The 144,179-nt window shown below is 40.4% G+C and overlaps 1 protein-coding gene and 2 long non-coding RNA genes across 3 annotated transcripts; 1 reads left to right on the top strand and 2 right to left on the bottom strand.

Annotated features, from left to right (window-relative positions):
* Positions 1 to 11,132: 11,132 nt before the first annotated feature.
* On the bottom strand, positions 11,133 to 12,948 carry LOC108710564. The gene is made up of 3 exons (XR_005966221.1): positions 12,909 to 12,948; positions 11,719 to 11,800; positions 11,133 to 11,404 (listed from the first exon to the last, which is right to left on the bottom strand). It is a non-coding gene; the product is annotated as an uncharacterized LOC108710564 (long non-coding RNA).
* Positions 12,949 to 52,139: 39,191 nt separating this feature from the next.
* Positions 52,140 to 99,976, bottom strand: cry1.L (cryptochrome circadian regulator 1 L homeolog). The gene is given in 14 exon segments (NM_001087660.1): positions 52,140 to 52,559; positions 53,805 to 53,912; positions 54,823 to 54,891; positions 55,264 to 55,353; positions 55,808 to 55,903; positions 56,035 to 56,237; positions 56,593 to 56,744; positions 64,599 to 64,910; positions 65,148 to 65,288; positions 66,076 to 66,164; positions 69,186 to 69,370; positions 70,514 to 70,656; positions 70,805 to 70,913; positions 99,443 to 99,976. Coding segments are annotated over 13 exon segments (1,851 nt in total). The 5' UTR covers positions 99,601 to 99,976; the 3' UTR covers positions 52,140 to 52,559; positions 53,805 to 53,808.
* A 37,916-nt stretch (positions 99,977 to 137,892) lies between these two features.
* On the top strand, positions 137,893 to 143,384 carry LOC108710565. Its single transcript, XR_001934752.2, has 2 exons — positions 137,893 to 142,183; positions 143,193 to 143,384. It is a non-coding gene; the product is annotated as an uncharacterized LOC108710565 (long non-coding RNA).
* Positions 143,385 to 144,179: the final 795 nt, after the last annotated feature.

The following is a 144,179-nucleotide window of genomic DNA, read 5'->3' as shown; positions in this document are numbered from 1 at the left end:
CAACATGTAACTTAGTGCGCATCTGTCTGCCATGTAATAATTCAGCTGGAGATGATTGGGTTGTTGCATGGCACGTTGCATGGCACGTTGCTCTGTAGTTATGTAGGAACTCTGTTGTAAATACTTTCCAAGATTTCCCAGTATGATATGCTGTCTGTAGTGCTTCTTTCAGACTTCTGTTGAATCGCTCGATTTCTCCATTTGTGGGTAATACACTGAAGATTTCCTTTGCACAATATTCCTCTCTCTCAGAAAGGATTCAAACTCAGATGAGACAAACTGTGGTCCGTTGTCTGATATTAACTCCTTTGAATTACCTTCTCTGCTGAAGACTGTAGCTAAGGAGATGGCCCTGGGCATCCATGGAGCCTTATGCACTGTCCCAGTGAAGCTCTGACCCGCTACCCAACCTGCAACTGCTTTACCCGCAAACCTGACCTGCCACACACTGACCACCATAACATGGGTTGTGATGCCTTCAGAGGTCAAAAAAAATCATAAACTAAGGATTCAGACAAATAGTTCTGCACAACAGATTGGGCCCGGCCCCTAGTTTGACCATGCCTGTGGCCACCCCTCATGACTAGGTATAAAGAGCTGCATGGAATAAAGACATTTAAATGTAGCTGTAATTATGATTTGGGACCCATCTAGGGGATTATGGTAGGTTTTGATTGGAACTAAGATGCCAGAATCCATATTGGAGACAAAACAATACTATTGGGTTTATTTCATGTCTACTAGTATCCTTAAGGTATGGAGATCCAAATTACAGAAAAACCCCTTATCCGGAAACCCCAGGTCCCAAGCATTCCGAAAAATAGATCCTATACCTGCATTTGTATATATGAAATACTCAAGTAATTTAATCGCAGGTCCTAAGAAAGTGAAATCTAATGACAACTGAGTAGGTTTGGACATTTCATGCTAAGGGGGATCAGGTTATTTAGCTCTCAGAATTAATTGCATAATTAGGGATTTATATAAAAAGCTTTAGAATTGGGCTGTTCTTCCATGTCACAGATTATAGAAATTAAAGTACTATGGAGCTGAATGAAGACAGAATAAATCATGAGAATGTGCGGGGCAGTCGGGAAGGATATCCATGTAAATGTAATTGCTTCCAATCTGTCTCCATTACTCTCTTTTTAGGAATATGTTTCTTTTGGAGGCTGCCTTGTAGGTCCGGGTACTCTTTCTAATGTCACAGAGTTTGAACCAGGGCTAGTAACCCATAGCAACTGTCATCTGATGAATATATATATTATTTTCCTATGTGCCCCCTCCTTCCAGTACTAAGTCTGCTTGCAGGTTTTAGCCTTGCTTTGATAGAGAAAAAGGAGGATCCTCAGGCACCCCTCTACTATTGGGAATCAGGGGGTTAAAAGTGGGTACTGCAGTAAGGGCCCCCAAGAGATTTAAAGTCTGTTTTTTCAGGGTGGGTAGGTGTGGACCAGTTCATGTTGGGATTTTAGTATAATGGGCATGACTGGGGTTGAGTGGGGCATAGTCATATGTCCGTGGGTGTTTTTTTTTTCATTGGAGCCCCATTTAAATTTTTTGTTGTGTTATCTTTTGGTAGCCGAGGATGAGTAAAGTATAACAATGCCACAGTTTGTCTGTGCTCAAGTTTTATCCTGTGCATACTTTCTATACAGCTTGTGGTGTTAGAGTTGCTTACTGTTGTGTAATGGCTGCATGAGCCTGCTAATTTTGCACAGTATAAAACTTGAGCACAGACAAACTGTGGTCCGTCTGATATTAACTCCTTTGAATTACCTTCTCTGCTGAAGACTGTAGACAGAAATGTTATTACTGTAGTAGCTGATGTTATATGAGAAACAAATGCAATTTCAGGCCATTTACTGTAATAGTCTATCAAGGTTCTGTAAAAGGACCCAAATATAAATAGCAAGTTTTTCCTAAGCTGAATCAGGGAATAGTACTGGCTGAAGTGGAGGTGTATGTGTGATAGTTGTTTTGTCATTATTCTGACAAGTAACACAAGAATGAATGGCACTTACCACATCGGCATCCATTTCTGGCCACCAGTATAGTTCTCGTAGTCTTTGTTTTGTACGTACAATGCCTTGATGACTCTCATGTGCAAGTTGTATGAGCTTATGTCGCAAGGTCTCTGGTACCAGTAAGCGGTGAGCTCCTTGGACAACATAGCCATCTACTAAGGACAGTTCATGTCTAATCCTGTAGTAAGGTTGACGATCAGGACTGAGTTTCTTCTCAGTATTTGGCTTTTTGCTTTGTAAGATGTCCCATAGTTTTACTTGAATTGGACATGTGAGACAAGCAAACAATCAGCAGTAACATTTTTCAAACCTGGTTTGTATTGCATTTTTTAGTTGAAATTCAGTATCCTTGCTGACTATCTAGCATTCTAGCTATACGCATCACAGCTCTTCCTAGTTCCTTTGTTGCAGTATAGTTAAAGGGCTATGATCAGTGCATAAGTTAAATTCTATCTCTACCCCATAGGTAGGTTCTCCATTTTTCTGTTGCCCGAACACATGCTAGAGCTTCTTTTTCAGAATACTTAGGCTCTGTCTCTGTAAGTGTTCTGGATGCAAATGCAACAGTTTTCTCTGTATGATCAGCATGGATCTGTGTAAGAACTGCACCAACGCCATAGTCTAAAGCATCTTTAGTAACCATAGCGGGTAGTGCAGGATCAAATAAAGCTAGCGCTGGACTGTTCACAATTAGCTGTTTCACTATTTCAAAGCTATGTTGAGCAGACTCTGACCACACCAGACTTAAAGTTCCACGTAGTAGTGGTCTAAGTGGCTCCACAACTGAAGCATAGTTGGGAATAAACTTAAAATACCATGAAGTAAGACCTAAGAAAGCTCGTAAGGTCTGGAATCAGATGGAGTAGGTGCTTGTGTTGGCATGGTCAGGCCAGGCGGTAATCCATCTTGTGAAATTATATGACCCAGAAATTACAGAGTTTGAGTTTGTCTGAAGTGGCATTTGGAAAGGTTCAGTTTCAGTCCTGCAGAATCAATGCATTTCAGAATTTTTTTTAGGTAATTGTCATGGAGATACAATCAAACAAAACGAGCACGCACTCCAGGAGCCACCTTTGAAGTAAAAACGTAGTTTATTCCATATCACTAAACATTACACGGCTTGTCATGAAGATCCATAGTTGGAGAGTAGACAATCATATCATCCAAGTAGCATTCTACACCAGGTATTCCATGGAGTATAGAAGATATCAGTCTTTGAAAACAACTCGGTGCTGAAGCCAGTCCATAAGGTACACGCTTGAACCGAAACAAACCATCACGGGTGATAAATGCAGTGAGGTCTCTGCTTTCCTCATGCAGTAATACTTTATGATAAGCACTCTGAAGATCCAAAGTAGAAAAGAATTTTGCTCCTCAGAGTTCTGAAAATATTTCCCCTATGTGTGGCAAGGGATGATTATCCATAATAACTGCTTTATTAGGTTCACGGAGATCAACAAACAATCAAATACCTCCAGTTCTCTTCATTGTTACAACAATTGGTGAAACCCATTCAGAGGATTCTGATTTTTCAATCACATCTTGCTCTACCAGTTTCCCCCTCCTTATAGAGTAGGGCAATCGCCTCAATTTCTGGCGTACTGGTTTTACATCTGGTCTGAACTTAACTTTGTGTACAAAGTTCTTTGCACAACCCAGTGAAGTGTTGCTTTGTGGTGAAATTTTAGACACTGGCTGTGTGGCAGGCACTGGTGCTGTAGTAATGAGTCCTCAAGCAAAACCCAATGGCAAACAGGTCTGCATGAACACTTCTAGTGTTTGTTTAGAGCGTAGTGCAACGTTTCAGGGTGAACCCCTTTGTCATTGGGAGGTGGCCAAGCCTCCACCTGTGTGCACCAGGCCCATCTTCATCAGCTTACAAGTAGGGTGTGTGAAAATACACAACTTTTCCTGGCTGTAGTAATGAGACCATCAACTAATTGTAGGTTTAATGCAGCAAAGAGATCCCTTCCAAGTATAGCAATACCCTTATTCACAATGTAAAAGTCACATTTTGCAGTATTTGATTCAAATTGTACAGTCACTGGCAAGCAACCAAGCACAGGGATTGGATCCTTTAATTAAATAACCAGTTGAGGGCAGGTGCAACAAGCCGATCTTTTGCAAAGTATTTCAATAAAATATCCTTTGGTAGTACAGCTGAACCTGTATCAAGGATCAGGTTAATGGAGTACCCCTTGTCAGCAGAAGCAGTATTGACATTGACAGTGCATATAAACTTGTCTGGAATAAATGTACCAGTTTTATCCACACTTAATACAGTAACATTTGTAGTAGTGACTTCATGAACATCTTTAGCAGAACTACGACAGATCTTAGCAAAATGGCCTACCTTTTTGCATTTGTGGCACTGTACAGCTTTTGCAGGACATGTAACATAATTGTGTTGTGTTGAACCACAGCGAAGGCAGTATTTTTTATTTGTATTTGCTGCATCGTTTTGCAATGAATCCCTTTCCTTAGCACTGTATTTTGCCTGTGACTGTGAATTATTAGGCCACAGTGCTGAATTCACAGTCTGTACATTCCCAGCAGTTCCCTGACTGAGAGTTTTAGCCTTTGCCACTAACTGTAATAGCCTTTGCAAGGGTTAAATCCTGCTCTAGGAGCAGTCTCTCTCTAATGCGTGGTGAATTTGTTTTTTCCACTTTTTGGTCTCTAAGCATTTCATCTGTTAGATTCCCAATCTCACAGGTAACAACCAGCTCTCTGAATGCTGCTACAAATTGTTCTGTGGATTCACCATTACGTTGTCCACGTTGGCGGAATTTATATCTTTCAGCAACCACATTTACTCTTGGCATGAAAAAGTTCTTTATAGCAGTAAGAGCAGTTTCATAAGTCTCATCAGGTAATGGTAATGTATAGAATATACACTGCCGCTCTGCTCCCAGGCAGTGAATAAGTAAAGCATACTTTCTAGCAGCAGAAATCTTCCCTTGGTCAGAAGCAATAATGTAATTTTCAAACATACTGATGCAAGCAGTAAAAGGTATGGTATCATGCTGCAGAGGTAGAAGAGACATCTCACATTACACAACAGCCAGCAACTCTAACACCACAAGCTGTATAGAAAGTATGCACAGTATAAGTCTTGAGCACAGTGATATATACAGGCCATTTGTATAAACACAGTAATGCAAACAAGTTTGGGGAAAGAATACCAACAAGCACAAAGCTGCTGCACAGGTGCCTTTATTCATTGTCACACGTTCAAGTGAAAAAGAGCTACTGAGCTTGAAACATGTCGTGTGACGGTGAATAAAGGCACCTGTGCAGCAGCTTTGCGCCTTTTGGAATTCTTTCCCCAAACTTGTTTGCATTATTGGAGTTTGCTTTGGATGGAAGCAGGGGTTCAAGATACCTTTAACAATACAACCTAAAGGTTAAGGGGAGAGAGTAGGTTCTATATATTATGCAGTCCTTCCCCAGTAATACAGACACAGTACTCAGCTCCTTGAACTGACAGTAAAGCGTTGGCATTACTAGTAATGGAAGGTTGGTCCCTTCTTCTTCTACAAAACTTGCTAAAAGACTATAGCAGCCCATGGTAGTTACCAATCACTAGGGACAAGGAATAACAGTGGCTTCTGCTGGCCACCCAGGGATTCTGTGTGTGACCTGCATGGGAAATCTGGAAAATATTTTTGATGGGGGGCTCTTGTGTGTGAAGTTATACTTCTAGATGCTGTGATCGACAGGTAGAGATCTAGTGACCTTCCATGGACATCTAAATGCAAATGTAGACAGGAGTCCAACCTGTTGAAAGGTTGTTCTGTCGACTAAGGCATCTTAAAGGGATACTGTCAATGGAAAACATGTTTTTTTCAAAATGCATCAGTTAATGGGGCTGCTCCAGCAGACCTTGCACTCAAATTCATTTTTCAAAAGAGCAAACTGATTGTTTTTATATTTAATTTTGAAATCTGACATGGAGCTAGACATATTGTCAGTTTCCCAGGAGCTCCCAGTCATGTGACTGGAGCTCTGATAAACTTCAGTCACTCTTTACTGATGTACTGCAAATCTGAGTGATATCACCCCCCCTCCAGCAACCGAACAATATAAGAATTGGAAGGAAACAGATAGCAGCTCCCTAACACAAGATAACAGCTCCCTGGTAGATATAAGAACAGCATTTAATATTAAAAATCCTTGTCCCACTGTGACTCCTTTAGTTACATTGAGTAGGAGAAACAACAGCCTGTCAGAAAGCAGTTCCATAGTGCAGCACAGTGCAGCTTTCTGAAAGCAAATGGCCAGGCAAAATGACCTGAGATGGTGCCGACTATAAACAGTGTAATTTAGAAATAAAAACTACACCATAAAAATCATGACAGAATCCCTTTAAAGAAGAAGGAAAGGCTAAAATTAAGTAAGCTTTATCAGAAAGGTCTATATAAATACACCAGTAAACCCTCAAGTAATGCTGCTCAGAGTCCTCTGTCAAAAGAAACAAGCATTTATTTCCTTCTATTGTGTATACATGGGCTTCTGTATCAGACTTCCCGTTTTCATCTTTAACCTCCAGGGCTAGGGCTTGAGCATGCTCAGTTTGCTCCTCCCTCCTCCCCTCCCTGCTGTATTCTGAGCCCAGAGCTATAACTGAGCAGGGAAACTCAGGCCGGATGTGATGTCACACCAAGTGAATATCGCAGCTGCTATCCTAAACAAACAGAGAGCTGTTAGTGTGAGTATTAGAGGCAAAGTATGATTCCTATTCTTATATCCTAATATAATAGATTCGCTTTCCTCTGATCCCGTTGATACACTTGAAACACATATTTTACCCCATTCTCTTCCTGAATTCAGGAAAAAATGTGTTGCACTTGAAGTCTGCCAGAATTTTGGTTAAGTAGATGTGATTGCACCAAGGATGCTGCATCAGGTTCTGCAGGGGAGGCACCAGAGGAGAAGAGCAGTTACTTTATACATGTAAGAGCTGCCATGTTGTCAGTATTTACTCTCCCTAGGCTTCAACTGAAAAAAATAAATAAAATAATATATATATATATATATATATATATATATATATATATATATATATATATATATACAATGGCCTGGTGCACTCAGAACACCTGTTAATGCCTAGGTGCTTCTACTAACAATATATATATATATAAATATATATATAAAGAGAACATGATGTGAGTCTGGGCTTCTGTTGTCACCCTAGCACTCAGTGGGCAACAAAACTCTTGGAATCATTCATATTTTATTTCAGTGGCAATGGCTTACACCAATATAAGCTGCAGACTCAGCCCCTCCATTATACTGACCCATGTATGAGGCCTGCATTTTTGAGGCAGAGGGTCACACAACCATATCAAGCCTATCTTGCCACCAACTTGCTCAGCCAAACCAAAGAAGCCGATCTTTATATGTGTTTCTAGATTTATCATTATTTGAGTCTCTAGTCCTCTTTTATCTGTCACCTCAAAAAATCCACTACTGTTAACTGTATGTTAGGAACGATGTGCCATCCAAGAATAGGCACAGTGACTTCTGGAAGCTTCACTCCCAAGCACTAGGAAGTCACTGGATATGTTTGAGTAGGGTTTTCATCCCATTTGTCTCATCTTCTATAATATTACCGTTATATTTCTTCTCCTTCTACCTTCTGCCAAAGTGTATCCCAACCCCCGAATCGATTCAGGAATGGCATTCTGAATGTAAGGAGTCGCAAGAGAGAAGGTTTTGATACGGGAAACAGCAGTAGTAGTGGGGGGGTACAACCAAGCGGTTGCTCTGAGAGGAGCGGAGGTTTCGGACAGGAACATATAGAGAAACAAGAGATGAGATGTAGTTAGGTGCAGAGGAATGAAGGGCTTTGTTATTCTTTGTTTTATAGGAAGCGATGATAAGGACTTCAGCAGCCGAGGGGCCTGTACCCTTTTGGATGAGAGGAGGATAATTCTGGCAGCAGTGTTTAATACAGACTGTAGAGGGGAGAGATGGGAGTAAGGGAGGCCAGTTAGTAGAAGGTTACAGTAATCTAGTCTGGATAGGATGAGAGCATGCAAGAGTGTATTGGATGTATCAGGTGAAAGGAAGGGACGGATTTTGGCAATATTGCATAAGAAAAAGTGACAGGTTTTGACAGTGGTGCTAAAGGGATCCTGTCATCGGAAAACATGTTTTTTTCAAAACACATCAGTTAATAGTGCTACCCCAGCAGAATTCTGCACTGAAATCCATTTCTCAAAAGAGCAAACAGATTTTTTTATATTCAATTTGGAAATCTGACATGGGGCTAGACATTTTGTCAATTTCCCAGCTGCCCCCAGTCATGTGGGGGCAGCATGTGTTAATATGATCAGAGAAGGAGAGAGAGGAGTCAAAGATTACCCCCAGACAGCATGCTGAGTCGACAGGATTAATAAGCATGCCATCAATAGAGATGGTAAATAGGGGAGTAGGACCAGGCTTAGTTGGAAAGATGAAGTTCAGTTTTTGTTAGGTTGAGTTTGAGGTGGCGCTGGTTTATCCAATTTGAGATAGCCAGGAGGCAGTTAGAGATTTGAGCCTCTGTTTCAGCTGTTAATGAAGGGGTGGATAAACAACAGCAGACCAAGTACAGAGCCTTGTGGCACCCCCACATTAAGTGTTACTGAAGATGAGGTTTTGTTATCATAGGAGACAGTGAATGATCAGTTAGAAAGGTAAGAAGAGAGCCAAGATGCAGCCTGGTTACGGATGCCAAGCGAATACAGAATCTGCATCAGGAGAGAGTGATCAACTGTATCAAATGCAGATAATAGGTCAAGGAGGAGAAGGATGGAGAAGTGACCTTTGGCTTTGGCAACCTAAAGATCATTTGTAACTCTGCACAAAGCAGTCTCAGTAGAGTGACGAGGCCGGAAACCAGATTGCAGAGGGTCCAACAGATCATGGGTGTGTAGAAAGTTAGTAATACGGGAGAACACAATACGCTCTAGGAGTTTAGAGGCAAGTGGTAGAAGGGAGAAAGGACGGTAATTTGATAGACAGGATGGGTCAAGCGTGGCCTTTTTAAGAATAGGCTTTACACATGCCTGTTTGAAAGGAGAAGGGAAGGTTCCAGAAGCTAGAGAAGAATTGAATATGTGAGTTAGTAGTGGTGTAAGCTCTGCAATACAGTGTTTGAGCAGAGAAGAGGGCATAGGGTCAAGGGGGCAAGGTGTGAGTGGGGAGGACAAAAGAAGCTTGGAGACTTCATTGTTACCGGAGGGAAGGAATTAAGACATGCAGAAGAGGGCTTAGGAAGGAGGAGCTGGTTTACATTAGTAGAAGTAGGGATCTGATTGCGGATGGACTCTACTTTGTCTTTAAAGAATGTCCTGAGGAGAGTGTGTCTGGTTGACTGATGAGAGATGGAGAAGAGTATTGAATAGAGAAAACAGGCATCGTGGGTTGGATTTGTGATTGTTTATAAGGGTACTGTAGTACTCTTGCTTGGCTTTTGACAAGGCAGAATTGAGGCAGGACAATAGAAATTTATAGTGAATAAAGTCTGCTTGTGTACAGGATTTTCTCCACATAAGTTCAGCAGATCTCATACATAAGAATCTGGTTTGTGAATTCAGCCAGGGTCGTGAGTTCAGAGCACGTGTACGCTTAGCCTGTAAAGGGGCAAATGACCCAATGGTTGAGGATAGTAAGTGATTATATTCACTTACCAGGGTATCAGACGTTTCCTTAAAGGAAATGAGACTGGACCTGAAAGACTGAGCTAAGGCTGGAAGGTCAATGTCACTTGTATCCCGAACTAAGACAGTGGGGGAAGAAGCAGGTGGGCACGGAGAGTGAGAGATGGAAAATGTAACCACATTGTGATCAGAAAGGGGGAAGGGTTCACAGTTAAAACCAGAGAGAGAGAGTTTTTTAGTAAACACTAGATCCAGAAAGTGGCCATCCTTATGAGTAGGGGTGTTTGTCCACTGCTGGAGCTCAAAGGAGGAGGTTAGGCAGAGAAAATGAGAGGACCAGGGTTGTGAAGCATCATCAATGTGGAAGTTAAAATCCCCAAGAATGAAGACCTGATGAAAATACTGGGCCCATGGCTGGATCAAAGGTTAGATACTATAAAGGAAACAGTGACGGAAGTGCTTCAACAAGTAACTAACCAAAATGAGAGAATAACAGATGCTGAACAGAGAATTGGTACATTGGAAGATGAATTGGAGAAAACACAACTGGTTGACACACAAAGGAAAATTACAATTCTAGCCGATAAAGTGGACGACCTAGAAACAGGAGCAACAATCTCCGTATAATCGGCATCCCAGAAGTTCTTTTAATCTCCATGTTCCTTTCCAGGTTGAATAGTTATTGTTTATGTCAGCTCAATACAAATCCAGATACGAAACAAATGTATGTTATGTGGTTTTACCCTAAATCCTATGTGGTTTATAATCTGCTCGCTGGGACAGACCGCTCCCAAAACACACTCATACCTTACTAACTGACCATTTGAAAATGGGAATAGTTTAAAACATGCACTCAACACATATGACACACATATGGTTCCAAAACCCTTTCAGAGAAACCTATTGATCACTTTAAGATAGTTTCTTGGAATGTGGGAGGCCTGAACTCTCCAATTAAAAGATGAAAGGTGCTAGATAAATTACAGAGAGAAAAAGTCCAAATAATACTTACAGGAAACTCATTGGAATATACCCGAAAATTGAACGATAAATGAATACAGGCAACATTAGATGCCTCTTATAAAACCAAATCAAGAGGGGTAGCGATACTAATTAGTAAAAACTTACAATGTACTGTCTCACAAACTTACAAAGATAAAAATGGCCGATACTTGATAGTTAGTGATGGGCAAATTTGCGTCGTTTCGCTTCGCCGAAAAATTCGCTGCGAATTAGCGCCTGGTGAATAAATTCGCCCATCACTACTGATAGTAGACATAGATATTGCTGGTACTTTATACGCAATAATAAATGTTTATGCACCTAATGATACTAACAAATCTTTTTTTACAGATGTGTTACAGAAAATAACTTCTTGCGAGGCTGCAAATATCGTATTAGGAGGAGACCTCAATGCAGTTTGGGATGAGGAAAAAGCACATAAGACAATAAGTCACACTGCAAACAAATTTTACAGACATGGTAACAAATCAGGGAAATTATTGGCACAAATAGCTAAAAGAAAAGTCCGCAACACATATATACAAATACATAAAACAACAAATGGATGGACACATGACACAAGACAAATTAGAAACATAATGGCCGAACACTTTAGGAAATTTTATGAGTCATCTTCTGATGATGCACAAGACGGTGTGAAATTTCTACAGGAAGCTAATCTCTGAAAATTGGCAGTTCAAGACCGTGAGATATTAGATGCACCTGTAACAGAGGGAGAAATATCACATGCAATCACACAATTAAAAAATGGGAAAGCACCGGGACCAGGTGGCCTTTCGGCAGAATTTTACAAACAACTATCACCGGACATAACACCCATTCTATCCAAACTATATAATGACAATTTACAAGGCACCCTTATGGCATGAAGCTAGGATAATACTGATCCCCAAAGAAGGAAGAGATTTAACAGACCCAACTTCATACAGACCAATATCATTACTAAATCAAGACCTTAAATTACTGACTAAAATAATAGCAGATAGATTGCAACAAATACTACCCTCAATACTTACCGAACACCAAGTAGGATTCATCAAACACCGTTACCCAGTCCAAGCACTTAGGAAAATAATAACAGCAGTCTACCACAGCAACCTGGAAAAAAGAAGATATGGAATGTTAATAAACTTAGACGCAGATAAAGCTTTTGATAGGATATCACATGCACATTTACGTCACTTGCTTAAATTTCAACATTTTGGCATTCAGACATTTAATCTGTATAAAACACATTAACCTATCATTTTTGGGCAGAATACATTTCATTAAAATGATATTATTCCCCAAACTCTTATACCCAATACAGATGTTGCCATACTGTATTAAGCCAACTGATCAGAAATGATTAAACCAAATATTTAGAACTTTCATATGGAATAAAAAACGCCCACAAATTAGTCTCTTTAAACTACAACAACCCAAAACTCTAGGCGGTCTCAATTTCCCTAATATTAAAGCTTACAACGAAGCAGCGCTTCTCAGATATGCAGGAGATTGGATTCTTAAAGGGATACTGTCATGGAAAAACATGTTTTTTACAAAATGTATCAGTTAATAGTGCTACTACAGCAGAATCCTGCATTGAAATCCGTTTTTCAAAACAAGAAATGGATTTTTTTATATCTAATTTTAAAATTTGCTATGGGGCTAGACATTTTGACATTTCCCAGCTGCCCTCAGGTCATGTGACTTGTGCTCTGATAAACTTCAGTCACACTTTACTGCTGCACTGCAAGTTGGAGTGATGTCATTACCCCTCCCTCCTAAAAGCTGCTGTAATGTAAATAGAGCCTACACACACACACACACACACACACACTTACTTCATTTTGGGCACTGGAAAAATATTTTATATAGTTTATTATATTTGGTTACACAAAAATGAATGGCAGAAACACAGGAGTAAACTCCCAGGACTGATGACGGAATAGAAAAAAAGGATAAAATAAGGAGGACATACTTGAAAACCAGGAAAACTTAGGAGGAAGTCTAGGAAGGTTAAAATAGCTCAGGAGAAAGGAGGCAGTAAGTAGTTAATGAAAAAAGAAGTATTGCAGGCAGGAAAGGAGCAAGGTCTGTGTGAGGTGGATAGCAGAGGGAACTCACAGCTCCTTTACCACATCTAGTAACCAGTAAAACTAACTAGGAAGGCAGCAAGGAGAGAAAGTTCCCCCCTCCAAAGGAATGCAGAGATCAAACTTACAGAACGGCAGGAGCTTTGATAGTGTCTGTGGGAGGAAGAGCTGCTAGTGCAGCTGTAGAGCAGGCAGGACGTTGGAAAGTGAAAGTAATTGCTTCCCTGCAAACCATGTGACCTCTCTCCTCCAAACATCACACGCATGGGCAGAGAGGGGAGGGGGAGTGTACAGCTAGATTCTCATAGTGCGACCTGGCTTTTCATTACAGAGTGGCTGCCTCCAAGCAGGCCCGGACTGGCAATGTACGTGTTCGGGCAATTGCCCGATGGGCCGTTCATCTTATGGTTAAAATGGGCCGGCTCGCTCGCAATATTGGCTCCGCCTCCGCTCCAATCGTAGCTTTAGACTTCAGCTCCTGCTTGCTTCTTCCGTCTCCAGGCTACGTTGGGGAGAGCAAGCAGGGGGCAGGAAGTCCGTCATTTCATTTGATTTAGTAGGAAGTGCTGGAAGCACAGAGAGCCTCGCAGTGGGTTTTTTTTTCTCTCTTCGTTCTCTCCACCCCCTTCCTTGTATAATCATTCTCCTTCCCGGCCAGGCACGCAGCCTGACATGACATATGGAGCTGCTTCTACATTAGGGGAGGGGCGTCCCTGAAACATTACACTGCAGGTGCAAGTGCATGGAGAAAGTTTTTCTCTAAGAGAGGTCTGTGTGTGTCACTTTGTGAATGTCTCTGTGTGTGTCTGTCTGTCTGTGTGTGTCTCTGTGTGTGTGTGTGTCTGTCTGTCTGTCTGTGTGTCTGTCTGTGTGTCTGTCTGTCTGTGTCTCTGTGTGTGTGTGTCTGTCTGTGTGTGTGTGTGTGTGTCTCTGTGTGTGTGTGTGTCTGTCTGTGTGTGTGTGTGTGTGTCTCTGTGTGTGTGTGTCTGTCTGTCTGTGTGTCTGTGTGTGTGTCTCTCTGTGTGTCTGTCTGTCTGTTTGTGTCTCTGTGTGTCTGTTTGTCTATGTGTCTGTCTGTCTGTCTCTGTGTGTATGTGTCCCCATACAACCTTTTTGTGCCTGAGATAACTGGTAGGCATGCTGACTGGCACAGTCCCTGGGCTGGACTGTGTGTTTTAGACTTTTTTTGTGAAGCTATCACATGATTTTGCTGGAGTTCTTATTATTATAATTGTTGTTATTTTTTTTTGGGGGGTTGGGGGGCTGTTTGGGTCCCATGAAGAGAAGGCATCTGTCTTCTTGCTTGATTAGGTAGATTTTATGTGCCTGCTGCCTTACAGCCCATTGTGATCATGCCTCTGCTCCCCAACCCAGAAGTGCAGCAGATCGTAAAATCTACAATCTGTGGCACTTGAGTCCCTTTATCCGCAGATCGTAGATGCTACGATCTGTGATGCTTAAAGGGTTAACCCAATATATAGGCGTGGCTATCATCGCGTTTCCATGTGGGCTGCTTTGATTTTTTTGCCCGGGCTGCTTTATACTCCCAGTCCGGCCCTGCCTCCAAGCACACTGGTAATGCTGTGCCTGCTGTTAGAGCAGCACAGGATGAATGTGTAATGAGCAGAAATGGAAGCCCCCATGACAAAATACAAACTAAAATAACTTATGCATGGATTTGTGGATTAACATTTTATTTGCCAGACAGTGTTTATGGATGTGTGTTTTTTATAAAAATGCATAAAAAATTTTTTTTTAAAATGACGACAGATTCCCTTTAATAGAGATTTATACACAACACTCTCTTTAGACCAATATCAACTGATAACCATTCTCTAAATTATCCATTACATACGCCTATACAAAACATTCCAACACACATAAGAAATAACCCATTATGTCACAATACATTTCTCCCTACTTATCATGGATAGACAACAAAAACTTCCCAACAGGTATACGAAATCCTATTCTCTATCACTGGAGTGAAAATGGTTTACATAACATACATGACATACTAGACAATACATATTTAGTATTCTCTCCAAATAAATTTGAAAAAAAATTTCCATTTACAAACACCCATATATACTTAAGTTTACAAATCATTCACTTTGCAAATACTACAATAAGCCTCTTAACAAATAACGACAAAAATAACCTATTAAACCAACTCTGGAAAAACAAGAACAAGAAACTCACAACTTCACACATATACCAAACCATTAAACCGTTAATAGACATAGATAATGAAGATAAATTCAACTTTAAATGGACTACAGAGATACCTAATACCATGGAATTAGACATTTTAAAACATAACTTGTGACACTACTTCCGGCAAGCAGGTATCAGGAAATGTCACTACAGATTCTCCATAACTCATATCTCAACCCAATTAGAAGATTTAAGATGGGTAACCTCTCTTCAGATGAATGCTTAAAATGCCACACTCCTGAAGCAAACCTAGTACACATCATATGCGCATGTCCCTTAATGCAATCCTTTTGGAAGGAAGTTATTTCATATGGTCCACAGATGATTGGAAAACCCCTCCAAACTCATATAGAATGGGCATTATTCACCAACACTACTTCTTTCACACAAATTACAAAAACTGAAAAACACCTACTGGGGAGACTGGCAGCAGCAGCCAGGAAAACAATACTGCAACAATGGCTACACACTGACCCCCCACCATTAATACTGGTGAAACAAAAACGACACCATATTTTCCATATGGACTGGCTAGAAACAATAACCAGAAAAGAACATAATACATCGAAATTCTTTAATACTTGGTCAACCAACATAACACCCCCCCCCCACAACAAATCAAATACCTCACAATTTATACCTTTAGATATACATCATGGTACGAAATGGTAACTTTGAAAGATCACCCTTTGATCATGGAATCATCCCAATATCTAGCAACGCTACAACAAGAACAATTGCAACCTGATAATGCATCTCCCAGAAGTCACCAGATTAACAGATTATTAACCTCCTATCTAAATTAATCCTCATAGGATCTACTTCCCCACGCTTTTAACCACAACTGAGCTGAATGTTCGAAAAGTTATTAAAATGATTTATATTTGATGTCATAATCACTATAATCTTGTAATCTTGTAATTCATATACATATTGGTAAAACAAGTCAACCTCTAAACATTTTGGGGGCCTGAAAAATAATTTGCTGTGGGGCCCAGTGATATCTAGTTATACCACTGTGCAGGAACAATTTTAATTAGCTGCTGGCGAAGTAGGGTAAGTTTTACCATATAATAATACCCAGGAGCCATGATATAGTTGCAATGAGTGCAATGATACAGTTCAGTAGGGGCAACAAACTCTCATTGAAAGTCTCAAATTCCCACCGGCCCCACAGAAGTAAATTCTTCTTCCCTGCATGTAGAATAATCAGTGATCAGTGTCTGCTATTGAGCTTTAAGGGACTCATAAGGACTATAATCATGAGACAGGAAATATAAACTGCAAAAGTCTGTATTAGGATGTAATTTCCATGAATATTCTTAAGTAAAGAAAGATTTAGTTGACTGATAATGAGTGATTGGCTGTATGTGGATATAAAAATAAGCAGTTTTTCCTGATATTGATATAACCTGATTCATACTGTTGGCTTGGAATTCCTGTAACAGTCTAGATCATTTCCCCACTGTATATAGAGCTATAATATAGGATTTACCTGGTTGGGTGACCTTCATTCATTCCTACAACACAGATTTAAAAAAAAACAAATGAATTCTGCATTCTGGTTAAACAAATGTTCGATAAAATGAAAGGGCAGCAAAAGCCCTCTGGTTTTTATGTATGCTTTCAGCACAGTGCATATAGTTACTGTATGAATTACCATATACAACAGCCCATGCCCACTTCCTTCAGCTTTGTTCAGAGCTCCTACTTTTTGTGATGCACTAGCTCCACTCTGCACACAACCCCTTGGGCTTTCCAGATTTACAAGTGTGTGCTAGTGTGTGGCTGGTTTGGCCCAGGGTTACACCCTTGTTCAGAGCTTTAATTCATGTTGATTCTAAGTTCCCATTCCCTGACAAATGCCAAGGTACATCACAAAAAAATATTTTTGTGTTTTGTTATTGTACCCATTCCAAAGGACATTAGACCCCCTTTGTAATTGTCCATTGGAACCTCACTGGAAATGAATGAGCAATATTTTCCTCTACCTTCTATGAACATTTTACTTTTCTAGTTTGCAGTTTCAGCCTTCTTTCAGCTGCCATTGTCTTCTGTTCACTGAAACACTTACGGTAAATTCCATGGCAGGTATCCATTCAACCCAATTCCCATATTGTTGCAAGCTGCGGCAATCAGCTTCACTGGCTTTGTGCCATTTGAGACTTCACACATGTTGTCTGCAGTCAAACACAGACCATGGTTAGGGGTACAAAAGATGCTGCTCAAACAAATATCTATCAGTAGAAAAGGGCTAGAAATGTCTCATATATAATATGAGTATTTTTAATCAAATATTCATTATTACTGTAGGGATGTGAAAATCTTAGACACCCTTACACTTTACAGACAGGCACATCCCTAGTAATATGGACACCTCAGTGGGTCCTTATGGGGACCTTGTGTTTATGTAACCCCTGTAGTTCACACAGTGTACACCAGATGGCACTGTGCCAGAGTATAAAAAGTTTAGGAACCATGTGCTCTGGGTCTATTGCTTTAGCCCAACCAAGCAGGCTGGAAGGGAATGGGTAGTGCTGACCCTAGGCGCCTTGGCCCTAGTAATTAGACAGCTATACTCGTTTTATAGATCGCTCTAGGAGTAATAGAGAGGTTATTTAGTTGAGCAGCTCAAGGCTCAGATGAGGAGATTAGAGGGATTAAGATCCCAGGGTATTACTGACCCAGAGTAAGGAACCAAGTGTTGAGATAGGGGTGTCAGGAGTTCCCCTAGTCTGCTACTGGAAGATATCCTGAAAACTGGGCCATACCCATCACATGCTGTCAACTTACTCTCTGCTGTATATTCCCTAGCCTGTGGGGATTAAGCCTATACGTGCTGTGATTATATGCTTCCTTTATGCTGCTGTGTATGTTCTATACTCAATTGTGCATCAATGTGCTGAATGATCTATGTGCTATTGTTCAATAAACACAGTTCTTGGTTCAAATGTTAAAGAACTACTGGCGCCCATCATTGTGCTATTGTATTCAGTTACAGTTACACTACACCCGTGCCTAGATATTGTGAATCACTCCTTAATGGGCAACCCCATATTTAATGCTTTTGAGTATGTTGCGCAAGAACCTTCCGATGAGAAAGGATTTGTCCGGTTCTTGTATTGGGTCCCTGCTGTACCTCACAGTGATACATGGCCTTCCAAGGTATACCCTATGGGAGTCTCTGCAGAGGGGTGCCCGTGCCGGTATCAGAGCCTGCCTAAGTCTGCCCAGCTCATATGTAGTCCCCCTACATCAATGCTTAATCTGACTTCTGTGTGTGAAGATCCAATGGTGGATGAATCTTATTATAGCTCAAGCTTATGGGAAGAGAAAAAGGGCTGTAGCATCAAGGATTCAGGCTAGGCTGAAATTAAAATGTCTACCCCATGGCTTAATCCATTCCTAGCTGCTGACGCCATAGACTTTAATGACCTATTGCTGAGCTTGTTGGTGAACCTGTTGTTGAACCGGAGGTTCCGGAGCCTGCTATGGAGCCTTTGCCCTATGCTGCTACCCGGTTGGAGCCCAAACGGCAGTATGTATACCAGGGTACCTTTACCCCAAGCGAAAGGGGAATGATGACTCCGGCCTGTGGCGTGTGTGATATGGAAGCGCCCAATGCCTTGGAGGGTCCGGAGGGCGTGTGTTCGCAATGCGAGACCCGCTTATGGATGGGACCCTTTAACCGGGCTGATCAACCTCCATTGGTGGAGAAGACACGGGAGAAGGTGAGCGGCAAAACTATTCTCGTCTACCAAGAGAAAGAGGGTGCCCCGGGGGTGTCAGCGGCTGCGACCTCCGCACCAGAACCTGTCCCAGAAAAGGTCCCAGAACCCGCGCTAGAGCCGGCCTTTGTACCCGACGCCGTACTAGATGAGTCACCCAGTGAGTTTCCACTCAATTCAGAATGTGCCTCCCCAACCGAAGTGGTTCCGCTTGAGGGAGATGTGCCCGTGACCGCTGCTGTGGTCAGTGAAATCACCCCGTCCGGCTGGACGGCAGATGTGTGCTCCACTACCCCTTCGTTGAAGCCTGAGGTCTTGTGTGATGTTTTGGCGGCCGTGATGCCTACACCTTTGGTTGTATCTACAACAGTGTCGGATGCACCAGGGGGAGAAGTGTGTACCCCTTCTGCTATAGGGGCCCCCGTTTGTTGTGTTCCTGCACCAGAACCGCCACCAGAAGAATGTCTAGAAAGGGCGTGGCACGCGCCTGAAGTTGATGCGGCCTGCAGGCCTGACGCTGTTCTTGTATCCTCGGAGGAGGAATACTTTCAGCATGTTTCGAATTCTGGAACAGAGAACCCTCTTGTTGAATCTCAAGTTTCCAATACTCCTATGGTTGTTACAGGAGCCGCTGCTCCTCATGTGAGGTCTAATTCTTCTGAGCCAAGGTCTTCATCCCGCAAAGTGTTGCTCAGTGATTTGAAGCCTTGTGGGGATTTGACTGTCACCATCTATACAGCCCTTGCTGTTCCTACTCCAACTCCAGTCATAGGCCATGATGTGGATTGGAGAAAGTTTTCCTTTAACCGATTTGGGCCGATTGCACCCATAGCCCCATCTATTCGTGACCCTCCAATATCGGAGGATGATGAGGATTTGCTGGAGAAATTGATGTCCTCCAGTGTGAACAGTGCTGATGAATCCATACTGGAAGTTCCTGCACAGATTCGGTGCCAAAGTAAAAGATCTGTGGTGAGTGAGCCAACCAAATCTGTATGCCCCAAAGTGATTGTGCCTCAAACTCCTAGTGAGCCAGGAGAGAGCACTCAAGTGGCTGAAATGTACCACTATGAATGGGGAAAGATATCCCTGGATAGGGAAAAGAATTTGCTTGCTGCTATCCCCAAGCCTATGGATGACAATCCCTTAGGACCTGTTCCAGGATGGGAAGAATATGAAGAGCCTCCAGGAGCTGAGCAGGGTCCAGGTCCTCCCACAGAAGAGCCTCATAGCTTCATTGCTCCTCCCATCATAGGCCCCAAGGAGGAAAAGGATTTTTGGTTGCTGCCAGGACGGGCAGATCCCAACGTCTTTACTTCTGTCTCCAGTGTGCAGAGAGTAATTAACTTCCATGTCCACCGAACTTGGGGTTACTTTATGCCCTATGCTCCTCTGTGGGTGTACGAAAAGGTGGCTGCATCTTATGAGAACTGGCTGATCGACGAGATCCTACGAAAGGAGAAGATGCACCACAGTTGCCTCACAAACCCTGATAAGGTGAGGCGTGAGCAGGATTGGCAGTACCTGCGCTCCATTGAGAAAGAGTGGTGGTATGGCCGCACCATTCTTCAAAATGCCGTGAAAAGTTGTGGCAAGTATAATCCCACTTTAATTTGGAAGTATACTTGGGAGATGGCCAATGGGTGGACAAACCCCATCCCAAATATTACATTCCCTACGAAGACACCAAGGCCAGGTTTCTTCATATGATATAATTTTGGTGGTGGTTTCTTTTTGAAAGGAAATTGTTTTTCCACTGATGATACTCCATGGGAGTTTGTTCCAGTTAAATTTTCCTGTCCCTCCAAAGTGACTGAACTTTCTTCAGGGAAGGATTTTTCTTCTTTTACTCCACTTGGAGTTAGGCCCAAGGACTGTTTAGTTAACACCTGCCGTTGGTTGGTTCATCCAATTTTTCCTCTTTACCCTCCTAAGTGCATTTGAAAAAGGACGTGGGTTTGACTATTTGATGGACTAGAATACTGATGTGTTTGGAATGCAGTATATCTAACTTGTAACTTCTTTTGCAGGTGTTTAGTGATAAAGTTTACCTGCCCATGAATGAAACTGTTGCTATTGATATGTTTCTTTCCAGCTCTGCCATTGTACCTGGGTTACTCAGGAGAGTTACCCCGAAGAGGTTATAAGGTAATAGTATAGAAATGCAATACATATAGCTAAGTGCAATGTATTTTTGGTCTCTGAAAAGGTTTCTTGCATGATGTGCCTTAACTGCTATATTTTCAGTATTTGCTCTTTGAACGGTTCCTTGCCGGGACGGAAGGAATTCACCAGGGGGAGAATGTAGGGATGTGACAGGCATATCCCTTGTAATATGGACACCTCAGTGGGTCCTTATGGGGACCTTGTGCTTATGTAACCCCTGTAGTTCACACAGTGTACACCAGATGGCACTGTGCCAGAGTATAAAAGGTTTAGGAACCATGTGCTCTGGGTCCATTGCTTTAGCCCAAACAAGCAGGCTGGAAGGGAATGGGTAGTGCTGACCCTAGGCGCCTTGGCCCTAGTAATTAGACAGCTATACTCATTTTATAGATCGCTCTAGGAGTGATAGAGAGGTTATTTAGTTGAGCAGCTCAAGGCTCCGACGAGGAGATTAGAGGGATTAAGATCCCAGGGTATTACTGACCCAGAGTAAGGAACCAAGTGTTGAGATAGGGATGTCAGGAGTTCCCCTAGTCTGCCACTGGAAGATATCCTGAAAACTGGGCCATACCCATCACATGCTGTCAACTTACTCTTTTTTGATCTTGAGAGCCCCTGCAGAGGAAGACCTCAACCTTGGACCTGCAGAATATGCCCAAGGGCTAGACCCCAAAGCCTGGGCCTCAGTTTGCCAGGGAGCAGGACCTGGGCTCACTCCAGCCATCCTTTAGGCTCCACCGAGCTCCAAAATACACGCCCTCACTCTGTAGTAGCAGTGGAATAATAGTCTCTGGGAAGGGACTGTGTCTGTGGGATAGCAGGTTTAGTAGGGAGAGATGGCGCCTATAGTAACAGTGGAATAATAGTCTCTGGGAAGGGACTGTGGCTGTGGGATAGCAGGTATAGTAGGGAGAGATGGTGCCTATTGTAGCAGTGGGATAATAGTCTCTTGGAAGGGACTGTGGCCTTGGGATAGCAGGTATAGTAGGGAGATATGGTGCCTATAGTAGCAGTGGGGATAATAGTCTCTGGGAAGGAACTGTGGGATAGCAGGTAGAGTAGGAAGAGATGGTGCCTATAATAGCAGTGGGATAATAGTCTCTGGGAAGGGACTGTGGCTATAGGATAGCAGGTATAGTAGGGAGAGATTGTGCCTATAGTAGCAGTGTGAAAATAGTCTCTGGGAAGGGACTGTGGCTGCGGGATAGCAGGTATAGTAGGGAGGGATGGTGCCTATAGTAACAGTGGGATAATAGTCTCTGGAAAGGGACTGTGGCTGTGGGATAGCAGGTATAGTAGGGAGGGATGGCGCCTATAGTAACAGTGGGGTAATAGTCGCTGGGAAGGGACTGTGGCTGTGGGATAGCAGGTATAGTAGGGAGAAATTGTATTTATAGTCTCTGGGAAGGGACTGTGGGATAGCAAGTATAGTAGGGAGAGATGGAGCCTCTAGTAAAAGTGGGATAATAGTCTCTGGAAAGGGACTGTGGCTGTGGGATAGCAGGTATAGTAGGGAGAAATTGTGCCTATAATAGCAGTGGTATAATAGTCTCTGGGAAGGGATTGTGGCCGTGGGACAGCAGGTATAGTAGGGAGAGATTGTGCCTATAGTAGCAGTGGGATTAATAGTCTCTGGAAAGGGACTGTGGCTGTGGGATAGCAGGTATAGAAGGGATAAATGTCATTTTTTTAAAAATATGTGCATTTTCTCTCTGCCATTACTGCCATCATGTGAACTATTTTCTTTTAAGCACCTAGTGCCTTTTAAGTATGCATACAGATTTAGGGAGAGATTGTGACTATAGTAACAGTGGGATTATAGTCTCTGGGAAGAAACTGTAACTCTGGGATAGCAGAGATGTTGCCTGATGATAAAAGCCTCTGGAGAGGAAATGTCACTATGAGGAGGTAGGACAAGAAGGTGACACATAGTTATATAGTTAAATCGGATTGAAAAACTACAAGGTTCATCAAGTTCAACCCCTCCAAATGAAAACCCAGCATCCATACTCACACCCCTCCATACTTTCACATAAATTACATATACCCATATCTATACTAATTATAGAGTTTAGCATCACAATAGCCTTTGATATTATGTCTAAGAAATCATCCAAGCCACTCTAAAAGGCATTAACAGAATCAGCCATCACAACATCACCCGGCAGTGCATTCCACAATCTCACTGACCTCACCGTGTAGAACCACCTACGTTTCTTCAAATGAAAGTTCTTTTCTTCTAGTCTGAAGGGGTGGCCTCTGGTAGGTTATCCTCTTTATGGGTAAAAAGGTCCCCTGCTATTTGTTTATAATGTTCTCTAATGTACTTGTAAAGTGTAATCATATCCCCTAGCAATCGCCTTTTTTGGGAGAAGATGGCACCTGTGAACTCCGTGGACAGGACCTGCGCAGAGAGGTGAGTAACAAGTTAGGGGCATTTGCCCGGGGGGACAGGTAGGCCAGGGGGGAGGAGGGGGGGGGCAACACAGGGGAGGGTTTTTGCGCCCAGGGAATTTCCTTCTCCTTTAAGGACTGGAGTGCAAAACTGCACTGCATACTCCAGATGAGGCCTTACAAGGGACCTATAAAGAGGCATAATTATGTTTTCATCCCTTGAGTTAATGCCCGTTATTATGCAAGAGAGAACTTTATTTGCTTTAGTAGCCACAGAATGACACTGCTCAGAATTAGACAACTTGTTATCTACAAAAACCCCAAGATATTCTCATTTAAGGAAACTCCCAACACACTGCCATTTAGTGTTTAACTTTCATTTATATTATTTTTGCCAAAGTGCATAACCAGTTTGCTGCCCAGTTTCCCAACTTAGACAAACCACACTGCAAAGTGGCAGCATCCTTCATGAAACCTATAGATCTGCAAAATTTATTATCATCTGCAAAAGTAGAAACCGTACTTTCAATGCCCATCTCCAGGTCATTAATAAACAAGTTGAAAAGCAAGGGACCTAGTACAGAGCCCTGCGGTACTCCACTAACAACAATGGTCCAATTAGAAAATGTGACATTTACCACCACTCTTTGTAGTCTATCTTTTAGCCAGTTCTCTATCCAGATACAAATACTATGTTCCAGGCCAACATTCCTTAATTTAACTAGTAACCACATGTGTGGCACTCAGGCCCGGACTGACAATCTGTGGGTTATGGCAAATGCCAGAGGGGCTGCTATAAGCTGCCATAGAAAGTCAGTATTTAGTGGGCTGGTTGGGCCTCTGTGTGGGCTGATTGGGCCTCTGTGTACCTGAAATGCCAGGGCCTATTTTAATTCTCAGTCCGGACCTGGTGGCACTGTATCAAATGCTTTAGCAAAGTCTAAGTAAATCACATCCACTGCTATCCCAGAATGGATATCCCTGCTTACCTTCTCATAAAAAGAAGTTAGTTTAGTCTGCCAAGATCTATTACGCATAAAACCATGCTGGCACAAACTCATAGTATTGTGATTTGTTATGAAGTCCAGTATCTTATCCTTTATTAACCCTTTGAAAAGTTTTCCTACAACTGACATCAGACTTACTGGCCTATAGTTTTGAGGCTGAGAAGGGGATCCCTGTTTGTATAGCGGCACCACATTAGCAATTCGCCAGTCTCTCTGCACCATGCCAGACCTCAATGAATCCTGAAAAATTAACTAAAGAGGTTTGGCAATCACAGAGCTAAGCCCGCTAAGTACCCTGGGATGAATACCATATGTCCCCAGACCTTTATTTATCTTAACATGTTCTAGTTCCTCTTTAGAATATCCTCATGTGTGAACAATGCAATGCAATTCCACAGTGAGGTTGTGGAATGCACTGCCGGGTGATGTTGTGATGGCTGATTCAGTTAATGCCTTTAAGAATGGCTTGGATGATTTTTTGGACAGACATTATATCAAAGGCTATTCTGATACTAAGCTCTATAGTTAGTATAGGTATGGGTATATAGAATTTAATTAAAAGTAGGGATGGGTGTATGTATGGATGCTGGGTTTTCATTTGGAGGGGTTGAACTTGATGGACTTTGTCTTTTTTCAACCCAATTTAACTATGTAACTATGTAACTATTAGTTGTATTACTAGAACTGGGACTATTAATAAGCAAACCTTCATTAGCTGGTTCCTCATGTGTAAACAGACGATAAATATGAGTTCAGAATCCGAGCTTTTTTTTTGTTCTCATCAACAAGTTGACCCCTCTCTGATTCTTTTAACTGCTTGCTGCAATATCCTTTTCCATATCGATTTTAGCTTGCCTGATAACTTTTTTGCATGATTTATTGGTCTCCTTGTACCTTATAAATGATAAGGATGTCCCAGCTAACTTGAAAGCCTTAAAAGCACATCTATTCTCACACCAACACTTCTATTGAACCAAAAAGGTTTTGCTTTGCAATGACGTTCCTTGCTTACAAGGGGAATATACTGACATGTATATTTATTAAGCAGCATTTTAAAGACTTCCCATTTTTGTTCTGTTTAACCCTGTGAAAAGCATTTCCCACTTAATATGTTGCAGAGATGCCCTTATACTGTCAAAGTTTGCGCGTCTGAAATTTAGTTTTAGTTATTCCCTTATAGAATTGCTTCTGCAACAGAATTGCAAAGCAGACCATGTTATGATCACTATTCCCTAAATGCTCACCCACATAAATGCTAGAGATGTGTTCAGTATTATTAGTTATTACAAGATCCAAAAGAGAGTTATTCCTTTCAAGATTGTCAATCGACTGCAGTGTTGCAATTTGTTGCTCTAGTGCTCTAACTTGATCCTCCAAAGTGGCAATTTGCTCACAACTAGGATTGCCACCTGGCCGGTATTTTAAATGATGGTTAATCCCAATGTTATTAATAGGGAAAAAAGATAAATATATAGGAAGGCCGGTATTTTTTTCCAGAAAAGGTGGCAACCCTACTCACAACCACCACAGAGGTAAGCAGTCTGGATCTCTTGTTCCAAATCTGCATACATATGGCAGACTGTGCACTGGGTCAGACCTTCAATCTCGCTAGTGCTCATTATCCCAGTTACAGATCAAAACAGGAAAAAAAATAGGGTTTAGAACAAACTTTTGACCTAGTTTAAACCTCCTTTAGTTTGAAACATCTGTGTTTGTAACTCCACTTCCAGATCTCCCACTTAAAGCGCAAACACATAAGAGCAGCTAAACACTACCGCAAGCGCCACTGGAGTCCCAGGGGTTCTATTTATACAGTCTGTTCAGGTGCAACCAATCAAACCCCACCCCCTCAAAATGAGGAAAACCAACTGCAAAGTAAAGCAGGTTGTGACAAACTTGCTGTAAGCACACCAAACTTTGGTATTTAGCACCCAAGACAAAAAAACAAACAAAAAATTAAACCACAGTATTTAAATATAAATCCTTACTATAAAATAACAGTTAATAACAAATTATTATTCTTTTCGGTTGATTTGTTTGCTTTTAGTTACTTTTTCCAGTCAGCAGCCCCTTTATAAGCAGGAATAGAAGCGACTCACCCAGATGAAAAGGTAGCTCAAGAAGAACTTGCAGTTCTTTAGGGCCACTCTACTAATTGGAACATAAAAGCTACTCAAGTTCCAGATGTATTTACTTCTTACAATTTACACAATGGATGTTCTACTTGCCTGGGCTTTATGTCACTTATTTAAGGAGAATATTAGTGTGTAATGAGAGGAGAAAACAGATGAACATCAACTCGTTTTGCATTAAAAGGATATTGTGTCCTCATATGAACTCTGTGTAACTACCACGGTGTCAGGTCCCAGCAGGTCAGGTTCGGGTTGAACTGACGTTCCCTCTAGCCAACGTCCCCACGCCAGCGCCTGTTACTAGCGAGGGCGCATGTTCTAATGCGCGCGCGCGTTTTAGCGCGGGCGCGTGTGTTCTTGTGTAGGCGCGCGTTCAGACGCAGGCAAGCGTTCTGACGCAGGCGCGCGTTCTGACGCAGGCGCGTGTTCTCACGCAAACGGGCGCCCTGGGGTTAAAAGGTCACTCAGGCCTAGGCTCAATGCGAGGTGATCGTCTCTACTGACACTAAGCGTATTTACTACTGATATTCTTCTGATTACGACTTCGGCTTGTTCCTGACTATTCTTCTGATTATCCCTGGATTCCTGTGTTTGTTATTCCTGATCTCGACCTCGGCTTCCCTGACTACTCTGCTGGATTTTCCTCGATTGGCACCTGCTTCCTGATCGTTCTCTGTGTATGACCCGGCCTGTCCCTGACTTCGTCTCTTCAACTGCAGATAAGTGCTGAGTCCTTATTACGAACTGTTATTTCTGCGGGCTCACCTGGCACTCCTGCTATTCCTTATCTGGGACCATCCTGTACCAACTTCCAGGGTGCAGCTCAGTGGGAAGCGTGGGGGAGGCTCCTACCTACAGACTCGCCTTGATACCTGACACACGGGAACAAAGGGTGCAACTGCACCTGTGGCCACCCAGGGATACTGGGACAAGAATTTTAGGTAAGGTGTGAGCATGGGTGGGTTACGGGTAGCTGGATGTGGGTATGTGTGCAAAGTTTGCACCAAGGCCCATGGGGCTATATATGTGCCACTGCCTATTGATTTATTTGAATGTCCCAACCTGCCGTTAGTTGTAAAATGGAAGCAAGGATCACACTGGTTTCTAGGGGTAAATTAGCCCCACTCTTCATTTATCGACACTGAACAAATTTGCACTTGGGTGCTAACCCATACCAGTTGGAACAATGAAAACAAAAAATTTATTTGTTACTGTCCGGGTGCAAATTTGCCCAGTGTTGATAAATAAGTGTATTATATTTTGAGGAGACTGTTGAGCCCCCTAATAGTAAACAATTCTCTTTCAGACATTCCTCTTGAGCCAAAAAGTCTGCATCCAGCACTCCATGTATCAATTTGGATAAAAGTCAGTAATAACCTGCAGATCACTGGCATAATGACTTATATAAAGGGGCTCCTAAATTTCTTCCGCATTGTAATCCAAAAATCTTATCTCTGACTGGCTGCCCGCAATGCCTGAGCTCATTCAGCCTCTGGTATATGTGAATTACTTCCAAATGTGTGACAATGTGCAAGCCAATAAAAATGCTGCAGGGCATGGGGCAGCACCCAAATTCATTTCTTTGCAAAATGAATGTGTTTCAACTACCCTCTAGGCTTATTTGTTTTTGTTTTTTTCAAGTTTTATTCATTTAATTTTGCAAAGAGTTTATTATTATTCATAAACAAGTCAACAATGAAGCAGTACATAAACAAAATTCCAAAAATTAAATGTAAAAGCACAAAAATAGCAAATGATACTCTTCATGGACAAATCAAGAGCAATAAAGATCTAACAAAAGATCATAAAAGTAAAGCTGAACAAAAAATATAAAATTACATTAGAGCAAAGAAAAATAAATAAATACTTGAAAAAAATAGAAACATTAAAGCACTTAGAACACTAAATGGGAAAAATGTGAGAATTTCCAGGAAATATTACACAAAGAAAGAATAGGAAGACTTTTCTCATTCAAAATTATATCTTCAAGTTTTAAAAGGCAAACAAAGCCAGTCCTATATAATAAAGTGGAAGTGTCTCTGCGTTTAGTCCCTGTGTCCATGGGATTGCGCTACTGTGCATGTGCCCCACGGACCGTCTCTGGCGCGGGTCACGCTGCAGCCACAACACGCTCCACTCTCTCACAACAGGCCCTTCTCCTCTGGGCAGCAGGGGCTGGCTGAGAGACGAGAATGGGCAGGCAGGCAGAGCGCATAGGAGAAAGAAATGCAGGGCTGGCTCAGATCAGAGGAGAAGGCGGGGGCGGAGAGCAGAGTCAAGCATGGACATGGAACGAAGGGAGGGTGAGATATTGAGCAGCAAGCACGTCGGACACAGAAGGTAGGGCTAAGCAAGACGGACACAAAAGGGAGGCTGACAGCAACAAACAGTGACACAGAAGGAGGGCTGACAGTAACAAGCAGTGGCACAGAAGGGGGGCTGACATTAACAAGCAGTGACACAGAAGGAGGGCTGACAGTAACAAACAATGACACAGAAGGGGGGCTGACAGTAACAAGCAGTGACACAGAAGGGGGGCTGACAGTAACAAGCAGTGACACAGAAGGAGGGCTGACAGTGACAAGCAGTGACACAGAAGGGGGGCTGACAGTAACAAGCAGTGACACAGAAGGGGGGATGACAGTAACAAGCAGTGACACAGAAGGAGGGCTGACAGCAACAAACAGGGACACAGAAGGAGGGCTGACAGTAACAAGCAGTGACACAGAAGGAGGGCTGACAGCAACAAACAGGGACACAGAAGGGGGGCTGACAGCAACAAGCACTGAGGGGAAGGGAGGGCTGAGCAGCAAACATGGAGGGAAAGGGAGTGTGTTTAAACTTTCATAAGCAGCCAAATTTTGTAAACTTAATATGGTAATTAGGAGGTGTGGTCAAAAAATGGGCGTGGCCAAAAAATGTGTCCCTCTTTCTTATTCTGAAATGTTGGGAGGTATGCTGGCAAATGTTTGACTACATATGTTCTAGCGCCCGTTAATTTAACGGGCTTAATGTCTAGTTAGTAAATGTTTAGTGAATGGGGCTTGGCTGGAGAAAGAAAAATTCTCCCATGATTATGTGCTGAATGACAGTGAAATTTGATAGCTGGAACGGTCCAAATCCTAAGACGGACGAATGGCTAGTGTCAGAGGGTTGATAGTTGTCACCCCCACCCTCTATGACGCCATAACGCTATATGGCCTAAGGCAGGATGGACTAAAAAGGGCTAAATGGTCTACTGTGGACAATGGTCACTAATATAGCTTATACTAGGCCATACAAATAAAAGATCACCACTCTGTTACTTAAATTCCAGAGTGTCAGCACAATGCCAGCTTGCCTTTTGCATAAGTGTTGCTCAAACTTACTGGAATAACCACAATGGCTATGTTTAGCCAATAGCTGATTGCGAGACTGTGGACCGTTGGAGCTAAGAACAATATGTTGCAATATTGTCTGAAATACTTGTAAGACTAAGCAAATTATCTAGACATTAATCGTACAAGGAGGAGTCAGACCATGTATGGTATTGGCATACCCCCATTTGTTATCACCCCCATCTATGACATCAAGATGGGTATATAAACTTATGTTATGTGGGAGTATCTTTGGAAAGCATTCGGGTACCACCCAGGTGACACACGACCGCTTCCCCAGGCAAAATCTATTGTCTTATATTTTTGACACAATAAACTACCTCATTGTATTTGAACTTGCACTATTTCGTGATTTTGCTTTACGTACGAGGTCATAGAGGTACAAATATAACAACATTTGGTGACCCGCCGACTGTGATATCGGACGCTGGACGCCCAAGTTTTTCAGTCGGATCTTCAGGCAAGTTGAGAAGAGAGCTCCTGCTTCTACAGGTGACAGGAGACTACCCGTGGAGATTTTTTTCTTTTGCTCCAGGAAGGATTTCCCGTAAAAGCTTTACTTTACGGATGAGTAATACCCACGTGGAAGGCTCTGATAAGGTGAGCATCAATGTACTTTTCTAGTCTATATCTACTGCTTATTATTGTGTTAAGTGTTGTACTAACCAGTTCTGATATTCTGCCGTTCATGATAGGAATACGCCTTTTCCTTACTGTTTTTGTAATTTGTACGTACCTAGTTCCTCATCATGAGCAGTTACACTAAGTAGAAAAAATTCTGTCATAGCAATTACACATGCATGTTGATGTATGAATGACAAAGGATCCCTGACTGTTGTGATTGAATGATTGTGGTTGAAACTGGAACCCACACCCTCCGGAATCAACCGAGTGCGTGAATAACTTTAGCTTAATTGTAAACTGTGTGATAGTGTCCATAAGGGAATCCGTGACTCTATTTCAGAGTCTGCTTGTGGTTTAGGTGTTTTCTCTGCGGTTTCTGTTTATAGGGCGACCTAGCAGGCCAGAGAACGAAAAACTAGGTTTTCTGAAGGGAATTCTTTAGCGTATGGTGTGTGAATCACTTTCCTGTCTGTTTGAATCTGCATATGTCAAAAGAGAGCCCTAGAAGCATCTAGGTGTCAAACATCTGCAGCTTCAAATCTATTTTCTCCCCTTACACTCAGTTTGTAAGTCCCACATTGTAAAAACACTACAGACACACTCCCACTTTCTTTGTTAGGGAGATTTCTTATGCCTTCAACAGAAGAAGATAGTAATTCTTCCAAGTACAACTTAGCGTTGGAAGCAATCTTATTTTTTTTCGCCTTGTTAAATTTTGTTCTTCTTATTTACTATTTGAGGCGATATGTTCAAAATGCTTAAACCTAAACCTCCCCCAGAACTTCTGGTTAAGGTGTGTGACCAAAACCCCTTATGTCGTAAGGCTCTTGTAACATGTCACAAAGCATGGGTTAAGTGGGGTACAAGTAAGGATGCCACGTTTTCCTGGCCAGAAAACTGCAGCATTCTCCCTACAGATCTAGCTAGCCTGTTAGAACAGATCAATGATAAATGTAAGGGCAAAGAACTAAAAGCACATACCGCATGCCATGACATCTGGCAAGCATATGCTCAGCAATACCCAGAAAAACCACCTGCATATGCCCCAGCTGAACCAGCCCACATAGACACTGCTCCGAGTTCAGCCAAATTATATCCCGTCCTTAACATGGACGCACAGGAGCAATTACAGACTGCCCTAAACATGCCTATTGGCAATCCTAGGGTAGCACAGGGCTATACTGCCCCGGCACTTCCCCCACCAACAAACTTGCAGACAGTGCCACATGCCAGTAATGAGGACTCATACTGGGCAGACGTCTCAGGGCGTCTTAAACTTAGCAAAACCAACCCTTTTCGTCCTAATGAGGATGCTGCACACCAAACCCCTGTTAACAGAGCACCTCCTAGTCTAGGTTTTCAGACCCCTATGGGAAATCACCCTGAAGTCAGGGCAAATACACCTCTCTCTAACATATCTTTTGATGAGGAAGAGGATGAAATGCCCATATTAGAAGATGCAGAAATCCCAACATCTAGAGTCTTGGCAACTATTGTTACAAGACCAAAAAACAACACTCCAAAACAAAATTCTTTCTCCCCAAAGGATATAGTAATCCGAGGAGAAGGGGGGGATAGCACTTTTGTAGATCCTTGGGTTGACAATCTGGCCGGCTGGTCAGAATCTTTAAAACCTAATGTTACCCCATTCCCTAGAGAGGGAGCCCTGGACACCCGTAACTTGAATACAGCACGCCTCTGTATCAGAGGAGGCATGGGAGATCCAAATTGGGACAGACAATACATGATTAATGGTCTTAGCATTTGGGAGAAATATGAAAATCTGAGCGCACTTGCTAACATAGTCTCACCCTCACCCAAACGGATGTATCCGCTTATGCATACTACCAAAGGACTTAAATATGTCCCTTGGAACTTTGCCGATGTGGAAGGGATAATCAAGGCTCTGCCACCTCTGTTAAGGGGGGCAGACCCCTGGATATCTAAATTTGAAATACTAACTGCCGGCATGTCTCTATGCTTAGGCGATCTAAAAGCATTACTAGCTCAAATTCTTGGACGCTCAGCGCAGTCCATATGGAACGAGGCAGGACTTCCTCATATTGTTCTGTCCTCAGATTCTCACGACGGAGCTGAATTTAACCCTTACAGACCTAGAATTTTTGCAGCTCTCAGAGTTTGTTATCCCACTCACAAGGACTTCGGGAAACTAATGAATACTTCTCTCCCTGAAAGTGCAGACATAACTAAACACATTTCAGAATTCTTAGAACAATGGGCACAAGAAACAGGAATGGATCCTTACGAACCAAATGTAGTGCCACTTGTTTATCAGGCCCTCCGTAAAGGTTTCCCAGCCGCCTTACAGAAAAAATTAGATGCTATAGTTGGCTTAGATGCCAAATCATGGAAGGAGATTTATACTCATATCCTTCACTATCATAAAATCTATGAGGAAGACAGTAAAAAGGCAGAGAAGGATTTCAAAAACACCCAGCATAAACTCCATGTCTTTGCAAATTAAGGAACTCCAAGACGGAGAAAGCAAGCCCACAGATCAAAACCCAGAACCAACACCCACCACTGAGTCCTATTCTTTCAGGGAATTTTTAAAAGATTTCCCTACCTTTTTTGCAAATGTTCAGTCCGGTGGTCAATTTCACAACCCTAATAGAGGGAAATCTGGAGATTTCAAAGCTAATTACACTCCCAAAGGTGTCTGTTTCAACTGTCACAAGCCAGGACATTATGCCCGTGCATGCCGTAGTCCAAAACGATTCGGCAATCAGTACAACTCTCCTAACTTTCAATCTCGCAATAATTCCAATGTTCAATCTTTTCCTAATTGGTCTCCACCCAGGAACCAATCGCAATGACTGTCTATGCTTTTACGGGTTCCCATGTCCACTGAAGAACCTTTTCTCACTGTTTCTATAGCAGAAATGCCTACATGTTTTTTGCTTGACTCAGGCGCTACAGTATCTGTTCTCTCTGCACTTCCTGCTGGTTTAACCCTTTCTTCCCAAACAGTTTCCACTACAGGATTTGATGGTAAGCCTCAGCTAAACCAATTAACCTCTGAAGTTCCAGTGACAATTGGGACAATCACCTGTCTACATGCTTTTGTCTATGCACCTGCATGTCCTGTCAATTTGCTAGGCAGAGACTTGTTAACCAAAGCTAACATCATTCTTGATTTTGCTGTCTCACGTCCAACTATATTGTTTGCAACTACTGTCACTTCTTCTGCAGATTCAGTTGATCCATTTGACGATATACCTAAAGCAGTCTGGGCCACACCCGAGGCACCTTTTGGTAAGGCCGTTTCAGTTGAAGAGGTGCAAATTAATTTACGTCCAGGGTGTGATGGCCCCAAGGTACCACAGTACCCACTCAAAGCCCAATCCATTCAGGGTGTGGCAGATGAAATTAATCTACTTTTGCAACACGGCATAATTGAACCAAGCGACTCTCCTTATAACACTCCTTTGTACCCAGTACAGAAGCCAAATGGCTCCTACCGTATAGTCCATGACTTACGGAAGTTAAATGAAGTAGTCGCAGCAGAGTTCCCCGTTGTTGCCAACCCTGCCACTCTCTTACAAGACAACCCCTTAAAGGAATATAATTCAGTTTTGGATTTATCCCAAGCATTTTATTGCATTCCTTTATCTCAGCAATCCAGACCACTTTTTGCATTCACATACAACAATAACCGTTACCAATGGACCCGCCTCGTAATGGGCGGAGTTGACCATCCCTCAATCTTCAGCCGCGTACTCGCGACTGATCTGCAAACGTTCACTGACCTTTTACCTACTTCTGTTTTTCTAATCCAATATGTTGACGACCTTTTGCTTTCTGCAGACACTGCTGAACTGTGCCAACACTACACTCGTGCCTTACTTCTGCATTTGCATACATGTGGTTACAAGGTCAATCGTTCAAAGCTGCAATTTTGTCAAACCTCAGTTACTTTTCTAGGCATGACACTCAGCAAGGGAGCCAAACTCATGGGCCCCCAGGTGCTCACTGATGTCCAACGTATGCATTTACCTACCTCAGTCAAAGAATTACGCAGTGTTTTGGGTTTGTTTAACTTTTGTCGCTTATGGATTCCTGCTTACAGTTCTCGCATACTTCCTTTCAGAAAATACCTCAAAGGCAACCCTCCTGGTTATGCTTCTGTCTCTCTGTCTCAATCTGACTCTACTGCTCTTGAATGTCTAATGTCTGATATTTTGCAGGCCCCACAACTCCATTTGCCGAACAGCTGTGAGCCTATCTACATGTACGTTTTTGCGAATGCAATCTGTTGGGCGGCAGTGGCCACCCAACAAGAGGGATGTATTATAGGACACTTTTCAGGAATTTTTACACCCATAGAACAAGCTTTCACTTCCTGTGAACGTAACATCTGCGCTTGCGCAGCATCTGTAGAAAAACTCTATTCACATGTAATTGTTCCCAGTGTCATCATATACACCTCACATGACGTGCCAGCACTACTCAAAAGTAATACATTACACTTTGTGCCTGCACGCGTAGGACAATGCACGGCTGTGCTCCTACGAAGTCACATTTCTTTCAAAGGAATGCCTCCAACTAATCCTTTCAATAATCTAAAAGACTTATTGTTGTTCTCGGCTGAGAACCATGATTGTACCTCTGAGGAAATTCCAGAGGAACGTCCCTTTATGGGTATTGTCCCAGTAACAGATTTACCACCGTCACATGTTGTAATTTTCTCTGACGGTTCACAGACAGAAACACATACGGGCTTTGCCGTGTGTCAGATAGATCCTGACACCAAAGAAATTATACAGAAAAAACAATATGCATTACCACCAGATACATCAGCCCAATTAGCAGAGATAGCCGCCGCCTTAGAAGGTTTCCGGCTCATGAATGACAACAATGGAGTTCTGTATACAGACTCAGCTTACGTCACTACCACCATACACACAAATGCATCTAAATGGCACAAGAGAGGTTTCGTTACAGGAAAAGGGACCCCGCTACAACATCATGACACGATTCTTGCTATAATGGAAGTACTACAGGAAAGACACAAGAAAGATTTAAAAACATCCTGTGAATGGGTAAAAGCACACCAACATAATGTCACAGATATTGTCGCATACGGCAATCAGATAGTTGACGAACTAGCAAAACAAACCACAAACCCACTAACATTTTTTGTACAAACACGAGCTAAGAAATATCTTACCACTTCTAACCCTTTTGCACCCATCAGAGTAATGCAAGAAAGCGCCACTAGTGCAGAAACAGACAAATGGGTGGCTAATGAGTGTTCTCATTACTATCACAATAATGAGCCTCCATATATTTGGATGCACCCTTCAGGTGTACCAGCATTACCCATAGGTGAGTGCCACCTATTGGCCCACCAGTTACACTACGGGTCACATATGCCAACAAATGACTTGATCAATACTATAAGGGGAATATACTGGTGCCCAGATTTAAAAGATATTTGTAAAGCTGTGGTCAATACTTGTAATGTTTGTTTTACCAACACCAGTCATCAAACTCCAAGGATTCCTCCTGGAGCGATTCCAAGGCCTGCTGGCCCCTTCAGAGAATGGCATATCGATTTCACGGACATGGTAACTCCTTGCAAAGGATACAGGTATCTTTTGGTCATGATTGACCCGTACTCTCAATGGTTAGAAGTTTTTCCATGTAGGAAGGAAACAGCTCTGGTTGTATTTGATAATCTATACAATGAAATCTTTCCCAGACATGGAATTCCCAAGTCCATTGTTTCTGACAATGGAAGCCATTTCAAAAATCAACTTTGTGAGACATTTGCAAATTGTACTGATATCAAGTGGAGGTACGTGTCTGTGTACAAACCAACCTCCAATGGCATTGTGGAAAGAGCTAATGGTCTCTTAAAGACACAACTCAGAAAATTGACAGCTGCCACAAATGGCTCGTGGCTGGAATGTCTCCCAGCTGCATTGTTCATACTCCGCAACCATCCTATTAGGCGTTGTGGACTTACCCCATTTGAAATCACTACCGGTAGACGTATGTCTCTTATCCACACCATCAGTACACGTCCACTTCCTAATGCTGACAGCCCATACAATCTCATACGGTGTCTCCAGTTAGCACACCAAATGTCTGAAGTGAATATTTCCAAGGCACCTGTTGTTGTCACTCCTTTTCTTTTCCAGGTCGGAGATCTAGTCTACAAGAGAAACTTTACTCGTAGCCGTTGGGACCAACCTATCTATTCCGGTCCTTTTAAAATACAACAGCTCTCCCCCACTGCCGTATTACTTGAAAACCACGGGACATGGATTCATCTTCGAGACTGCTTGCCTTGTCCTTCTGTGTTTCCTACTTCCTCTCCACCCCCATAACAGCATTATGGACTGACAATGAACTTTTAAAACTGCACAGTACTGCTGCCGCTATTGAAAATAAGACTGATTGTTGGGTTTGCTCACATATTCCTACTCACAGCCTTGGTACCCCTATCCTTGGGGTCCCCTTTACATGGACTGATTTTGAAAGGAGAAGGAAAGCTACAGAGGCATTTTATTGCCAATAGATTAGCTGCAATAGTGCAAGCTAGAATACTATATTTATTCTGTAGAATGTTTTACCATACCTGAGTAAACAGCTCTAGAAACTCTCTGTTTGTTTAGAATAGGAGCTGCAGTATTAACATGGTGTGACATCACTTCCTGCCTGAGTCTCTCCCTGCTCTGGGCTCAGATTACAGTAGAGAAGGGAGGGGGTGGGGGAAGAGGAGCAAACTGAGCATGCTCTTGCCCAGGGCAATGAGGTTTAAGCTGAAGGCAGGAAGTCTGATACAGAAGCCCATGTGTACACAATAGAAGGAAAGAAATGCAGTGTTTCTTTTGACAGGGGACTCAGAGCAGCACTACTTTGGGGTTTTACTGGTATATTTAGATGGACCTTTCTGATAAGGCTTACTTAGTTTTAACCTTTCCTTCTCCTTGAAGACAGATATGTGATGGACTTTTCAACTCTTGATCCAGAATTGTCTAAATATAGGGAAATTTCTGGTAAAGGTGATGAAATAATGAAAGCACCCCCAGCTCTTATTTTGGCAGGAATAGTTCGCCATCCTTCAGTATGTTTCACTGTTTTTAGTAGAAAAACACGGGTGACCATTAATGGTAAACAAATAAGGATTCCTAAAATCCTTATAGGAGAAACTACATGTAATTCAACTGATTTAAATATTACTCAGGTCCCCACACATTATGAAGCAGCCACCACATATGCACATTGTGTTGATGACACAAAAGTATCTTCTACTATTGAGCCCTGCCTTTCTTGGGCCAATAAGAGTTTAGAATGGGATTTAGATTATATAGATGGTCCTGCTCACTATAACATAAAATTTTTAATACTTCAGGTTAGAAATCAGGGTTTTCACCGCCCCATGGTGCTTCCTTCAGGGACTTATTACATCTGTGGTAAGAAAGCCTATGCATGGTTGCCCATGGGAGCCGAAGGTAGATGTACTATAGGAAATGTAGTCCCAGCTGTTAGAACTAGAACAGAATTATCTGCTACCTCACTTATTGATACACACTCATCTGCTGTTTTAAACCTTAAGATACAGAAAAGGGAACTCTTTAATGATAAAGATAAGGCTTGGGCTTTCTTCCCTGCCTGGACAGGTTGGGGAATAGAAATGATGGCTCGCCTTAATGAATATGCTTCCCTTCTTGACCGCATGATTAACAACACTGTAATATCGGTCCTTGCAATTAATGTAGAACTAGCTCAGATTCGTAAAGTAGCCCTTCAGAATAGAATGGCCCTATATTACTTGTTAGCAGAACAAGGTGGAGTCTGTGTTTTAATAGGAGAAGAATGTTGCACTTACATTAATGATTCTGAATCGCTTGTTGAATCTCATATGGCCAAGGTTTTCGAATTGCAAAAACAAGCCAGGGATATTTCTAAAAATGGTTTTAATCCCTTTACATGGTTAGGTAATATTGGTGGATGGTTAAATGATTTCCTTGGAAGTTTCTTTAAACCCATCCTAGTTATTTTAGCCTTGGCCCTTGGTCTGTACCTTATTGTTAAAGTAATGATATGTGCCATAAGCCGCTGTACCTCCTCCCCAGCTTCTGCTCTACTTTGATTTACATTTATATGATATAACTTTTATCAGCCTTATAGGGGAGGTTTGATCAAACAAAAAAAAAAAAAAAAAAAAAGTTTGAATTTAGCATTTTTAGTACTTCATTTTAGTATTTTTCATTTTGACTAATCTTCATTTTTACATTTTTTAAACATTTTTTACTAATCTTCATTTTTGATTTTATCTTTTATCTTACATTTTTAAAATTTTTAACTTTTATCTTAAAACTTTTGAATATTTTAAAGTTTTCATTTTGATTTTCATTTCCATTTTTATCTTAATCTCAGGGTATTTTTGAATAACCTCAGGGTATTTTTTTTGAATCTTACTTGAATTTTTACCTTAATGAAATCAGTATTATGTTACAATATCAGTATTATCTTACTCAGGATGATTATTACTATGTCTTGTTATCTCTATGTAATGATGTTTTATTATCTCTATGTACTGCTTTATTTTGCTTTATTTTGAAACCTAAGTTCACTATAATCATATCTTTGCTTAAATCCTAGGCTACATGTTATATTCAGACAGCTCTTGCTTCATTGTGCGGTTCCAGCGGTCACTAGTCAAGCTAGTTCCTAAACAACAGGAAATATCTCTAGCCCCCTAGCTTCCTGTTTTCGTTGCTTTCACTCACTTCAGCTTTTCAGCTACACTTCTGTATTGGTGCTGCCACAATAGTTGAACTGTAACTCACAACAGCATACACCACTGTCCCATTTATAATAGACCTCCCTTGTTCCTGGGGGTCCTCTCAGCACTCTTACTGTGCCTGTAATTACTAATGTGAAACATATTCAATGTTTCAAGAGAGGAATGACAGTGAAATTTGATAGCTGGAACGGTCCAAATCCTAAGACGGACGAATGGCTAGTGTCAGAGGGTTGATAGTTGTCACCCCCACCCTCTATGACACCATAACGCTATATGGCCTAAGGCAGGATGGACTAAAAAGGGCTAAATGGTCTACTGTGGACAATGGTCACTAATATAGCTTATACTAGGCCATACAAATAAAAGATCACCACTCTGTTACTTAAATTCCAGAGTGTCAGCACAATGCCAGCTTGCCTTTTGCATAAGTGTTGCTCAAACTTACTGGAATAACCACAATGGCTATGTTTAGCCAATAGCTGATTGCGAGACTGTGGACCGTTGGAGCTAAGAACAATATGTTGCAATATTGTCTGAAATACTTGTAAGACTAAGCAAATTATCTAGACATTAATCGTACAAGGAGGAGTCAGACCATGTATGGTATTGGCATACCCCCATTTGTTATCACCCCCATCTATGACATCAAGATGGGTATATAAACTTATGTTATGTGGGAGTATCTTTGGAAAGCATTCGGGTACCACCCAGGTGACACACGACCGCTTCCCCAGGCAAAATCTATTGTCTTATATTTTGGACACAATAAACTACCTCATTGTATTTGAACTTGCACTATTTCGTGATTTTGCTTTACGTACGAGGTCATAGAGGTACAAATATAACAACATGAAGTAAATGGGGACAATTAGCATTTAATGTGTTGCTGTCATCTTTTTGTTTGGCTCAAGTTTATGAGTAATCCGTGGCCATGAGCTGGGGGCCCAGGAATTTGGCTCCTGGGGAAACTGCATTATGAATGCTTGTTGTTGGTTTGCTGTGAGCTTTCGCATGTTCAGTCATATATGCCAATATGTTATCATATGATTATATACATATATCTAAAACCTTTTCTGAGCTAAATGTGGCCTGACCAAATATTTGGGGGTCTTTGATCCCAAAAATGGGAAGATAATGTTTGTTTGTGTATGCATAAAGGTTCCACTTTGGTCTATACTGGAATGGAGCCATAGTTGATCCCATCGGAGTACAGAAAATATTACCATTGGTAATAGTTAAAAAATGGTTCTGGTCTATTTTAATAAATGAGCCTTATGATGGCATCTCCAACATAGAGAGCCTTTGGATGCTTCAGCGATAGATTGGGAGCACATAATAGGTCCTGCCCCTGTTGTTTTCGGTTTAGGGGACAATTAGGTCACAGCTGTAGAGCCTGCAATGTGACCACTATGAAACTGCCCCTTGAAGCACATTTTTACCCACGGCTGGTGGGCAGCCAACACTTAATTACGGACTCTTCTGACTTTTTAGATAGCCAAGAAACCAATGAGGATGTTGGGCCTATCACAACAGATAGCACTACACCCATACTGCTACTGGCCATAAAGAGATAGTTTGCTTTAACAAACCCTGGATAATATGTTGGAATATGCTGGGAGCTGAAGTCTATCCCTAGTTGGTAACCCATGAGTACAGTGATACACCGTGCAGCAACATGCAGCTCCATATTAGGTAAACTAGGTGAATCCAACCCCCTTATTTGTTCTGTACATAATGCCCTTAGAACACATGGCACTATAAATACTAGGGATTCACTGAATCCACTAGGATTTGGCCAAATCCCATAGGATAAATATGGTGCCAAACTCATTAATAATATTTCCATCCTAGGTTAAAAACCTTTAAGTTAACTTTTGGTATATTATAGAACAGCCAATTATAAACATCTTTTCAATTGGTCTTCATTATTTATTTTTTTAGAGTTTTTTTTCATTATTGCCTTCTTCACCTGACCCTTTCCAACTTTCAAATGGGGGTCACTGACCCCATCTAACACCAAATCCTATGTAAGGCTATGAATGTACAGTTATTGCGACTTTGTATTACTCATCTTTCTATTCAATCCCTCTCCTATCCATATTCCAGTCTCTTATTCAAATCAAAGCATGATTGCTAGGGTAATTTAAATTTACCTAGCAACCAGATTGCTGAAACTGCAAACTGGAGAGCTGATGAATAAAACTCTTAACTAAAAAAACACATATGATAAAAAGTGAAAACCAATTGCAAATTGTCTCAGAATATCATTCTCTACATAATATTGAAAGTTAATTTAAAGGTGAGCAAGCCCTGTAATAGGCTTTTGTGTAACATACAGAGAATAAAGCAGTTATAAAAGTCCAATAATATAGAAAGTAGCCCAGTGGCACCTTAATGTCATGCAAGCACCCTACTGTGTACTCTTTCTTCCATTAATTAAAGGGGCTGTTCACCTTTATACTGTACATACATATTTCGAGGGATGTAATCCCCATACAAGTGCCCATGGGCTGAGGCCGAGGGTGGCAGGTCTAGGAGGCAGAATCACCTGTAGCCATTGGGTTGGGAAAAGGACTAAATGAGAGCCAGAAAGTGCAGGCCTGGTGGTGCCCCCAATGATATGGCATTTACCTGTATAACTCAGCCTCCAACATTGTGCCTTCATATGGTCACAGAACAGAAGGGTACATTATCCCTTATAATACATGAGTGATACATACATGAGTTCCATGGCCTGACCTGGCTACATAACTCTTCATAGTTTAGAGTTTTCTTGATATAAACAAATTTGATTATTCCAAACTTCCCACAATAGGAAGAATGTTACCAGAAACACGTTTTCTTTGAACCACAGTTTAAGCTTTGTGCAGGGCCTTAAATGCATTGTGGCGTAAGTCACATGTTCCCTTTCAGGCTTGTGGCACAAAACAATGCTGGAAGGGTTACCCTGAGAGGGTTCGCAAAGGCATCCAATAATGGTGATTTCTCGTTTAAAGATGTTCTCAGTGTGAAAGGATCTCTGACATGTGTATCAAATGTGAGACTAATGGATTCATTGACAAACAATAAATGATTGTATTATTTATTTTTCCTTCTCTCAAAGGAAGTTCAGGTGCATCTAATGCTGTGACACTCCTAAACCTGTGTCAGTTTCCCCATTAGTCCAGCTACACATACTGTGACTTATATGTAGGGGTTACCATACAGCTCACCTAGACTAGAACTTTGCCATGGTATTGAGGTCACCATATCCCTTAAAGGAGAAGGAAAGTTATCGAAGCAGTTTATTGCCAATAGATTAGCCACAATAGTGCAAGCTATAACACTATATTAATTCTGTAGAATGCTTTACCATACCTGAGTAAACAGCTATAGAAGCTCTCTGTTTGTTTAGGATAGAAGCTGCCATATTCGCTTGTTGTGACACCACTTCCTGTCTGAGTCTCTCCCTGCTCACTCATAGCTCTAGGCTCAGATTACAGTAGGGAGGGGGAGAGAGGAGCAAACTGAGCATGCTCATGCCCTAGCCCTGGAGGTTTATGCTGAAAACAGTAGAAGGAAAGAAATATGGTGTTTCTTTTATAGGGCTCAGAGCACTATTTATATAGACCTTTCTGACAAAGCTTACTTAGGGTGACTCATTCCCTGCCCATTGTAGGTCAAGCTTGCTCTTTAGTTGGTGATGTGATTTTTGTTTCTGGTGCTTGCTTCCCTGGCCTTGGCCCTTTTCTTGTTCCCCAGCTTTTTCCTGATTTGTTTTCTGGTACTGTTTTCTGGTTTTCTGGTACTGACCCAGACTGTCTCACTATGTCTGGTTGCCCTTACTGGCTCCTTTCTAAGTTTATGCTTGGCTCCCTTGTTCGCCCACTGTGGGAGGATTCCCATGTGGACAGGCCTGGCATCACCCGAGTAGCTGAGAGCTAGGCCTTAGGTCAAAGCTGTCTGTTATAGGCAGAAGAGCACGCCTAAACTAGAATCCAACCCCCCCCCCCGGGGTTGAATTTGCCATACGTGACAAAGACTAGATCTTTGGTTTGACATTGAGGTCAGCATAAACATCACTTAGACTAGATCTTTCTCTTAGTATTGAGATAACCATAAACCTCATCTAAACAGGATATTTTGCTTGGTATTGAGATAACCCTAAACCTCACCTAGACTAGATCTTTCACTTAGTATTGAGATAACCATAAAGCTCATCTAGACTAGATCTTTTGCTTGGTATTGAGATAACCATAAACCTCACCTAGACTAGATCTTGTGCTTGGTATTGAGATAACCATAAACCTTGCCTAGACTAGAACTTTAGCTTGAAAACATATTAACATAGTAAGTTAGGTTGAAAAAATACACACATCCATCAAGTTCAACCATTTAAGTCTGTATATAACATGCCTAACTGCTAGTTGATCCAGAGGAAGGCAAACAAAAACCCATTTGAAGACTCTCCAATTTGCCTCAGGGGGGGAAAAATCCTTTCTGACTCAAAGATGGCAATTGAACCAGTCCCTGGATCAATTTGTACTATAAGCTATCCTCCATAATCCTGTATTCCTTCACTTGCTAAAAAGTCATCCAACCCTTTAAAGCTATTCAGAGAGAGAGAGAGAGAGAGAGAGAGAGAGAGAGAATTCCACATCTTCACAGCTGCAAAAAATCCCTTCTGAGTATTTAGACAGAACCTCCATTCTTCTAATCGGAATGGGTGCCCTCCAGCTGGAAGGAATTGGTATTGATATAACCATAAACCTCATCTAACCTAGATCTTTAGCTTGGCATTGATATAACCATATACCTCACTTAGACTAAAACTTTGATTTGGCATTGAGGTCAGCATAAACCTTACCTAGCCCTTTTACATGTCATTGAGATAACTGTATGCTTCACCTAGACTAGATATTTGGTTTGCCACTGTGATCGCACATGTGCCATGAGTATTTTTTAATTGGGCACTTTAACCTTCCATAACGCACATCATGCTTACACATATTAGCAAGAGATAAAGCATGCTGCAGTCCAGCAAGATTATTAAAGAGGACATAAACTTTTGATTACAGTCCTGACCTCTCCCAATTAGGCAACAGATACCTACACATACAAATGCAGTGTCTGCCACTCTATTGTTTTATAGTTATATACAATCTCCCTTATCTAATAAAGGGAGATTATAGGGCAATTTCTGCTAAACGAAATTACACTGTAATCAGACATGAGGAGTGGGCATATGCCTATATGTGTTTAACACTTATAGTAGGTAACTTGCTTAAATGCAAACAATAGGGACAGACAACTGGTGGGCCTAGAGATTAAGGCATTCATTGGACCTTGGAATTCTGAATATTCATCTGTTGTCAAACAAGAAATCCCAGGAGTTTAGCAGTGGGGCTCTGACCAATCAGAATTTTCAGTTAGATTTACAGATAAGTACATTTTGAATTTACTGTGGGGTTCTGTAACTTTTAGAGGCACCAATGCTTCCAATACACTGTAGAAAGAAATAATTCTACAGGTATTTGCCAATTTCATATTGGTGTATTTTTTAAAAGTGCTGCAACTTTTAAAGGCTATTGTGATACTAAACTCTATAGTTAATATAGGTATGGGTATATAGAATTTTAATTAAAAGTAGGGAGGGGTGTGTGTATGGATGCTGGGTTTTCATTTGGAGGGGTTGAACTTGATGGACTTTGTCTTTTTTCAACCCAATTTAACTATGTAACTATGTATGTAACTAACTATGTAACTACCCTGTTTGGCATTTTTAAGTATAACAAACTGTTAAACCACTGAAGTGGGGTGGCATTTAGTTAAAGGGGTGGTTTACCATTAAATTAACTTTTTGTATATTATATAATGTCTCATTCTAAGCAACATTTCAATTGGTATTCACTATTTATTTTCTAAAGTTTTTTTAAATATTTACCTTCTTCTTCTGACTCTTTCTAGCTTTCAAATGGGGTCACTGAACCCATCTTAAAAAACAAATGCTCTGTAAGGCTGCATATTTAATGTTATTGCTACTTTGTATTACATATCTTTCTATCCAGGCCTCTCCTATTTATATTCCAGTCTCTTATTCAAATCAGTGCATGGTTGCTAGGGCAATTTGGACCCTAGCAACCAGATGGCTGACATTGCAAACTGGAGCGCTGCTGAATTAAAATTTAAATAACTCAAATGCCACAAATAATAACCTAATGGCTAGACTTACATGGGTTGGTGGCCCACTTCCATAAAAACACCTGGGGTTCTTTGATGTAGAATGCCATGTTTTACCCAGCTTAATTTGTGCCAGGGATGCCTGGGAAGAAGATAAGACTTGGCAACACAGAACTCTACAACAATCAATTGGGTTGGCTGGAATATCCCGTTGGGTGAGGACCACATTGGGCAACACATGTGGTAGTCCTTAAACCTTTCACTTGAGGCCTCTATATTTAGGGTTAGATTAGATCTGTCTTTTTTGGCTCATAGAACAAGAGTGGAATGTTTGGTGACTTCAATAAATGAGCAGGATTTGATTTTGGGTTGTTTAAGTCTCTAACCTTGGTAAGCATATTGTATTTTCAATACCAAGATGATGAGAGGCAGAATGTAAAAGTAAATATTTTGTGTAAAACTTACCTACATTTGTTATAAACAATCAGCAGAACATATCATTGGGTAAAACTCTGATACTTGTTTTACAACCTCATTGCTCTTAAACGAAAGAAAGTTTGGAGTCAACTAAGACAACATATTGTTCTGAAAATAGGTACACGGATGGACATATCAGATATGGACTAAAATATCCCTGCGTTCAGCAAAAATTCATTTTAGGTGATTGGATTATCCACCCGAGAGCACCTAATATAGCAAATTATTGTTCCTAATCACAAAGGAACATATGTTGCTCCACTGCAGACAAACTGGATCATTTGATCGTCTGACCTACTTTTCTGTTTTATCAAGGCTCCTGCAGATCATGGAACGGCCTGTTTTGGTACTGTTATACGCCATGAAAGCTTGAATACATCACTATGTAAAGTGAGAGCTAGATTGACTTAAACTGAAGAATAATCCATAAAACCTAATTGATCAAGGTTTTTTGGCTTAGTCAAGAAGTGTATTGGAGGGAAATTGTGGAAGCACTCAAGGCTAAATCAAAATATATTTAAATATAATGGAAGTGCTACTTAAAATGCACTTCCCTGGGCCCCTGTCTCATAAATAATTCAGTATAAATGCAAATGCATGTTTACAAAACAGGGGTTTTTTGTTACCAAAGTTATGATCATAAAATTGAAAAGCCACCATACCACGTCAAGGTAAACCCCATATGGCGGTCCCTAACTTACTTATTAAAAAGAAATGTTTCTCTGCATAATAGCATTACCTGTGTTCAGTGTATGTTGAGCATTGGTTTCAATTTGAAGGCTGAATCCTCCCCCGCCAGTAAAGGCTTTTAAGAGAGAGAGATTGCCCAAACCAACGCCCACATTTAAAAGCGTAGGACCACCATTAGTTTTAAGAAGTGCCCTCAATATGTGCACTGTAAAAATTAAAAAAAAAACTGCAAAGGACCCAATAAATCTATATACAGGGCCAATGTATATGGGTTTTTGTGAATGCCAATTACTGTTGGTACTATTCAATATGGCCAAAAGTATGTGATTTTTCCAATACTGGATACCAAAAACCAATGGTATTAATACAAAGGCCCTGAACTAGCCTTTGTTATTTATTCTTCTTGGATGGCTTTCAACTAGATGTTTTTGTATTTGCATTAATTTATGCTTTAAACGTTAAAGGGGAAGTAAAGTCTAAAATAGAATGATATAAATGCTGTTTTTTGTATACTAAACATAAACATCACAAACCCAATCAAACAAATGATTTATGCTTTCAAAGTTGGCCACAGGGGGTCACCATCTTGTAACTTTGTTATACATCTTTGCAAGACCAAGACCATGTTCAGCGTGTTCTGGGATGCTTAGAGATTGTCATAAATGATCAAAACAGCACAAGTCAAATAATATCTGCAGAAGCCAATTCAGCAAGACTGATTAATAATGAGAATAGGCAGACTGCACTGGGTCCTGTGTGGTCATGTAATCTAATGTGGATTTTATAGTTTTTGTATTGTTTAATACAAACTTTCTCCAACTCTGCAGAACCAGTGGCTGCAGCAAAATAATCCTCCAAAAAGAATTCCAGTTTATCTGTTTAAATCTGGCATGATCTTTGTCCTTGCAGCTGGAGTTGGAAACAGTAAAGGGGATATAAAAGCAATAAATAAAATCCAACACAAATCTCTACACAGTCACCGACTGCTCTTCAGGGAAACAAACAAAGCTGCTTTAGTTCTGCATGGCTTGTAAGGTAAGGTGGGGGCTCCCCCTGCTGCTCATAAGTATGATTGTTTCCCTGCAGAGCAGTTAGGGATCGTCTGACAATTCCGATCAACAGCAGTAAATGAAGGGAGAATTTCACTGCATACAGTCAGGTTTCTTATAAAAATGGTACACGTTTTAAATTAAAGTATTTTGGAGATGGGTTTCTTTCATTTAATTTTTTGCCTTTACATGCCCTGTAAGAACGTATATTGGGGGTTCATTTGGGTTGAGGTCAGGGTTCTGTGCAGGCCAGGCAAGATGTACAGTATAGACATAGAGAAAAAGAAGAGATTTATCAATACACATTCCCTTGTTCCCTGTCACATAAGTAATCTATGCAGATGCATGTATTTACAAAGACAGGGGTTTTTAGTTATAAAATTATGATCATAAAATTGATAAGCCACCATACTACATCAAGGTAAAACCCATATGGCGGTCCCTAACTATTTATCCCTGGACATAAAACTCAAATGCTAAAGCCTCCTGGCATAAAAGCATTACCTGAAATAAAGGTCTCCTGACCTGGGCATTGGTGCCAATCATAGGGCTTAGTCCTCCCCTGAAGTTAGCTTTCAAAGGAGAGAGTAAATACATGCATTTGCATAGATTACTTATGTGACAGGGGACCAGGGAATGTGCATTGATCAATCTCTCTTCTTTTTCTCTATGTATGAAGTTTGGCCAGATCAGTAGCACTTCCATTGTATTTTAGTTTTTAGCCATGGAGTGCTCCCACAACCTTTCCTTTTTGCAAGTATAGCAGCAGAGAAGAAACCACATCTAGGAACAAGGGCAATTTTTGCTGATGCAACTTTTTTGTAATAACAATGCCTCACTATCACCTCCTTGATGTGTTTTATTGATAGAAGGCAAATAAGCGGGCCAGTAAAACCATTATTAAATGACTTGCTATATTTGGTTTCTATGCTTGGAAGAAGGAGCTCCTTGATGTTCAGTAAAGTGTAATTGAAGGAAGTCTTGGGTATTCTGGAGTTTCTGAAATTATGCTTGGAATTAGGATGGTTATTGCACCTCTTCCAGTAGGCACAAAATTGTTGGACATGGAAATGTGCAGATAACTACTACTTCTGGTCTGTGGGCTGAAACCTTCCTGCCAGACACTGAACCACATTGCATGAGCAAGCCAGGTTATCATTTTATATATGTGAATGCCAATTACAATGTGAGTGTGGGTCAAATTGTAGAGCAGTGGACAATTTAGCCAGGGGAGATACAGTATACTGTATACAAAAGCAAAAATGTACTGTATGAGGAGGCAAATTGAAGGGAAGGTTTAGGGCAGAGGGTCTTGCAGATCCACTATGGGGTGCAGACTAGCAAGAAAGTGCACATTGAGGAAGAAACTGTCTGGATGTAAAGTTTGGTTCTGGGAAGTTTGGTTAGGTGGGCCAAAGTAGGGGATAGCAGAATGGCTGAGAGGTACAGATCAGACAGACAGTCTATGGTGGCCATAGACGTTACAATTACGATCTTTCCTGGAAAAGATCTTTCCAAGAAAGATTGTTTGTTTCAATACACACAATACAGAGCTGAATCATCAGATATACAGGTAGAAACAATAGAATTCTACCTGTATCTGACAATTTATCATTAACAATGGGCAACGTTCTGGTGCATTCAAAGGTGCCCAATCAAAATGTTCTGGCCAGCCCTATCAACGAGCTGACTGACATCCAAACACGCACAGAATATTGTACAAAAATGAATTTCATATGATATTATCGGTGCGTCTATGGCCAACTTTATTATATGGGAAAGCTTATGCACAGATTTGAATGGGACTGTTCGACACTGGGAAATGGCTGGTGGGCAACATGGGGATTTTATGTACAGACCTGGTTCAGTGTAGGAGCATTGAGGCGAGAAAGTAAAAGGGATTCTGATTGGGAATTTGAGCAGGAGTGTGGCTGAAGTGCAAAGAGTAAGACAGAGTGGGGAGTGCGTGTTGTTTTTGGATATTCCTTCTTTGTACTTATGTCACAGTGCAAGAAAAGTGGTTTGTTGGAATAAAGTGCTTGAGTCTGGTTGTGGGTTTGGGAGAGGTGGATAACATGCAAGTTTAAATATTAAAGCATACTTGTTTGACTGGTTAAGTGTGGTTTGAACTTTGTAGCAGCCTAGGACAGCCACATGCAAGTATTTGGATCTTACAATCTAACAAAAACTATGGAGCTGGGCTACCTTTATTAGTACTGGGCCTCAGACTGCTAAATGCATGTGAGTATCAAACAGTACATACATGAGATATTTGTCTAGGTCTATATGGCTTAGGGATCTGATTTCCCATCCTAATAGCAAAACTGCAATCTCATACTGCCCCCCACACTAAAGGATGGTCAAGCAATGCAGCAAAGACCCTCAGAGCCAACATGGTTTCATGTCTGGCCAGCTTTAGCCATATATAGGTGGCTAACACTGGAATTCCCTTTTTTCCCTATTTACCTTTTAATATACAATGCCATCCTAATAAAACGTAGATATAACCACAGAAAAGTCCTGTATTTTAAAGTGCAAGGCTACACACAATTCAAAAACACAGCACACAGAAGAATCACTTTTTCATTTTATTAGAAGGAATGTTTTTTTAAAAATGAAAAAGGCAGTGGGGAAAACACAAACAGGGAACAATACATAAGAGCTTGAGTCTCTGAGGGGAACTTGGCATGCCTGCAATACATACAGCTTGGATTTACAGACAAAACCTATTCACCCCAGCAAGGCTGGAAATACATTTATGTGACGGTTGTGCCTGACAGTGAAAAGGCTAGGCTACATCAGGAACATAAAAAATTTAATTTACAATACAGAAATCTACAAAAACGTTAAAAAAACAAACAAAATAAAAACAAATGTAGATTTTCTTTAAATCTACTTTAGTCTTTTTGTCTTCCTAAGTTGTGGTTATACGATGCTAAACATTTGGAGTAATATTCATGCATACCACTCTCCCCAAAGTAAACAGAAACAAACAAACCAAGGAAAAACGGTGCATGAAATATCAGGGAAATATAAATTTCTGACATAGAGAAACAGCAAATGAACAGCGATCGTGCAACATCCTGTGTGTCAGTCTCATAAATCCTGGCCTGGGAACGTTAGGATGTTATCATATCATACACTGCAGTATTGCCACTAACTAGGCCTTTTTAGAAAAACCATAACAACTACAGATTGTACATGGGCTCATGTGAAATAGGCACAAATGTGGTTAAATGGACACAGTCGTCAAAGTAAAACAGGTTATTTGATTATAGTGTGCAGGGACTTGTAAGCTCCACTGGGGCAGGGACTGATAGGAAAAATGTATAAACTATATAGTGCAGTATACAAAAATAAATGGTAATAATTTACCCTAGAGCTGTGTAATACTGGCTAAGTAGTGTAGCTTTAAAAGCTCTAAAAAATGTATAGTCACAATGTACTTAGGTGACTGGCAATAGTATATAAGAATATAAAATCATATTTATCTATATATACACATTGGTATATAGAGGGGTCAATTATCCTTTCTTTCATGCCCCTCTCCAGATTTTCTAGGTGTCCTTTATCTGATAATTTAGAGATACAGAAAAACAGTAACGTGCCCCAGATATCAAGTCTGGTCCAGTTTTGCTCCCATTAAACAATATACCCCTTACCCTCCAAAGAGTGCAAGCCCCACTATTCGAGAACCTTTGCTTTAACTGAAAAGGATTTCTTACATTTATAGCTGTGCTGCTCTGAGCAGTCTGATTTAATTTTGAGACTAGATGAAGTTGGCTGAGGCAGAGCAAACAATATCCAAGCACTCTTTAAATATAACCATTATACCGTGTAAGAGACAAAGCATTAATAAATTCTGCATACAAAATAAATTTCTAAAAGCATGTAAGCGTAAGTAAAGGAGATATGAACTTTCCATAGAATTGGCAGCCAAAACAATTAGAGATGGAAAAAAGAATATACAGGGTCATGAATAACACGGCTATCTATCATACAGAAATTATGGTGCTGTGTTGCCTTTCTGAGATTATAATGTAATGAAACATCAGGAGGGACATGATTCTCTTTTGGGGTTATGTATATATAAATATTTCACTTTATATCAGTTATATGGAACTAATAAGCGATGTGGTGTATGATATTTCTTTTACAGAATGTTCTCTGCCAGTCCCTGCTTTATCTTTGTGTGTCTTGTTCCCATGACCATTTATATTTGTTTCCTTCCACCAAGACTATCTCTTGGTGGTTTTAATCTTTACAATACAATGGCATGGGGTGTGACTTGATCTGATGTCCATTAGGGCAGAGGCAGTTAAAAGTTGGGCAGACATGACTATGCCCCAGCACCAACGGCCACTCCTTATGAGACATAAAGCAATAAGCATGTCTGTACACAATGGATCAAGAACCTTGTATGATTGAATCCCAATAAATGAAATTTGAACCTGATGATCTTATACAAATATGTACCCCGTTCTCTCAACATCAGCACTGCTGGTGGTGGGGGTTTGGGAACAATCTGCACACAAAAAAAAAAGCACACCCCCCTTATTTTTAGACAATGCACTTATCAGGCTTTATTGAACAGGTCTCATTAGTATATACATAAAAAAGTGAATTTTACAGGGATAACATTGTCTCCATAAAACATTTATTATCAAAAATATATTGCGCAGCCTACATCTAGTTCATGGATATTCATATTTACACGTCTGTAAGCAAGCGTCACACAAAATAATTCCCGTTATATATACAAAACTGCTTATTGAAATAGCTCAGAGATAAAAACCATAGAAATACAGAGATAAATGAAGCTCTTACAGACAGATTAGTTTATGACAGGACACAAAGATCACGTTTTATTTTTTTGTCTTGTGTAAAAGAAATGTATCCAATTTTACATTTACATGTGCAGCTGGTACTGTTCATTCAAATATTCTCTCTTCTGGTTATGGAGATATTCCCCAAAATCTGTGAGTAAAAAAATATCCCATCAAATATAGTAGTAGTCAGTAGTAGTTTCAATGAAATGGCTATGTATTATATTCCTTAACACGGAATTAAATGCTATCCGAGTAAGTTATAAGTAAATAGATTTAAGATCCACGTGGGAAACTATCTTTTATCAGCAATCCTGGCTTCTTGTTGAAATGGGCACTGTGTGGAAGAATGCTAGTGTCAGCCTTGCAAATAAAGGTATGGGATCTGTTATCCAGAATTCTCGGGACCTGGGGTTTTCCGGATAATGGATCTTTCCATAATTTGGGTCTTCATGCCTTAAGTCTACTAGAAATTCATTTAAACATTAAATAAACCAAATAGGCTGGTTCTGCTTCCAATAAGGATTCATTATATCTTAGTTGGGATCAAATACAAGCTACTGTTTTATTATTACAGAGAAAAAGGAAATCATTTTTAAAAATTTGGATTATTTGGATAAAATGGAGTCTATAGGAGACAGCCATTCCGTAATTCGGAGCTTTCTGGATATCGGGTTTCCGCATAAGGGATCCTATACCTGTACTGCCTAATGAGTGACATCAATAGCTTTTAAACTACTACTGCATAAAGGGGTAAAGTTTGGTCTGAATATGATTATTTCCTGGTCAAAATCTGCCCCAAGTGAGCAGTGATAGGCAAATACACTCTGCTTAGCCCTACAAAATTAACTACACTGGCGTAGAAGAGCCGGATTCCTACTGAAAAAAGGGGTGCTGTGCTGTGGCTATGGGGATCTAGTAGAAATTTATGTGGTAATAAGTGACCCCATTTGAAAAAAAATTCAAACAATAAGGGGCAGATTTATTATTGAAAATTAGAATTTTAGAATTTTTTAATTTTTTTATGGTCAAAACTCGAATTCGATTTGAGTTTTAATTCAAATTTGAGATTTATCATACTCTGGCCCTTTAAGAATTCAAATTAGACTATTCGCCACCTCTAACTGGCCGAGTTCATGTATAAGTCAATGGGAGAGGTAGCCTTCCTGACATTCGAGTTTTTTCGGATAGGAAACTCTAATCGAGTTTAGACGAATTTGATACAAGTTTTCGAGTCAGTAAAACTCGTCCAAGTTTTACATATCCAATTTTTTTTTAATAAATAACCCCCTAGTCGAAGTTCGAAATGCCTCCTTTAATAAATGTACCTCTAAATGTATTGTATTCTTGCTTAGTTATTTAACTTATTTTTGGGATAACACTTGTAATACATTACCAGTTTAATGAGTGCTTTGCCGCTGGACTTTCGGTCCAACACTCTGAGTCTCTTCTTCTGGATTTGGTCGCTTGCCTGAAGATACCACAGAATGGAGTGGGTTCCTGGCTGTAAAGCAAGCATCAGGCATTTGTTATTAACAACTATCTGGATTATGGCATCTATAGCAACTGTAATTTAGTTACAATGCACAACACAAACCCGTGGTCCTCTGCTTAGGAGGGAAGTCACATGGATGGCTATATGGTAAATAAAACTATAGCAAAACAATATAGATATAAAATGCTGGGAGAAGGGAGTGGGTTGAGGTCTGTGTCTAGGGCAGCAAAGTACCAAAATAGAGCCCTGAACAAACATGTTCCACAGCACTGCGGATAATCACTAAATAATGATTGCACAGCTTCTTGATATAATGAGCAGAATGGGAACGTTCCTCTGTTTACAAGAAAGTCTGTTTCCATGAACCATCACTATGTGACAAAAAGAATGTGACATTATTCCTCTGGGCCTGACATAGTTAAATATATGCAACTATGTTACCAGGGCAACAGAAAAATACCATTTATTCATTCAAGAACAAGAATGCAAGGTCTAGAGAAGATGGGAAGCAGATGGGTTTAGTCTATTACCAGAGGAGATAGAGTGTTTTTGTAGTTATGGGTGATGTTATTATGACAAAACAAGAGTTAATTTCCTTGTGTTTCTCCAAAGCAAGACCTCGGTTCCTGCATGATCACCCCTCATATGAGCTATCAAAACACTGTGCAGAAGTCTGACCCACAGTGTTTCATGTTGGATAATAAACCCCAATGCAATAGATGGGGTTCACTGCTCAGCTACTTTTTCCCAATGCCACATAAATATACATGCACACATTTCTTATAAGAGAAATAAAGAGAGTACTGGGAGTAAAACTATTTAATTCCAGCGATTAACATAAATAGTACATTAATATCTCATGATTCTGGAAGACTCACCCCCCATGGCCCTTGGGGAGTTAGTATGGAGCAGTAATTACCTTGCATTAAGTAAGATTGCTGGTTGTCACTGTGGCTGTAATGTAGAATGCTGCTCCCTTGCCAATATCCTAGAAAAATTTATTTTGCTTTATCAGAACAGGCACAGAAAACGAAAATGCTGTATTTAAAGAAGGAAAGGCATGATCAAAGTGTGCGTGTGTGTATAATCTCTTACCAGAGACCCTGAAAACTGCATCAGCCTCTTTGAACCTCTCTGCAGCCTTGGGGCTGGATAGGCATGCAGTGCAGTCAAGTGAGAAGCAGGCTTTTTTAATTCTAAATCCAACTTTTCATCCTACTGAGCATGCACATCCAGACCAGGCCATAGAGAAGACAAAAATGTGGTGCCCTTTCAGGTAAGCAAACGGCTATGGTTGAATTTGGCACACATAATAGAGGGTATAAGAAGCAATGGAGTGGCATGGGTGTTGCAAGCTTACCTTGAAGTCCTGAAGTCCCAGGAAGCACTTCTCCCTGGTTAGGGTTTGGATTACTGGCAGAACTCCCTTCAATTGCTCCCATCTGACCTCCTGACAATATAAGGGACAGTTATTGTACCCAACGACAGACCTTCTATGGATTTAGATCCATGAAATAATGTGATCAGACAGAGATAATAAATAGTGGCAGAATATAAAGAGTTTGATTACTTGTTTTATTGAAATCAGTCTAAGGAAATTAAAAGCAAAAGCACCATAACTTCCTTTTCCCATGGAGAGAAAGTATGTTATTGAAATTCTCATATTGGGATCAATTGGCAGCTTTAGTCAGATCTCAATCACAATGAACGCTTGAGTGTGCATGAGAGATCATGGTCTTATTTTGCAAGGAAAAAGAAAATTTAAAGGGGAACGATTGCGAAAATGAAAATTTAATATAGGCTTCAGCATACTGGAATAAGAAACTTTCTAAAGCTTATATTACATTTTAATTTTAGCAGAAACAAAGCATGGAGAGGAGACTATTCCATAGAAATTATCTTACCTCCATTGTTGCTACAACCAGGCATGCTCTCTCCTGGAGAATAACTCATCAACCCACCATTCCCATTTGGATTTGAAGGCACTGATGCGAGAAGACCTGTAAAAGAAGAAATTGGATGTAATATTGCTGTCATAACAATGAACTTATGCCATCAGAACCTCGTGACAATTGTATGATGTTTGGTTAACGGTAGACATAATGGGGATATCATGCCAAACGAGACTCACCCAGTCCTCTGTATCGAGACAGCTGCTGGTATATTTGTTTCATCCTCTCAATGTTCAGGCGGCTTGCTTCAGCATGGTTCACCATTGGTTTGGGGTAATTCACTCCGATAATGCACTTTGCTGCTTTCTGGACTGTCTCAAGAGCATTCCATGGGTCATAAATGTACTTTGGGGGAAAGCCCTTCAGAATAGGCAAATAACGTCTGTGCAAAAAGTAGTAAAATAGGTTGTTGGGGTTTTTTGCAATAAATTAAGTCACGTGCAGCATCAAGAGTACTGAAAAGTTATTCGGATTGTGCATCGGTTAGTATATGAAATCTACAATGCTATATGTTTACTAGAGTAAAGGTGGGCATAGACCAACCAATCCTCCACGGTATTTGACTGAACTGGCCATGGGCTGACGCAAGCATCAAATAGTTGCAAAGCATCTTCGCATCTTCATTTTTAATTTGATACCATGTACAAGAGCACCCCTGCACAGAACTCTGTGGTGGCAAAACTTTCATTGGTAGATTTTAAAAGCCACAAATGCCTCTAGTAAACAGCTAACCCCACCTGATATAATCTCCATTGGGGTCAGTTCTTTTTCCAAAGCCAACGGGGCAGTAACAGTGAAAAAACTGCTGGAAAAAGGAACTGCAGGACAGCCACATCCAACTTCCTGCATTCACGCTCCAATCAGCATCGAGTAGCAGCTCCTCAAATACCTGCAGAGAAACACACAACAGTTTAGTGTTAATGGCTAGAAAAAAAAAAAAAAACATTGCCTACAAAACTCACACAGCTAAAGAAATATCAATGACATTCTAAAGTTCTGGTTCAAGCCCTGCAAGTCTGTGGCGTCATTACTGGCAGATAAAGTTTAATTCAATTGCAGACTTAGCACACTGAAAACAGGAAATTGTTTTTACTTACCGTAATTTCTGTTTCCTGGTCACCTTCCATGGCAGCATTCACCAATGGGTTAACCTCCCTCCGGACCAATGGACAGGACCTCCCACTAACAAGTTAAAATGAGAGCCCCACCCATACTCACTTGTCTTAGTCTAAAGCCTGACATCTAGGGTGGGTAATTCCCTGGTGAATGCTGCCATGGAAGGTGACCAGGAAACAGAAATTACGGTAAGTAAAAACAATTTCCTGTTTTCCTAGTCACCCCTGGCCAGCATTCACCAATGGGACTTCCAAAGCTACGAAAAAAGGGAGGGATACACAATATTGCAGAAATGAAAAAATATGCTTTATTCAGCAATGTATAACTGATTGCAAGACCTTCCTCCCAAATCTAGCTTCTTGGGAGGCAAGGACATCTAGTCTATAGTGTTTAATGAATGTGTTGACAGATGACCATCTCGCTGCTTTACAGATCGCTTCTGGCGATGCTTTTGCTTCCATTGCCCATGAACTCGCCAACGCTCTGGTGGAATGGGCTTTTAACCCCTGGGGAACCTTCCTGCCCGCTATATTGTAGGTCTTTGCAATTGCCGACACAATCCAGGAGCTTAAGGTCTTTTTGGAAGGAGCTTGCCCTTTCCTGAACCCACAGGGAATCACAAACAGATGGTCTGATTTTCTGAACATCTTGGACCTCTCCAGGTAAATTTCAATGGCTCTGACCAGATCTAATGTGTGCCAATATCTTTCTCTGTCTGACTTTGGAGATGGACAAAAAGATGGAAGAACCATTTCTAATTCCATATGGAATTTTGATACGACCTTCGGCAGAAATTTGAACGCAGGTCGAAGCACAACTTTATCCTTGAAGATTACCGTATAAGGCTCCAAAGCAGACAAGGCAGCCAATTCTCCAACTCTACATGCTGACGTAACCGCCACCAGTAGAATAACCTTTAAGGTAAGGTTCCATAAAGAAGACTTTTCTAATGGTTCAAAGGGAGTTCTTGTGAGAACATCCAGAACAAACGGTAAGTCCCAAGGAGGTGCAATTTTCTTTATGCAAGGTCTTACTCTTACAAAGGCATCAAAAAATCTTCGGACTAATGAATCCGATGCCCAGCTTACTCCTGTCAACGCCGAAATAGCTGACACTTGCACCCTTAATGTACTCAATTGGAGACCCCTCTCATAGCCTGAGAACAGAAAATCAACCAGCAACGAAGCTGTCGGAGAAATTGGGTCTTGGTTCTTGAGGGTCGCAAAATGCACGAATCTATCCCAGACTTTATAGTACTGAGATGAAGTGGAATACTTCCTTGACTTTAGGAGAAAATCCACAATCTCTTCTTTGAAACCTTGCTTCTTTAACCTCTCCCTTTCAACCTCCATGCCATTAAGGACAGGGGGTCCTTCTCCTGGTAGAGGAACATTCCCTGGGACAACCACCCTGGGAATTTCAAAATCTTCTTGGGACCCTCTAAGGTAAGTTTGCGAAGCAGAGGAAACCAGGGTCTTCTTGGCCAAAAGGGAATCAGTACTATAGCATCGACTGCTTCCCGATCCACTTTCTTCAACACTTTCCAAATCAGAGGAATTGGGGGAAAAATATACACGAGTCCCCTGGACCAATCTTGACTTAGACCGTCTATGGCCAGTGCCTCTTCGCAGGGATACCTTGCGTAGAATTTTTCGCATTTTCTGTTTTGGACTGAAGCCATAGCGTCTACTTCTGGCATGCCCCATGCGTACGCCAATTCCTGAAAGATGTTCTTGTGAAGACTCCATTCCCCTGGGTCTAAAGTGACTCGACTTAAAAAGTCTGCTCTTATGTTTTCTGTTCCTGGCAAGTGTATTGCTGAAAGATTCTCTAGCCATCTTTCTGCCCACTGGAATATCGGAATGGCTTCTTTTAACAATGTCATACTTCTGGTGCCTCCCTGCTTCTGCACATAGGCGACTGCTGTGACATTGTCTGACCTGATCTTTATACTCTTCCCTTTTAGAACATCTGAAAGAGCAAATAGAGCCTTTCCTATTGCCCTTAGCTCGAGAACATTTGAAGGTGTCCGTTTCATATCCCATGACCCTTGAGCGAAATGTTCTCCAAAATGGGCTCCCCAGCCGGAACCTGAAGCGTCTGTTGTTAACACCGCCCACACTGGTTCTTCCAGCTGTGTTCCTTTCATCAAATTTTCTCTTACGCACCACCAATCTAAGTTGTGTTTTCTCTCTTGCGGCAACCTTAGTGTTTTGTGCATATTTAGCTGTGGACATCTTACTCTTCTTAGTAGGAAATTTTGAAGATCTCTCATGTGCCACCTCGACCATTTTACAACTTGTATCGTTGAAGACATCAAGCCCAGAATTTTCAGACAGTGATGAACTGTCACTGACGTATGGCTTCTGAAGTCTTCTATTGCCTGAGGAATTTTCCGCTGTTTCTGGATTGGAAGACTTACTAAATTTTCCTGTGTCTGGAAATATGCTCCCAGGAAAGTCAGTGACCTTGATGGGATTAGCTGACTCTTTTCTAGGTTGACAATCCATCCGTGTTTGCAGAACTTCCAATACTCGTTTTGTATGTCGTTCTGCTTCTTCTCTTGACCTTGTGGCCACTAGGATGTCGTCTAGGTAATGAAAAGTTGCTATTCCTTCCTTCCTTAATTCTGCTATTATGGTAACGAGGACCTTTGTAAAAACTCTTGGGGATTGTGATAACCCGAATGGAAGACACCTGAATTGTACTTGAGTGTCTCCTACCGCGAACCGAAGATACTTCCTGTGTTCTGGGAAGACTGGTACGTGGAAATATGCATCCTTCAAGTCTATGTTCGTTAACCAATCTCCGATTGAGATGGCCTGGATGATGGATGCCAAGGACTCCATCTTGAACTTTTTCTTTATTAAGAATTCGTTTAGTTTTCTCATGTCCAACACCGGTCTTAAAGCGCCGGATGCTTTTTTTTACTAAGAAAAGCCTTGAGTAAAATCCTCTTCCTCTTTCTTGAGGCGGAACTACTTCTATGGCTTTCGAGATGAGTAGCTGATTCATATACTCCTGAACCAGACCTTGACTCTCCTGTTTGTTTCGGAACGAAGAAACTAAAAAATAATCCCTCCTTGGGATTGTTTCGAACTCCAAACGAAAACCTTCTTGAATTATTTTGGATACCCATCGATCTTGTATCGTTCTGGCCCAGACTTGAGCGAAGAGATTCAATCTGCCTCCTACCTCTGCCTGAGCCAAGGTACCCTCATTGCTGCTGAGCTGTAGAAGAGGAGGAAGAGAAAAAACTTGATCTTTTCATATTCCCCCTGGAGCCTGGACGCCCCGATCTCCAGGATGACTGTCTTGTGTATTCTTTTCCAGGCCTATATTGCCTTGAAGATTTAAAAGGCCTGTCTTTGTCTCTGGCATATGATGTATCATATCTGCCTCTTTTGCTTCTCCTCTCTTGAGGAAGGAATACACTTTTTCCACCCGAGACCTTTTTGATAATGGCGTCAAGTTTTTCACCGAAAAGCATATCCCCTTCAAAAGGAAGCTGACATAAATTTGTTTTTGAGGCTGCATCCGCTGCCCAAGGCTTCAGCCACAATGCCCTCCTTGCTGCCACTGAAAGTGCCACGGATCTGGCCATAAAATGCACTGTCCACCGAGGCTTCTGACAAAGTCAATCGCTGATTTGCAGTCTGCAAGCATCTCCAATAATTTAGGTCTCTTGACGTTGGATGAGATTGCTTCCTCGATATTCAGGAGCCAAACTTTAACTGCTCTAGAAACAGAAGTTAGTGCTACAGCTGGCCTGCATGCCGCTCCCGCAGCCGCATATGATTTCTTTAGGTTAAATTCCATCTTTTTCTCCATAGGCTCCCTGAAAACCGCTGCATCATCCACAGGTAATGTCTTCTTAGCAAGCCTAACCAAGGCTGCATCCACCTTGGGAGGGGCATCCCAAAATTTTGCCTCATCATCATCAAAAGGATACTTCCTTTGGAATTTCCCGGCCGTCTGTGGCCTTTTCTCTGTCTTCTTCCACTCTGTAGCTATTATCTCCTTTATAGAGGCATGCACTGGAAAGCATAGTGATTTTTTCTTCAAAGAAGGAAAAAGCTTATCAGCCGAAGACAATTTAGATGGCTCTGTAGGAAATGTTAAAGTATGACGGACTGCCTTGATTAGTGGCTCCACTATAGACAAATCAAAATTTGACTCATCCTCTGAGTCAATCTCCCCCTCTTCTGAGCCTAATGGAGAATGAAAGACTGAAACATCTGAAAGTTCCCCTTCAGAAACCTCTGACAGTGAGTCTGTCTGTCTTGAATATGTATGCCTTGGCCTTTTCCTGGAACTAGCCACTTCTTGAAAACCCTGAACCACTGCTTGTTTTATGACAGCCGCTAAGGACTCCGTAAAAGCTTGATTTTCCTGAGAGCATGAAGGTGCTCGATCTTCCTGAGCTTGTGAAGTGGACGTCTTCTCAGGTGTCTTATCTTTTTTCTCTGTGGCAGGAAGGCTGCATAAAACAATAAACAAGATTAAGACAATAAACTTGGTGTCCACTTTTTTTTTTTTGCATTCAGGTACCATCTAACCTTTTCCCTTTGGGGTGAGGTGTCTTGCCCGGTACACCAGTATCCATGTTCAAGCTATCCCCTGGAGCGTAACACAGTGACAGGATTGCAGCACACAAACAAATGGATACGACCAGGAAGTACTGTCTCCTTAAATTGCCCACAAATCCACAAGCATGATATAATTCTACCCTATATGTTAGGGTTACAAACTTAATCTATGCCTGTTCCAGGGCTACACGCCATACCTAGAGGATTTTGGCGCCAAAAAGAAACACTTCCGTGTTTCACCTTAATGCTGCGACTTTGCCCATATCAAAAATGGCGTCCTTTCCACTTCCGGAATTAGTAAAGTGTGGAATCGCTCTTTTGGCCCATGCCGTGTTTCAGGATGACCGAGCGACCCTGCCTACCTTACCCTGTGACCACCGTCTACCGTCTGACGCCCTTCCCTTCGGGACGCATCAGACTCCTCTGTCGGAAACGCTCGCCGAGTGGAACGATGACGTCACTTCCGGTTCCGCGCTCACAGTCCACAGACGTCTAGCGCATCAGGTCTGCAGCATCGCCTCCCTAACCCGCTCCGCGGGAGGTACAGCTTGGCCTATAATGGCGATCTCGCACCACTCGGCCTTCCTTAACTAACCCCACAAAGGGGAGTATTTGGACCTCCAGCAATGCAGTGGACTAAGGGAGCGCACGGACCCCACATGCTGGGAACTCCACAGGGACTTGACCCCTGTCTGTTGACTCCATCCATCGGCCTCTGGACAGGACGAAAAAAGACAAGTGAGTATGGGTGGGGCTCTCATTTTAACTTGTTAGTGGGAGGTCCTGTCCATTGGTCCGGAGGGAGGTTAACCCATTGGTGAATGCTGGCCAGGGGTGACTAGGAAATACATCTGGTTGTTCTATCAGATAACGACACAACAAGATCAAATTTCAAGTAACCCATTTATTCCTCCAGTTTGGCTAAATCTGGATACACATGGGCTAAATTCTATATGATCAATCCTGTGCTTAGCTTGCAGGAGGTCAGATATAGAAAATAGGTCATGATGTAGGTGTTCTATATACCAGACCCCATTCTGTGCAGTCTCAGCAGCAACGTTTCTCTTGCATTAGACGTTGTTTATTGTACCTCTTAACTGAAATTTAAGTGTGTATACAGCTCTTTTTGTCCTTCTTACTCTTACCTACTCCCCGTACCCCCTTGAGTAAAATCAGCCCTGACAGAGTTGGGAATCTGCTAGCACATATTTAAGCATGTTGTCTGTCTGTGTATGTGTGAATTTTACACTATTTTATTATAATAGCAATTGTCGTGACATTGAACAATTATTTCAATTGACTACAAATGACCAAGGCACTTTTATACTTGCAGCCACCTGGAAGTCTGCAGTATATCAAGCCCCAAATTAAATGAGCAGGGACTTATCTTTTGGCAGTAACCATGACTAGAATGTTTTTGCAACCTCTTTCTTGGATTGTGCCCTCTCCTTTTTATGTTTACATCACATTCCACTTTGCTGATGTCCTATTTGCTACATTACAATTCAAGTTCTCCCTCATTGGTACTAATGAATATGCCAGTGTTGTTGTTGTTCTTACATTGCTTACAAGCTGCTGAAGGCAATTGTATACTATAGTGATTGCGTTATAAGTACAGGTATGGGACCAGTTATCCAGAATGCTTGGGACCTGGGGTTTTCTGGATTTTCGTAATTTAAATCTTCATACCTAAAGTCTACTAGAAAATCATGTAAACATTAAATAAACCCAATAGGCTGGTTTTGCCTCCAATAAGGATTTATTATCGTGGATTGGCTTGAGTACACTGTACTGTTTTTCTATTACAGGAAATGTTTTTTTAAAATTTGGATTATTTTAGATAAAATGCAGTCTATGGGAGAAGGCCTTTCCGTAATTTGGAGCTTTCTGAACAGAAGGTTTCCGGATAATAGATCCCATACCTGCACCTAGTGTGTCCTCATAAGGGAGTGGCATGCAGTACTCATATTACAGGGTAAATATGTGGAAACTGGAAAAAAAAAAATATCCAAATGCCATTCAAATAGTATAACCCATGCAGTTGGAACCTTAATCACCAGGTGGTGATATATCTACTAGCCCCTTGGGGGTAGTTAACTATAGAGAGGAAACTGGGTCCTCCTTTAACTGGGCAGTATACTCCCTTTTAAACATAACGCTTTTGCTGATCATTCTTTTTGCCTACTGTTTTAAAAACCAAAAATCAAAGCTTTTGTTATTTCTTGATTAAAAAAGGGCAAACAGGGAAATTTACAAAAATGCGGAACAGGCACTCAAAAACCACAAAGGTCACCAAGAAGAATAAGTTAAAAAAAAAAAACAAAACAAAAACTTTTATTGGAATGTCTTAAGGGGCACTTAAAGGAACAGTAACACCAAAAAAATTAAAGTCGTTTAAAGTAATGAAAATATCATGTACTGTTGCCCTGCACTGGTAAAAACGTGATCTGTTTGCTTCAGTAACTCTACAACAGTCATATAAACAAGCTGTTGTGTAGCAATGGCGAAAATTGAGAAAAGGCTATATGAGATAGCACTTGCTGTGCTTCGATTTACGAAGTCGCCTCACGAGGAAACTTTCGGAACACAAAGTGCCGCAAGTGCCATCCCGCTGGCGATTTTTCATTAAAGCCGGCGGGAAGGTAGGGGAAGTTAGTTAGAGATGGTCACCCTGAAGAAGAGGCGATTTGAAGATCTGCTCGTGTGTCCTTACCCTAAAGGCAACTGTAATAATTGATAATAGTTGCCAATACTCCAGATATGCTACTGAGAAGTATATCAACTAAATACTGAGCTGCCACCAGAGACACGTACATTAAACTTGTATTTTGGAAAAATTACAAAAAATAAAAATTGGAAAGCAATTGAAAAGTCTATTTCTGGTGAACATCTGAAAACAATTGAACTGAAAATATGTGTTTGGAAGGTGAACAACCACTTTAACTGTATGTCGATCTACAACGAATATTGAAAACACTGAAAATATGAAACATGACGAAGATACAATAGAAAAAGTTTAACGCAAGAATAAACTATACCTTCATTCCTTCTTCCCAACTAATCCAGAGGTCTCCCCTAGTGAGAAAACATGCCACAGCATGACGAGCCAGATGATGAATCCAGCCTTCCTGACGCAGTTGTGTCATGATCGCATCAATCCAGGGAAACCCAGTGCGTCCCTCTGCCCATTTAGCTAGTGCCTCTGGGTTTCTATCCCAAGGAATCTGGACACATATTGGGTTACCATCCATCTTATCAAAGCGAGGGTTGTTTGTGGCTGCAGTGTAAAAAAATTCACGCCACAGAAGCTGCCCATAGAGAGACAGCGGGGGTGAACTGTTTTTCTTTACCTGGATGAAAAAGTTCAGTGGAAAAAAAAGGTTAGTACAGTGGCTTACAGATTTAAGGTCATTTTATAAAATCAATAACTGCATTGCTTGACCAAGACCAGTGGGAAGGAGTCGAGCATTTGGGCTTAGAAAGGCAAAAAGTAATAATGATGTAGTTCCATCATACCATGCAACCTGCTCTACGAGTATTATGACCAAATATAATGCCATTACAATATTGAAAAATTGGAACATTACCTTTTTATACAAATCGGTAAGCTTGAAGTAGAACAGACGACAAGACAGACATCCAAACCGCAAGTAGGGGCTAAGACCGGTAGTACTTGCAAGAAGGGAGTTGGCGTTCATCCGGGGCCTTTCGAAGTTTGCAACCCATGCCTATAAAAGTACAGATGATAATTGTTCGCACAGGCAGAACAGTATAAATGTCAATGTTTGGCCTATTTCTTTAATGGAAATAAATATGGTCAGGTTATAGTCTGGTCTAGTTTATGGCAGGTAGGGGAAGTTAGTTCGGGGAGATTGTCACACAGAAGAAGAGGCGATTTGTCACCGGGGCGACTAATCTCCCTGAATCTGCTTGCGTGTCCTTGCCCTAATGGCAACTGTAATAATTGATAATAGTTGCCAATACTCCAGACATGCTGCTGAGAAATGTATCAACTAAATACCCGAGACATGTACATTAAACTTTTATTTTGGAAAACCGGTAACTGAACAAGTCTGCCCTTCCTCCCCGTGGTTGATTACAGTGTAATATAATGACCCCAAAATGGCACAATAATCTCTGAAGGTAAGAACAAGATGGCTGACAAAGTGCTTGGAAATGTATCTCATTGAAGACTTCCCTTGCATCTATAACATCTATAAGTATTTGAACAATAATAATTATTATTATTGTTGTTGAATTGGTTTCTATGTGTAATTAACTTTTTCATTATGTGTAATTAACGTTTTAATTAACTTTTATAGAGAACTAGTGGGGTACAGTGTTACATATTTATGGTTGAACTAACTTTCTTTTTAAGCTTTTGCCTTTCTGCCCACACAGCTGCCTAGACCAATAATGTCATGTTCAAATCTATTTCTCAGAAAAATTATAATCTTTTATGACTAGAGGGATCAATGCATAATAGCTTTTATCATTGTTAATTTTTTTACCTACCTTCCTCTCCAGGTGTCTCTCTAAGCGAGTGAGAGCTTCCGTTTCTCCTCCAGGCCACACAGCAGATGGCAGTCCTTCTGTATCGAAGCCTAAAGCATAATTACAAAGAATTCTTACTATTCCCTCTAGCTACTCAGCACAAACAATCATATGATAGAAGTACAGAATTAATTGCAACAAAACAGTTCTTCAACTCATTTATAATCTTGTTAATGTTCAACACATTCGTTAACTCCTTGGGGCTAGCAGGCGAGGTAAGGTCCATTTCCGGCAAAGGGACACGCGCCGACAAAATCTGACTCCTGGTATGAAAGGATTAGAATTTAGAGCAATATTTGGGCTAATTTTAGTAGAATTTACCAATAGTAGAGATTGATTTCTAACAAAGTAATTTACAAAACATCTATCTCAAACTATTGTAAATGACCAGGACAGACAAAACACATTCTAAAAACAAAAAGGCTTTTAACTCTATTCAGGACTCCAACCCATTCCCAATAAAATATTCAAAATGTTCATTTGAGTTAAACTTAAGAATATTAAATACAACCCCAGACATAAAGTTGTACAACACACAATGGATCTGTTTTGTAAGGTTTGGGTTTTTATGAATTGATATGGGCCAAACCGTCTATATATTGTAAGCCCACATTGAGACAAGTTTCAAATCTGTAGTAATAATGAAGCCAGTCCTGAATAGGGTTAAGATGAGATTTTATATTCACATCTTATATATTTCTTTTTATGATTCGAGCTAAATGACTTCTTCACTGCTCGATGGGCTTAACCCACAGGTCCACTTAAGTGCACATTCCGTGCCGCGTAGACATACGGGCTAGGCCCTGCCACTCTGTGGCATTCTTTAGAAATAGAACGACCCCACCTGTGCCGCCTTCTCATTGGATTTTCTCCCTGTGAACATCCTCGCAACGGTCCGGCCACTGTTGAAGCAGTTGACATCACAAGATCGCTGTTGTCAGCGGGAAGTGATGCAACCGCCCTTTTTCCGTTTGTGGTGCGGTGACTGTAGCCTAAGGGCACCACTTTCTAATTGATCCTGGCAAAAAAAGCTTGATAAGAAAAAAAAATCTCAGTTCTCAATATAGAGTGCAGGATTTTTTTCCTGAAGAGGTTCCGCAGGGCCGGCTATTTCTGTCATTTGTAAAACAAACATTGGAAAATGAGTGAGTTTTACGTAGTTCAGAAACAAATAGTTCCAGATTCAGGCACAGCACTGCTGCTCAGGCAGGAGATGAAACCAAAGTAAATGAAATGGACTGCACATTTAGAAAACCGAACGTTTCTCAGATTTGGCCTATTAAGGACATGCCCCCGCATAAATAGATACATATTCAATTTCACCGTTTTTTTTTAAGGTTTTAAAACACTTCTACTATACAATATTTTGATTTAACAGGTAACTGCTACAGTTAAAGGATCTATAATGAAGGCAAAGGCTTTTGGTTTACTTGCAGTGCAAGAGTGAGATTTTTCGGACCTGCATCCCATTGCTGTAAATGTGGCACCAAAGAGTTAAACAGTCTTTTTTATTTGTTTTTAATAAAATTGCTCAAATTATACAAGCCTATCTTAAATATCAAATTAGTACTCATATCTACATTCAGGTAAGGAAGAAAAAACTAATTGACAGCTATTATTTTCATGCCCGTGTTAATAGTCAAATGTGGCTTGTTAGGTCTATTAACCAGTAGGATAGATATATATGCATTAAAGAGCCTTAAGCAGAATATAGAGCAGTGTAAAATATGGAGATTCTAAGAGAACAATGTATAATATAATATTAATAAAAGTTGCTAGATTGGTGTACAAATAGAGGCCTTTGATATTAGCCAAGAGATTTATAAATGTGTAATGGTGCACAGGTGCTAAAAATGTCATTTATAAGGGTTGTGCTCTATTAATCCCCGAAGCTAATCAACCTGATACTAAAGTAGACAGAAACAGCCTTCAGTTGAGGCTCACACACAGTAGTAAACAGAAAGTTAGAATAACACGAAATAAGCATGAAATGTTGCATTCTAGAGAGCTCACACAGTCACTTGCATCAGCATTCATTTAGTCTGATAGTGTCGTAATATTCTCTAGCACAGAATGGCAAATGCAACATCAGAATTTGATGGTAATGTTGTGTAGCAGAGTTTGTACAGTTTGCTAGAAACTAACAAGATTACCAACAACAAAGAAGATAAAAAAAAAAACATTTTAAGGAGAAGCAGGCGTTGGAAATCAATAAGCAACTGTGCAGTAGCAAGAGGAAAAATACCTGTGGAAAATAAACAAATATTCTCCTTCCATAAAAAGGAAGCCATTATAATACAAAACATTTCAAATAGAGCAACAGGACTTTATCTATAGCTGCTTCTTCAATGGGTCTGCTCAGTAAAAAAAAAAGATGCAAAAACAATAGGGGGTCATTTACTTAAGGCAGTGTGCAAAGAGGAAAAAAAAAAGCCCAATTTTTTGCACACTTTGTTCAGAGCACATCAATACAGTGCTGCCTGTGTATGACAACAATGTATTCATGGGGATCAGGCAGAGGGAAGCTTGGAGGCCCGCAAAAGAATAAGGAAAGTATAATCAAAAGACAACATAGTGAATAGTATAATTCCTATTGTAAAATATAAGGATATATATAAGTAAGCAAGGAGTTCCAGGACCATATAAAGGCATGATGCAAAAGGCAGAGTGCTTGAGAACTGAAGCTTATACATGCGCCTAAAGAGCTGATCACACTGTAATTACAGTCATTACCATGTATAGCTCATAGTGATCATGCCAGTCATTCTACCTGGCACGCCTACTTCGGATATAAACAAATAATTTACTGGGACTTAATACTGCACTTCCTGGCAAAAAAAAAGAAATATACCACTCTGTTTCACAGTGGAACCAGAAGAAGCCTCCTTTTATATTATTGATCTGACTTGGTTGAAGACATTCAAAAATAAGGGTATCTGGAGATAATATCCACACAAAAGCCTAGAGAACAATTCTGGCCGAAGTCACAATTCGAATTGACAGGCACACTAAGTCAGACCATACCCACAAAGCGATCCATTGATTTTACCAAAAATTATACGATAATATACCTAATTCTTCCAAGGAAGGAACCCCGTATTTCTCATCGTGATCGTCGGACACAGGAGTGGTGCATTTTTCCATAACTTCCGCTGTAATGGTTTCTACGGGAATCTCCAGCGGATCCATTTTGCTGATCAAAGTCTGAAATCTTTTATAGGTCAGTGGTGGCTGGCCACCATTTAATTCGATAATCCTACAAGTAAAGGTTTAATGAAATAAGGCATTGCATAAAGATGCATTTTAATAAGCATAACAGTTTTTTGTGGATGTGCATATTATTCTCACAATTTTAAAGGATGAAAGGCAAGCATAAACCAGGTATCCTCTTCACTGGTACCCAGAATGGTCCTGGCTCCCCTGTACCAATGCTGAAAATGCAGAGCTGAACATCAATGGCCACCATGACCACTGCTAAACTCAACTTCATGCACTTGAAGCCGATATGTTTCTTGCTTCAATTGTGCATGCTCTTTATAATCAATTTGGCCATCTGAATGCATATCCTAAATAAGTCCTATATCTCTGATCTGATTGTAAGCTAATTAGATGTAATGAAATGAGATCATGTGGGGAGATCTAAGCAAGGGTGTCACAAACAGCATGCACACTTAGGACAGGTCCCAATAAAAACTGGAAGCACAGGATATCTACATGGTGTATTCTACACTGGTTATGTATTTTATGGTATATTTCTGTAAAATATGTAAGAAAAAAAGGAGTGTTTCCTCTTATGTAGACCTGTTTGGCTGCAACCTAAATTACCTCAAACCATACCACTTTCTGACTTTATGTAAAGGCATTATTAAAGCAATACCGGCACGTTCATATAAAAATTATAGGAACGTGTCAGTATCAAGTACATGCTGCACCCGGAATAGTTCCCCTCAAACTCGCCCCCAGCCCCGTGAATCTGCATGAACCCAACCCTCCGGCACTGCTTAAAGATATTCTGCGCTGTTTCAGTCACACTGGGCTGGGGGTGGGCAATCCTTCCATAGGCTAATTACAAATGAAAACAGGACTTCGCCCCCAGCCCAGCGTCACTGAAGCAATACGGAAGTTCTGTTAGTGATGTCAGCCAGTCTGCTGCACCAAGGTTTGCAGGGCTGGGGGCGGCTTTTCGGGGAACTATTGTAGGTGCAGCACATACTTGATACCGACACGTTCCTTTGATTTTTATAGGAATGTGTCGGTATGGCTTTAAACAAAGGTTGGTGTGTTATGAGAGGTGATGCAGAAGTTCCCAGGCTGGGACACACTGGCACCTTAAAAAAAATAAAAATAAAACTGCAGACAGTAACCTTATATAAACTGGATGAGAATGCGCTTTACTCACTTGTCCAAGTCATACAAGGTATGTGAAATGCGTACAATGACCTCCACGCCAGCTTCACTCGCAAGCTTCTTGATGGCTGCATCTCGTTCCTTCCCAAATGGCTCAGAGTCATACTCAATGGATAACTTTGTAATTTTCCATTCCTGTAGGAGAAACTCAAAAGTAAAACAACAGCCTTCCCTGGTATGGATAATTCCCAACTGGCATTTATCTGTATAAGAAAATGGGTTAATGAACCGGGAATTTGTCACAAGTTAAAAAAAGAAATACATGAATAAAGCACCTTCGTACCTTGAAAAGCCGAGGAAATACATCAGCAGGCTGCCCACGGATCACAAACAATCTCGAGTTCAACTTCCGCAGATTGGCATCAAGGTCTTCCAAACACTGCAGCAGAAATCTAAACAGCAGCAAATGAGGAAAAAATTTGAAAATATTATTATTATGGAGGTGACTGGTACTCAAAAGATAGTCTAACAAGATCAGAAGATGGGGAACGACTGCTCACAACTTTGAAGGCCTTTGTTAATATTATTAGGCCCAGCAAGACATCACATTCTACTTTCTGGTTGAATGAGCATAAGCACAACAAATCAGCAGTCCAAGGTGAACCCTCTGTATAATGAGCTATTCCTGATCTCAAAGTCTAGCAGGCTGTAGCTAGGGGTAGAGAGGACTTTGTTTATACATAGGTTTCTCAGTGGACTGCTTATTTGTTTTCATTGTGCTTCCACAAACCAGAAGAATGATACTTTAATGTTCAACTTGAGATTTTGCCCTGCTCCAAGCCAGAAATAAAAATCATATTAGCAGAAGGCCTATTTAACTTCATTTATTGATTTATTTATATCTTGTTGAAAAAGGGTAATACCACCCCTTCAAATTCTACAGTGTGTATTCATATGAATACATTATTTTTGCCTGTGACACTATACTAAATAATGTGGCAATTACCCAGGTACCCCACCCATGTATAATCTTGCAAACAACAAACATTAAATAAGCGCACGCGTGCAAACTGTGGAAATGCAGCCATGCCTATTAATTTGAAGCCTTTTTTTAAAAGTTTGAGGTAATAAAGCAATTTATTTCTAAATCTAAGTAGCGGTGAACTCTGTGCTTCCACAAACACATACGACTATTATTAGGCGTTAACCACAGGACTAGTTTGAAAGTTAAATGCTGTTTTGCCAACAATTAAATTGAAATGAAATAGCAGAGCAGATCGGAAATTATTGGCCCAACCTACAAATAAAAAGAGCTTGACCTAAAAACCTATTTCATACACTGGCTGTGGCATTATCTTCTCTGCTGCTGGCTCAGCTTAATTATTACATGACTGTACATTGTGTCTGCTTCCCAGATCAGGACAAAGCCCATAGCGCTGGAACTTTACACTCAATATAATAAAGAAGCACAGAACCTATCCCTGTGGAACTCAGGCCTGTGGGTTTCTTCTGGTGTACATAAATGGAATTTTTAGAAAGGGTTAAAGATAACTCACGTGCCCAAGTTCGCCACTACTTGGTGGAACTTACAGCAGGTCAGTTTAAGCACTGGGACAAGGCCAAGTTATTATTTTTATTTCTCATCTTTCAATTCAAGGCTTTCCTATTAATATTCTCTTGTTCAAATCAATGCATGGTTGCTAGGGTAATTTCGGCCCTAGCAACCAGATTGCTAAAACTGCCAACTGGAGAGCTGCTAAATAAAAGCTAAATAACTCAAAACTCACAAATAATAAAAAATGAAAACCAGTTGCATATTGTCTCAGAATATAAACTAAAAGTTAACTCAAAGATGAACAACCCCTTTAAGATTGTATCACCTGAGAATACAAAAAAATCAAAGTAAGTTATGGGGTGTAGTTGATTCTGAAGCAGAACCCAGCATCCCATACAGCCCCAATTTAAATCCACCATTCAGGAAAGGTCAAGAACTACTCAAATGAGTTGGGAGCTATCTTCCATAAGCCTGTATTCCCTGCTAAAAAGCCATCAATGAGACCTCACACATGAACAGATCTGTAAGAATGCCTCATAACCTAAAAGCCACTGCCCAAGCACAATATGTGCTTTTATATGAACTCTTTCACGGACGTCAATCATCAACCAACAGAGCAGACACACTTCTGACAGTCTGTCAGCTACCTTCTACACATTACTAGGGGAATGGCCTTGCCCAAATGCTTAAATGGAAGAAAACCTCAGAATCATCTCACCATTGCAATCAGAGCTTGATCAGACTGTAGGAAAGACTGGAGTGTGTGGGACAGATTGACACAGACAGGGGCACACAGGCATTACTTGGCCTTCAGTAAGGATGCACAGCTACGTGAACTGCCTTAATTCTAAGTTTCCGCAATTTCAATGAGCGTTTATAACACCTACCTGTAAGCACTACCCTCTTTCATAAATTCCTCTCCTGCACAGAAGTGAATGGAGCCAGACAGTGACATCACAGCTGTGATTACACAGCAAATTAGCCACTTATTTTCTGTGAGTCTGATTCATATACAATGCGATATCTAATGGGCTCCAGACAGAACTTTCTTTACACAAAAACAAATATAAAAATGTCAGTCTAACAAGTCATATGACTAACATTAGAATCCAGCAAGGGCATTGGCGCATATGGATATCCCATAAACCAGCAGAGGGAGGTGCAAAATGTTTTTATTCCCATAACATTCCAAGATGGTGTGACAAACAGTCCCTGTGTATGTAAGTCCATCTTTAAATAAACATTACATTCAGTAATTGGGCTTCTTTTTTTATGGAATTTTAGCAGCTCTCTGGTTGCTATGGGTTAGATTTACCCTACGCACCATCCATTGAATATTATTGCTATTCTTAAAGCCCAGGCTGGCCTTTCTGCCTGCTCATCTCTAAATAGGAGTTTGAAAGCCGATTTCCTGATAACAGATCCCAAACCTGTATTTAAAGGGGTTGTTCACCTTTGAGTTAATTTTAGTATTATATAGAGAGTGATATTCTGAGATAATTTGCATTTGGTTTTCATTTATTATTTGTGGTTTTTGAGTTTAGTTTATTATTAAGCAGCTCTCTGGTTTGCAATTTCAGCAATCTGGTCGCTAGGGTCCAAATTACCCTAGCAACCATGCATTGATTTGATTAAGAGACTGGAACATGAATAGAAGAGAGCCTGAATAGAAAGATGAGGAATAAAAAGTAGCCATACATTTGTAGCCTTACAGAGCATTTGGTTTTAGATGAGCTCTGTGACTCCCCTTTTAAAACCTGCAAAATCAGAAGAAAAGGGCAAATTACAAAGCAAACAATAAAAAAAAAAAATTTGAAAAGTTGCATAGAATTGACCACTCTATAACATACTAAAAGGTGAACTACCCCTTTAAAATTAACTCCACTGTTAAGACAATGAATTAACTATTTTGGGGGCAAAATATAAAAAGCCATGCCAAATATATTCCAAGTGGATGAGAAACTGCCCCAGATAGGAAAAAGGGAAAGAAAACTCCTTGACCAACATTATTTGCCAGGCAGGTGAGTTCTTGTCCAGCGAGAGACTCCCTAATAATAGGTACAGACTATTTAGGGAAAGGGAATAATACACTCTGAGCCAATGTAACATAAAGGAATTGGCACCAATGATCACCTTTAGAAAAAGCCCAAACATTTGTCTGTGCCACTGTGTAGGTTTCTTTTTAAAACGATTTCACCGTGTAACAACAATCCGTGAAAGTAGGTCATCACTCTGGCAACCAGCAGGGGAGAGGCAACATCATGACCTAGATTGTAGGTTACGTTGCTTCCTTGCCTGTGTATGTGCTTAGTGCAGAAGGGGACAGGGAGAAAGTCCTTTTTATGGGGCTTTTAGCGTATCAAATGGAAAAAGAAGGAAATGAGTCCTTATCAGAAGGTTATGACCTCCTCTCTCATATTTTCCTGGTGCAACTCAACCAAAAAAACTTTATTAAAGGGTGATGTAAACCCCACAAACTTTTGCCAAAAAAAAAAAGAAATGCAATTCTAATTCCTTAGTTATTTAGAAATAGAATGGATATTGAAAGCAGTATCCATTAGTCCCTTTCTATACTGACTTTTGAAAAAAATGTATAAAAACCAAGGTGATTAACACGACCCCTGTGAAGCAGCATTGAAGGGTATATACAGGCCAACATACAGTCAGCAGCTTATTGGCCTGAGTATGGGGCTCTTCTACAGGTCTGCACGACCAATATCTGTCTGAAAACCAACAGATAATTGGGCCGAGCTAAAAATCCTGTTGGGGGAGGTCTGCGTCAGGCCGTAACTACCCTCCATTTACAAACCCTTGCCTGAGGCCAAACAACTGTGTCAGCCCTATATCACTCACATCAAGGTGGGCATATCAGGGAAAGATCTGCTCGCTTGACGACCTCGTAAGAGAAGAGGATCTTTCATGTATGGCCACTTTTTGTTTGAGACATTATTATTTTAAGAGTCAGAGCCAGCAGTGCAGGAGGGAGAGATATCAGCAGGCTTGAACTTTTGGTTATTATGGTTATGAATGTGGCCACTTTTTGTTTGAGACTTTATTTCAAGAGTCAGAACCAGCAGTGCAGGAGGGAGAGATATCAGCAGGCTTGAACTTTTGGTTATTATAGTTATGAATGTGGTTTGCTTATAAATGAGTACAATGGACTGGAGCACTACAACAAAAGGATCCATACCCATGAAACAAGCACAAGTTCCATGCTTCTATTTTCAATGATGGTGCACACCCCTCTGACATAGTGTCTTGCCTACAGCACATAGGACAACTGTTGGGAATTTTGGTCAGAGCATTTTTCTTAGCATATCAAAAATGCTGAAGACCACCCATTCAGTCACTCACTGGGAACTGTGTGAGAGTGCCACCCTCAGGCCACACCCTGCATTAAAAAAAAAGGCGTCAAGACAAGAGGGCATTTAATTGAACTGGATACATTTGAAAGGGAACATATACCCACCTGTTCAACTTACAGTAATAATGGTCAGAGTGGGATTATTTTTTTCATAACATTAGCAGTTTTCACTCGAGAATATCTTGAATGCTTAACAGGTGCACCTTTGACATTCAATCTGGAGTAGGCAAATGTTACTGATGCAGATAGCATCTTCTGATGCTTCTCTGTTCAATCCCAAAGCTCCTGACACTTTGCAAGGCAGAACTGAGCAGGGAAGCATCATGAGATTCATCTTGTCTCACAAAAGTAAGCTTTTGCTGTACTATCTCGGCAGGGGCCTCCTGGGCAAAGGGGGCTCCTGTAATACAGTAACAGTAAATTTTGAATATCATGACTAACAAATAAATTAATGAAAATTAGTGGAATTTGACACTAATACAAATGGGTATATGTCCCCCTTACGCAAATATTTTTAGAAAATACTTTAGAGAGGTGAGCAAGGAGGGTGACTGGGGGGGGGGGTCTGCAGAAAGAACACAGTGGGTGCTTCGGTTGGATCAAACACTCTGCAGGTTATGATGCATCCATAGAGTGCAAGAGAATTCAAGATAATTCTTGCTAGTTTTTATATCCTAAAATGAAAATAATATATTCATACTTATTTTTTTCCCAAACTCATTGCTATCCTATTCTGTGTAAACCTCATTTAATCATATAATTCAAAAATAACTTGTAATCCGTGTAGAAAAAGTCAGCATGATAAAGATTATGCACTGGCTTGGATCCGACATTCAAACTCCTTGTCCTGCTAATAAAGTTCCAGTGCTGTTTGGGCAAGGGCACTGATTTGGGACACAGCCAGGCTAATCTGGACTCAGACAGTACTTTATAAAATACATGTACTTGTGCGGTGGCTTGAGAGTCATGTTCTACTGTCTGCCTTGACTGTCTGATGAATTTCAAAATAATCTTCTTACAGAAGGAATATGCTTTATACTTCCTAGGACACTGGCCCAGACCAATAGACAGCATTTTATCTGACAGGACAAGTTGGATTCCTGGCAGAGACAGGCTTCCGGCTTATAGAAAGGTTTAGCACTGAGTGTTATGCTGAGCTGAGCTGACCTAGATGAACAGCATGGAATATAAACCTGCATTTCTGGTTCATTCCCACACTCTATATGTTTAATAGTCATTAATAGTGGGAAATGCATTCATGTATATACATAGGGAATAATGCACTGCCTGTTGTTAAATGTTAAAATAATAATAATAAATAATGATATGGACAAAACAGTCTAAATAACCCCACTAATAAGTAGACTATTTAACCCATGCCTGACATTGTATCTAGCGGGAAGCCATCCTAGAACAGTAGAGATGCAAAGGTGGATTCAGCTTCATATTAATACCTTGGGTTTCAGAATGAGATATTTGGTAAGCAGGCATCATGCTAAGTAAAGGGGTAGTTCACCTTTGAATTAACTTTTAATATGATGTAAATATTCTGTGACAATTTGCAATTGGTCTTCATCATTTGTGGTTTTTGAGTTATTTAACTTTTTATTTAGCAGCTCAAGTTTGCCGTTTCACAAATCTGGTTTCTAGCCCAGTAACCATCCATTGATCCACTGATTTGAATAAAAGACTGGAATATGAATAGAAGAGGGACTAAATAGAAAAATAAGTAATACAAAGTAGCAATAACAATACATTTGTAGCTTTACTGAGCATTTGATTTTTAGATGAGGTCAGTGGCCCCCATTTGAAAAACTAATCAATAAACACTGATAACATCACTAAGCACTATTTATAAGGATATGTTTTAAATGTTAATCTGTGATTTATAAGGATATGCATAGTTTCAACTGCAAACACTCTTCCATTCAGTTGTTCTCAGATAGTTCACCAGAAATAAAGACTTTTTTTCAATTACTTTCTATCTTCCATTTATGACCATATGTTGGGGTTTCATTTTCTTATGGGTTTTCTGAATAGGCTCCGGTGTGGGGCCACCAACTCAGTAAACTGTTCTAAATTGATACATTTAGTCAATACTAGGGATACACCGAATCCACTATTTTGGATTTAGCCAAACCTCCGAATCCTTTGTGAAAGATTCGGCAGAATATCAAACCGAATCATAATTTGCATATGCAAATTAGGGATGGAAAGGGGAAACATTTTTTACTTCCTTGCTTTATGACAAAAAGCCACACAATTTGAATTCGGTTCGGCCGGGGAGAAGGATTCGGCCGAATCCTACTGAAAAAGGCCAAATCCCGAACCGACTTCTGGATTCGGTGCATCACTATTTGATACATTTCTTGTGGTTGGCTCTACTGAGCCGAATCCCTGAATTTCATTAAAGTCAGCTGTTATAATTGATACATTAGTTGCTAATATTCCACAGATGCTGCTAAGAAATGTATGCAACTGGTTACAGTCCAGAGTTTGAGCCTGGATTACAGAGCTGCCAGACTGAAATACCATACAGAAGCATTAAAGGAATTTTTCAGTGCAAAAATAAAAACTGGCTAAATAGATAGCCTGTGCAAAATAAAAAATATTTCTAATATAGTTAGTTAGCCAAAAATGTAATGTATAAAGGCTGAAGTGACTGGATGTCTCACATAATAGCCAGAACACTACTTGGTAGTAACCAGGCAGTAACCAGAGACTTGAGGGGGGCCACATGGGTCAAATCTGTTGCTTTTGAATCTGAGCTGAATGCTGAGGATCAATTGCAAACTCACTGAACAGATATGTCCCATGTGGCCCCCCCTTCAAGTCGCTTACTAGCTCAGAGTTATAGAGCTGAAAAGCAGGAAGTACTGTTCTGGCTATTATGTTACACATCCAATCACTCCAGCCTTTATAAATTACATTTTTTATTTTGCACAGCCTACCTATTTACCCAGTCTGTTTTGGCACACTGAACTGTTCCTTTAAAATTCTATTTTGAAAAACCAGTAAAAGAAAAAAAATGGAAAGCAAATTGAAACAGTATTCAGTTACGATGAACAATATGAAAATCTGAAAACAGCTGAGCCCGAAACACTATTTGGAAGGTGAACAACCTCTTTAAACTGAAAGCATTAAACAAACATATTGGGTACCCATGGAGGTAACATTTCTGCAGCTTGGGCCTGGTCTGGTTGAGTGTTTTGCTTCTGCGGTCTAATGGCATCTTCCTCTTCCACCAGCATCTCCATTCCTCATATCCATAACATTTTGGCAATGTGGGTTTTGGGTATGTCAGTGTGAAAATATAAAAGCTGCCAGTACACTAAACCAAATTGGAAATGTAATTATTTTCTTTTTGCTAAATCTGACTTTTCTGTAACAAGGTAACCCCTAAGCTTAAGGCTGTGCTACAACTGTAACTTCCTCATTGCACACGGAACATCATGGCAGAATGCATGAACAACAAACAAATCAAAGAATGTTTCCACTGGGTAATTGCAAAAGGCAATTATGCAAAGGCGTTATAATTTCAACAACAAAAAGTAAAGTGGCCATACACTAGTTGTTCCTCAATCATATCTAACACAGGATTGTCGAGATATGAATTAGGCACATTTAAAAACCCAGTTGAGTGTGGACCGCATGGGGTCGTTGTGGCAGTCCTCTCCTGTTGGGTCAGTATAGGTCCCCCATTACGATACGCTGTGTTGCCTGAGAGACAAATGATGGAATAAGCCCTCTGATAACTGTAAGGGAATATTGTTGTGTGGCTACCACATCTAAAGCAGTTTACTAAACAGAAATGGGCCCAGTTTTTGTCACAATATTCTTGAGATTTTGTACAAAATTCTAAAATATCCCTGCCATTTTGAACAAAAAAAAAAAAAAAAAGCATATTAAATGGGGCCCTTGTTTTTAAAAACAAAATCTAGAATAAAATGATGATGACCAGTTTCTGTTTACAGTGAATAATGGATTATTGATTGTTTTACAAGTGGTTCCAGACAGGGAGATGGCTGGGGAACACCAGAAAATAGAAAGAGGTACAGGTCATACACTATTACATAGTAAAACGGCTTGTGCTGGAACAACTCATTGCTGTGCAAAATAACGTACACAGAATTCACTGCAAACAACTTCACGTTAAATTACAGATACATTTAAAAGGTTGAGGTGACTCGTTCAAAGTAAAAGAAGGGAAGACATAGTGCATCTTCCAACAGCCACACGGACTCCATAATGTTGCCCAGGTCATTTTGCTTCTACTTTGTAATGGGCACAAGTGAGATAAAAGCTTAGAGATTAATGGGCCCAATGCAGCTCTAAAGTTACTGGGCAAAACTGGATTCTCTTTTACTTAACTGGAGAGTTAAGTCCTGCTTTTCACAAAGTTAGCCGCAAATTCACTATACTGCGGAGTTGCGCTAGCGCAGGCTTCGTCGCACTTCGCCAGACGAAGTTTCGCCAGGGCGCCGCTAATTCACTAAAATCCGAAGTTACGCTCAGGGAGGCGAACGATAGCGAAGTTGCGCTAGCGTTACTTCATCAAGGAAAGCGAAGTTACGATAGCGATGCCTAATTTGCATACGGCGCCAAGTTAAAGTTGAATGGACATATATGTAGCAGCAAATACATTACACTAAACAAGCTGGGAAAGCTTCATAAAATAAAATAGAGTTGTTATTTTGCCCTATACATGTGCCCACTGTATAGTTTAGGTGCCATATGTTAGGAAATGTAGGTGGGAAGGAGGGTACCCCCAAAAAAATGCACAATCTTTTTCAGCCTATCACCCTTAAAAAAGGAAAAGACGCCAGCGTTTTTTTGGGAACTTAGAAAAAATTTCAACTTTTTTCTGAAGTAAGCCCTATCTACTCTATTGCACTTCGCCTGGTCTCAGTTGGCGAAGGCAAGTCTGGCGCAAGAGTTAACGTTCATAAAAAGTTAGTGAATTAGCGTAGTTACGTCCCTTCGCCATATCGCAACTTCGACTGGCGTAAGGGTGCGAAGTAGAGCTAGAGTAGGTCCACTTCGCTAGCGAATTTACGCCAGCGGCCGTTAGTAAATCGGCGAAGTAACGAAAGACAGAAATCTTTTAACCTGTCCGATCGACTAAACGACCGATCTCCGGACGAAAAATGTCAGGACTCGCCACACACATTCCGAAAATCGTATGAATCCTCGATTCATATGATCAGATCTTTGCATCTATGGCCAGCTTAAGTATTAAATCACTGATATATGTCACCCTACTATAATCCAGAAGTATTCAGAACAGCAAATTAGCATATGTACCCAAATGTCACCCTCCCACTCCCCATTGGTTCTCATTCTGTTGGTGTTGTTCAGCCCCCTAAAAACACCAACCAACAGAATGTAAATTACATAGCTTAGCCTAAGAAAATGTGCCCCTTTTTTACAAGGCCACAATCAGTATGGCTTAAGGAAAAAGGAACTGCCACAATGGATAAATAATTTTTACATTTACATAAATCTTTATCTTATGAGGTAGCCATGACAGTCTTCCTCTGACTCGCACTGACCAACCCACCCACCCTTACCTTCCATGTCTAAGTGATGGATTCTGGGATTTGTCCTTAAATGGTCCTTCTGCCTTCTATGGTGGGCAGTGAACAGATTTTATAAAAGTGCTATACCTCATACTAGCATAAAAATAAAAGAACCATTCTTGCTTTGCATTACAAAAAATAAGCAATATAACCTCTAGACCTTACCATGACATAACTATGATGTCTATGAAAAGGTCTGGAGAGTATATCTAACTACATGACTGGGTAACCAGACTCTATCCTGGCCATAAGCAGCATAACCAACAAAGATTTTAGTTTTCTCCATAAATGATATTTAACAGCTGGTAGCAACCTCATGCTGCTCAATTCTCTGGATGTATAAATGATTTATTGAATGTCATTATGGCACAAAAGGATTGATATACAGTTTTTTTTAGACTAAAAGATCTGCATTATATAAATATGAAAAAGTTGCACCAGTGCTGAAAACACTTACAGTGGCAGATACTAGGGTCTCTGCGTCCCCCTGGTGGCCATTGATTTGCTCTTTATCGCTTTAAAATTCAGACTATAATAAATAGGCGCTGTACTTGTTTCATAGGAGAATAAAAAAACAAGACTTATATTATAGTTCAGGGTTCTCATCTTGAGATAAAAACTATTGTAAACCGTAAAGCTTATTTTTGGATCTAGAATTACGGTATCATCTCTGCACTGGTACTGACACCAACACTGTAAAGGACACACGTCTCAATGCCAAGGGTTTTTGTCAACCATACCTAGGATGCCTAAACTTTCTAAAAATTTGCCCACAGCTTGAAGGCCAATTAGGATGAACACCTATTCTCCCCTGGCATTACAGCACAGTAAATGTGTTATTTATTATACATTTGGCATAATGTTTAGGGACATGACTAAATTTGGAACTACTAAGAGGTATATACCCTAAGAAATCAGCCAAATCCTGTTCTTAGTTGTGGGACTGCGATGGGGTTATTCATCCTATTGGTAGATGACATGATAGGAGAAAAAAAACGGGAGGTTGAGGCCAGAATGGCAGTTAATAAAAAGACAAGATTTCAGGAGCCCATCTATAAGCAGGTATAGAGCAGCTTCTGTTTCAAGGAGAGACAGATTTACTTGCTTTTCTGTGCATGGGGCCAAAAGGGTCATCTTAGAAACGGACATCAAGATATTTCTATGGCTGGGCAGAAACCTAGTCAAATCAGTAAGTGTCCGAAGAGTCAGAAACTCAATAATTTCTCCAAGGCATGCTAGTAAGTAAAAAAATATACTTTATTTACATCAACAGTTAAAAAACATGAAAAATATCCCCTCTAACGCCTGACGGGTTTCATGCTTACCCAGCACTTAGTCATAGGCAGAATCCTATGCCTAAGTGCTGGGTAAGCATGAAACGCGTCAGGCGTTAGAGGGGATATTTTTCATGTTTTTTAACTATTGATGTAAATAAAGTATATTTTTTTACTTACAAGCATGCCTTGGAGAAATTATTGAGTTTATGGTTTTACCTCTGTTTGGTCACTAGAGGTCTCCGGCATGCATACCAGTAATGTTTACTGATTCTGCTCCCAATTTGATCCTAATAGCCGAAGAGTCAGAAACACTAACTTTTAAGCACAGGAACACCAGTTACAATTTGTAAATGTAAATAAAACGTATTGTCTACGTGTTACTGGCCCTTTAAACGGGTAGTTCACCTTTACATTAACTTTTACTATGTTGTAGAATCTCTTATAGTAACTTTTCGGTGTTCTTTATTATATATTTAGAATTATTTGCATTTCTAATCTGCCTCTTTCCAGCTTTCAAATGGACTGACCCCATCAGCTAAAAAAACCTACAGAGTTTACTGTTAAATTTTATTGCTTTCTGTTCAGGCCTCTCCTATTCATGTTCCAGCGTTTCATTCATCCCACAACTAGGTTGCTAGGGTAAATCAGACCATGGCAACCATATCTGCAAAAATTCCAAACTGGAGAGCTGCTGATCAAAAAACTAAATAAAAATGAATTGCAATTTGATTTAGAATATCACAATCTAAATCACATTAAAAGATAATACATTGCTGCAGAACTCTCAAGCGTGCTTACGTATGAATAAAAGGATAGGAAAGTGAGAAACATTGCAGGGTCTGAACATGGTTAAAAACAGTGCAATGTCAACATTGATGTTCCTGTTCTGGTTATTAGCACAAAAGCAACAGCGCATGGGTTTTAAGTATACTGTTCAATTCATTGTACAAATGAAATGTAAAAGCTTTTAAAAAAAATAAAATCAAGACCATGTCTGCCAAAGGAGGTACAGCAAAAAGCAGTTACCGGTATTTGCTGTTCAGCAACAGTTGCCAGAATGAGTTGCTGGCCCCCAGGGAAGTGCACTGTAGATGCAGGGGGTACCACCCTGAAGGCCAGTCATGGTGAGATTTACATTTTAATAGGGTGATTTTTAGGGCCATATTTTTATATATCCCTAAATATTTAATGAGCAAAGCCTAAATAATTCTGCTGTAGATTTAAAGCAGCTAAATTATGTCTTAAAAACAGCAACAGTTTAAAATACCATACATTTATCACAAGAGTACAGACCTTACGTTTAGGTTATTCCTGCAAGATTCTGTACATATAAATGTGGTGAATAAGCATGCCCAAAAAACAACTCTATAGAGACAGCAGAAGAACATTAAAGGCAGTGGTAAAACTCTAATCTAAGCAAACACAAATGTAAATAAGAAATGTTAACAGAAAAGTATGTCATGGCAATATAGTGACTGCTGGAAATTCTGCTTAGTCACGAAGCTTTCCCTGAAACCTTTACACTCTGCCTACTATAGACAACTGTCCCTTTTTTGTGCTTGAACAATACAACATTGAGTAAAGTAGCCTGGTGTTGGAAAAAAAAGCATCCATTGCTTTTTAATGTATTCCTTTTTTTTTTTTATTTGCTTGCAAGGAACTATAATATTCTCTTTACAACAGTGCAGAAGAGCAAGGCCTTGGAATTTTAATGCAAATGAAATAATTTCTATAACACAATTTAACAATAAAATGTGGGGGAATAATTGCAATTGAAACGCGTTGTCTGCTTTAGTACTTAAAACTGCAGGATTATAATATGGGATTATCCAAAAGCAGATGCAATAATAAGGTATATTTTTCATGAAAAGGCTTGTTATATGAAAGGGTTTTACATACAGGCTGTTTTATGAGAGACCAGCAATATTCAGGTGTATAGCTTCTTAAAAATGGGAAAAGGCTGTCTGTGTTACCACACAGATGAAGATAATAAAAATACACAGACATAAACACAGAGATTAAGTGAGACCAGTGTTTAAAAAATATTAATTTAAACATTGTAATGACATGTTTATTCAGGTTGCAAGGGTTTAGTAGAAACCGGCCAAAACAACTATATTTGAATACATTCATTGTATCCATTTAATCATTCTGTTAAAAAAAACAATTTCAGCTGCTTTCAAATATACCTGAATTCAGGTATGGGATCTGTTATAAGCAAAATTACAGGATGACCATCTCTCACAGACTCCATTTTAGTCAAATAATTCACATTTTTAAAAATCATTGCCTTTTGTAATAATAAAGCAGTACCTTTTATATGACTAACTAATATATAATACTTACTGGAGAAAAACAAACTGGGTTTATATCACGTTTAAATGATTTTTGTATACTTAAGATACAGAAAACTCTTAGCCAGAAAACCCCAGGTCCTGAGCATTCTGGATATCAGGTTCCATACTTGTACAGAGTTCATATTTAAATAAAATGTGTACATGTAGGAGGTAATCTAGAGCAATATAAAGGGATTCTAGCTAGGGATGCACCGAATCCAGGATTCGTTTCGGGATTCAGCCTTTTTCAGCAGGGTTCGGATTCGGCTGAATCCTTCTGCCTGGCCGAAACGAATCCGAATTTGCATATGCAAATTAGGGATGGGAAGAGAAATCATGTGACTTTTTGTCACAAAACAAGTAAAATTTTTCTCCTTCCCACTCCTAATTTGCATATGCAAATTAGGGTTTGGATTCGGTTCAGTATCTTTCGCGAAGGATTCGGGGGTTTGGCCGAATCCAAAATAGTGGATTTGGTGCATCCCTAATTATAGCACACTACAACTGTATCTATTCATGCCATAAACCAGTGTTTCCCAAATGGGGGGCTGCCCCCCTCCCTGGGGAGCTTAGAACCAAAGCAGCAATGACAAGTTAGCCCAAATATTACCCTCATTGCTCTGCTAGATACACCTGAATGTCATTGGGGTGGAAACGTATTTAATACCCTAGATAATCATGAAACAATTGGCGACACTAATGGTTTCCTATATCTGTAACCTTTTTATGGACTAATGGGGGGGGGCAAGGCCAAATGTTGCACCTACAAGGAGGACTTGAACTGAAAAAGTCTGGTGACCACTGCCATAAATTAAGGCATTTCTTGTTTATTGTAGAACATCTGCATTCACTACAAGAAATCTGATTTGCCCATGCATGTTATAAACAAAGAAATAACACACTGGTGCAATAGGCAGCATAGTGGTGCTCTGTTAAGCCATCCAGTTTTCCATGATGTTAAGGTGCATAATCTTTAGAAGTAAAAATGTAATGGCAATATTCTGCCGTAGATGCATCCTCCCTGCATAGCAATTTAATCCATTCTAAGGAAAGCATTAAAATATCAGCACAGGGAATTATGTTTGAGAGCATTACCAATGCATACACAATTTATTCCATATACTGAATGATCCTTGGGCCACTGGTCTACAATGATGGTAACAGACTCAAATGTCCAACAATGTCATTGGTTTCAGAGATTTTAGCACCGCTTATTCCAGGCTTTTGACTCAGCAATACTAGGGTTAACGGAATACAAGAAGTACATAGAAAGTTAATATACAGTTGGGGGCACTGACACTCAAAGAGAGTGGTTTAGCTGCAAACCTGGTATTTGTCTAAAACTGCTGGTATTAGCGTAAAAGTGCTCAGAAGGTCACTGAGAAAATTTACAAAACATTTTTGGGGGTTTAGCTCCCCTTTAAAGAAATAGTCCCCCACCTTTCATGAACTTTTAGTATGATGCAGACTGATATTCTGAGACAATTTGCAATTGGCCTTTTAAAAATGATTTCTTTTTTTACTCAAAAGTTATTCACATTGGAATTGTAGCAGTTATACAGTTTGTAGGATCCAATATACCCAAGCAGCCTGACAGTGGTTTGAATGAAAGATTGGGATATGAATAGGAAGAGGGGCTGAATAGAATGAAAGGTAACAAAAAGTAACAATAACAATACAATTGTGGCAATGGTTTTTTTGATTGCTAGGGTCAGTGACCAATGTTAAAAATCTGGGATATGGCAGAAGAGAAAGGTGAAAAATTCAAAAACTTAAAGTGATACTGTCATGGGAAAACATGTTTTTTTTTCAAAATGCATCCCTTAATAGTGCTGCTCCAGCAGAATTCTGAACTGAAATCCATTTTTCAAAAGAGCAAACAGATTTTATTATATTTAATTTTGAAATCTGACATAGGGCTAGACATATTGTCAGCTTCCCAGCTGCCCCTGTCATGTGACTTGTGCTCTGATAAACTTGTTACTCTTTACGGCTGTACTGCAAGTTGGAGTGATATCCCCCCACCCCCAGCAGCCTAACAACAGAACAGCTGCCTGGTAGATCTAAGAACAGCACTCAATAGTAAAAGCCAAGTCCCATCGAGACGGATTCAGTTACATTAAGTAGGAGACATAACAACCTGCCAGAAAGTAGTTCCATCCTAAAGTGTTTGCACAAGTCACATGACTGGGGCAGATGGGGCTAGACAATATGTCCAGCCCCATGTCAGATTTCAAAATTGAATATAAAAAAAATTCTGTTCTGCTCTTTTGAAAAATGGATTTCAGAGCAGAAGTCTACTGGAACGGCACTATTAACTGATGTGTTTTGAAAAAACATGTTTTCCCATGACAGTATCCCTTTTAAAAAAAATACTAATGAAGGAAAAATAAATATTCCAGTAATAAAGAAAATGATTATTATGCATGTGGTCCATTTAGACTAACAGCAGCAAGAGAAATACGCTTCCAGTAATACTCTATGCAAATGCTAATCAGAATTACTATTGAGGTCTCTCTAGCTTGTCCCTGCCTGCCAAAAGAAATGGTTCTGCTCAAGTGCAATATTTGTTTTTATATAGGACTGCAAACAGCCAGAAAATTAAACACGCATGAGCTTTGTTCCAGTGCACAGGGACATTCAATAAAAACATGCACATATGTTAGAGAGCCATTACACTGATCGTATCTATATAGCACAGGTCAGTGAGTCCATAAACCTGCTAACAGTACTACACACTGTGACATGTTCTATACAGGGCTGTAATGCCCTTGCACAATGAAGGCTTTTTTTTATACAGAACCATATTGGGTGCTGTTCTAACTTCTCTACATGTTGGTTGGTACACATTTGCTCTAGATTACTGCAGGTGGCATATTTGTTGTTTGTATCTTTGCATATTCAAAGATATGTATATAAAACTATATAAAAATATGAGCGTTACTGGAAATATCCAGAACCCTCCATAAATTAGGTATGCAGTCTTTAAAAATAGCCTTTTGCAATATATTCATTCTCAGTTTTCACTCCCATTGATACAGTAATAATTTGGGAGAGAAATGCCAACGGTTTGACTTTATGGACACATCCAGTATTTAGATGGTATTCAAATAAGATAGGCATGCCAGGCTCACTAGAAGATACCTTAATCGTATGCAAAGAGGCAAGCACTCAGAAGGGACACCTCAGACGAAGATAAAAAAAAAAAATCTTTGGCTGAAGTGATCCTTCAGAGTGCTTGTCTCTTTGCATGCGATTACGGTTTTCTCCAATTCCAAGCTACGGGTCTGGGGTGTAGCACCAGGGCCACCAACTAAGTGCCATTTCCTTTGTGCATGGCATACTATGAATTGATTTACAGTTGACACAGCTTGGGCGATTGCCAAAGCTCAATGTGTCTGGGGGTCAGTAATTTTATTCACGCCGAGCGGTATCTTTTTGGAGTCTTAGTGCTGGTCTCACAATAAGATGCAACAACCTCAATGGAGAACAAATGTCATTTTAGTTAGTACACCTGAAATGCACCACTTGCACCCCCTCCAATGCATCCCATAACTGCCCTACCTGTTCCCAAAAAACAGGGCAGTGCAGTATTGTTGGGAGGTGCCAGCTCACGCCTCTTTATCTTCTCTTCAAAGCGATCACCTGTGCTAAGCATACACAGTTAAAGTCAGGTCTGAAATGGCTTCAAACTAGGGTGCACCGAATCCACTATTTTGGATTTGTCCGAACCCCCAAATCCTTTGTGAAAGATTCGGCCGAATACCGAACCCTAATTTGAATTATGCCATTCCCCATCAGCTGTTCCTGAGTTTCAACACTATTTTTGGTAAGTTACGCTAATAAAAATTATTTATTTAGTTTCTGTTGGAATTTTTCTTCTCGCTATCCCTCTGAGGTACGTGTGTTCTCCTCTTCACTAATTTTGCTCGATCGCAGTCCAGCTTCCAGTCGTGGCACGTGAGGTTAATTGTAATTGACTTACAGCTTCTGCATTATCCCAACGAGCAACCCCCCACCCTCCTCCTGCTCAGTAATTTAGCTGTGGCTGCATCGCAGGGCAGCTTTCAGCCGTGGGTTTGATTAACTTAGGTCAAAGTTCCAAATTTTAACTGAAGGAAAATCATTCTGAATAGCAAGTTCCCCCCCCTCCCATCCTCCTGTTTAGTAATCTTGCGGGGCGGGGATGCATCTCAGGGCAACTTCCAGCCCTGGGGTTGAGGCAACTTTACTGAACACTGGGGGGGCACATTTACTAATGGTCGAATATCAAGGGTTAATTAACCCTCGATATTCGACCCTCGAAGTTAAGTCCTTCGACTTCGAATATCGAAGGATTTAGCGATATTCGTTCGATCGAACGATCAAAGGAATAATCATTCAATCGAACGATTAAATCCTTAGGATCGAACGATTTTCCTTTGATCAAAAAAAAGCTAGGAAAGCCTATTGGAACCTTCCCCGTAGGCTAACATTGGTGCTCGGTAGATTTTAGGTGGCGAACTAGGTGGTCGAAGTTTTTGTTAAAGAGACAGTACTTCGACTATCCAATGGTGGAATAGTCGAACTATTTTTAGTCGTAGTCGAAGGAGCCAAAAAATACTTCGAAATTCGAAGTATTTTTTATTCTATTCCTTCACTCGAGCTAAGTAAATGTGCCCCTAGGAGAGGAGGGAAGTTGCTATTCAGAATAAGTTTTACCTCAGTAACAATGCTGAACTTTTACCACAATCAACCCCACGGCTGGAAGCTGTCCTGCGATGCGCCCCCCCCCCCCGCAAGATTACAGAACAGGAGGATAGGAAGGGTTGTTGCTATTCGCAATAACTTTTACTTCAGCTACAATGCAGACATACAGATAGACACACACACATAGATCCACACATATTCACATAAAATATACTGGTGCTTTAAATAATATAGACAAACATCTCTTTTAGTGAAGGTTTTACCTTATCGGCAAATCTTTATTGTATGGATGCACGGAATCCAGGTTTCGGTTCGTGATTCGGCTGAATCCTTCTGCCTGGCGGAACCGAATCTGAATTTGCATATGCAAATTAGGGACGGGGAGAAAAATCATGCAACTTTATCACAAAACAAGGAAGTAAAAACATTTTCCCCCTTCCCACGCCTAATTTGCATATGAAAATTAGGGTTCGGATTTGGTTCGGTATTCGGCCGAATCTTTCGCGAAGGATTCGGCCGAATCCAAAATAGTGAATTCAGTGCATCCCTACTTTATTGTGACTGACAGGAGTGCGTGCCTCCGATGCTAGTTCACAAAAATTCTGTTACGTGCTTTCAGTCTTCAGACACGATCAAAACACCCGGAAGTACCGGGACAGTGAAACCAAAATGGCGGACAGGATGTGGAAAGGATCTTATACCTTGTGAATATCTATTTCACAAAAGGTGTTTGAAAAAATAAGTTAGCGATCGAGGAGCGGGGACAGTGTACTTTACAAATATGACAAGACTGAAAACGGATTTTCCTTGCCCTTTAGGGATTTGGATTCGGTTCGGCCAGGCACAAGGATTCGGCCAAATCTGAATTCTGCTGAAAATGGCCGAATACCGAACAGAATCCTGGATTCGGTGCATCCCTACTTCAAAATGCATGTGCCTGTGATACTTTGGGAGAAAAAATTAAGCTGTGCGAAATGGTGCCTGCCAACCCTCCATTAGCGATTACTGCACTGCATCAAATGTAAAGAACACTTTGTTCTTCAGATGATACATATATGCCTTCTCTTCCTTGAGAAAACATTTACTCCAGCAATTATCATTGTGCTTGAAGTAACCAAGAACGATCATTTTCACTTCTGAGTCAGTCAATCCATTGCACATAGGTTGTAATATAAGAAATCTGAAGAATGTATCTGTCAAACCAAACATTCCACACTGTAAAGCTTCTCCAATTACCTTACAAACTACAGGCAATAATACATGTTTATACATAACCTTCTTCTTTGGCACAGAAATAAGGCCATGGTCTATATCACTGCAAAGACCAAGTTGACACTAACAGCCTTTTTTCCATTCGCCTATTCTAAGCATAACTCATCAAAGAAATAAAATATCTATATTTTTTAACGTCTGCAGAGCACAATATAAAAAAGGCCACTAGGGCCAACTAAATTAAATTACACACAGCAGTAATTTTACACATACCTCTATTTTGCTTCAAATTTGCCTTGCAGAAAATAGCTACAGTAGAACTCCAATTGTACAGTTTTCTACAACTGAAGCTTTTTTTCCCCCAGTTTCACATAAGCAGACTGGTCCCATGGAAAATCAGGGTCTTGCTGTACATAGAGTAGCCTCCTAGAACAGGAGGCTTAACACAAATAAGTTACATGTTCCCAAACTGTTTAATTCTCTGCCTGAATCAGTTGTACAGGCTGATGTTACTATGTAATTCTGATGCACGTACTAGGGATGCACTGAATCCTATTTTAGGATTCGGCCAAATCCTGAATACCTTGTGAAAGATTTGGCCGAATACCAAAGCCTACTTGCATATGTAAATTAGGAGGGAAAGAGAACCAAGCATGCAGGACAAGGTTAAGACATTTTTTAATTTCTTGTTTGTGTCACAAGTCCCATAATTTTTTGGATTCGGTTCGGCCAGGCACTTGGATTCGAACTGAGTCCTGAATTTGGTGCAGCCCTAGCAAGCACCTCATTGGTCATCCTTATCTAATGATAACTCCCTTGGGCTTGGCTGATGCAGCTAGCTTCATTTACAGTGCCAAATATTCCAGTACAGTAAAGAACTAATTGAGGCCTGGCCTTTTGGCAAATAAGCATGTATATTTGCATGTTCAGTGCTACTGATTCTGTCCTAGCCCTACAATACGGAGAGCACATCCTTCCCAGTTTCCATTCTATTTCTAGAGATAACCGTCAGTATCCAACTAATTGCAAGTGACTTTAAAGATAATGAGACTCCATAGGGATGAATTGAGATGTGACTTACTGTATATGCAGCTTGATGGGACAGAAACAAACAACGTCATACATACTCCTTTCTCAGATATGACTGGTCAAAACAACTTATCACAGTCAGAACAAAACAGTGTAATAAAAATCATATGTCCATGAGGTCTAAATGGCCATACATAGGCCAACCCTTATGATACTCTGATCAACACCCAAGGTTCTCCAAAAGAGAGATACCATTTGAGTGCTCACTCTTCTATTGTTCCAGCACACTCTCGAAAGAAGAATCAGCTCCTCATCTGTTTCTGTCAGCTAACCTGGAAGCTGAGCCTGAGTGGGGCTGTTGGGGTATGTATTAAGAAAGCTAGGGCTTATTTTGACTTTCATTCCAGGCATGCCACCACAACACTGGCCTGAGAGACAAGAAGTTAGAACAGGCTATATAAAAGCAAATCAGATATCACTTACAGGTGACTAGAGCTCATGATGGCTGCCTTGTAAAGGTTGAAAAGCTATTTTAAATAAGCAAGCAAAATACATTAAAACATTTAATTAATGAATGCATTGCCATGTGATGTGGGCTCATAGTACCCATCTAGTATAAGGTACTTTCTACCTTTCTTCTAAATAAAAACAGATTTTGCAAAACTGCAGGAAGTGTTCCAATATTTATGTAACTATTGCCAGACGCTGAACGAACAGCTCAAAAACAATCACAGCCCGGCTCACATCGGCGTTTATAAAAACGTATTAAAAAAATATATTTTTTTTTAATTCTGGTGAATTGGATCGATCTGCAAACACAGGTTTATCCAAAAAAATTTCCACCAAACGACTCCAGATTAATTGTAGGAGGTCCCCCATAGGCTAAAACACCAATTCGGCAGATTTTAGAATTCTTAAAGGGACAGTACATGATAAATATAAAAATTCCAATTTCTTTAAAACTCTAAATGGAATTTGGACTATTGCCTAGTCGAATTACACTAAAAAAAAAGAATTTTTAAATTCGAATTGATAAATTGATAAAATTCGACCCTTGATAAACCTGCCCCTTGATGTATTCACCTTTCTGCAGCAGTGCAAAATATGTTGTTACATTATAAATGTATGTTATTAATAGTCATGCTAATACTACCGACAATCAAGGCACGTGCACTGGCGTTCTCGAGTTCAGCTGGGCTTTAAATTCTAGACAATATGGAAAAAGAGAGGTTAAAGGTGGCCATAGACGTAGAGATCCGCTCATTTGGCGATGTCGCCAAACTAGCAGATATCTCCCCGATATGCCCACATTGAGCGATATCGGGCTGATCCGATCGTGGGCCCTAGGGCCCAATGATCAGATCATAATGCATACGATACAAGTGTTCCGATCGTGGGACCGCACAGATGCGGCCGCGATCCAACGGGATTTTTTAACCTGCCTAATCGAGATCTGGCTGACTTTCGGTCAGATATCGATTGGTCTGTCGGCAGCTTTTATCGGCCCGTGTATGGGGGCAAGATAGGCTCTTCTTTAAACAAACTGAATAGACATCATCACACTGCATATGTGATCTTTACCAATGTTTAGATTTACAATAAATGTTTAAAGATGAAATTTAAATGATGTTAGCTGTGTGGAGCAGGCCTATATGACAGTTGTCTGACGGATAAGAGTCTTTGCAGTTAAAGGACCAGTAACATCATTTTATTTTATTAAAAAAATAAAAATTACAGCCTGCATACAATACCCATGAACTAATAGATATTCCATATTAGCCCTCCTTTTACCTGAAAAGTCCCCAGTCAAACTCCCCTCCATAGTTTGAACTGACATTAGAAAAACGGCGATATGGCGACTAATCCTTACCCAGGGAAGTACATGCGGGCCGCCGACAGTGCTCCTCCTCCCTGGACTTCCGGCAGGAACCCTGAAGTCTGAAGAGCTTCAGAGCAGCAATCAACCGGCACGTGAACAGTTGGTGAGACGGAGGAGTGAGAGGAACGCGGAGGGAGGGGGCTGCATTGAAAGGTGGCGCTGAGGAAAGGTGAAGGCTGGGAGACAGAGAGAAGTGCTGGGGGGAGAGGGAAAGGAGCAGGATGACTGCAGGTAGAGTGGAAACCGATGCGGGGAGGGAAAGCAGCACTGGGAGAGAGAGAGAGAGAGAGAGAGAGAGAGAAGTGCTGGGGGAGGGAAAGGAGCAGGACGGCTGGGCAAGAGAGGCTGCAGGGAGAGAGGGAACAGCTGGGGAAAGGGAACTACCATCCAGATGAGCGTCCATCCTAGAAACTGAAGCCGCATCCCCGGTGTCTTGGTTGCTATGTGACATCACAGCCGGAAGTGACATCTCAAAGCAGGAAGTCGGGTCACAGCTGCGCGCACGTAGGGGAGAAGAAGCAAGAATAAGCAAGAAGATGGCGGGACCCTTTGGACACCGTGGGACATCGCCGGTTTGAGTTTTTACAGATGTCTTACACGAGCGGCAGGAAAGAGCAGCATATTGGAAGTGAGTAATGTATATTAATTCTTTTTTATTGTGATTTAAAAATGGTGTTACTGGTCCTTTAAAACGTCTAGACGCAAGCTATATTATAGGGGTCATTTACAACCACAAGCGCAGTTGCATGCCTGCAAATTTCCCTGCAGTCAGTTGCACAAAAGCCCCCATTTATTATGTTATTTGTATCAACATACACTTCTTGTAATTCCCTGTGGTTGTGAAGGCACTGCTTTCTGCCCCCTGTTCCGAATAAAGTGCTGCTGTGCCTATTCAATGCTGGAACTACCACCACCTACAACCAACTGGTAACTCCAGCCTTTCCACATTGCCCTGGTTTAATAAGCACAGTGCACATGAACAAATTAATCAGGCACACATCACTCTTACAACAGAAATAACATCTACTAGACACCTACAATTGTGTCTGGTTTGTAATTCAGAGCTTTTTAGATAGCGGGTATGTGGATAAGGGATCCTATGCTAAAATACTCTTTTACATTATTTGCGTCATGTTAAAAGAAATTATAAAAACATACCAATTCGTGGATTTAGGAAATAATCCATGTTGAACTGAAGTGTGTAAAAATCATTGCTTTGTAAAGCCAAGATAACAAACCTGTGACCACAAGGGGCACTTTACTGCATGAATGTTATCAGAGAGTTATTGTATAAACACAGATATGCAAATAAATATATGTCTTATAAACAGCAAACACTTCCGCTTATAAAAATAATTACTTGGTGACTGGTGTTGCACAGCTGACCCAGTTTTTAGAACGATGGGTTCTGCAGATTACAACACACCCTATTGTAAGATGTATTCATTGTATCTACTTAAGAGGATGTTAGGAATACAGGTATGGTATCTGTTATCCAGAATGCTCTGAATAAACAGATAAAGATTATAAATTAAGAATTATTTAAATAGAACGCAATGGGAGATGGCACTGCCATATTTCAGAGCTTTCTGGATAATAGGTTTTCTATTCTCTGTCACTGGCATCTGTTGTTCTACTCAGTGCTGCGGACACTGAGGCCAAATGATCCAGGAGGTTTTGACTATTACAGCTTCCAATCTAAGAGGATTTACCGGGGGGGGGGGGGCAGTGCATTTAAAAGGAAGGTCATAAGACTGACTTGTTGGCACAGTATAAACCCGGTGTTAAAACGGTTATAATAGTATGTCTATAAGGATTCTCATTTATCTAGGTCATAATATATACAGTATCTAGTAGAATTAAGTTAAAGGCAACTTGACATTAAAGGGGTTATTTATTAAAGTCTGAATGCCGCAAACTTGAAAAAAATTCAAGTTTTTCTACATATACAATTCGAATTTTTAGAGGGAAAAAAACCCTCAAATTTTTAGAGATTTATTATACCCAGAGGATGGAAAAAGTCCAAATCCGAAAATCTGGCATCTCAGACCTAGCGAATATATGTCAGTGGGAGAGGTCCCTATACTTTTTGGAATTTTCTGTGATCTGCTCTGGAATTAGCCTGAATATCCAAATATTTCAGACTTTTTGGGCAAAAATTTTGGCTTTTCGGGAAAAAAAATCAAATGATTCAAAAAAAGTTCAACGCTGAACTGAAGAAGCCACTAAGATGAATGGTGAAACATTTTCAAGCGAAAAAAAAAAACCCTCTAAATGTCCAGTTGCCTTTGACTTAATTCTACTAGATACTGTATAGTTGTAAGCTTACAACATAGTAAGTAAGGCTGAAAAAAGACACAAGTCCATCAAGTTCAACCTTTTAGTTTTTTTTTTTAATCTGCCTAACTGCTAGTTGATCCATCTGAAGCATCTCCAATTTGCCTCTGAGTGGGAAAAAATTCCTTCCTGACTTCAAAATGGCAATCGGACTAGTCCCTGGATAAACTTGAGTTATCTTCCATAACCCTATATTCCCTCACTTGCTAAAAAGCCATCCAACCCCTCATTAAAGCTATCTAATGTATCACCCAGTACAACTGATTCAGGGAGAGAATGCCACATCTTCACAGCTCTCACTGTAAAAAACCCCTTCCGAATATTTAGGCGGAACCTCTTTTCTTCTAATCGGAATGGGTGACCTTGTGTCAGCTGGAAAGACCTACTGGTAAATAAAGCATTAGAGAGATTATTATATGATCCCCTTATATTATTATACATAGTTATCATATCACCCCTTAAGCGCCTCTTCTCCAGCGTGAACATCCCCAATTTGGCCAGTCTTTCCTCATAGGTAAGATTTTCCATACCTTTTACCAGCTTAGTTGCCCTTCTCTGTACCCTCTCTAATACAATAATGTCCTGTTTGAGTGATGGAGACCAAAACTGTATGGCATATTCTAGATGGGGCCTTACAAGTGCTCTATACAGTGGAAGAATGACCTCCTCCTCCCGTGACTCTATGCCCCTTTTAATACAGCTCAATACCTTATTTGCCCTTGATGCTGCTGACTGGCATTGCTTGCTACAGACAAATTTATCATCTACAAGGACTCCAAGGTCCTTTTTCATAATTGATTTGCCTAGTGCAGTCTCATTAAGGGCATAAGTGGCTTGGATATTTTTACATCTCAGGTGTATGACTTTACATTTATCAACAATGAATCTCATTTGCCACTTAGCTGCCCAGATTGCCAGTTTGTCAAGATCGTGTTGCAAGGATGCCACATCTTGGATGGAATTAATTGGGCTGGATAGTTTTGTGTCGTCTGCAAACACTGATACATTACATACAATACTGTCCCCTAAGTCATTAATGAACAGGTTAAATAAAAGTGGACCCAATACTGAGCCCTGAGGGACCCCACTAAGAACCTTACTCCAAGTAGAGAATGTACCATTAACAACCACCCTCTGTATCTGATCCTGTAGCCAGTTTCCTATCCATGTGCAAACGACTTCATTAGGCCCAACAGACCTTAGTTTAGAAAGCAGTCCTTTGTGGGGCACAGTATCAAATGCTTTGGCAAAATCCAAATAGATCACATCTACTGCCCCCCCCACTGTCAAGCATCTTACTTACCTCATTATAAAAAGCAATCAACTTTGTTTGACATGACCTGATGGCTGCTCATAACGCCATTCACTAGGACAAAACTTTGAATGTGATCCCTTAACAAGCCTTCAAATAATTTGCCCACCACAGATGTCAAATTTACTGGCCTATAATTGCCAGGCTGAGGCACCATACCAGATGAAAGTGAATCTGAGAAAATCAGAAATAGGAGCTGGTCTAAAACTGAACTTAGGGGGTGTATGCCATCAGGCCCTGGAGCCTTGTGTTTACATAAATTTTTATTAAAGCTTTATGAATCATATCCTGAGTCAACAACCGACTAGATTGAGCTGAGCCATTAGTGCAGCTATGAAAGAAGTGTGTGATCACTCGGATACATTGTAACAATGTGTTGCAGTTAGTAACACTGTCCAGCAGCGTTATTTCCTAGGCTGAGCTCTAGAGGAGCACGGAAGAGGTTAAGCTTGTTACACCCCTTTACATAACCCTGACTGGCTGTAGCCACATGTCACATTCTGCAGGCATGACTAGAATGATCCGTCGCTGAGCTTTCTGTTCTCTCATATAATGTAAATCACTCAGATTGAATGATGAACTTCCATATGTACTAAGGTTTTAATGCCCCTTACTGCCCCAAAATAGATACTGAATATGTATCACAGTAAAAAAAAAAAAAAAACACATCTAAGACATATTAAAAGGCTGCAGCACATTAAACATTTACATTTGATTTTAGCAAAGGCAATAACGCCACGAATATATCAGATAGATCAATGTATATGACAGCTCCTTGGCATCTCCCTTATTCCTTTTAAAGCCTCCCATAATGAATGGTCTTCAATACACGGCACGTCATGCTTTGCGTCACTGGTTATAGTAAAAAGCTGCCCGTATGGGGCGAAGCAAGCATGCACACATTTATTAGAAATGGAGAATTATGATGGATAATTTTTTTTATGAGTTATGCAGATATTTAGCAGGGGAACAGAGTTGGTGTGTTTTTTTAAGGCCACACAGACCATTTGCCTGCGATGTTGTGATCTGATCAGACTCTACATCCTAGCAGTGTGGGAGATCCTGCTTTGTATAATAATTATCCTGCAGGTACAATCTATGTACGTTGGGCAAATCAAGCAATAGAACAGGGATTATCAAAACATTACACAGTTAAAGAGACCGCATGCTTCCACAATTTGAGTTTCCATGATGTAAACGACACCTATCCTACGGGTGGTGTTAACCTTGGTTTACACTTAAAGATTCACTCCTTTGGTTGAGGTTGCCTATATCTGATTTGGTCACCAACATTCTGGGCCAGATTACAATCACAGGATCTTTTGACCCTCAGGCCAACAACTGGATCATAATGGAGAGCTTCCAAGAGAGAACTACATCAACAACACCTAGGTCCTTGCTCAAAGGGATTTTTAAACTAGGCAGCTCATCAGGAAGACCCCATACACAGACCAGTAAACTGCCAATTTAGGAGGGGTCCTGTCGGTAGCTTTTTTTTGGCCTGTGTATTGACACATTAAGGTCCCCTTTAATCTTCACCCAATTACAACTATTTCCTAAGGTTGCCACCTCTTATCAACCATTATGTCTCAACACTAGAATGTAACACTGTGAATAAGCACCATAACACTCCGTCTCTGCTAAAAGATCAAAGCCTTTCAGCAAACCCCACTACTATTAACAGAAATATTATGCCAACTTATAACACAAGGAAGAACAAAGCACATTAACTGAAAATACATACTTCCCATACACTGTTAGAAGATCGTTCCAGCAGATATCATGCTAATGTATCTCTGAGCAGCAGAACTTGTGTACTCAAAAGGTCCCATACATTTTTGCATTGACTCTGGGTACTGTGTAAACCCACTCCAAAGCTTACCTAGCCAGGGTAGTCTTTAGTCTACAAGTACCTTTTGACTTGACTGCCATCAAATGTTTTTCATTCCTTTAAAAAAATTAGTACAGATAGTGGTTCCTCAAACTGTAGCTGTCTGTAACTTCTATGGCTGACCTGGACAAGCATCATCAACCCGGTTTACTAAAACCTACATTCCCATAGACAAGGAAGGCGCTTAAAAAACACTTGCCCTTCAGTTTAAAAAAAGAAAACAAACCAGTTATCCATGAACAAGTGGTAGCAGACCAGAAACACTATTTTCCCTTGATATTTGGGGCTCCCAGTAGCATACTAAGTAGGAGGGATGCACTGGATCCATGAGTTTTGAATACCAAATTCTGGGCACAATACAAAACCATAAAATCGCATAGATGATTTGTTAAAAAGAAATAAAATGTTACTTTCTGTTATCTAAAACTTTAAAAAGTCAATCAGTATCTGGCGGAAATGCTGGATCCAGATGGGTGGCCCAATGTTGAAAAAACTGAACCAGCAACCTCCACCCATCTTACCTCCACCTGTTGATTCCCACATTGGAAGATCCAGCAAACCAGGGATCCAAGATATAGACACATCGGACGGTGTCTGCCCCTTGGATACATTCCCGCAGAGCTGGGTTATCATGGAGCCTCAAGCCCTTCCGGAACCAGTGAACAGCATTCACCCCCATCTTTCCAGATATCCAAGACCACCAGAAAATGTTTTTTTTTCTTCTTTTTTTAAAAAATGAAAAATTTCAGAGGGGGAGGGTTTCAAGAATATAGAGGAAACCACACAAAATAATATAAAAGGAGAAATCAAGTCCAGAGCAGGGTCATAATGATAGAGGAATTTGGGTAGGGGATGGGGGACAATTACAAATTGTTGCTTCAACCTCTACGCCCCTGTGGGGAAGGGATGCACAGCAGAGATAGCGAGAATAAACGGTAAGAACGCAGGGGCTTTTGGAACATGGTGTGACTACAGGGAAGGAGTAAATCAGCTCCACACAGCTCCGAGACGGAGGAAAATCCGACCGAGAAGTCACAGCCTCCGCAAAAAATCTTCTACCTTATCAGGCTCCCTCAGCCAAGTGCGCAAGGCTCCTCAAAGCATACCACACAACGCATCCCTCAAGCCACACCCCACTCCCACATTCCGCGCGCTCATTGGTTGCAGAACCTCAAGCGTATTCGCAATGCTCACGTTTCTGCAATGTGCTTGCCCGGGGGAAAATGTTGTGGGTGCGTCGCGCGGGTGGGCTATCGTCGTCGCGTTTCCCGGATTGTTACCGTGATCCTGCTCGCACCCTCGCTTTGTGTAAAGGGGTACATAAACCACGTTATCGCACATACCCGTCCCTCCACAAGCTGTGCGGGCAGGGACTTGCCGGTGACCGACTCTCCGCCCCTTTACTCAAAGGGGAGGAGCTCAGTTTTAGGATTGGCCGCCTATTGCAAGTACCCGGATAGTCACGTTGATTAGCGAATTGGTGTTACGAGGAAAAGTGCGCGCAAAGCCGCAGGGGATTGTGGGGAGCAGTCCCTACTAGAGAACTTGTTTTCCTGCCCGCTGTTTCATAAGTTCTCTAGTGGGTGTCCGAGCCCGTTGGGTTGGTGTAGTGAATGTCTGCCGCCGTGCCAGCTAATCCACTTGCGTCCTCCTAGACAGTCAATCATTTTCTTGCGAGGGTCGTGGCCGCCTGCTGGCTACTTTTATAAGTAGCGTCTGTCTTGTTATATAACCAGTCTACTTTGGTCATACAGGACGCACGTGCCCTTTATATGGGAACAGCTGCTGAACGAGAAACCTTTCGGAGGGAGTACAGGCTGGAATTAGCCATTAATAAATCTTTGCTTTTCTGAGGAACAATGGCAATAACGGGCCATCTATTACGCGTATAAATGAATAGGCTGTGCAGTTTCTTAAGGTGTGGGGCCCAGGAAAATATTTCGGTGTGTGGGCCACAAAAGTATACATAAAAAGATTGTGAAAAAGCGTCATTCCTAAACTTGGAAGAGATCTTAACATTTTTAAAATGGGTGGGTATGGACTGGGATTGAAAATAGGCCCTAGAATTTCAGGTAAACAGAGGCCAGGACAGCAGTCCCAATAATTAATTTTTTAACCTGTTTGTCTTCCTGTAAATGACTGATCACTGATACCAACCCAGTCCATAGACTAATTCACCCACCTGAGGCATAGTAGGGTCAAGTGGTTCAGGAGGTGGTTTTTGTGTTTAGGTTGTGAAATTAGAGCATTCAGACAAAAAACAGAAAGGCATGGGAACATAAATAGTCTGGAAAGTCAATATAAACCCCTGTAATCCAAAAACAGAGGTCCAAACAGGCCCCAACAAGCACTGTTGGCCGGGCAGAAGGATTTGGCCGAATCCTGCTGAAAAAGGCTTAATCCTGGCCAAATCCCGAGCCGAATCCTGGATTCAATGCATCCCTAGAAAAGATGCTTAAAAAAATCTTTCTAGAACTTACAAAAAGTTACCTTAAAAGTAAACTTCCCTTTTTAAATCATCCAAGTGATTTGAATGGGTAAATTAGACAACCATTCAATTGGTAGTTATTAAAGGGGATATAAACCCAAAAATATTTAGTAGTTTCTGAGATATTTGCATTTTCAGACTGATAACACCAGTCAGTTGTCTCAACATAGAGTCAGCAACCCCAGGGTTAAATGAATATAGGAAGTACATAAGAAACTGCATAGGCAGTTGTAGTCCCTGAAAGTTAAAGAGCTGCTAAGCTGAAGCCAGTTGTTAGCAGTTCAACTATATACAACTGCTAAAATCTCAGTAACCAATAAAAATACAAAATTGAAGTAAATTGCAAAAGCTAGAGGACCAATCTGATGGCTTTTTGCTGCTCGTGCACGCACGCGCGATTAGCGCTCATGCATGAAACGAAGCCCTCTCGTGTGCGCAATTCGAAAAAATGGAGCGTGAGCATGCGCAGGAGTGCAAAAACTGAAATAAATGCAGAGCCAGTTGGGGAGAGAGGGGACCGGACATGGGGTAGGCGACAGAGAAGGTACGTGCCTGGTGCCTCCCCCAGCTTTGCACCCTAGGCACGTGCCTACTCTGCCTACCCCTAGTTCCGGCCCTGGGCTTTTTACAGTTACTTTTTTCCCATGTATGGCTTTCTTTAGCCTCCCCAAATTAAAAAATCACCCTCCGCCTATGCCACTAACAACACCGGTCCAATTAGAACATGTTCCGTTTACCACCACTATTTGTAATCTATCCTTCAGCCAGTTCTCTATCCAAGTACATATGTTTCAGGCCAATATTCCTTAATTTCACCATTAACCTTTTGTGTGGTGCTGTAGCAAAGGCTAAGTAGATCACATCCACTGCCATCACAGTGGAGTCGAGGTTCCTAAAAGGCAAATAAATTAGTTTGGCAAGATCTGTTATGCTTAAAACCATGATGGTACAAACTTATAGTACTGTAATTTGCAATGTAATCAAGTATCTTACAGTATTCCTTAATGGGGTTGTTCACCTTTGGGATAATTTTTAGTATGATGCAGAGAGTGATATTCTGAGACAATTTGTCATTGGTTTTCATTTTTTATTATTTAAGTTTTTGAGTTATTTAGCTTTTTATTCAGCAGATCTTTAATTTGCATTTTAAGCATTCTGGTAGCTAGGGATCAAATTACCCTAGCAACCATGAACTGATGTGAATAAGAGACTGGAAAATGAATAGAAGAGGCTTGAATAGAAAGATGAGGAATAAAAATGTAGCAGCAACAACAACAATAAAATTGTACCCGTACTGAGCATTTGTTTTTTAGATGAGTCAGCGACACCCATTTGAAAGCTGCAAAGAGTCAGAAGAAAAAGGCAAATAATATAATTATAAAAAACAAAAGTTACCTTAAAGGTGAACCACCCCTTTAATACCCATTTGAAAAGCTTTCCTACCACTGATGTCAGAACAACTTTTTCAGGCTTAGAATGGGATCCCTTTTTGAATAGCAGAAAACAAATAGAAGGTGGATTGCAAAACCAATATATTAAAAATACAATTTATTATATAACCACTAAAATACTGGCCAGCCAGGAAACACAGTGAATACATTATGAATCCCTTTTTGAATAGCAGCACTACATTAGCAATTGACCACTCAAAAAATTAAGTAAAGGAGGAATGAAGCCCCTTTAGGGCTGACATGGGGTTAGACAGAGCCCCCCTTCCCCCCAGGTGTAGCCTAGCGTCTCACTCCCCAGCCCCCAGGTAAGAACAATGGAGGGGGGCTAACAGTGGAGGGAAAAAGAGGGACGGGCTAAGGGAGGAGGCAAGGGGAGGAGTGCTCGTTTGAAAGGGTTTTTGAGGGGATGTACAGTAAAAGAGTTCAGACTTACTTGTGTTTTTTGTTTCCCACCCTCCCTCCCTAGGTAAAATGGATCCATTTGAAATGACGGTGCTCCAGGGTGTTTTACGACCGATCACCTGGATGGGGTCAGGAAGCAATTTTTCTTGTAGCGCTAATTGGCTGAAAAGCACTAGAGTTTTTGCCTTCCTCTGGAGTACCATTATCTGTGGTGGTCAACAGTACTTGCCTGGGTCAGCTGCGGCTCAAGGAAGGTCAAGGTGGTATTGAGCCAGTGTGCCTCAGTGCGGCTCTAGGAGTACAAGTTGTTCATGGTGCAGGCCTACTTTTATTGAGTCGCGAGTGTGCATCAGATTTAGTCTGCACGGTGTTGTATGAGGCATACAAGAGACTGGGTTAGTGCCATTTATGCACAATGACAGAGCAGAGGGAAGGGGTAAAAAGCGTTCACGGAGGGCGCTCAGCCCCATGATCCCTGCTTCGTGTTTGACCAATTCTTGGCCAGTGGGCTTTCTATTTTGAGAATACAATTTTATGGGCAGTGAGCCCGCGTTTGGAGAATAAGAGCCGCAGCTGGTGTACCTAGTCCTTGATGCTTAAACTGTTAAATAAAGCCTGTGACCTCCACAGATTATTGTTTTAATTTAATGGTAGGCACATATCCTGGGGGGGGATAGGGGGTTCCTTGGCCTAGGGGTTTGGCAATCAGATATCTACGCTTGTTTAGTACCCCTCCAGTCCCAGACCTTTGTTTACCTTTACGTGTTGTAGTCTCTTTTGAATTTCCTCTTGTGTGACCCATACATCAGTAGTTACAATACTAGAAAGGGTCTATTAAAAGGGAAACCTTAGCTGGTTCTGCAGTTATGTAGAAATTACAAAAATTGTTCAGAATCTCTGCTTTTTCCCTTATATTATGAACCCAATTGGTAATAAGGGTTCTTGTTGATTTATCTTTTTTACTATTTACATGTTTAAAAAATAATTTTGGATTCATTTTCTTTGCTGCGATTCCCATTTTCATCTCCATATTAGCTTATTTTGGCTTTCTTACACCTGATAAAAGTTTTAGCTTTGCTAGATAACTTGAATGCCTTAAAAGAACATTTTTCTTACCAACCTCAACATGCTAGGCTCCCTGGTCTCGGTTCTGCTTCTGCCTGTAGCAGCTGCCTTTCACTTTGGGAGGAGACATCTGCTAATCAGATGCCGCAAGGTCTTGATAAAAGAGGAGCCAAGCAAGCGTTCTGGACTAGCAAAGGGGCACGATTGATACCAAGGATTAAGGACGGAAGGACACTCAACTCAGGAGGAACCAACGGAAAAGCGTGGTCAGACAGGCCGGGTCGGTACAGGCAGAGTTCAAGCAAGTTCAGACAGGCCGGGTTGGTACAGGCAGAGTTCAAGCAAAGTCAGACAGGCCAGGTCGGTACAGGCAGAGTTCAAGCAAGGTCAGACAGGCAAGAATCAGGATTGGAGAGTTTGGAATAGTCAGGCAGGCAAGGGTCAAAACCAGGATACACAAAAGGATTCACGTGGAAATAATCACCCAGGACCTAAACAAGACCTAACAACGTCAACTCATTCAAAGTCCCTTTAAATACCTTTGAATTTTGCGCCAAAGAGCGATGATGTCATCAAGCCGTCGTGTAAATCCCAGAAGCACACCTTAGAGGAAACCGTCACCAAAGGAAGAAGAACCACGCAGCTGGCGTCTCCGCCGCCCACAAGACCACCAGGGTAAGCGTCCCTTACACTCTGTCACCCCATCTAAAAAACAAATGCTCAGTAAGCCTACACATTTAGGGTCAGATTTATCAAAGGTCGAGGTGAATTTTCGAATTAAAAACATTAGAATTTTGAGCTATTTTTGTGTACCTCGACTAGGGAATAGTCCAAATTCAATTTGAATTTGAAAAAAATTAGAAAATTCCTCCGTCGCCCCCTCCCCTTGGATCTCGCACATGTGCATCCGTTTCATCTACAGCCAGAGCACTGGAACAGGGCGCATAGTCCCTAGTGCTCCGGCTTGGCGTAAATTGAAGTGCGGCTGGGTGGTATGCTGCCCCTAAACTTGTGCCACCCTAGTCCCGGACCTTTGCGGCCTCTCCGCAAATCCGGGCCTGGTGGGAAGACAAGGAGGAGACTGTATACATCTATGTATACAAAGTTAACTGACCGAAATCAAATTTTACATTATCACAGTAATCATCTAACCCATATCAAAAAAACAATACCCATTAGTCAGCTAGAATTAGGTTGATAGAATTGTTAGTAATAAACCATAAAGTGAGCGAAGGAAAGAAGGAAAGAGTCAAAAATTTCAGGAAAGAGGTTATCCGGAATATGTATTGAGACAGGAGAAAGATATAGGAAATTTGAAAAAATAAAAATTTGCACATTCCCTTTGTATCTCAATTTAACAGCTGTAATAAAGAAATTGGGGCAATTTTACACCAACATTGGTATATTCTACAGAGGGCATATCCCCAGGTTAGGGAATTTATATTGCCTACTATGCAATCTTATTGAAGAGGTAGAACAATTGGTAGTATGGTCACGACATCTAAAATTAAAAAAGAGCAGAAACAAAGAGATATGTTCTTGGGCTTGAAGACTCCAGGTATGTTTCCTTGCGCTGGTTGTACACAATGCCAAAATGTCATTAAGGGCAAGGAATTTGTGCACCCCGGCCCTGGTCATACTGTTCAATTACGGGGACATTACTCTCTAAGTATGTGTTGACTTGCCCATGTGGACTTATATACAGTACATAGGAGAGACAACTCAGATGGTAAAGTCACGCATATCACAGCATTAATCCTTAATCAATTTAGGAAATGCAAAACTGCCTGTGTCAAAACATTTTTGAAATATGGGCCATATGGCAGACCAATTTAATTTCATGGTTTTGGAAGGAATTTCACCTCTTAAATATGGAGTAAACCATGAATTGAGGTTGAAACAAAGAGAGGTATGGTAGGTTCATACGATGATTCACTGGCACCATATGAGCTCAACAGGGGACTATGATCTATATCTATTTTTATGAAAACAATGAAATATGGATAATGAAAAGTGGTAATACATTTAAATAAAGATAAATTAAAATATAATGGGGGAGGTGACAAAGATAGGGATTAAGCGTTTTTTACATTTATCACTATGATGTTGTGATGTCACTTCCTACCTAAAGACTTTTTATGTATAAAGCACACCTGTGACATTTGATTACTCTGTTAAGCTTGAGAAATGGCACGCTGTATGCCAGAAATGTCGCTGCTATTACATCTTATGTACCAAACAGGTTGTATTTTTGTACATGATGAACTGTATGTATGTATGTTTATTTTTACTTGTATAGCGCTCCTTGAAGGCAAAACACTGTACAGCAAAACAATAAATTAGTAGTAACAAACAAGGGGTCACTGCATTAATAAGTAACAATCAGTGGCGTAACTACCAGCACCCCCTTGGGGCCCACCGGAGCCGCAATAATGGTTATCACAGGAGGCTGGGCAGGGGGAGATATTACAGCTTGCACGATTCATAGGCGGGAGAGCAACACAGTAAGCGATCTTAATGTGCCCATGTTCCACGCTTTGCTATATTTAAGATCGCTTACTGTGTTGCATGTTACTTAATTAGCTGTGTGATAATTAATTATTGGTCATAACCAGTGTCATAGAGGTGTGCCCAATTATTCACAAGTAACCGTCTTCACAGACCCAGGAGTCTGTTCCACAGCTATTATCACTATACATATCATTGGTTCTTCTAACCCGCTTTACATAAAGCGGGTGGTGGGGTCAAATGATTTAAAACAGAGGGATCCCTCCTCCCATATGCTGCACCTTGTTTTTATATTTGTTTTTAATTAACATTTGGGGCATGGTTGTGAATAAATATTGCCTTTTTAAATCGTTTGGATATGACATACTTGATTCATTGATACAGTCCTGGAGGTTAAGTCCTCTCTTCTAATTTTGTTATTCAAGTCAGGATCAGGACTTCATCAAGGGAGGGGCCTGCACCCCCTTTGAATGAGAGCAGGATAATTCTGGCAGCAGTGTTTAATACAGACTGTAGAGGGGAGAGATGAGAGTTAGGGAGGCCAGTTAGTAGAAGGTTACAGTAATCTAGTTGGGATAGGATGAGAGCATGCATAAGCGTCTTGGCCATAGCAGGTGAAATAAAGAGACTGGTGACTGGTTTTGACAGTGGTGTTAATATGATCGGAGAAGGAGGGAGAGGAGTCAAAGATTACCCCCAGACAGCGTGCTGAGTTGACAGGGTTAATGAGCATGCCATCAATAGAGATAGCAAAAAGGGGAGTAGGACCAGGCTTAGGTGGAAAGATGATTAGTTCAGTTTTTGTTAGGTTGAGTTTAAGGTGGCGCTGGTTCATCCAATTTGAGATAGCTAAGAGGCAGTTAGAGATTTGAGCCTCTGTTTCAGCTGTTAATGAAGGGGTGGATAAATATATTTGGGTAATCTAAAACATACAGATAATTAAAGCCAAATGATTGCTCTCTGGAGTTTACAGTCTGAAGTGGCAAGTAGCTTCCCAAAGAGAGGGAGGACAACAACGGACCAAGTACAGATCCTTGTGGCACCCCTAGAACTGGAGATAAGATTTTGTTAGCATAGGAGACAGTGAATGATCGGTTAGAAAGGTAAGAGGAAAGCGAAGATGCAGCCTGGTTACGGATGCCAGAATCTGCATCAGGAGAGAGTAGTCAACCCTATCAAATGCAGATGATAGGTCTGAAAAGGAAAGGAGAAGGGAAGGTTCCAGAAGCCAGAAAAGAATTGAAAATGTGAGTGGTGGTGTAAGCTCTGCAACACAGTGTTTGAGCAGAGAAGAAGGCATAGGGTTTGTAACGTGCACGTTATCTGGAACCTTGAACAGGGAATCCCTGTGGATTCTGTTCACCAACCCCTTTTGGGGTTGGTGAACTTTCCCTTATAAGGCTGAACACCAGACACAATAATTTTAAGCAAGTGCTGCTGTATAAGGGGCAAATTCACTAAGCGCCTAACGCTAGCGTCAATTCGCTAGCGTTGGGCATTTTCGATACTTCGCAAATTCACTAACGAACGCTGGCGTAACTTCGCTAGTGTTACTTCGCACCCTTACGCCTGGTGAATTTGACTATTGAATTTTAACTACGCAAATTCACTAACACGCGCATTGCACTGAACGCTACGTTTTACGCTAGACTTCCTTCGCCACCTCAGACCAGGTGAAGCGCAATAGAGTAGATAGGGATTGCTTCAAAAAAAGTTCAAATTTTTTCTAAGTCCCAAAAAACGCTGGCGTTTTTTCTATATTATGGGTGATAGGCTGAAAAAGATCGAATTTTTTTTTGGGGCTCCCCTCCTTCCCCCCTACATTTCCTAACTCATGGCAACTTAACTATACAGTGGGCATATGTGTAGGGCAAAATAAAAATTTTATTTGATGTTTTGAAGGTTTCCCAGGCATTTGTAGTGCTGCTACATATTCCTCCATTGAAATTTGAATTTGGCGCCGTATGCAAATTAACCATCGCTAGCGTAACTTCGCTTTGCTTAGCGAATCAACGCTAGCGCAACTTCGCAACCTTACGCTACCCCTGAGCGCAACTTCGGATTTTAGTGAATTTGCGGAGCGCTAGCGAAACTACGCCTGGCGAAGTGTGGCGAAGTGCGGCGAAGTTACGCCTGGCGCAGCTATGAATCTTAGTGAATTTGCCCCTATATATATTTATATATATATATATATATTATATTTATAGAGTGCTACTTGGGCACACTGTTCTGTATAGTAGCACAATACATTCATAGAGCACATGGGTCAGTATAAAAATAAAATACAAAAAAACACAAAATACCATTGCAGTCACGATTAAGAATTAAAGAGGAAGGAGGTCCTTGCTCTCTGGAGTTTACAATCTGAAGTGGTAAGTAGCTTACAGGTATTGGACCTGTTATCCAGAATGCCTGGGTTTTCTGGATAACAGATCTTTCTGTAATTTAGATCTTCAATAAGTCTACAACAAAATCATTTAAACATGACATAAAACCAACAGGATTTTTTTTACCTCCAATAAGGATTAATTATATTATATATAAAAATATATAATAATTATTATAGAATTATTAATTAGTTTGGATCAGGTACAATGTACTGTTTTATTAATACAGAGAAAAAGGAAATCATTTTTAAAAAGTTGAATTATTTGGATAAAATGGAGTCTATGGGAGACAGCCTTGCTGTAATTTGGAGCTTTCTGGATAATGGGTTTCCAGATAAGGGATCCTATACCTGCATAAGTGCTGCAACTTACAGTTGTTGCAACTGACTCTGAAATAGTTGCCACAATAAACATTGGAGTTTTGCTCATTGGAAAATTATTTTGCATTCATTCAATATGTAGATATATCAGTAGAAATGCAAACAAGTCTGTTTTTTGTGTTCTGTATTTGCATTCTGTTCTATATTTGTCATTAATTTAATACATAAACATTATGCACATGTTATAAAATGTCAAGGAACTCAATGGCATTATACTGCAGGGCACAGAACATTCATTTAAAAAAATCACTCTGCATTTTGTTTTATTTTTAAGTGCTAGCTGTGTAGAATCCATTCTATATTTTCACATGAGGTCCACTGGGTAATAAGGCTGTTTTATTGGTAAAATAAGGCTTAAAGGAAAAATAAACCTTGCTGCACTGCATTGTTTAACTACATGTTGCTCAGCTGCTACTGGATTACAAATCCAAACATATGATCAAGGTGCCAGGAGTTGTTGTCCGCCATAATCAATGTTGTATTTTTAAAGCAATATTGCTCAGTAAAACGTATCCTTAGGGCCTGTGGCTGCATTAAAATGCAAAATAATCCCCCAATGCGAATCCCAGCTGATCTGTGTGAATCTGGATCCATGTTCTTTGTTCCTGCAGCACTGAACATGTTTGTCGTCCTCCCCATGTTTGATTCAAGTGCATTATAATGTAGCCTTAAAATGCTACAATAATCTCTGTATGTAGGGATCATAGCAAAATGACTGGGAATCAGTATTCTCATTGATCAGTTCTCTTAAATCTGTAATTAAGTTATTGGTCAGTTCAATTCTCATCAATGAAATGTTTTCCATGTGGAATTACGTTTTTTTGTCAACTTCTATAGAGAATTAGGAAATGCAGTTTGATAGCTTTATGGTTGGGTTTAATGTCCTTTAAGAGTGATATTCTTACTACATAACTATCAGGTTAGTGTCCCATGTAGCATAAATATCCTGGGGGATAAGGCTTCTATCTGGGCTAACTAGCATTCAGCGCAAAATAACACCTATTCATGTGTTTTATTAAAAGGGATAGTGATATAAAAACACCACATCTAGGATCAGATATATTGAAATTCAAACATTCTTCTTGTTTTATCTCTCGTTATTTCATTGTATTTATCATTTATTGTTTGATGATGAAAAACATGGAAACATTGAACAATTCAGGAATTTGACATGGTTCCTATAAATATTTATGGTTGGCAACTGATAAAATAGTAGTAGAACACAGTGAGTAACTCATGGATCTCTACAGCAATAAAATATGAGAAAAACACTGAAAAATTATTTTTCATCAAGACTGAATTTATTTTTTTTAGCCTTGACCTTTTAAAAGATCTGCTCCCTAATGTCACCCCTGGGCTTAATGTCCTGCACACTTGCACATTTCTGGCCCTCTTCTAAGGCAATTTAAATCATTTAGCTGTATGTGTGGATTTCGGTGTGTGCTAAATGGTTTTGATGAAGGCACACTGGTAGGACGTAAGTGACAGGTTCTTGTCATTCACTTGAATATAGTTCCTAAAAGATCTAAATGAGGTGCTCTATCTTGCTTGTTTGTTATTTTAATCTAGACTAGTACCGATCACCCTGTTAAGTCCTGACCTGTTTTGGGGTGACTTATGAATAACAGGTTGTGAATCACTTTTGGGTACACTGTTATCATTGAGTTCAGTGTGCTAAGCTACAATACTTTGCTTATTCCTTTCTCTCTCCTTCTATAACAGATTCTGCTGCTCGCTCTGCTGGTACAGTTGCCAGGGAACACCAGCACTTTTTAAAAGGCTTCTCACCTCTCATCTAGACAGCATGTCGCGTAAACAACTGTCCTATTAAGGTATACTTTAAAGGACCAGTAACATCAACATTTTTTATTATTATTTTTTAGTATACATAAAAAAACCCACCAAGACAAATTAAACTTTTAAATTGCAAAGTTTTTATCAAGAAATAACTTTCCAAAACTCTACTTCCGCTCCTCTTCAGAAAAGATGACCGGGAGACCATCCATTGTGCGGCGCTGGATTGCTCCTCCCTGGCTATCGCCCATATTCTACTAACACCTTGTGAACCGAGTGGCAGAAGTGAAGGCAGATGGCTTCAATCTGATATTCCCTGACCGGCAAGGATGCCAGGGCAAGTGCTTGTCTGTGCTCAAAACTCTGCGGACCGAGTCAGCCTTCGGGGAATAAAGAAGAGGGGGAGCCGAAGTGTTGTCCTTGGCAGAGAGCAGGGCGAGAGATGCTGATTCGGTCTGCAGCGCTGCTCAATGACTTGGACGAGTCTGGAGATCCTGGTCACGGTGCTGGGGCTGCTCCCCCGTAGATGTAACCATGTTGTGCAGTGAATGCCATTGAGAGGAGGCGGAGTTGGCGAGTGACAGCGAATCCGGGCGTTTTGGTGTTCCTTGTGCACCGGCAGCAGCTTCCACTCACTCTGGGGTGCCATCACATCAGCTGCCTGGCAGGGGGCACTTGCGTGCCTTCCTGCACTGTGGCCCCATTCATTGTTAATCCCTCTCTTTTCCTTGCCGTGGAGTCGCTGGTAGGAAGGCTCAGTCGGTGCTGTTAGGTTTGTACCGCTGGATCATGTACCCCAGCCTGGCCCTCACTGCCAACCATGCCCAGCCGACCTACTCCCACGAAACACCAAACTTTCTGCACTCTTCGAGCAGCCCCCGGCATATCTGCGCCACATCTGCTCTTTTCTGAAGAGGAGCGGAAGTGGAGTTTCAGTAAGATATTTCTTAATAAAAACTTTGCAATTTTAAAGTTTAATTTGTCTTGGTGTTTTTTTTTGATGTATAAACACTTTTGATGTTACTGGTCCTTTAACAGACACTTCCCTGAATTGAACTGAAAAAAGTGTTTGGAAGATGAACAACCCCTTTAAGGTATGGCGATCCAAATTACAGAAAAATACCTTATCTGGAAACTGTCAGGTCCCGAGCACTCATCTGTGTAACTGCATATTGATACTGGGTGTGATAATAAGAAACTGTTTGTTTATGCCATGTCTCCCTTTGCCCATTGTATTTGTCTTAATTTTTCTATAATGCCCCCCTTATCTGTGCAAAGCATGCCAGTCTCCAGTATTATGTCCATGGCCAATGTTTCTGTACTGCTTTCATTGTTGATTACCTGTGTACTTCATTGAGGAAAGTACATGTGGTCCTGAAACATTTGATAGTGTGTAGTGTCTAGAGCACCATGTAATAAATGTGGGATCGCTGCATTTAAGGTGTTGGCTCTTCATTTGTTCCTGTTTTTAATAACAAAAAAATATAGAACCGAACAGAGCCATTTAATCAATTCTTCCTCACTGTATAAAGTGATCCAAGTGAAAAGTGGCAGGTGCCCACACAGGAATCCTGTGTTTACACACACACACACAACGTCAATTACACATCAAAGGGAATAAATATTTGACAACCATGAGACGACTTGTGAGCAGCTATGTGGAAGTGCGTCACCATATGGAACATCCACGGGGCATCCAGAGTCTCAACCAGAGGAGGGAGGCCAAAAGAATCCTGCCGTTACTGTATAAATAGACTGTGTTAATGAAGGGATTGTATGCTGCATGGATTGTAAGAATTTCACTTATTTTGCTAATATGACATGTTTTTATGTAATGTAGAGCACAATGCCTATAATGGGATGTATAGTCCCCATAAAAATGAAAGTAGACAAGCTAACAGTGCTCTTCTGCGCTTCTTTTTTAGTTTAAACCATTTGAAAGATATAAGCAGATCTGGATGTCGTCTTAGCATTGACATTGCAACAGAGCCAGAACTATGAGTAGGCAAGATAGGTATATGTCTCTGGTGCAGTTGTGTAGGGAACATTGGATTACAATTTATGGACCCAGTGACTGACAGAGCAGGAGACATTGGGACAGAGAAGTGGGTAACCTGCTAATTGTGGGTAGAACTCATGGATACAGGAATGGGTTTTACTCCTTTAAATTATAGTATATATATATATATAAAATATTGTCAAGGAGTTTCATGGCCACATAAAGACATCGTGGAACTCTTAAGATTACTTATAGTTTAAGGTAAGGGGTGCATAATATCTCATGCATAATATCTCAGTTATTTATGACTTGTGTATAATAAATACACAATACAATATTCTACGTTTGCTGTATTAATGAAAGAGAGATTCTTTTGTGACAAAATAAATTGAATCCCCTTATCAAATGAACTCCATTATTTCAGTTTTCTGCTTTTGCAACCTTGTAATGTACATGTATTCATTTTATTTGTACTGAATAGAAGGAAAGTACATATTGTTAAGACTTGAATGCATGCAGTCTTTGCAATAAAAGACATTTACTTTCTTCTACAATATGGGAACAATTTATACTTTACTGCAGTTATTTTTATACTTCCATGGGACAGGGAAGGTTTTCAGGTACTTTAAGGTACACTATTTCCCCCTCATTCAATATGAGTGCAAATTAAACATACTTTTTTGCCTATTGTTTTCATCTTAAAAATCTATAGCGTTTTCTGTTTTCTTGAGAAAAACAGGGACAAACAGGAAAATGTAAGCTCCTCCATTATTGATTCTTGCAAGGTAGATAAAAAATGTTCCTAGAATGCAATCCCTTCCCTTCATCTTTTGTTGTGACTGTTTATAGAATACAAGCCATTCTATTTTTCTTTAGTTTTCTTTAGTTTTACTTTAACATAATTCACTAGTAAACTGTATGTGCCAAGTAATAGCATTTGAGCTTTGTAAATAGACGGCTGCAATCAGGCTGTGTGTTTCTTAGATGTAATTTTTATTCATATTATTAAAAGGATTCCAACACACAACTATGTGTGTTTTTACTTCCTGTACATGTTTATATAAAGCAGTACTACTTTTATGTTTATTTAAAAATAGATGCAAAACATAACATGCTATAGAGGCTTATTTATTATCACATTGTAATGTGTACCAAGTAAAACATGACTGGTGTATAATGTATATATATATTCTGTACTGGAACAATCCATTCCCTCGCAGGGAATAATTGACTGAACTTCTGTGATGCAACATTTTTTTACCAGTTTATGAAGGTTACATATATGCAACAGATATGTCAACTAACCTGAACCCGAGTCTCCCTAATTCAACTCACTCTTAGCTGGTCACAGGCAGTAACAGGCCTATCATCCACTGTCAGTAATGTGCACCAAAATCTATGAATATTTCATTCATCCAGGTCATGGTATATCTAATATACTGTAAGTAATTCTACTCTTCCACTGATCCAATCACAATTGTTATTGGGTAATTGTTATTGGGTAAAGAAGGCTGCTTGTTTGAAAGAGGCGTGAAAGAGGCGATTCATGCCTTCGACACCACTTGTCTGCTACATATAATTCTGTTCTCATATCTGTACCCTGGCAGTTTCAGAACACTTCACACATCCATTCATGCAACTCTCACATGTAACACCTGTTTCTAGGAGTTGCATGACACATTGGTAATCCTATAACAGTAACTAAACAGAATCAACACCTTTGTGAATTTCAAGTGTCACCTCTCTGAAGAGATACAATATACCATTGTGATTGGATTAGTGGAATAATTTATATGCTGAGGATTTCCCACACCAGTCAGTTGAACTGAAGAAGCTGCTTGGATGAGTAATGAAACATCTTCAATGATTACTCAGCAAGTCCAGTTGTTTTAGAATTACTTATATTAGATACCCAAATCATTACTTACCTGCTCTATTGAACAGATAGAAAGTTACAGTACCTGAAATCCTCAGAGGAAGGGAGCACAAATAAGTAAAATGTCAATTTTAGTGTTGGGCCTTCATGATTTCCCCACATCGTTGGTTCCCCTTAGGAGAAGTAGCACAATAGTTTGGGAACCTCTGATGTATTACATGGGAAGTACATAGAGGTTATATTAGTTGAGGTGCAGTCAATGTAGATAACCATCATGCTGGTGTTTTACTTTATACAGGTATGGAATCTGTAATCCAGAAAGCTCAGAAGTAGGGGAAGACCATCTCCCATTTTAAACAATTCATATTTTTTTTAATTATTTCCTTTTTCTCTAATAATAAAACAGTACCTTGTACTTGATCTCAACGAATATTTATTATATCATTGGAAGCAAAACAATCCTTTTGGGTTTAACTAATGTTTAAATTATTTTTTTAGTAGACTTAAAGGACAAGGAAAGTTAAACTAAAGAAGTAGGCTAGACATTTTGTACATGTTTTATGTTTCTGTACCAGCCCAAGGCAACCACCACCTTTTAGCAGTGAAGATCTGTGTCTCCAAAGATGCCCCAGTAACTCCCCTTCTTCTTTTCTGCTGATTCACTGCACATGCTCTGCACATGCTCTGTCACTTACTGAGCTTAAAGACTGACTCACAATATACATTACACATAGAATATAAATGTCACAGTATCAGGCTGATTATTAATTAATACAGATAATTACTACATGGCAGCACAGAAACCAGTGCAACTAGCATCATAATTTAATAACCAGCCCTGTAGCACCAGCTTATATTACAGACCAACTTCATTTTCTGCTTGAGAATTTGTGACAACCCATAAGCTTAGCTTCTCAACAGTTGCTCAGAACCCACTGAGCATTTGAGTGTCGCAAACACTTTCCAAGATGGTGACCCCCTGTGACAAGTTTGAAGTCCTGGATCATTGCTGCTATTGAGAAGCTGAAACTTTAGGCTGGTGCAATAAGTTTAGTATATAAAACTTGGCAGTTTTAGGCATATTCATTTTTAGGGTTTAGTTCTCCTTTAAGGTATGGAGAGCCAAATTTCGGAAAGACCCCTTTTTGGAAAATCTCAAATCCCGAGCATTCTGGGTACCAGGTCCCAAACCTGTAGGAATGACTTAAATATTCTGAGTACAGCAAACAAATCAAAACAAGCATACCATACTCCTAGATCCACGTCATTGGGACACAACAACAGCTCAGGGCCAAGCCCGGACTGGCAATCTGTGTGTTGCTATAGAAAGTCACTATTTGTTGGGATGGTGAGGGACTGTTTGGGCCTCTGCGCACTTGAAATGCCAGGGCCTAGTTTGTATCCAAGTCTGCATCTGCTTGGAGCCACAACATGCACACCCCATACTCACTTAGGGGAAAAAAAAAAAATATATATATATATATATATATATATATATATCAATTATCAGCAGACCAGCACTCCCTTTTAAAATGTAATACTTTTTATTGTCATAGTATTAGTTTGAAAAAGTATTACATTTTAAAAGGGAGATGATTTTGCACTTGTTATTTCTGCAGACTGCATTTTCGGCACTTTATTTATAGAATTCTATCTTTGGCTATGCAGCCTTTTTTTCAGTCTTCTGGAGTGCCAAGGGAACAGAACTGAGAGAAGGTACTCTAGTGGAACAGCACCAGAGTGATTCAGAAATAAGAGGAGTAAAATCTGCATTGAGTTTTCGGTAAAGCAGCTATACATTTCAGCAATGAATAGGACATTAATTTGCGGGTAATCCAGTTATGAGGAGAGTACATTGCCTTAGGCAGCAAAAACGATTAGGGCAAATCTGCCTTGTGCTAAAGCAGAATAACATCAGATTATTGGGCGTCACTTTAAAAATGAGCAAATTTTATAGTTCAAGATACAAGTGGGTGATGATGGGCAGCAACTAGGCAGTTTTGACTAAAGTTTGCCATACAATGAGTGAAGTGCTCAACCAAAAAAAGTGAATCTTTGCCTTTGTTGGCCATGCAAATGGATTTTTAAGAGGTCTCCATGACCAATAGCCAGACCAGATTTTCCAACCTTCCCAGTCATTACTATCTGACCATGATAATGGAAGGCTGTCGTTTGGACTGTATATGGTCTGTATATGATCATCTTCAGAAGTTGTATTGACTAGGGCAACAAATTTTTTCGTAGAGTATAATACCAAATATACTTTTTTTTTCACGGCGAGGGGGGTCAAACAAATGATTTCACTGTTTTATAAACTATTTTAATATTTTTTATTATTATAGACCCAAATATGCTTACACAACACTTACTTTATGGAAACTGTTCACACCAGTTCCTACTCAGAAGAGTTTAAGGTGTCGGGGAAATTCAGTTACCAGTTAGACAAAGTTGTTTGACACAAGCAAGCACAACAGTTGGTACCGTGAACAAAGAAATCACAGGGTTTTTATAGGCATGGGAATGTATGACATGAGAACATATGAGTACAGGGTGAAAAGGAGTTACCAGTGGGAGAGCAAAGATATATTGCTCCACAGCACAGAAAAACAAAGAACTGCTCTTACAGCCAAACAGGTGGCTCTGCCCTCAAGGCCAGGGTACTCGTGATCAAGGCTAGCAGAAGGGCTCACGGGGGAATCTGCAAATACAGAAGTTTATTTTTTCAAAAGCCCCTATCACACAGACACACAAAGCCCCAAGGGACCATGTCTAGGATGAGTTGGCCCACTGGAATATCACCAAACCTGATGGGTTTATCACTGCAATCAATAACTATAACCAGCATGGCAGCAGTGGTGACCTGGCAGAACACGAAAAGTATGAAGTATGACATTTCTATGTGAATAGAAATGTAATAACTTGTATGCTTGCATTTGGTTTGTTTAACTGTGTACCATACCTTGGCAGAAGAATCCTTCATAAACCATAGCACCCAAATGTGGCACTAAAGTCCACACTGTTGTTTGTTTGCTTTCCTGGAACTCCTATAAGTCATACCATACTTATTGGGTATGTATCTGTTTATGAGCAGCCATTCATAACATAGTACAGAGTAATAATAATTTGACTCCTGAATTTTTCTTGTTTCCTAGGGATGATGTTTTTCAACACAATATTACAGTTCTCATTCATATTTACAATTGTTAATATGTAGAAACAGAATGTTCTATATGGGTAATTAACTGTGTGCTCATACATCACTCTGGTAAACTGAACATAAACAGTATCTACAGTATATGTAGAATGTTTTCTTTATAATATGAAAATAGACCAACCGCTTCTTATATAGAGGGCACTGGCTGTATGTTAAACAGTCACCCTGGGCAATTTTAAGTGTGAGTCCAGGAAAATTTAATCCTTGATTAAAGTACCGGGGCTTTAACTTCCAATCAAATGTTCAAATCAAATCAAGTGATCTGTAATATATTGGCATAGTGTGTATATAATATACAGCATAATGTATGCCATTCTGTAGTTTATAAAAGTATAAGTAGTCACTAAGGAGAATAAGGACTAATGCTGAGGAGCTATATAACAACATAGAAATAGCAAAGGAAGTGAAAATTCATAGACTGCAGTTGTTAGGACATATGGAAAGATTGAGTAATGGCAGGACCCTGAATAAACTAATAAATAGCAAACCAAAAGGTAGTAGAAGTGCTGGACAACCAAGAAAACGGTAGCTGGAAGTAAAGGATGATTTGAGGAAACTCTGAGTAAGAGGATGGAGAAACAAGGCACAAGATAGAGAACAATGGGACAAAATCTGGGCTGTAGTGCCATTGGGTAAGTTACATAGTAACATAGTAAGTAAGGTTGAAAAAAGACACATGTCCATCGAGTTCAACTTTTTTTTTATTTTTTATTAACTACCTATCTGCCAGTTGATCCAGAGGAAGGCAAAAAAAACCCATCTGAAGCCTTCTCTCCAATTTGCCTTAGAAGGGGAAAAATTCCTTCCTGACTCCAAAATGGCAATCGGACTAGTCCCTGGATCAACTTGGACTATGAGCTATTTCCCATAACCCTGTATTCCCTTACTTGCTAAAAAGCTATCCAACCCCTTCTTAAAGCTATCTAATGTATCACCTGTACAACTGATTCAGGGAGAGAATTCCACATCTTCACAGCTCTCACTGTAAAAAACCCCTTCCAAATATTTAGGCGGAACCTCTTTTCTTCTAATCGGAATGGGTGACCTTGTGTCAGCTGGAAAGACCTACTGGTAAATAAAGCATTAGAGAGATTATTATATGATCCCCTTATATATTTATACATAGTCATCATATCACCCCATAAGCGCCTCTTCTCCAGCGTGAACTTCCCCAATTTGGCCAGTCTTTCCTCATAGCTTAGATTTTCAATACCTTTTACCAGCTTAGTTGCCCTTCTCTGTACCCTCTTTAATACAATAGTGTCCTGTTTGAGTGATGGAGACCAAAACTGTACGGCATATTCTAGATGGGGCCTTACAAGTGCTCTATACAGTGGAAGAATGACCCCCTCCTCCCTTGACTCTATGCCCCTTTTAATACAGCTCAAGACCTTATTTGCCCTTGATGCTGCTGACTGGCATTGCTTGCTACAGCCAAGTTTATCATCTACAAGGACTCCAAGGTCCTTTTCCATAATGGATTTGCCTAGTGCAGTCCCATTAAGGGTATAAGTGGCTTGGATATTTTTACATCCCAGGTGCATGACTTTACATTTATCAACATTGAATCTCATTTGCCACTTAGCTGCCCAGATTGCCAGTTTGTCAAGATCATGCTGCAAGGATGCCACATCCTGGATGGAATTAATTGGGCTGGATAATTTTGTGTCATCTGCAAACACTGATACATTACTTACAACACCCTCCCCTAAGTCATTAATGAACAAGTTAAATAAAAGTGGACCCAATACTGAGCCCTGGGGGACCCCACTAAGAACCTTACTCCAAGTAGAGAATGTCCCATTTACAACCACCCTCTGTACCCGATCCTGTAGCCAGTTTCCTATCCACATGCAAACAACTTCATTAAGCCCAACAGACCTTAGTTTAGAAAGCAGTCGTTTGTGGGGCACAGTATCAAATGCTTTGGCAAAATCCAAATAAATCACATCTACTGCCCCCCACTGTCCAGATTCTTACTTACCACATCATAAAATGCAATCAAATTCATCTGAAATGACCTATCCTTCATAAAGCCATGCTGATTGTTGCTCATAATGCCATTTATTAGGACAAAATTTTGAATGTGATCCCTTAACAAGCCTTCAAATAATTTGCCCACCACAGATGTCAAGCTTACTGGCCTATAATTGCCAGGCTGAGATCGTAATCCCTTTTTAAATATTGGAATAACATCAGCTTTTCTCCAATCCATAGGCACCATACCAGATGACAGTGAATCTGAGAAAATCAGAAATAAGGGCTGATCTAAAACTGAACTAAGCTCTCTTAGAACCCAGGGGTGTATGTCATCAGGCCCTGGAGCCTTGTTTACATTAATTTGTATTAAAGCTTTTTGAATCATATCCACTGACTAGATTGAGCTGAACCATTCGTGCAGTTATTAAGTGAGCCTGTGAACCCAGACTCCTCTATTGTATACACTGAAGAAAAGAACTGATTTAACACATTTGCCTTATCTGTATCTGTTACAACCATACTGGTACCATTATTTAATGGAGCAATACTCTCAACCTGCATCTTTTTACTATTAATATATTTAAAAAACTTTTTAGGGTTAGTTTTCACCTCCACCGCAATTAACTCTTCATTTCTTTTCTTAGCCTTCCGGATTGCTGATTTACAACATTTATTACAGTGTTTATATACATTAAATGCAGCTTCTGTCCCTACAGATTTGTAGTTTTTAAATGCCTTTCTCTTCTTTCCCATTAACTTCTTTACTTCTGTATTAAGCCACACAGGATGATTCTTAGAGTTTCTACGTTTAGTCCTTAAGGGAATAAATTGAGAACAGTAATGATTTAATATCATTTTAAAGGACTACCATTTCTGTTCTGTGTTTTTAGCTGAAAACCTAATGCCCCAATCAATGCTCTGTAGGGCAGCCCTCAAGGCACTAAAATTAGCTTTTCCAAAATTCATGGTTTTTGTTGCCCCAGTATATTTTTGTTTTTTGCACCAGCCATTAAAAGATATCACATTATGGTCACTATTACCCAGGGGTTCAATGACTTGCACATTTCCTATAAGTTCTGGGTCATTTGAGATCACTAAATCAAGAATAGCATTTTTTCTGGTAGGCTCCTCAACAACCTGTGCTAAATTGTCATGCAATAAGTTTATAAACTTGTTCCCATTAATTGATCTGGCAGTACCGTTGTTCCAGTCAATATCTGGGTAATTAAAATCCCCCATTATCATTACTTTAGCTAAACTAGCAGCCTTTTCTATTTGCATTAGGAGCTTTGTCTCTTCCTCCTCACTTACATTAAGGTTAGTATAAGTAGTCACTGTGGTGATATGTGACCATATGAAATTTCAAGGCTGAAAGTTTAGTGCTTTTATGCAGGTCACATAACTCAAGGTGACTACTAGATAGGGTCTGACTAAGTAGGGTCAGCCATGACTCACCATGTTAAATGCCCACCTTTTGGATTTGGCATCACCACCAGTGTTCCAGTGCGTGCAACATCTGATTCTCTTGGCATGTCAGTTGTGTATATGGATATACCTTGCTAGCGAAAGCCTAGGATTACTGTCAGCTGGGGGGTTCCCTAACATCTAGGCATGTACTTTTGTGCGATTCATCAAAGCAGGCCAACCAGGGCTCTCCAAAGATTGTAAGGAGAATGTATGGATACAAGTACTTTTGTAAGTAGCATTAAAGGAGAGGTTCCCCTTTCAGTTTATTTTTAGTATGTCATAGAATGGCTAATTCTAAGCAACTTTCCAATTGTCCTTCATGTTAAATTTTATATAATGTTTGAATTATTTGCCTTCTTCTTTTGACTCAGCTTTCAAATGGGGGTTTGGGGGTTTAGAGTGAGCAACATGCTTGGATCCAAAGGCACAAAGCACTTATTCAAAAAAACAAAATATGCACGTTATCTCACTTCAGGCGTTTATTTGTGCAAATTCACCAAACTTGTAACAATTTTTTTGTTAAATAAATACATTACCTTTTTACCCATAAAGTGGATCACCGTACCAGAGGCCACCCCTTTAGACTAGAAGAAAAGAACTTTCATTTGAAGCAACGTAGGGGGATCTTCACAGTCAGGACTGTGAGGTTGTGGAATGCACTGCCGGGTGATGTTGTGATGGCTGATTCAGTTTATGCCTTTAAGAATGGCTCAGATGATTTTCTGGACAGACATAATATCATAAGTATTGTGATACTAAGCTCTATAGTTAGTATAGGTATGGGTATATAGAATTTAATTAAAAGTAGGGAGGGGTGTGTGTATGGATGCTGGGTTTTCATTTGGAGGGGTTGAACTTGGTGGACTTTGTCTTTTTTCAACCCAATTTAACTATGTAACTACGTATGTATGTAACTATTAGTTACATACCACATGGCAGTGTCTTATCTGTGTCTTCAAACCTCATACAAGCCACACCCTCCTGATGCTTTTCACACCATAGTGCGAATGTATTTATTTAACACAAAATTGTTACAAGTTTGGTGAATTTGCACAAATAAATGCCTGAACTGAGATAACGTGCATATTTATTTTTTTCAAATGGGGGTCACTGACCCTAATCAAATGCTCTGTATTGTTATTAATACATTTATTACTCATCTTTCTATTCAGGTCCTCTCCTATTCATATTCCAGTCTCTTATTCAAGTCAATGCATAGTTACTAGGGTATTTTGCACCCTAGCAACCAGATTGCTGAAACTGTAAACTGGAGAGCTGCTCAATAATATGCTAAATAGCTCAAAACCACAAATAATAAAAAAAAGAAAACCAACTGCAAATTATCTCAGAATACATTACATTATCCTAAAAGTTAACTCAAAGGTGAACAGTCCCGTTAAGTTAGGCTCTGTTTTGCAAACATTCTACTGCATTGCACTTTTAAATGAGCCCGATATATTTCTGTTTTTCATCTTGTTAGCATTCGTTTGGAATACAGTGTTAATATATTTTTTTATTACAACACTTTTAATATCTTTCTATTATTCATGGAACAAAACATGCATGTTGACATCCTATTAAGCAGAGTGCTGCTCTTTGTTTGTCTGTGTGCCCACTTGTCACATTGGCACATAAGCTAGGCTTGCACACACTGAGATTATGACTCAGCCGGATGATTTCAGCAGCAGTGACATAACTGTGATTTAGCAGGGAACTATAATGGCTCATCTACTTGTTTATATGTATAACTAGAGAATGTACTAGTAGAGTACATGTACAGCAGTCTACTATTTGTTGATGTGCTACATATCCCAGCACCCATAGCCGATGTAGAACAAGAGGTGGCACTGTATTGAGGGTAACAAGCATGTAAAGAAACAGAAGCACATAACAGTTTATTGGACTGTTTTTTATTGAAAAATATACTTTTATTATATATATAATATAAATATATACAAAAGAAGACTTTACAATCTTTTTGCAAGATATCTTACTGTACAATAATAAAGCTTGCGGGGGATGGGAGAGAGGATGGGGAGTGGGGTGGGGATAGTGGAATTGGTTTCTGCCCAAAGCTTTATTTTCCACTTAAACTGTGTGGGGAGATAAGGGGGAAGGAGAGGGTATTCAGTCCTCTTCTTCCTCAAGGCTGTCTCGGATGTTGTAGTCACGCAGCAGACTATGGATAAGTCTGCGGCAGACTTGGATGCTTGTCCTCTCCCTCAGTAGAATGAGGCGATTCCTAGAAAACCACCAAACGTCCTTAATAGAGTTCATAAGGCACCAGGCTTCCTGAATTGCCCCTTCGGTATGAGTGCCCTGAAAACGTCCGTACAACACCGCGTGGTGTGTAAGGAAATTCATTAAATAAACAGTTCAAATACACTTACGATACTTTGAATAGCTTGTGAACTGTAGGCTCGGCGTGTCTCCCAGTCACGTGACCCAGCGTGATATACTAAGTCATAGAAGAAAAAGATGAAGACGCGATGCCAATTCAATTGGTGTACTTAGAGTACCTCCAAATCTTTAATGTGCGGAATAGAGCCAAACGCTTCAGGAGCCTCACGCTCCCCTCCTCAGTGGCAGACAGTGTTTGAGCTCATGTTCCAGGGCATCAAGCAGGACCTATGTAAATCGGTGGCGGTACCTACACAGGTTGCGGGCATGCATGAAGGTCCTGAAAGGCAACCCCCCTGAATAGCCATCCATGCAATGTCCTTATGCTTGTTGGTCAGTCTGTCTGAAGAAACATTCCCCAAAACAGTCTTTAAGGTGTCAGCTGGGAGCCCTGGAATAGAATTCATCTAGTCTTTTGCTCTGATCAACTTGTGAATGGTTTTAGGCTTCCACAAGTCGGGCTTGACTCCCTCCAGTTGGTGTTCCTCACAAACTTTCTAACATCCAGGTAAAACCAAGGGGTGTTCCAGTTGTAAGGGTAGGAGCTGTCCCATTTGTCCCACCCTAGCACGCACCAGAGTGGCAACAGGAAGAATAGGGACATAGAGCTGCCAGCAGAGTCCTTGTCTTTTCCGGTGATTGTCTGGCGGATGCAGTTGCACACGAAAAAGCTTCTCAGCAGGGTGGGGATATCAAGAACACCTTTCCCACCTTTGTGGGGCTCCTTGTACATAACTGACCGCTTTACTCTGTCCATCTTGGAGCCCCAGATGAAGTGAAACACTGTCCTTGTGATGGCCCTGCAGGCAGTAGCCAGTGGAGGCCATGCCTGGGCCATGTACTGCAGAACAGGGAGGATCTCATTCAGCAGCACCAGTGTCTTCCCTTCGATAGTGAGGTCTCTGAGGCTCCAGAAGCCAATCTTTTGTTTCACTTTAGCCATTCTTTCATCCCAGCACATTAGGGCAGCGCCCTCGCCACCAAACCACACTCCAAGAATCTTGATGAAGTCCGACTTGATAGAGAATGGGACAGAGTCTGAAGTCAGGTTCCATTCCCCGAAGAGCAGGGTCTTTGACTTTTCGCAGTTGACTTTGGCTCCTGAAGCTTTACCAAAGTCCTTACAGGCCTGGACGAGATGATCACGTCGTCCATGTACAGTGAGCACTTGATCTGAGATCTGCCGGGTCCTGATGCAGTCATCCCTGACTGGGGGCAGCTGGGAAATTGACAAAATGTCTAGCCCCATGTCAGATTTCAAAATTGAATATAAAAAAATCTGTTTGCTCTTTTGAGAAATGGATTTCAGTGCAGAATTCTGCTGGGGTAGCACTATTAACTGATCTGTTTTGAAAAAAACATGTTTTCCGATGACAGGATCCCTTTAAGTAGGAGACATAACAGCCTGCCAGAAAGTAGTTCCATCCTAAAGTGCAGGCACAAGTCACATGACTGGGGCAGCTGGGAAAACTGACAATATGTGTAGCCCCATGTCAGATTTCAAAATTGAATATAGAAAAAATCTGTGCTCTTTTAAAAAATTGGATTTCAGTGCAGAAGTCTGCTGGAGTAGCACTATTAACTGATGCATTTTGAAAAAAAAACATGTTTTCCCATGACAGTATCCCTTTAATGTTTAACCCAAATCTCACCTTAAGCAACCCTCAGCTGGGGCTTCCAGGAGTATTTAGGAGAACAAGCAGGCAACCTCCACAAATAAAACCATTAGTGGCATTCAGGCTGGGCTGCCCACCAACTATTGCTTTGGGTCCCTACCAGTGGGGAAGCTGAGATATTTACTAACCACTGCTAAAACCAGCATGGGGGTATAGACTAAAGGGCAGAATGAATCTCCTTTATACATCTCTACTAGCCCCCATGTAGAATTCGTAACCTTTCCCAGTTAATAAAGGAAGTGACACTGGACAGCATAAGCCTGAGGTTGAACTATGTGCCACTGTTTTCCTTCCGTGTTTTGCTAGACATGGGGCAGACATATGTATGAGCCTACTTTGAGAAAGTAAACAGAAAGTGCTCTGTGTGTTCCTTAAAAGCACAAGTGCTGTCATTAAACCAGATGTTATCTGATTAGCCAAAAGCTATTATTTGTCTTTAAGGATGATTTATGCGCTTTGGGAGCCAACTATTTTGTGAAAATGAATGAGTACAGTAGGGTCAATGTGTTACTGAATCCAACATCTTCTGACATTTGCAAACAAAAGCAGATGGATCAGTTTATTTAATTATTAATGGTTGGATGCATGCTTTAGTAATGGGCTTAGGCACCATGGCAATAAGACAAGTAATTCTAGTTGGCTGTTGTTTATCACTTTTAGTGGGCTATCCATAGCTATGGCCATGAAGCTGATACTATTATACTTCATATATACAGTGTCAACACCTTGGAAAGCTCATAACAGGGATTGTCCATCATTCCCATTAGTCCCCCTGCCCTAGTGAAGCTTGCAATCTAAGGACTCTACCACATTCACACATACAATGGTTGGTTTCATTAGAAGTCATTGAACCTACCTGTATGTTTTTGGAGTGTTGTGAGTAAGCACACACAAACACAAGGAGATACAGTACATACAAACTCTAGGGAGTTCCTTGGTTGGAATTAATGCAGAACCCTGGAGGTGCAAGGCAGCAATGCCTTTGGAGGTTGTAGCAGGACAAATTGGATTGATTAAGGCCTCAGGCAAGCATCTGACCACACTGTCAACCTGTTTAGGCTATGGACACTCAGGCTGTTGTCAGCGGCTTTTTTCAGTCTGCTTAATTGGGCTGACCTTAGCCTTTGTGTGAACATACACAGACTGATCAGACTCAAATCAATGGAGCAGGGGCACTGAACAGATCTGCTTCTCTCAGCCTGCAAAATTACTCGGGCTGACAACAGCCGCTGTTTAGCCACTGTCAACAGCCTGTGTGTCCATAGCCTTTAGAGTGGACAAACTTATAATGCATTTATGACCAAATGCAGTTCCTCAGCTACAAACAAAGCCTGATCAGATATTAGTTGAGAAGGCAATAATTTTGGTCTTCTACACAGCCAAGTTGTCCAGCTATATTACTCAGTCTCATTTATGACCACAACCACAGTTGCAGTTGTGCAAGTTGATTAAAGGGACTTGCATTCATAGTCACTCCTTACATGCATATAGTTGCACTCTCTGTGTCTGTTCTGCCTCCTTTTCCCTTGAATCTCCTGTAAGTGTGTGTATTGACAAAGGGGAACCCTAGGTAAAAACATGGGGAATTGTGTCTGTAACTGCATGTAGCCCTTGCAAATGTAAATTACAGTGTTTATATACAGTCAAAGTCTTAGCTGACAATTATGGTTGTGAATAGTAACTGCAAAGCTTCCCTTACATGGAATAAAATGATTGGACAAACTAGACATTTTTGATCAAGCTGAGCAACCATCTCTCCTGAACAGGACCTTCACCGTTGGACAGGGGTCAGCTATGATGAACTGTTGTGCAGTCCTATCAATGTTTGGGCCTGCCAGTTCCTCCCATCAGCAAGTTTGGGTAATCATTGGGTAACTAAATAGATGTATTTTGGCTAATCTACATGTAGTCCAAATTTCAGTTGGTCATGAACCTAAGCTACAGTCAAACAAATGCATCTGCCCTGATGTTGCCAACATAACTATATCTTGTGTGCACCACTTTAGAGCCAATGTTATGCTAAATATTTATTTAACTAACCTAACAAACCGAACAAAATTAGTTTGTAAGCTTTACAGGGCAGGGACCTCCTTTTCCTTGTCTCTTTACTCTTAAATCTTGATTGTATTTTTGTATTTAATACCTTGATGATTAATACCACCATGCTAATACATTGTTTTCAGTTGCACTTGCCTGTTCAAACCCTTCATTGAAATACCTTAGTAATGATGTACAATTCACTTAACCCAAATCTTTATTTTTATTGTGTCTTTAAAACACATGCCCCGGCACTTACTATGATGCTGGATTAAAGAATTTATATCCTATGGCTCCTGCTCTGCAAACAGTGAGTGTCATGTGCCCTATAACAGTGTGTCTCTTTGGGTGTGAATCCCATCTATTTATTATACCACTGACTTAACTGGCAAATTGGCCTACAAAGATATGGAACTAATTTTAAAGGGAACCCGTCACCCGTCAATCCTATTTTATCACATTAGTCAAGCAACATGAACTTTAATTACACTATATAAATTATTTGAATCCTGTTTCCTTCAGTCTGGGAATTCAAAATGATAGCAAGCAGGCAGCAGCCATTTTGTGGACACTGTCTTTAAGGAAAGCCTTGCATCATCTCAGAATCTTGTTTGCGCACCTGAATGGGGGACCCAATGTCTATCCCCATGCACTGGCTACACAATTAAATGGTAAAGAGAACGTGAGAATGTGGGGAGAGCAGTGAAATCTAGGAAGTGCTGAATGGAAAGTGAAAGTAATTGTCTGCCTGCCTCTATACAAAGGGCATAGAGGAGGGGCAGACAATATTTGATTGACAGCTGAGATTTTTAAATGAGCTTACAACAGCTATGAATGTTTTAACATGAATGCTTTAATAAGAAATAGAAATTGGATTTCATCTTTAATTTGAAAAGGACTTTTATTATACAGATTTTTGTGTCTGGGGGGTGACAGGTCCACTTTAAAAGAGGAACCAAAATTTCTTGCCACTAATACATAACATATTACAGCATATTGCTATGGCTGTATTGAAAGGGAACTTTCTAGCTAAGAATATTTAACTCGTATTCTTTGACCACCTGCTAACTACCCAGAATGTGCTTTAAGGGAAATTACTACTAAATTATAGATAGAAAATAAGAAAGATAGCAGAATTAAGAAATGATTCATCCTCAAATAATTTGAAGTTGTGCAATTGAATTGGAGCTGTGTCGTAGGAAATGAAAAAAAAGACAAACCAGGTACTGTGTCCAAAGTTAACTGACCCAAGCCTTATCTGTGATCTTTTAGTCTGTTAGTCATCTGAACCAGCATTTTACTCTCTCCATCTTACTGGCATCATACGATTATTTCTACACAGAACATCTTAAAGGCGTTGTTCACCTTAACAAAATGACATTTGTATGCTATTCTGAGAAAATCTGCAATTAGGTTTTAATTTTTATTATTTGTGGTTTTTGAGTTATTTAGCTTTTTATTCAGCAGCTCTTCAGTTTGCAGTTTCAGCAAACTGGTTGCTAGGGTCCAAATTACCCTAGTAACCATGTATTTATTTGAATGAGAGACTGGACTATGAATAGGAGAGGACAGAATAAAAAGATGAGTAATAAAAAGTAGCAATAACAATAAATGTGTAGACTTATGAAGCATTTCTTTTTATCGGGGTCAGTGACCCCCATCTGAAAGCTGGAAAGAGTCAGAAGAAGTAGGCATATCATTAAAAACTTTTTAAAATAAAACATGAAGGCCAATTGAACTAAAGGTAAACTGAAATGAGAACCTCCCCTTTAATGCTACTTACAAACGTACTTGTATCCATTCATTCTCCTTGCAACTTTTGGAGAGCCCTGGTTGGCCTACTTTGATAAATTGCACAAAATGACATGTCTGGATGTTAGGGAACCCCCTGCCTGACAGTAATTCCAGGAAGAAGAAGGCAAATGATTTTAAAAAAACTTTTAAAAAAGTTGCTTAGAATTAGCCTTTATATACAGTAAATTACTAAAAGTTAACTAAAAGGTGAACCACCCGTTAATATTCTTGCTCCATGCCAGCACCTTTATACTTTATACCGTCTCTCCTCCATACCAACACCTAACTGTCTCTCTGCCATACCAGCACCTTACTGTCTTTTCTCCATACCAGCACCTTACTGTCTATCTGCCATACCAGCACATTACTGTCTCTTCTTCATAACAGCACTTTACTGTCTATCCTCAAAACCAGCACCTTACTGTCTCTACTCCACACCAGCACTTTTACGTACAGCACCCTATTGTCTCTCCTTCACAGCTACACCTTACTGTTTCTACTCCCTATGAGAGCAATACTTCTGAACTAGCATGTTAAGGGTATATTTATTAAAGAGTGAAGTTAGATTCACCACAGTCCTCTAGAGTGAAATTCCTCCACTCTCCATTAATTTGTAGGGATTTTTAAAAGAGTATTTATCAATGGGTGAAAGTGAAAGTTCATCCTTTGATAAATACGCCTTTCAAAATCCCATAGAAATAAATGGAAAGTGGCGGAATTTCACTCTAGCGGAATGTGGCGATCTCTAACTTCACTCCTTGATAAATATACCCCTTAGTGATCCAAGTATAGGAGAAGGAAGGGGAACTCCAGCAGTATTACTGCAAACAACTTTTTATTCCAGGCAGTGGAAAACACAACATGTTTCGGGTTCAATACCCTTTATCAAGTGAATAAGGACCATTTACACGTGCACCCATTTAAAACTCATATGCACTTTGACCTATACAACATAGTGCAGTCTGGGTAATCAATTTAAAGAGAAATGTACTAACACATTTTAAAACATTAGTGCGTATATAGGTTGTATTGCAACACAAATAGTGAAGCCATTGCTCAGACCATAATAAATATACCCCTTAGTCTCTACATCATACCAGCACCCTAAGGTAATTTCTACATACAGCACCTAACTATTACTCCTTTACACCAGCACCTTACTGTGTCTCTTCCATCCAAGCACTTTACTTTCACTCCCCATTTAAACCAATTCATATTTAATCTTTTTTAGCATTGGAAATATACATTTATAAAAAAAAGCAACACATATATTCCATGTTCTGTTTTGATTTAATTTTATAGATTTGTGATGAATAAGTTTACGGTTCCAGCAATGCAAGAAAACTGAAAGGCATCGTTCAGAAAAAGCAAATACAGGCTACAAACACTGAATGAAGAAAAAAAAAAAGTGAATATCTTTAGTGAGTAGGTGGTTGTTTGTGGAGAAATTTACAAGGCGCTGGGAGTCTGAAGATGAGGCATTCATTGGGTGCAGAGCAGCTCTGCTCCCCTGTAGCTATAGTGCAAGGCAGTCTTTGCAGCAGAGTACAAGGAGGACTGGTAGATTATGAGCAGGTCGGGCTGATGGGAAAAACAGGTTAAGCCAAAGAGATAAGTGATGTATCTCAATTCTTGTCAGGCTTTTAAATGACGTAAAACTGAAGCAGAACACAGGAAGCTTCCTGTTTCCCTGGGGCAAATTCAGCTCAATAATTCCATAATTTGCAAGCAGGCTTCATTCACAATTCTTTTTTTTTGCTTGACCTCTTTATTGTGATTAGTTCTCTAGCCAGCCTGGCAGTCTTTCTGCTTTTTTAGTGCTTCTTTAATAAAGCACCTTTTCCAACTTGCTTATAGCTGCCCTCGTAGCAGGTCACATATAAGACATCAAAACCAGCACACAGAGATTATATTTTCAGTTAATATCTTGATAAAGATCCCTGTGTGGACTGAAACATCGATCTAATAAACAAGCTTCAATTTGCAAAATCCTTGTGTGCATCAGCATTCTTCTATGGACATACAATTCTTTCTGAATAGCACACAGGTCTATGTCCCTGTAAGCCTTTCAATGCATGTATGTATGTATGTATGTATGTATGTATATATATATATATATTATATATATATATATATATATATATATATATATATATATATATATATATATATATTTATATTTGAAGAGATCCTCTGCACTCAACCCATTATCTATATTATATTAAAGGCATTGAGACATTTTGTGCATTAAGCTTCTTAAAATACCCACCCCTTTAAAGGAGAACTAAACCCTAGAAATGTATATGGCTTAAAATGCCATATTTTATATACTGAACTTATTGCACCAACCTAAAGTATCAGCTTCCCAATAGCAGCAATGATCCAGGACTTCAAACTTGTTACATGGGGTCACAATCTCTGAGCAGCTGTTGAGAAGCTTAGGGGTCGTTGCAAATTATCAAACAGAAAATGAGGTTGGCTTGTACTATAAACTGATGCTACTGGGCTGATTATTAAATTCTGATGCTAGTGCACTGGTTTCTGTGTTGCCATGTAGTATTTAACTGTATTAATTTCTAATCAGCCTTATATTGTGACATTTATATTCTATATGTATATTTTAAGTCGGTCCCTAAGCTCAGTAACTGCCTGCAGCACAGAGCATGTGCAATGAATTAAGATGATTAGTTACTGGGGCATAGAGGCACCTCCTTGCTAAAGGGCAGTGGTTGCCTTTGGCTGGTACAGAAGCCCAAAACATAGTGTTCAATATTTCTAGCCTACTTCTTTAGATAAGCTTTAATTCTCCTTTAAACAAAACAGGGGTTGCTTGTCCATATGTTGGAATATATGTAAGCTGGCCAACCATGTCAAAGTCATCCCTGGTCTGGCCAGTCCTACACTCAACTTTCATCTGATTCATTTTACAGAAGGACTAAGTTTTACCTGTAACTTACTTGGTGCTTTCAAGGTTAAAACTCCCAAACATGGGAGTTTGTCTCAGTTGGAAAACTGGGCAGCCCGCCAGGCTCTGGACCGGACCTCCTTTACATTTTAAAAGAACATTAGAGGACATTATAGACAAATAGCAGGTGATCTTTTTACCCATAATGAGGATCACTGCACCAGAGGCCACTTTTTCAGAATAGGAGAAAAGAACTTTCATTTGCAGCAACGTAGGTGGTTCTTCACAGTGAAAACAGTGAGGTTGTGGAATGCACTGCCGGGTGATGTTGTGATGGCTGATTCTGTTAATGCTTTAAAGAGTGGCTTGGATGATTTCTTGGACAGACATAATATCAAAGGCTATTGTGATACTAAACTCTATAGTTAGTATAGATTAGATTGGTATATATAATTTATCTGAAGGTATGGAGGGGTGTGTATGGATGCTGGGTTTTTATTTGGAGGGGTTGACCTTTGGACTTTGTCTTTTTTCAACCTGATTTAACTATGTAACTATGGTTGCCCTTCTATTAACCACCACTTGGATCATCTGACTATAGCTGGAAAAGATTGGAGCTACTGTACAACAGTAAGCTGACCACTGTTCCTGTATAAACTATAAGAAAAAAGGAAAAGTCGTGCTCACCACTAATTCTTAAACCATTAGGCAGGGATGCAATGAGGCTGTGAATACAAAATTCATACAGACAAATAGAAGAGGTCCTCTGCAGTCAACCCACTATCAATATATTAAGGACATTGAGACATTTTGTGCCTTAAGCTGCTAAAAATTCCTTACCCTTTAAACAAAACAGGGATTGTTTGTCCATATATTGCAATATATTTAAGATGGCCAAATACTTAAAAGTCATCCCTGGTCTTGCCAGTCCTACACTCAACTTTTATTCATTAAGAAATCTATTGCTTCATTATACATTTTACACAGGGATTAAGTTTTACCTGTGAGAGAAAATAAAATGCTATGTATGCAGATTCTCTGGTAGCCCCCCTAACTTGGATTTATTCTGTTCTCAAGCTAGCCTTGGTAGTACTACCTTGATCTTGAGGAAGAACCATTTCATTGGTTATTTGAGCAGTTCTTATGCCATAAGCTCTTATGTCATATGTTGCCAAGTTTATAAAAACACTGTGATTTCTTTGTTTGGGGTTCTGATTCTTTGTGAGTTCAGAATCCACGGAGCTCGTGTCAAATAAATGTTATCTTTTCACCTCAAGTGGTCTCCAGTTGTGTAGTTCCACAACACCTGCAAATATAAGAAATCTTAAACTCAACCCATTATCAATATATTAAGGACATTAAAACATTTTGTGTTAAATGCAATCTATTATCTGGAAACCCCTTATACAGCTGAAGTACTGCCGTGTCATTTCTTATCTCAACAAACTATTTTACTTCTTTTGCACAATTGTTTTTTTTCTGTAATAAAGTACAGGTATTCATGACTTGGACAAAGGCTTACATGATTCAATATCATGATCATGGAACAGTTGTGTAAGCTGCTGCACAAGTCATGAATTTGATGACTGCTTAGTGTTGCTCCAAATAAATCCACATTCTAGGTCACGTCCATGACATATTCTTGCTAATTCTGTATTATAAACTGTGAACTGAGACTGTTGTATATGGGCTATCTTCTTCTTGGAGTCTCATTTATGGTAATATCCGAACTTCCGGTCACAAACCCTGGCAGTCCCTTAATCTGTATTACAAATATGATGGTGAAGAAAGGCTATTAGAACTGCTCTACAGTTTGGTACTCAAGTTTAAGTTAAATGGATTCTGTCATGATTTTTATGGTGTAGGTGTAATTTAATTGAATCCAAAATGAACTTAAATGTCAAGTCAATTTAATAATATCTAGTAAGCTTTGGCAATTTGTTAAGTGTCTGGTTTACCTACTTTAATCATGGTTCGCAAATGGACCAATATTTTCCAGTTCTGAGGAATCATCGGCTAGGTATCCTGGATAAGGTCAATCAGTGAGTTATCGTTTAGGAGTCTGCGTCATAGAGAAATAATAACAGCACTGGTAGTACCAACCCTTATGTCAATTATTTTGTATATACAGGTATAGGATCCTTAATCAAGAAAGCTCCATTTTACAGGAAGGCCATCTCAGACTCAATTTTAAAAAAATAATTTGATCCCAACTAATCCCTTATAGATTTTTTTAGCAGATTTACAGGGGTTAACTTTTAAGTTTTAGTATGATGTAGAGAGTGATATTCTGAGACCAATTGTGACTGGTTTTCATTTTTTATTATTTGTGGTTTTTGACTTAATTATCTTTTTATTCAGGAGCTTTCCAGTTTGCAATGTCAGCAATCTGGTTGCTAGGGTCCAAGTAACCCTAGCAACCATACATTGATTTCATTAAGAGCCTGGGATATGAATAGGAGAGGGCCTGAATCTAAATATGAGTAATAGAAAGTAGTGATAATAATTTTGTAGCCTTACAGAACATTAGTTTTGTAGATGGGGCCAGTGACCTCATTTAAAAGCTGGAAAGAAGAAGAGGGCAAATAATTCAAACACTATAAAAACCCCAGGACTGGATCATTACCCCCTAATGATATGTGGTCAATTGACATTCATTCCTGTGTAACATAAGGCTTATAGAAGGAAATTATTGCATTTGTGCTAAAATCTTCTTGCCTGCAGTGCTTGTTTCAAATCAAGTTAGCTTTAATTCAAACCAATGTATATTTTTATAGGATTTGCAATTTATAACACACGCATAGTATCAGGTTCGATATAAAGGATGCTGGATTTTTTTTTATTGAGACTATCCTGCAAATCCTGTTGCCTTAGCAATTAGTACGTCAGCCGATACGCACGTTGGCTCTGTGTGAGTGGGGAGAAGGGGCCATCGAATGTGAACTTCTAATGTTTGAAATATTTTATTTGATTTTCACATTAAACAAATAGAATCAATAGACAGCAAATATTATGCAGAAGAAGAGAGAACGGTACAGTCGACTAAATAGTATGTTATTGTCAAAAAGTATCGAATGTGAACTTCTGTTTGCTAAGGATGTAGATCATTCAGCAGAATGCCAATTATGTCACACATGCATCCAATATAACACATATCCGGAGAGAAACCTTTGAAATTGTCTTTTTAAGTGCACTTTTTCAATGGGCTTGTTATGAAGCCACACAGGTTATAATCAGAGTGGCACTAATCGGCCATTCCCAGACCTATTCCTGCCTGGTCCTTGATACATTCTTCATTGAACATTAGCATTCATATGTTAAACAGTGGCACATTTCAGAGGGCAGTATAGTCAGAAGTCTTATAGGGATCTTACATGCATTATCTATTAGACCTAAGCCTGCCACCTCATTCCTTGCTAATATTGGCCAAATAAGGAATCTCCATGCAGCATGGTTAATTAGCAATCAGCACAAATGCAGGTAAAAGAGGAAATAAAAGACAAACCTAGAAATTTATTATGACTTGATCTAAAGGTGGCCATACACAGGCCTAGAAAATGCCAACTTGGTCCTTCCAGACTGAGGGGGCATCGTAATTGGCATGTGTATGGCGTCCACTGACAGGCCTGTCTAATTAAAAATCTGCTCCAAGCACAGAGACCTACATTTGTTCATTTAATACAGTGCTATGGAGCTTTAACAGCTAAAAACGTGTGCGTGTTCTAGCACTTATTTTCATAATAAATGACCCCTAAGGTCATACACATCTTCGTCTGGTTTAATCATACCCATGTTGGCCCAAATCAGAATGATTTGGTAGTGTGGCCTTCATGTTAATGATTGGATAATATTGCAGGACTATGTAGATACATTGAGAGAGGTCTGATGGGATTTTCTAACTGGCCTAGTAGATACCCATCGAGATATCAGTTGGCAGGGAGTAGGGAAAGTCCCATACAAAGGCAGAGTTTGCAACTTACATGGGCAGTTATAGGGTTGGAGATTCCCTAATTATAATTGGTAAAATCTAAACTACATATGAAGCATTCACACCACCACTACCATTTCCCCCAATGAAGTCTGTACTGTGCACAATAGGAATAATAAATGTTGGCTCCATCTGTAGGTCCAGTTCTTTTCTATGCTAACTATGAATCTCTGTTTTCCAAGAAGTCAAGGGAAGCCTATGAAAATATAGGGCTGATAGCTACTTATTTTCCCATTTGCTGTGTGAGTACAAGTGTTCTTTGGTTTGATACCTCAATAAGTTTGTAACTTCACAGGGAGTATGGAAGATGCTAAGCAAATGTTGCAGTGTTTAGCAGCATTAAATACCTAAAGGTGTTTAAAACTAAAAAAGGAATTTTGAGGAATTGCACTTGGGAGACTGTAAGTATACAGAGTAAACATGAGTGCATGTGGGTTAGCCGGTATTACTCAGAGTGTGTCTTGTCACATGTATGTCATGTTGGAGCAGCAGGTCCATGCAGTACTTACATGAGAGAGATGCAGGTGGGTTTTCATCTTGGAATCGTAACTGCAGACTCTAAGGGGGAACTTTTAGCAGTAGCAAACATGTGAAACTTGAGGGCAGTGGCAAACATGGGGAGGAAAGAAGGCTCACAGAGCAGCCACTGTAGTGGCAGTGGCCAGTGTAGTGGGGGACAGGGGCAGATTTCCTTGTATAGTGCCCCTAGGCTGCCAGGTCCCCGCGGCTCCCCGGTGCTTGTTATGATGTGGCTGGGTGGCATACCGCCCCTGAAAGTTTGCCGCCCTAGGCCAGGGTCTTTGTGGCCTCGCCACAAATCCAGGCCAGGTGGCGGATAGAGAAGGGGATGGAAATGTAAGGGGCTGGTCCACAGTGGGGACAGAAGCTGCATTAAACAAATATAAACACTGTAATAAATTTTGTAAAACAGCAATCTGGAAAGCAAATTTTGGAAACGAGGAACACATAGCGGCAGAGGCTAAGACTAACCCCAAAAAGTTTTTTTAGTATATTAATAGTAAAAAGATGTGGGTTGAGAGTGTGGCTCCTTTAAATAATGGTACCAGTATGGTTGTAACAGAAAAGGCAAATGTGCTAAATCAGTTATTTTCTACTTGCACTGTTGGCTCAGCTCAATCTAGTCAGTGGCTAGGATATGGTTCATAAAGCTTTACTAGAAATTAATGTGAACAAGGCTCCAGGGCCAGATGGAATACAACCTTGAGTTCTAAGAGAGCTTAGATCAGTTTTAGACAGGCCTCTATTTCTCAGGATCGCTTTTATCTGGTATGGTATCTATGGATTGTAGGAAAGCTGATGTCATTCCGATATTTAAAAAGGGATTATGATCTCAGCCTGGTAATTATAGGCCAGTAAATTTGACATCTGTGGTGGGCACATTATTTAAACGCTTGTTAAAGGATCACATTCAATGTTGTTCTTTTATGAAGGATATGTTATGTCAGACAAATTTGATTGCTTTTTATGATGAGGTAAGTAAGATGCTGGACATTGGGGGGCAGTGATCTATTTGGATTTTGCCAAAGCATTTAATATAGTGCCCCACAAACGACTGCTTTCTAAACTAAGGTCTGTTGGGCTTAATGAAGTTGTTTGCACATGGATAGGAAACTAAATTCTCTGCTTGGAGTATGTCATGTGCAGGACTGATCTCTAGCAAAATGAGCTGTGCCGGCATATTTAAAAATGGAGACAATTAGGTCACTATTGCAGTATGCTGGTGTCGTCTGGGAGATTTGTGAAATATGCCTAATTACTCACCTAGGTCCTCCTCAAAGTCTACATTGAAGATCTAATGTGGTGATGGGCAGGCCCGGACTGGCAATCTGTGGGTTTTGGCAAATGCCAGAGGGGCTGCTATAAGGTGCCATAGAAAGTCAGTATATAGCGGGCTGGTGGAGGCTATTTGGGCACCACAGCGGGACAGGTTGCCTAGGGCGCCTGCACGGTGTGGGCCGGCTCTGCCAGGGCCTATTTTAATTCTCAGTCCGGACCTGGGTTGGAGGGCTTTTTAGCAAGTGATGAAATACAGGGTTATAAAAGATAGCTCATAGTTGATCCAGGGACTCGCCCCATTGCCATCTTGCAGTCAGGAAGGAATTTTCCCCCTCTCAGTCATTGGAGTCTTCCCATGGAGTTTTTTTTTGCCTTTCTCTGGATCAACTAGCACTTAGACAAAACAAAAATGTATTGCATTTATATACATAGGGAGTCTGGAGATTTTTGTTACTAAAATTTCTGTACCCTTTTGTCAACCATGAGAAACTAAGTTTTTTTATTTTCAGTTTGATATTTGCACTTTGTAGTTTTGCAAAAAATGTAATTATATGGTGTTATTTAATTTTCTATCCCCAGAGCTGCAGGACAAAAAAAATATCGGAATGTAAAACCATCCTTTCTCGAAGGGTGCAAAAGCCAAGTTATTTTTGGCTCTGCTTTTTCCATTAAAAGGAGATTATTTTCTCACTTCTCTGAGTCATAGAGGAAAGAGTTCTTTTTGATTCTGTTTGAACACACACAAACTGCTTGCCGCCTGGGGAATCTGTGCCCTGGTTATAGATTGTTCCAAGCTATGATTCATTCAGATAACGAATGCTGGGAAGAGGAATGGGAATATTATCAACTCCCTTTCTTGGGATGCATTCATTAAGTAACTGGTTAACCCTTTCATTCCATAACGATTTGAAACTTTGAGGATTGGATAGGTCTAAAGAATGTTGGGCTCATGGTGATGTCATGTTTTGGGTTGCACAATCTACTGGGGCACTGTTATATTTTTTCCTCCAGCATGTACATTGTCCTGCAACCAAGCAAGATGCTCTCCCAGATATGTCAACTGAGCCTCATCAAGATGATACCTCTGCTCTCCCTTGTGGTGCTATGAGATCCAGAGCAAATGACCTTACTGATCTGGCTATAGACTGACCTATATGTTGGGTCCAGACTATAGTTAATCCCCTCCATAGGACTATATAAAAAAGTTTAATTAGCTTTGTATCTATATATACAGTTTATGTGTGTGGGCCTGGTCCAACACTGTCGCTGTGTGCTTCAAAAATTACTAATTTTTTTTTGCCCAATGGCTAGTATGGTCTTAGTTGAAGGATACAGGTAATATCATGTTCAGCCCCCTATAGGTAGAGCTCACCATGTGCAGGACTGATCTCTAGCAAAATGAGCTCTGCTTGGCATATTTAAAAATTGAGATAGAAAGGTTACTTCCTCTATCCTCCAAGGTCACATTCAGCGGGTTCCAATAAGACCCAGACTCTAACCTCTTACCAGTAAGATACTCTTCAGTTATGGGGCTGTTTCTTCAAAATAGGGCCACAATGAAGTGAAGTGAAGAGCAACAATGAAGTAATGAACTGGATTAGGAAAGAGAACTGCCCAACAGAAGGAGTTTACCAATTTCAGGTAAAGCTCTGTACCTCCACTGAGTTCAAGTTCCCAATGGTCAGAGCTGGTTTAAGAGTAAGACCTAACATTTTAAGACCCCTGTGATGCCCAGCATTCGGTTCAAGCACCAATTAGCTCATTTCATGTACACCAAACAAATATCCCACACCCATCACCACATTAGATCTTCAATGTAGACTTTGAGGAGGACCTAGGTGAGTAATTAGGCATATTTCACAAATCTCCCAGACGACACCACCATACTGCTCTTGGGCCTCAGAGAGGGGAATCAATGGTCACATGTGGCAGAGAAACTCCTATTGAATCCTATTGAAAGGACAAAGAAAGGTAGGCACCCACCATTGGTTCTAGTTGCTAACTCAGACACGGGGCCGGACTGGTATGATTTCTGTAAAGATATACAGTGATATCTAAATGAATTTCTAAATAGCCATGCAGCATGTGGGTTTTATGGGTGTCCAATAAAGAGGTTGTGGGGCACAGAGACCTGTGATAACCCCTTGAATAGAGTTTGCATTCAGCAGTGTTCTAATCCAGAGGGCAGGCAGGGAAAGGATTGTAGGCTTCCCTACCTATCCCTAAACTTGTGCATTATTCAGACATGCAAGTAATGGAGCACAAAGGACAACAGGGCCCAGTTGATGCTACCCTCCCTATGGACTTCCATGCAATCCGTGTATACCCTGCATTCTGGACCATGACTGCTCACAGAAAGTGAAATATGATGCTAGGTCTCTGTTATGTAAATGTAATGCATTCGGTAACTCTACATTCCTATTAGTCATGTTATAGCCGGAGGGATGGATGGTTAAATAGTTAGTTACATAGTTAACATGGCTTGAAATCAAATTGCGCTTTTATGTATCTTGCTCCCCCTCTGTAACAAAATGCCTAACTGCAGTACCCACTAATGGCGACCCTGCTCCCGCTTGCCTTGTGTGAAGCATGGTACACAAGGTGTAACAATAGAGACTGAATTCAGTGCAGGTGTTAAACTGATGGGTAATTCATATATACATATATTGGATCCACTATCCAAAACTGGGATGCATTAGAGTGGCCCAATTGCTTCAATTTGAACGATCTCTGACTTGAGGGTGCATTTGTAAATTACCCCGACTGTATTCCTATTAATAACAACAAAACCAGTCTCATTAAGTTTTGACTGCAATGAAGTTTGAATGAAGCAAGAGTGACAGGTGACTCATTTAAAGAAGTGATACAAAGCACATACTGTAGTATATGTGTATATATATTTATTAATTTCAGGCAAGATTTCCCCCTTTCAAAGCAAAAGTGAAAAAGCAAGGAATTATTACTTGCTTTTTTTCTTTGGCAACAGTTTGGGGGGGACTCTTTCCTATTTCAGCACATTAATGATCCATGCACAAAGCAGAATCCATACAGAATGGGTTTATTGAGATGGGAATAGAAGAACTTGACTGATCTGCACAGAGCCCTGACCTCAACCCAACTAAAACCCATAAGGGATGAATTGGAATCCTGACTGTGAGCCAGACCTGACCGCCAACATCAGTGCCAAACCTTGTGCTCTTGGTACTGAATCCTATTGTCCCAACACCTAGTGGGAACCTTCTCAGAAGAGTAGAAGCTGTTAGGGAAGTTCTTGTGAAAGTCATGACTTTACATGTGACGCATATAGCGTGAATGGTAAGTGGTCAGAAAAATAGAACAAAGCTGAATATCCCTGGTCTGACTATTGAGTGATCCTGTCAGTCAGATTACAGGCCATGCATCTGACATTAGGATCACCAAATTTTGCATGTTGGTGTGCACACTAGCCAAGCACAATGGAATGGCTAGAGTGATGCTGTCTTATTCTTCTCCAGGTTGGGTATTTCTGCGCATGCGCAGTTGGAGCAGTTTGCCGGTTTGCGACAAATGCTCATGCGTGGAATTACACTGAAATTGCTGATCTCTCAGTAAGCTTACAGAGGAGACGGAGGATGGACGCGTGGAACTTCGCTGGAAGAATCTTCTTCCCGAGGTGTAAGTATTGAGTATTGGGCATCTCCCCCGGGTGGGGGGGGGGTAGTTAGCCTGAGGGGAGGAGGGAGGGCTACCTGGGGTTGGGGTTAGGGTTTTTTTCCCCACAGGTTGATTTCTAGTATAAGGTCCCCATAGACGTTTCTTTGGTGAACGACAAATTTTAGAGAAATCCGAGCAATCCGTCAAATTATCGTGAAGTTAGTGGGAATCAAACGATCGTACATCTTACGATTTTTTGTCCGTCATCTGTCAGAAAATTGATCGGCCAGGTTAAAAAAATTTTAGCGGTCCCAGTACAATCTATCTATGTATGCAGGGCAATCTCAGTTTTCCTAGCAGTATCGCCTGAAATGGTCTTTTTAGTTGATGGACAAATCGTACATTTAAACAATCTCTTCGAGATAATCGTGGTCTCAGGATAACGAAAAGATCTTTTAAAGATCTTTACATCTATGGCCAGCTTTAGGGCCACATACATATAGCTCTTAGTCTTTCAGTTCAGAGACATCATGCATGTTGAGGACCACTGGTAAAGAAGAAAGCCTATTATTCCATTTAGCATACAGTACGTGACAATCCAAAACTACAGATAATACTTAAAGCTTGATGGCTGTGTCTTTAGATAATGCAGTGGAGACTAAAATGCTTAACTACAACTATAAAAAGCACAAAAAATTGAGAGCCAGTTCTCATTTAGGCAAAAACTAGGAGTTAATATATATGATTGTAATACCAGAATATGGATCAAGGTTAAAAGTACAGCAAGGAGAGAATCAACGACTCATGAAGGCTGTTCTGTATATAAATCTCAACCATCATCAACAGCATGGTGTTGGATTATTCAAAGCATGTGAAGATGGCAGGAAGTAGGAACAGGCTGCTGAATGCACACAGAAAAGGCCACTCACTGCCGGATCCTCCTGTATTAAAGGAACAGTAACACCAAAATTTGACTTGCACTTTCATATATATTTGCGCTTAACTACACTCTTTTCTTGCTTCCCTTCAGAATCATGTGCTGGGAATCCTGGAGCTAACGCCCTTCCAGACCACACGTCAAATGCTGCAGTTCAGTTGCGCCAAAAGAATAGTGCACACGCATCATTTGCATTCCGAATATTAAAAATTAAGCCAGTGAACACCAGAAATTACGCCAGACACTTACATGTGTGTTTTTATGAAATAAACCATGTCTATTGCATATTAAATTTCACTTTACTTTACTGCATTTGCATTGATACAGCAAATGTCATTGGGCTTGGGACAGGTGCAGAGCAACAGCACCTATGATGGAAGGGATAGTTATGGATAACACAAGTAAGTAACAGGGGAGGCAATGAGCGAACATGTTAGAGAAGTGTAAGTTTATATAGTATATTATATCATTAATAATAAAAATAATATCAATATACCTCAACCCACTTACTAGGGTTTCTTGTTCTTTTGAGCAAGCAGACAATGAATCCACACCAATGAGCATATAGTAAAGTAATATATTGTGAAATAAATCAATTGATTGTTATACTTTAAAAAAAAGTAGGGGAATTCAGCTTCATATCTGCCTTCCCCTCTGGTCTTCATTCCTCACATGTTGTCTTGTCCCACGCTCCTCTAGCTTCTCCAGCTCTCTAGCTGCCTCCTCTCAGCTGCCCAGCCCCCTTCACATTTGTCCAGCATTCTTTTATCCTGGGTTCTCACCTGCCCCACAGAAAACCCTCCCAACTGCCAAGATGCTGTGATAAACCCCCAACTTGCCTGCATCCTGTTGAGCATACAAAATCAGTTTTATAGTCCCCACAGCAGACATAGGCCTTAGTAGTCACAGGAAAACCTTTGTTATGATAATCAGGGCTTCATGTAAGTTCCCTGAACAACAGCTTTCATATCAAATAACAAAATCAAGATGGCAATTTTGTACAGAAGTGGCAGAAAACTTGTGGAAAGTAACAGAGATGAGACCCCCCTATAATAGTGCCCTCGTTCTGCTGTGCTTCTG

The sequence above is a fragment of the Xenopus laevis genome, chromosome 3L (genome assembly GCF_017654675.1).
Source record: "Xenopus laevis strain J_2021 chromosome 3L, Xenopus_laevis_v10.1, whole genome shotgun sequence".
NCBI classification, from domain to species: Eukaryota; Metazoa; Chordata; class Amphibia; order Anura; family Pipidae; genus Xenopus; species Xenopus laevis.
This window is presented reverse-complemented; position numbering and strand designations above follow the sequence as displayed.